We start from the raw sequence: 144,179 nt of genomic DNA, 5'->3' as shown, positions 1-144,179 counted from the left end.
TAGATAATAAAAACATTCCTCCCTCCTCACTGTAGAGAGATGGAAGACCTTGTGTGGGAAGTGGTACGTATGCTGTGAGTTTAGATAGCTGTGTTGGTATTGCTTAACTGTTTTTCATTGTTTCAGGGAGGAAGAACAGGAAGTGATTTGGGTGTAAAAACAGAAAACATCAGTAAAACTTTTAAAAAGCACAATGGAACTCATTAAACTCACTACAATTAAACATTGAGCTTTTTAATAAGTAACAGAGAGGTTTAGGCCTCCTGTATGACTGCAAAGTTAAGGAATGCCCCAGAAAATTAAGCTGAGAATAATATTCCTGTGAGTCACAGCTGCCTTGTTTGCAGAATAGTCACCTGAGGCAAAGTGGTCAGGAGTTCCTTACCTTTCACTGACAGTCATGCTAGACTTCTTTTTCTATGGTTTCAATTTCCTTGTAAATCTGGCGAAACAATTAATTTAAATAAAATTTTCATTTTTAATTAACGTGTTATCCATTTTAATAATTTTAATTTTAAAATTAAACAATTCTAATAAATTTAAATAAATAATATAGAATATAAATATCAATGTAGAATAAAATAAAATTAATTTAAATAAATAATAAATTTTAAATGGAATAAATTTTAATGATAACTTATTAATTTAATTAAATTTAAAAATTCATTTAAATTTAAATGAAGTGATTCTTCATGGCTCACTGAAGAGATCCACAACACTCCCTGGAAGAAAATGGACTTAAAATGCGGTTGAGTAAGGAGACTGCAAGCTTTGTATGATAATGGAGAAAATGGGATCCATGTTTTCTAGACAGCAAATTGTAATAGAAGTTAAAGGTGATTCATATAATAATGCAAGTTAGCCCATAATAATACAAAAACTTCCAGTGGTCTGTACTGCTTGCTCCCTGTTTGGTACATTTTACCTTCTGGCTGGGGACATGATGCTGTGAAGATGTCCAGTTAGGTAAGTAGAGGATGATGCTGCCTTTCTCATTCAGACTCATTAAAGTGTGTTTTCTCCCAAAAGAAAACTACAATGTCCAGAACAATGAAGCTGAATACAATAGATAGTGGATTCAATTCCAGTCCCAGTCAGGAGGATCTGAATTCAAATCCAGTCTCAGACATTTACCTGTGTGTGACCCTGGGCAAGTCACATTTGCCTTTGTTCTCATATGTAAAATGGAGATAGTAATAGCACCAGCATTTCCAAATCTTCTAGAACCTTCCACACTCACAAACTTGATGATAGAAGCAAAAAAACCCCAAACAAACAAAAGGAGAGGCAAAACAGCCAAGAACTTCTAGTACAAGCCCTAACTAGTGGAGTCCACAGTCTATGGGAGGAACAGATACTTTTTTAAAGCCTCATAATTTCATCATTTTGTTGGGACATGTAAGGACTTCTAACCCAGAATGGAGTTGTATTTTGTTTCCTTAAAATCTGCCTCAGAAAAACCTTTCATAACTTTGAAAAGCCAAGAGTCAGAAGACAATTGCTTTACAATTATATTTCATTTGATCTTCAAAAAAAAATACAAGAAGTAGGTACTTTATTATTATCCCCATTTTACAGAAGAAGAAAATAGGCAAACAGAGGTTAAGTGACTTGCCCACAGTAACACAACTAGAAATGTCTAAAGCTGGGTTTGAACTCAGATTTTCTTGATTCCAGGTCTGGTGCATTATCCACTGCCCACTAGGACTACAATATTGTAAAGAAAACTAACTTTGAACAACTTAAGAATTCTGATCAATATAGCATCCAATTATGACTTCAGAGGACTAAAGTTAAAATATTCTTTCCACCACTTGACAAAGACTTGTTGGACTAAAGGTGCATAAAAAGATAATACATTTTTGGATCATGGATAATGTGAAGATTTTTTTTTTTGACAGAATATGCTAACTTGTTACAATGGGGAAGGGGGCATTTTAAGGGGAAGATAATCATAGAAGAGAGCTAGTGATAACAATGGCACAAAAAAAAACATTAAAAGACAATTTCAAAAAGTTAGAAAAGTGGGGGCAGTTGAGTGGCTCAGTGGATTGAAAGCCAGTCCCAGAGACAGGAAGTCCTGGGTTCTAATGTGACCCTAGCTGTGTGACCCTGGGCAAGTCATTTGACTCCCATTGGCTAACCCTTACCACTCTTCTGACTTAGAACCAATTGGTTCTAAGATGGAAGGTAAGGGCTATTAAAAAACAAAGTTAGAAAAGTTAGTAATTAAAAAGGCAATAATGAAGTCTTTATAAATGAACAAAACAGAAGAGAAAGAGGTTCAAAGGGAAACATAAATAAGCAGAACAGCTTTGAAACTAATATACTGAATTTGTTATGTACTTTGAAAAACAAACGATAAATAATGGAAATTCTTGTTTCTACATTCAATCCCCTATTTTTCTATTCTTTGCAAATAAAAATGTTTGTGTTTTTTGTGTTCAGAATAACAATTATAAAAAATAATTTTAAATCCTCTTACCCAAAATCACTACCTATTAACTCTAATTTTAGACAAAATTCTAACAGGCCAATTTGCTATCTGATTTCCCATCTAATAAGGGATGGAAAAGACATCAAATGCAAGCCCACTGACAGCAGCAAGAAGTAAAGAAAGTCTAGTACAGAAAGAAGAGAAAGAAAACACATCAGGTGTAGATTCATTCATTTGAAAAACATAAGTCTTAAAAAAATAAAATTTAAATTAAAAAAAGAGAAAAGCATACATCTTGAGTTAATTAGCCCAGATATAAATAATTCAAAACACTTCAACAGCTTCTAATGACATCAGTCTGGCACAGAATGAAATAATAACTGAGTTCCTTAAATGGTAACCCTGGTTCACCATAAGATCAATAGATTATGGTCAATACCATCAGTTAAAAAGGTAGGAAATTTTGTAATACCACATAGGAAGCTCTGCAAATTGGTGGAGAGGTGGAACAGAGCCAAGATGGTGAAGAAAAGTCAGGGCCCTTCCTGATCTTTACCAAATTCCCCTCCAAACAACTTTAAAATAATGCATCAAAACAAATTCTGAAGCAGCAGAACCTACAAAAGGATGGAGTGAAATGATTTTCAGCCCTAGGCTTGGTGGGCTGAATCATCAGCAATGTCTACCAGAACTCAACTCACAGATGGTAAGAGGGTCAGATGCTGGCACTGGATGCAAGGCTCTTCTTATGCACATATGGGTCTTAGCCCTGGCAATACAGTCCTAGGGTGAAGAGAAATACTAGCACACATACGCTTGAGGCCACAGGGGAACTGAGATACAGAACCCTGGTCACAGTTCTAGGGCAAAAAAGAGTGCTTGTGATCACTTAAAGACCTGAGCTCAGGCCAGAAGAATAGTCAACACACTCACTGTTCCTTAGATCTTAACACCTTGGAAGAACTGAAAATTTATAGATCTCCAGGACTAGTTCTGAAAGAAGCTATACAAAAAAAACCTGAAACTTGAGACAGTGTGCCCTACACCACAGAAACAGAGCCCATTTTTTTAGTTAAAAGTCAATAAAAGGCTGTAAAAAATGAGCAAGCAACATATAAAGTTATTATGGAGATAAGGAAGATCGAAACACAAACTCAGAAGAAAAAAAATCAAGACTACTGTGTCCAGAGCCTCAAAGAAAAATGAATTAGTCTCAGTCTCAAAAAGAATGCCTGGGAGGGCTCAAAAAAGGATTTTAAAAATCAAATAAGAGGGGTACAAGAAAAATTGGACAAATAAATTAGAGAAAGGAAGGAAGAGAGAGGAAGGAATGAAGGAATGAAGAAAAAAGGAAAGAAAATGCTCTAAATAATTACTGATTGGAGAAATGCAAATTAAAACAACTCTGAGTTACCACTATACACCTATCATTTTGGCTATTAAAACAAAATGACAAATGTTTGAAAACTGAGACACTAATGTACTCTTTGGAGAGTGCTGAACTAGTTCAACTATTCTGGAGAACAACCTGGAACTATGGCCAAAGGGCTACAAAACCAGGCATACCCTTTGACCCAGTAATACTACCTATATCCCAAAGAGATAAAAAAAAAAGGAAAAAGGTCTATTTGTACAAAAATATTTATAGCAACTCTTTTTGTGATAATAAAGAATTGAAAAGTGAGGGGATCCCCATCAATTGGGGAATGGCTAGGTAGATAGTGGTATATGATTGCAAAGTAATACTATTGTATCATAAGAAATGATGAGCAGGATGATTTCAGAAAAACCTGGAAAGATTTACATGAACTGATACAGAGAGAAACAGACAGAAACAGAACATTGTACACACAGTAACAGCAAATACTATATAATAAACAAGGGTGAATAATGTAGTTATTCTCAGCAATACAATGATCCAAGGCAATCCCAAAGGACTCATGCTGAAAAATGCCATCTGCCTCCAGAGAAAGGATTGATGGAGTCTGAAATCAGCCCAAAGCATACTATATTTCACTTTATTTTTTGTTTGTTTTTGTTTGTTTTCTTCCATAAAAGGACTAATATGAAAAAATATTTTGATTGCATATGTAAAATCTATATCAGATTAAGAGGAGGAAAGAGGGAAGGCAGGGAATTGGGGATTAAATAGATTTTTAAAAGAATGTTAAAAAATTTACATGTAAATGGGGAAAAATAAAATGCTATATATATATATATATATATATATATATGCATATATATATATATATATATTAATACCATATAGGAAGCTCTATGTCAAGAGCAACTTTTAAAAGATTTTGTCACCTACATAAAAAAGCTTCATTTATCTGGAAAATTCATTGGGTTTTAAAAATTAATTTCCTAGTGGTAATAAATAAATGAAGCAATACAGTCCTCTTTCTGAATGCTGGACATGGCGATAGGCATTATTACATCCTATTTAATTTTCTGGATTTAATTATAGCCTTGGGTTCATATTTAATTTTGAATTAATGCTTAAAGTAAAAAGCATAAATAAGATTTGTTTTGTTATTAGTGCTCTACACAGATGTAAGAAAATTAGACTCTGTTCATTAAGTGAATAGTTTAATTTCCTTATAATCATTTTTCTATCTCAGATCCTTTTGGATCATAGATTAACACTAGAAGGAAGCCTAGAAGTCATTCAGTCCCAATCACCTCAGTTTACATGAGAAAACTGAGGCTCAAAGAATTTACTTATGGCTGCATAGGAATTGAGTTGCAAACTCTGGTTTTCTGAGTCTAAATTCATCAGTCTTTCTACTATACCACACTTGTAGAGAGACCTAGTTGAAACACCATGTCCTAGTGTCTGATGATGTTGGTAATGACATTGTCAATAAATTGGAGTAATTGCCCCATGCCACTGATCTGGGCCAAAAAGCAAGGTGAAAATTGGGCACACCTTATCATTAGTGGCAGGCATGTAGCCAATTTAGCTCCTTCTTCAGCCTAAATACAATCAACTGATGTTTAAATTGTCTTAGAATAAATATGTTGGCATAAATGGTTTATAAGCCAAGTTTGTCCCTACGAAATGCTGCCAATAAAGCCTTTTACATGGGGAGGAACCTGGTGACACACAGACTTTAGCGTCCTTGGCTTCTCTTTCCATGTTGTTGGTTTGAACAATTACAATGTATGAGAAGCATCAAGTCCGCAAGGCAGAAGGACTCAATCTTTTCCTCTTCCCTCCCCTCCTGCTTTTCTCTTGTTCTTCCTTCCTCCCTGTCAAACCTACAGCCAATGAAAATACCACTTAATTAACACAAAGCTGTAGTCCGTGCCCTTTCCCTCAGGATCCCAAGTCATAGCTCACCTTCATGTGAGGCAGAGAGGCATGAAAAATTCAATACATAGTGTGTGCCAAGTTAGTTCAGGCAATGTTTCCAATGATATCTTCTAGGCTTGATAATAACTGACTTCCAAAAAATGATTTCAAGTAGCAAAGTACTTTAAATTCATTATCTCTTTTGAGCTTCACAAGGACACTATGGCCTAGATTTAATAAAATTTCCTTAACCCCAGGTTACAGATGAATAAGTTGAGGCTCTGAGAAATAAAATTATTTGCCCATGATTATAAGCCAAGCAAGGACCATTGTTTCTAGTCCTGCTTATATAAGAATTTATTTTTTATATACTATATTAATTTCTATTTAAGGGTATGGATTAGACAGAATTTTGTGTATTGCTGCACCTGGGTCCTGGGTTTGAGACTCTGCTTTTTATATTTACTTTGTCCTTAGGAATTCTGAAGAATGTCTTCCTCTTAACAAAATTTGATTTGGTAAATAAATGAAAGGGACCAGGATTCTTTCCTGCCTATATGAGTCCTATCATATGGAGAGGGAGAAGGGATATATAGTTTGATGGATTACCTCCTACTTAGCTATTTACCATTTAGAGATGTCTTGGGATTTTAAAGAAAGGGGCTAAATAATGAGCTCCTACTTCTCTACTGGCAGCAATGCAATGACCCAGGACAATTCTGAGGGACTTATGAGAAAGAACTCTATCCACATCCAGAGAAAGAACTGTGGGAGTAGAAACACAGAAGAAAAATTTGCTTGATCACATGGTTTCATGTGATTGGGGATATAGACTCTAAACAATCACTCTAGTGCAAATATTAATAATATGAAAATAGGTTTTGAACAATGATACATGTAAAACCTAATGGAATTGCTCATTGGCTATGGAGGGGGGGAGGAAAGGAGGGAAAGAACATAAATCATATAACCATGAAAAATATTCTAAATTAATCCATTAAATAAATTAATTTTAATTTTAATTTAAAAAAATTTTAAATGAGCCCCTAAAACTCTATTTCTAGATCTGCCTAAGGGGCATTCAGGGTCTTTGTTCATTGAGATAAATCTATCACTTTATTGGCTATAATGCTAGCCTAATAAATGAATTGATAACCTTGCCCAAAATCAGCTTCTGGAAATAATTTTAATCCTAACACTTGTCAGTCACTGTTGGGAAAAGCAACACTAAATATGAAGCTTTTTGTATTATCTACTCTTTATCACATACCCCTACCTGTGGTGTTTATACCCCTACCTGAAAATTGTCACACACTTGCTACCTTGAGAAGGAACTGAGATGCAAGGACCCAACTTCTTTTGCTGATGTGGACCTATCTGAATTGTCTTTATTTTATTATGAAAGTCACCAATAAAAGCTGACCCACCTTGAAACTATTTGTTACTCTACGATGATCAACCTTTTACCATATTAGCACTTTGATATACCTATAAATTGCTTAATTATCTTTGTCCTGAATTTTGTCTCCTTAACTAGGTCAAAACCCAAATAAAGAATTTTCCTTTCCATATCAGTGAGGATCCAAATGTCAGCCTTTGAGTTTGGTTCTAGTACTCTATCTACACCATTCCATCTCTTCCTTAACATAATGGAGAGAGCTCAGGACTATGACAGCTAGGGTCAAACTCTCACTTTGACTGTATAAATGATTCTCACATTCTACTATCTACAAACTTCATTGCATTGAGTTTTCTGAGTCCCAGGTTTTTCATCTCTAAAATGGAGATTAGTGATGCTAGTCCCGATCACTGCACAAGATTATTATGAGAAACAAATTAGAACCGTATATGTAAAAGCATTTGTAAAGAGTAGAGCAAATTACAAATATAAAACATTTTTTAAAATTAATCATTTTATTTATCCATCAAGTTTGTTGAGGTACAGAAAATATCTGTGGGTAAAAAAACAAAAAAACAAACTAACAACTAACCACCTCCCAACCAGAGTGATGCCAAACCATACAACATATATCATTAATTCCAGCACCTTACCTCTGGTAGTGAGAATGATCTCTTTGAACATTCAAATCACAGATCAAAGGAGATTCACCTTCAACATCATTACCTGGAACATGATTAGGGAGTAGAGATCAGTTTTAAATATGAAGGACTTGATCTTAGCCCCCAAAAGCTGAGAAGTGATCTAAAGTCAAAACCAAAGTAGTTACAATGGTCCAAAGCTTCATGTTTGTTAAGAGAGTCTTTTCTATGATCCTTCCTCAGAGCTAAAAATTCCTACCTATACACACACAGACACACACACACATACATACACAGTGAATTTATAGAACACTTAATCAAATACCACAGATTCATAAATATTTTTAAATCAACAAAAATATTGACTTCTGTCTAGGAAATAAAGACCTACCTCTGTTTTTCAATATATGAAGTAAAGAAAGTGAGGATGAGAGAGAACATTAAAGTCCTTTAGCTCTAATTGGTGGATACTTTTCCCATTTACAAACAAAACCTCATCCATTTTCCAAATTCTTAATATTCTGATGACTATTGGATTCTGTTCTGATCTCTCCTGTTATTTTTAACCATAGAAAAGGTGGTAGGATTTCAATTCAACACTCATTTATAAAATTCCTATTAGATACCAGCTACTGTACTAGATCCTGGAGATATGTTCTTCTGGGAAGAATATGTATACAGAGAAATATAAATTAGTGTAGGGAACTCAAAGCAAGGAAATGCCTTTTAATAATGCCAAACAACTAATATGCAATTTATCATTTTAGGAAGATACAACCTATAGAGGGCAGCTAGGTAGCTACATGGAATGAAAGCCAGTCCTAGAGATGGGAGGTCCTGGGTTCAAATATGAACTCAGACACTTCCTAACTATGTGACCCTGGGCAAGTCACTTAACCCCCATTGCCTAGCTCTTACTGCTCTTCTGCATTAGAACCAATACTTAGTATTGATTCCAAGACAGAAGGTAAGGGTTGGTTTTTTTTTTAAGTTATAAAATATAAACAATATAAGGCAGTAAGATATGGCACAATGGTTCTAGAATATGACATATTGGCTTCAAATCTCACAAAACCATTTACCACTTGTGTGACTCTGGACAAATGTATTATTTTAAGTGGGAGATGTTAATTTCAAGATCAGATCCGCCAATCTCCTCCCTCCTCCTTCTTCCCTCTTTTCACCTTCCCTGTTTTACCTCCCTCTTCCCTCCCCAACCCCCCTTAGTTAATTCTTCTGTTGGTAGCACTGAAGTCAGCTCAAAGTGAGTATCTTGGTATACCAAAGTACTCTCTCTTTTTTCTAAGTTTAAGTAAAGGGGTTTATTTGGGAGCAGGGGAAAGGTAAGAAGTTGAAGCGAGAGAGGGTCTGAGGTTTCCCTAATACTAAAACAATTCCTAAGTTAGAGGATAGTGGAATAGAGTTCAGATTTGGGGAAATAGTCAACAGGTTTGAAGATTCAGTCACTGTAGTACAGTGGAGAGAAACCAGAGAGCAGGACTTTTGTTCTTCCTTTCTGTCCCAAGGGCAAGAGACCAAGTTTTTCAGTTTGCCTCTTCCTTTTTCAATGGTCCTTCCTGGTCCCCTTTCTATTTAGAATGTCCATCTTGATTGACAGGTCCTGCAGTCCTACCTTCTCCAGCTCTGCTGCAGACTTTCCTCATTTTCTCTCCTCCACATTACATTCCCCCATTTTGCCTTTGGACAGGATGCATCCTGCATCCTGTATTGACATTACTTATCTTTTAAATATATCTTGTCAAATTTCTAACTATCTATTCTTAACCCTATACTAAATTAAATATTCCTTTACCCTCCCAAAAGAATAAATCCTAATCTGCCTTGACTATTCTGTCTACCGAACTCTATGCTAAGTTTGGGTATAGGAAAATGGCTTAGGTAACTAGGGATTTTACATGAATATAGTTTTTGAACATAATAATATACCATGTAACAATTTAAACAGTATTTTGAACATGTAACTGTCTTATCTCCTTATATCTATAAATTCTACTAAGTAAAATTTATATTACTAACAATTGTTAACCTAAAATCATAATGTAATCTAACTCCTATACTTAATTTTATGTCTGTCCCTACATTCCCTAAGACTTTGAACAAATTTTTCTAAGTTGTCCCTATTGTTAGTCATTAGGACATTAATAAAATTATTCTAATATAATTAGTTTGCTAGAACATTCATATTTATATATGTACATAGGTTGTATCTATACAGGTTTACATATGTACAAATGTAATACATTGTTTTGATTTTTGTGCAAACTCATGCAGATAAGAAATTTCTTTGTTTGAATTTTCCACAGAAATTTATATATCAGTATGAATTTTGTGTTGCAATTATGCATGTGTTATATACTTACCCAATCCATGAGATCTTCCACATTGTGTTTTTTTAGCATATGTATGTATATATGGAGTTAACATGTATGTCACATTCTTACATGACCTCATGACTACAAGTCCAAAATTTCAAAGTCCTTCCATGTCTTTTGAAGTTGATCTTGTTTTTTTCATCCATGCTGGATATACTTCTTGTCTGTCATCAGCACTTGATTGAAGTCCTGTGTTCTTTAATATTCAGGAACATACATGAACATTCAGGAATATGCATGTGTGTAAGATTTTACATGTGCATGTAAGATTGAATTTGTCATTGTGCATGGAAGTAAGATATGAATTCTTCATGTGTACTTGTCAGTATTCATGAATTGTTCTTCATGTGTGGAAGTTTTTCATATGACCATCTTCATGAGTGGGTATATGTAGTATGTTGTATTATAAGTTCTTAGATGTATGTTATGATTATAAATTTGATATTTTCTTATCTTTTGATGTTTGAGTTTTCACAAGGGGATTTAATGTTTGCTCTCTTTGATATTCATGTTAAGATATATTCACTTTTTTTAAGTTTCTTGGAGATAGAATTTTGATATAATATATTTTGTTTAGTTATAGATTTATGTTTTCTTAGTGAAATAACTTTGTTACTGTCTTTGTTGTTACAATTGTTGGCAGAGACTTTGTAGAGACTTTTCTTTGGGGCTAATTTCAAAGTGCCTGTTTTTCTTTTTTGTCTGCTTTACTGTCTTTCTATCCAGAGTTGTTTCCTTTGCTTTAGCAGTGCTTATTTGTTCTCATTTGTACTTTCATTTGCTTTCCTTTATTTTAATATGTGCAAAGCTTTCTTATTTGTTCTTTATGTTTTGTCTGTCATAGCTTTCCTTTCATGAGGACTGTTGTTGATTATTGCTAGGGTTATTTGTGTTGTTGATTATGACTAGGACTATTTGTTTCAGATGTCATATTTATGTATCTTCATTGATATTAATGTTATGAGTGTGATGCAATTTAAATATGAATGATGGAACCATGGATCTTTTTGATCAACCTTTATAGATGTTGGGGTTGTTATTATGACCATTGTTGGACCAATCCATCTTGGTTCTGTAGGAGATTCTCTATTAAAGTTCATGATATATACTTTGTCTCCTGGTTTTATTTTATGCAATGAAAAATCTAATGGTATTCTTTGCACAAGTAAACCCAGTTTCCTCAGTTTTTCCAATCTATCTTGTATTTATTTTAAATATTCATGAAGTACATATTCCCCTTTTAACATGGACAGAAATAATGGCTTTACTGTCCTACCATGGCAAAGTGGTTGACCATATAACATTTCAAATGGTGATATATGGAAGTCAGTTCTTGGTCTAGTTCTTATATTGAACAAAGCAAGAGGCATAAAATCTGTCCATTTTAAGTGTGTTTCTGAACAGAGTTTACCTATCTGTGTTTTCAATGCTTTGTTCATTAGTTCCACTTGACCTGAATTTTGGGGTTGATAAACCGAATGATAATTGATCCCCAAGATCTTGTAGATTTCTTGCATAACTTGAGAAGTGAAATGAGACCCCTGAGTCTATGGTATCAGGAATGCCATGTCTAGGTATTATCTCTTTTAATAGAAATCTTACTACTGTTGCTGTGTCATTCTTCTTGGTTGGACATGCTTCAATCCATCTTGTCAGTCAATCCACAGGTCCTGCAGTCCTAGCTTCTCCAGACTTTTCCCATTTTCTCTCCTCCACATTATGCAAGTTGCTTAAACTCCATAGGCCTTTTTGAAAATCTCCTTTATAAAATAAGGAGGTTGAACTGGAAGACCTGTATGTGTATCTTTTGGGCTTAGAATCAGGAAGACTCTTCATAAAATGAAATTTTGCCTCAGACACTTATAACTATGTGATGTAGGGTGAGTCATTTAACTCAATTTGCCTCAGTTCTTCATCTGTGCTAAAGAAGAAAATGGCAGACCACTGTCATATCTTTGCCAAGAAAACTCTCAAAAGATGGGATCAAAAGATTTGGATATAAATGAACAATAAGATCCCTTTCAACTCTAAATCTATAATCCTAACAAAGTAATTTTGGGGGAGCTAGGACATGCTAATAATTGTGGGGAGTATGAAAGACCTTCACTCTCCTGGTGGCCTCCTGATCTGGTGATTGCCTCTGGCAGGGTTCTAATAGAATTCATTGACTATCTTTTGGGAAAACTGTCTGTCTTGGAAAATCATTTCCTGGTTATATATTTTTCTTGTTGCATAGATATATTTAAAATAATTTTGTTCAATAATGATAATATTGTGCAACGATTTGATAAAATTAAGTTTCTTAGCCTTTGAACACAACAATGAAGAGAAATGAGTTAATGAGAAGGAAGAGTTCTGGGATTGGGATCTGAAAAACTAGAGTTCAGATTGTAGTTCTGATACAGAGAGCTTCATGAGCACAGAAGAGTCATAATCTCACTTAAGTCTTATTTTCCTGATCAGTGAAAATGAAGGTTGTTGTGAGCAAAGACTTTAAAAACCATTAGAGCACTTTATAAATATGCAATGTTTTTTCTATCAGTAAAGAAAATTTTTATTTATTAAAAAATAATAATAATTTGGGTCAGAGTTTCCAGTTCCTGGTTGGGTGCCCTAGAGGTTATAGAGTTATTGAAAGGGGAACAAGAACACAAGTCAATCAAACACAAACACAAACACAGTCAAAAAAAGTCAATCAATAAGTATTTATTATTATGTGCTAAATGGAAGAATTTTGTCATCAACACTAGTGACAAAGTCATCAAGCAGGGCTTAGGAATAAGGTCTCACAAAATTTAACTCGGAACTTGTGATTCTCTGTCAAAGCTTTCTGTTAGGATATCTTACTTCACCACTTCAGGGGAAAGGGTTTAGACTTAGTGGCTCTGGAAAGATTCATGAGAGTCTGGATAAGGTCCCAGCTAAAATATCAAAGAGAAACCCAGGAATCAACAGGAAAGGGGAAACAGTCAAAGTCAACAGAAAACAAGATTATGTACATTCATGTAATGGAATACAATTGTGCCATAAGAAATTATGGAAGGGAAGGTTTGGGAGATTCTGGGAAGTCTGAACTGACACTGAATAATAGCATAATTGTGGTTAGTTGTTGTTCTTCATACTCAGAGGACCAAAATGGCATCACTGTGTCAGGGATCAATGAATGGTATGTCCCACTGGAGCTGATCAGACCACTATGAGTTCAGAAGACTATACTATAGGTCAGGGACAAATAGCCCACATGAACATTTAGGATGAAGATGTCTCTAGATTTGTGCATTTCATATTTCTTTTGAGTGACTCAAATTTTTGCTCACAGAGCACAGCACCTTCTTTTATAGGGCATACCATGCAGGTCCTATGCCAGTGTCTCCCATGTCTCCCAAGTGTTTTTCCTTTCTCTTTTTTAAAAAATTGGATATGTTGAGAAAGAGAAAGTAAATGCTTTTTACTTTAAAAAAATTAAAAGAAGAAAACAAGGTCAGGAATACTGGAAATTGAACACAGATGGTCAAAACAAAGCAGGAACACCAGAGGGAAGAATTGGTTTTACTTAAATTGAGGTCAGGGACACTTGAGCTTAGAGTAAGGAATGGCACAGAGACTTATGGAGAGTAGGCTGGCTATGAGAATTTGGTGTATTGATTCTAAGTTAGAAGGTAAGTGTTTATAAAAAAAATAAGACATACCCTACCAAAAATCCACATAACAATGTAAATAACCCATAAAGAGTGTAGTTAGTATATCTACCCCCTGGAGATCTAGAACAGATTCCACACAAGTGGAAAGGAAAGCCAAAATCAAGAGATGTTTATTTACAATAGCTAATGGTTTGACACTTGCTTTTCATCTGTTCTGGTAGCTGCTTCTCACCACATTCATTGCCTGATACCATCAGTACCTCTCCACAAAATGTCAACTATGTTCCTTCCTTGGCTGGGAGGAATGATTTAGACAGAAACCAGACTAGGGTCTCCTAGTGCCCCAGTCCTCAGGATCTGAAGTTGACTTGGAAAACATCCTACAGAAAGAAAGAAAGGAAAAGAAAGAAGGAAGGAAAGAAGGAAAGAAGGAAAGAAAGAAAGAAAGAAAGAAAGAGAGAGAGAGAGAGAGAGAGAGAGAGAGAGAGAGAGAGAGAGAGAGAGGGAGGGAGGGAGGGAGGGAGGGAGGGAGGGAGGAAGGAAGGAAGGAAGGAAGAGAGAGAGAGAAAGAGAGAGAGAGAGAAGGAGGGAGGGAGGGAGGGAGGAAGGAAGGAAGGAAGAGAGAGAGAGAGAGAGAGAGAGAGAGAGAGAGAGAGAGAGAGAGAGAGAGAGAGAGGGAGGGAGGGAGGGAGGGAGGAAGGAAGGAAGGAAGGAAGGAAGGAAGGAAGGAAGGAAGGAAGGAAGGAAGGAAGGAAGGAAGGAAGGAAGGAAGGAAGGAAGGAAGGAAGGAAGGAAGGAAGAAAAAAGAAAGGAAGAAAGGAAGAAAGGAAGAAAGGAAGAAAGGAAGAAAGGAAGAAAGGAAGAAAGAAAGAAAGAAAGAAAGAAAGAAAGAAAGAAAGAAAGAAAGAAAGAAAGAAAGAAAGAAAGAAAGAAAGAAAGAAAGAAAGAAAGATTGCATGCCACAGTGGGGGCAGGCAAGACAGTCTAGCCTAAACAAGAAGGTATCCTGAGTGGAATGCAACATCCCACTTCTTCATCATCTCAACCTCTTCTCACATTTGCATGGAGGGAACCCAGGACCCAAGAACCCCAGAAAGAGTAGCAACCTCCAGAACAGCAGCTCTGCTTCCAGCTTAGCCCTGACAGACATCAGACTTTGAGGGAAGCAATGCTAGTGGAAAAAACAAATGAGCAGAAATACCCAAGAGTCCCAGGAATAGCAGTGCCTCTCTTCACACTACTACCAGCTTACCTCCCTTCCTCACCCCCCCCCAACATTTAAGCAGGCGCTATAACCCCTACTTCCTAGGCAGCTACCACTAATGAAGATATAAAGAAGATAGTTCTCAACACCAGAGTTCTAGGGATCGGAAAATGATTCAACATCAGAAACAGATAAGATGTTATGAATGAAAATAGCATTAAAGAAGATGTCTTCCTCCATTAGAACTTGAGCTCCTTGAGAGCAAAAAAATATCTCTACTTTTCCATTTTTAGCCACAGAATTTAACATAGTGTGTTGCATAGAATAAGAGCTTAATAAATGCTTAAAAAAAAACTCACCTCTGTCTTAGTTTCACTTCCAAGGCAAGAGCTAGGTAACTGGGGATAAATGACTTGCTGAGTGTCACACAGATAGGATGTTTCTGAGAACAGATTTGAACCAAAATCCTCCTGACTCCAATCTGGCACTCCATGCACTGTTCTACCTAACTACCACAAAACATGCTTTTTAACTCACAACACATGAGTCCCAGGGAACTCCAGGACAGCAAAGTCCTATGAATTTGAAAGTAGACAGTGATCATGAATCAGGTATAAAACTAATAGTGGAAATGGTGCATGCTGGGTTTTTCAGAATAATTTCAATTTCAAGAAAGAAATCTTTAAGAGTTAGAGTAGAGGGAGTAATTAGGTGGCTCAGTGGATTGAGAGCCAAGCCCAGAGATGGGAGGTCCTGGCTTCAAATCTGGCCTTGGACACTTCCCAGCTGTGTGACTCTGGGCAAGTCACTTAATTCCCATTGCCTAGCCCTTACTGCTCTTGTCTTAGAATCAATTCTAAGATGGAATTTTTTAAAAAGAGAGTTAAGGTAGAATATTGGAAAGACTATTGGTTTGGGAGTTACAGAAATCTACTTGGGTCAGCCTCAGTTTTCTTATCTTTACAATGAGGATAATAGTAGAATGTCTCAGGATTGCTTTGACAATTTGTTAGAATAATGTATTTAAAGCAATTCATAAATTTTAAAGCACTGTATGTAAACAGTGAACTACATTTCCTTGTAATTTTAATGTGCAAAAGATATATCCTCAGATAGACTAGAGTCCCATTTGGGGCTTTGGAAAATATAGTTATGGTAAAGAAACTCAAGTCTCACAAAAATCTGAAGGTTGAGGTCCCTTCACAAATTTTGTATCTATTATAATGTTTTTTTCTGTAATTAATTTTATTGACTTGTATCTTCTTACTAAAAAAAAGAAAAGTAAAAAGGGACAGCTAGGTGATTTAGTGAATAGAGAGCCAGGCCTAGAGATGGGATATATTGGGCTCAAGTTGGGTCTCAGACACTTCTTGACTGTGTGACTGTGGGCAAGTCACTAAACCCCAAATGCCTAGCCCTTATCACTCTTCTGCCTTGAAACCAATACTTAGTATCAATTCTAAGACAATAAGGTAAGGGTTTAGGGAAAAAAAACATTTAAAATGTCTCACTGACCAACTGAAATTATCTCCATTGTACAAATCAAATGTGAAAATAAGTGTAAAGCAATTTGCAAGACTTAAAATGCTACATTAGTTCATTCATTCATTCATTTAACAAGCTATTTTTAAGTATCTGAGTGCTTGTCTCTGGCACAGATATAATAGTATCTACACTTCAAGATGCTCACAAACACAAAATATAAAAGGGACAATACTAGTAACTGAGGAGAAGGTGGGCTAGTACAAGGGATAGCACTTGAGGAAAGTCTAGAAAGGAGTAAAGGATTAATTAAATAAGGTAGAAATGAAGAAGATGCCCCTAGGGGACAGCCTGAAGCAGTTCAGAGTTGGAATGTGATATACCAGGAAGAGCCAGGAGGCCAGTTTAACTGGAATGTAGAGTTCATGAAAAAGAGTGATGTGCAAATAAGCTTAGAGACAAATTGTGGTCAGCTTCAAGTGCCAAACAGAGGAGTTGGTATTTTATCTTAGATATAAAATAGAACTTCTTGAATTGTATTCCAGTTCACTGGAGCTTCTTGAGGACAGGTGTGGCATAGCCAGACCTGTTCTTTACAAATATCACTTTGGCTACTGGAATGGGGGATTGGAGGTAGGGAGATTAGGGCAACAACCCAGGCAGGAAGTTTTGGGGGCTTAAACTGGGTGGTCACTATCTGTGTAGAGGGAAGAGGACTGTTGTATGTTGTAGAGTCATTAAGATGAAGCAACTAATTGAATATGATCTTTGAGAGAAGGGGAAAATCAATAATGATGCCAAGGATGAAAACCTAGATTCCTGAAGGACAGAGGGACCTAAGATGAAAATAAGAATGTTCAGAAGAGAGGTGTTGGGGAGGTGAAAGAGGGAGAGAGAATTCTTTTTAATAAAAATGTCCATTGTTATCTCAGGAAGTTATTTGCACTTAGAGATGGGGATTAGAGAATGAGGACATATGAATTTCGTTTCTATAGGACACTGAAATACCAGCTGATGGGAGCACTCACCTTCCAGAATTCTATGATGAAGGAAAGCAGAGACAGTTTGTTCTTTCTCAAATACCAGGGAAGAAAGCAGCTCAGTTTGGGCTTCTTGGTCAATAAATACCTGCTGACTGAACTCATAGTGCCAATTTCTTCATGCCAAGATGCTAGAGAACTATAGATAGCCAGAAGATATTCTGAATATCAGGCTTACACTTGAATCCAAATAAGGTCTGGCATCTGAGATTCTGAACTCCTGGGCAAGAAGGCTCTGAGCTTAGATGGGGTCCTGGCAGCTGTATCACACTCCCACTACCTATTAATCAACTCTCATACTCCTCTACACCCTAAATCACTTTCATTCTCTTGTAGGAACATTTCAAATTTTAAGTAGAGGAAGTATAATTTTAATTTTAATTCCATGTGATTGAAATCAGTAAATTTTATCACATTTGTTCGTGCCCTTCCTATGAATGATTTTTTATCTGAATCTATAATTTCTCAGGCATGAGGGTTCCTTCTAAAAGATGCAGACCTGAAACTCCCATGCAGTTCGTAATTTTAGAGAATTATCTGGGACATTGATAAGCCTCTATGGGTCAGAGGCAGAATTTGAACCTACATCTTCCTAACTTGAATGATAGACACTGTTATTAAACCATAGTCATCTGTGAACAGTACATGTCATATCCCTCTACTAGGCTGACAACTTTGTAAATGTAGTTACCAAGTCATCGAAATTCTCCTCCAAGGTACAGTTCACAGTAGGAAAGCAACAAATATTCATTGAATCCAATAATAATGGCCAGCCTGTTTTTAGAGCCCAGAGTAAAAGATGAGTCCTTTTCACTATGAAACATAGTAAGTTAAAACACAAATCATGTAAAATCATAATTTTTCATTTACTGTCCACCAATCTTTCTCCCAAGCTGTATTTTTAAATGGATGTACAAACACATCACAGGCAAAAATTCCAGAGATGCTTCAAAGTTTCTTTTGAAATGTCTCTTCCAGTTGATAAAGCTAGGAAAAAAAAAAATCTGTATTTTCCTTAACCACTATTCAACTGAACTGGGATTGTGAAGAGATTATTTAATGAATTTGAAATCAGTTTTGAAACTGAAAGATTCATTTCATTTTAAAACTGATAGATTCTATTAATTAAACAAGCAAGCGAAGTTATTGGATTTCTTTTCTTCTCTCCCCCCAATTTTTTTTTTAATCCCTTCTCAGATTCTTCCCAAGTTTTCTCTTATTCTCACTCCAGAAATCAACAGCCTTGAAGGGAATGAATGGGCAATCTATTCATTGATTTCCTATTGATTCCTTTGCATACCTTCTGTCCTTGGCCTGTTGACTAAATGATAGGAGTAAGGATGCTTGGGATTTCTGGTTTCTGAGTCACACTCTCATGACAGACTCTTAACCAACCTTGGAATTTAGGGGGGGAAAACAGTTCTCAGAGAAGAAACCCTGCCTACCTCTTTTCCTTCGAATCCCAATTTCTCCTTTCATTTTTGAACTTTTGGATTTGAAAGAATTTATAAAAGTTACTGAACCTTGCTATATCTCAGAGGGGAAATGGTCTAGAAGGGAGGTTATAAATGTTTTCCTTGGGAAGTTGGTAGGAGCAATATTGGCATTCTTCAGTTTCTCTGCTGGCCTATTTGCCCCCCCTGCACATCTTTCTCAAACACTATACTACCACCATAATTAACTTGAGTTGTATTGGTTTATTTGATAGAGCCCAGAGTTTGAAACAACTGACTAAGGGAACCAATACACTGTGTGCCCTTTGAGGGAAGGGACTCTTTTGTTCTTTGGCTTAAATCTCTTGAGCCTAGCATAGTGATTGCCATACAGTAAGTACTGGCTACATGTTTGTTGATTTAGGTTGAATTGAGGGAGTTAAATCGTTTTAAAAAATCTTTTTTAAAAGATATATACCTAGTGAGAATTTAACATGAATCTATACTCCCCTTTCCTTTTTGAAAAAGAAAGTTTCATTTTGAATTTGAAAATCCATTTCACTTTCACCCCCACCTTTTGACTAGATTAAGATATATTAAGATAATAAGGCCTGGAGCTTATTTGGATAAGTAGGGGCACATGCATACTCTGTGAGGACCAGAAGCCTCTTGGCTCCCTGGCATCCCAGAGAATTCCTGGTGTCTGGAAGACTGGCCTCTTACCTGGGTTGAGGTTGTCCAATCTGGGAGGCCCAGAAAAAGTGATCTCATGGGGTATGGATCAAGTTATTGATCAAGGAAGCTTGGGGGTCTTTTTCTGGCCAAGCATCAAGAATAATAAGGGAATGATGCAGGGTGAGCAACAAGCCCTAGGAAACTGGCTACTAGTGACTATGTGCCTTTTCTTTCTCCAACCTGCTTTTCACTATTTAATAAATAATAATAAATTAATATATAGGCTCAAGAGATTTTTAATTATAACAACCTTTAATTTTTTTACATTACCTTAATTTCCAAATATATCCTCCTTCCTCATATCTTGTCATAGTATGCACAATATTCCATGGTTCTCCCTTCTACAAAGAGGAGGGAAAGGTGAGTTTTTATCAGACATTAAGCCACTTAGCCATAGAGGAGTGTCCCAGTGAGTGACATTCTTTTATCGCTTTCAGATTTATTGAAGTGTTTTGTTGTAACATTATGTACATTTACAGATTACTCCTACTTTCTGAGTAGTCTCTTATAACAAGGTAAGACAGTTAAATAAAACTAATTACAGGATGATCTCATCTGAAAGTTCAAGTAATATTTCATGGTAGTATTACTCTCAACTCTCTATAATAAGAAAGAACAGAAATCTATTCTCTCTCTCTCTCTCTCTCTCTCTCTCTCTCTCTCTCTCTCTCTTTCTCTCTCTCTCTCTCTCTCTCTCTCTCTCTCTCTCTCTCTCTCTCTCTCTCTCTCTCTCTCTCATGTTCTCCAATCCAGTACAAAAAATTATTGTGACATCACAAAATCAAGGCCAAACAAAACAAGAAAGATTTTTTGCAAGAGAAAGTGACATTTGAGCTGAGTTTTGAGGAACACCAGGGAAAATAAGAGGTGATGATGGGGCAGAACATTTCTGGCATGTGAAACAGGTGTAAAAAGCTAGAAAGGCAGAGCTATGAGAGAAACGAGCATGACTGGTCAGGTCACTTTTTCAAGTGGAGGGTCTAGGAAGGAACTCAACAATTAGGGGAGGAGGCATCTCTGGAGTGAGGAAACAGCTGAAACAGAGGTAGAAAAGTACAGAGAGTGAGTAGAGCCAGAAGATAAGAGCAAATGCAAGAGAAATAGAGATATTGTAAAGGTGAAAATGATGAGATCTGACAACTGATTGGCTATATCCAATGAGAGTAAGGAGTTGAAGATGACACTAAGGTTAGAAGTTGGGAAGATGGTGGTGCCCTCAATGGAGAAAAAGAAGTTCAGAATGGAGATAACTCTGGGTGAGAAGAAGAGGGAGCCTATTTTGGACATCTTGAAATTGGGATGCCTGCAGGACATTTAGTTTATGATGTCTAGGAGACAACTGGAGATACAACTGGAACTCAGCAAAGAGACTAGAACAAGTGAGATAGATCATTCTGGGAATTGTCTGAATACAAATGAGAACTGAATTAATGAAAGTTAATAAAATCACTAAGTGAAGTGGTAAAGAGAGTGAAGAGGGCCCAGGGCAGAGGCCTGGAGGAAAACCCATGGTCAGCAAGTATAACCTGGGTGAAGATTTAGCAAAGGAGAGACTAGACTAAGAAGGCACTCTCCTTACCTCTCCTACCACGATGCCAAGAAGTCCCTTGGACTCACCCTTGAGGGGGAAGGGGAAAGGGCCCAACATAATTTCCATAACACCTTGCATCAAAAGGTGATTAATTATTAATTCCTTTGATATTCTTGACCTTTTGTTTTTTGAAATGAGTGTTGCTATTTTTCTAGTTCAATAAATCAATTTGGGGGTAAATTAACTGAAATGCCATTGAATAGATTATTATTGCTACCATATTTCATCCAATTAAGTACTCATCTTTAACAAATTATGCTAAAAGTACATTTTCTTCAGGTTAGGACATTTGCTCATTAACTATTTTAACTTTGTTCCAGAAGCTGGAAAGATTTAACTACAGATATCTGGGTATAGGTCTGCCTCTGTGCTATTAGTGCAAAGTCTAAACTGTGAATATCATTATCACTTTTTTCTTGAAGATATCACCTAGAAAAATGAAAGTGTTACATAGTCACATCCTATATTTATATTAATAATAATAGCTAGCATTTATGTATTGACTTAAAGTTTACAAAACCCTTTACAAATATGATCTCATTTGGTTGGAATTTATTCTCTGTACCTAGTTAGCACTTTGTGTTGCATTTAGTAGGTCCTTAATAAATTATTATTAAATTGATCACCTTAGGCTTGTTTCCCCATTCATGAATGCCTGAAGTAGATTTAGCAAATGCATTCAACAGATCAAAAACTGCCAAGCTCATCTGTGAAATGTAAACAATGCTTGTATGACCTTTCTCACAGTCAGTGATTATTAATCTAAGGTCCAGAGAGCCCTAGATTTCAGAAAGAGAGATGAACCTGGACAGGAAAAAATATTTATGTTTATTTTCATTAACCTCTAACTGAAATTTAATTAAATTATTAGTATAGACCACAAACATTCTGAGAAGGAATACATAGGTTTTTGCAGACTGCCAAAGAGGTCCCTGACACAAGCACACGCACAAATGTTAAGGACCTTTGCCTCCCAGTTGTTCCTGTGATCAAATAAGAACATTATCAATTGCAAAAACTAGAAAACAGTGCTATTCTTTACTAACACTTTTCTTTTACAAATAGGGAAACTGAAGTCTCCCCAAAATTGTGGGACTTGTCTAATGTTATACATCTTTTGAGTGACCTTTACCAGCACTAGTAACCAGGTCATCAGATTGTATACACCCAGCAGTTGCCTTAAATTATATGAAAACCCTTCCTAAAGTGTAAGCACTGTCTAGGCTATAACAAAAGTTATAACTACTCACAATTCTGCTGGAAGTATATTGTAAATTGCCAGGTATTCAAAGAGACTCTTTGCATTAAAAAAGACTTGTGAGTGTTTGGGTAAAATTCTAGGTACTAAGTGTCAATTTACAAATGAATTGCTTTGTGGAGGTGGTTGAGAAAGTCTGATCCTAAATTCATTTTAATCTCCACCTCCATCACAGCTTTTTTTTTAATTTTTAGCAATTTTTATATGCTAATATAATAGTTATACTCTAGATTAAAATCATTGAAATTTTATAGAATGTTTCTAGATCACCTTGGATAGTCCACCATTTTGTCTTGTTATCTACAATTCAAAGAGTATGAATTTGAAGGTATTTAAAGAGGTCTTCTATTCCAACCATCCAGATCTCAGTTTGCAGATGATGCTGGCATTGAAAGCCTTCCATAGTCTGGTTCCCACCAATCTTTTCATTCTTAATTCATTACAGTACTTCCTTTTACATATCCTCTCTTCCAGTCCAACAGGTTCATTAGTTGTTCCCTGTAACTGGGTGTTCCATCTTCCCCTTCCTTGCCTTTTCACAAGTAGTTTCTTTCCCCCTCCCCCACGCCACCATTGTCTGGAATACATCCCCTTCTCATCTCCCACAGGGAAGAATTCCCTACACTAGGGGATTTTCAGAACCACATCCTTTTCTAAGGTTTTTAGCATTTTCTTTATCTTGAAATTATAGTCAATAGAAAGTATGCTCCTTCAGGTCCGGGTTTGCTCTTTATTTTGTCTTTATATCCCAGAAGTCCTTGGGCTGTAGGAGTCCCTTCCCCGTGATAGGCAAAAAACGTTCACAAGTGAATTCACCATCAAAGGCAGATTTAAGCTTTTAAAAATTGTTTCTGTAAGTATAAAGTACCTACTCTGTTAGGGGCACTGTTTTAGAAGCTGGAAATACCAAGACCAAAACAAAATAGTCCCGACGGTCAAGGAGTTTACATTCTACTAGGATAACCAACATGTAAAAGATAATTAAATACAAAATATATTAAAAATTGAGGGGCAGCTAGGTGCCAGGCCTTTGTAGGGAAGACTTGTTCCTGAGTTCAAATTTGACCTCAAATAATTACTAGTGGTGTGACCCTGGACAAGTCACTAAACCCTGTTTACCTCTGTCTACAAACTGTTTGTAAATTGAGCTAGAGAAGGAAATGGCAAACCACTTAGCATCTATGCCAAGAAAACTCCAAATGGGGTCAGGAAGAGTCTGACACGACTGAAAACGACAGAACAATATACTTAAAATTCTCTCTGAGGTTTCTTCCAACTTCTTTATCTTGTTTGTACTTCTCTCCCCCTTCATGTTATCAGTTCTTTAAGGGTTAAGCACTGCTTTTTACTTTCTTCGAATCCCCTGAATTTAGCCCAGTGCCTGGCACTTATTAAGCGCTTAATACATGCTTGTTGACTTGAGAAGCTCAAATGAACAAGAGCTTCCTTTTGCATGTGTATGTAGTGTCTCTCTTGTCTTGCAGTGTTTCCAGGACTGGTATTTGTGTGCGTATACATATTCGTGTGTGTGTGTCACACACACACACACACACACATGTTTACACCAAAAGATTCACATACGCGAAATGCAAATGAAATGCGAAGTTAGGGGGAAGTATTGTAGTTTATAAGGAGTGAGGGAAGTAAATTATAACTGCTGAGCTCTGCCTGTACACAAGTAAGACATACGAAGTGATAATAGCTCTCATTTCTATAGTCTAAGGCTTGTAAAGCGCTTTACGTATCTTGTTCAACAAGGTGGAGCAGCTTCATCAAGGGATGCGCTTTTCCCAGAGTTAGGGGGTTTCAGTCTTCGCTTCCTGTGCCTATTCTACAGAGAAGCCCAGTAAAGGGAACCGAACAATAGCCAGAGGGAATCAGGACACACCACCGAGGTTTTAAACCCCTTCTATCCGAGCACACCCCCTCCGGGGCTCCACACTACGGGTTCAGCCAACTTCCAATCAGAAGTAGGAGCGAGACCCTCACGCTCCACCCGCTGGGGCCAATCGCTAGCGCCTGAATTGAGTCACTCTCCCAGGAATTACTATGAGCCGGACCCGCCTCTCCACGTGGTTCCATTGAGAAGGCAACAAAGCCCTATTCGCGGAGTGTTTACAATAATCTGCCCGGGGTGGGAGAGTCCAATCAGCCCGGAGGAGGTAAGGGGAAGGTGCTTCGGACTTCACCCTTCCGGAAGGACTGTCAACCAGCCAGCGCCTCAGGACCATTTTCTTTGCAGACCCCCCACCTGCGGGAACTCTTAGGGAAGGAACCTGGGAGATTCTTGGCTTGAGGTGAGTAGGTTTCTTCTTTTGAACTTATTTCTGTAGAGCCGCTACCCAGCCCCCGCCCCTCTCTCTTTCTCCCTCCCCCTCGCTCCGGGGAGGGTTTAGTAACTTGTTAGCTTAGCTGATTGACTAGCTGCTCTGCTGAGCCGTGCCGCACCGCACTGAGCTGAGCTGGAGAAACCCAGGTGCGCCCAGGCTAGGAGAGGGTTGCGAACCTCCGAGGGCTCGCTAACGTCAGCCTGCTTGGGAGCCAACCCTTCCTGGGTCTCCAGCTCTCTTGCTGGATCTGGGAGAGTCAAGCCTGAGTTCCACCGCCGCATTCCCTGAGATCAGCCTAATGTAAGTATTAGGAGGCTAGCTACCCATGGCCGGGAGATACAAGCCGGCTATGCCACAACTCCCAAGACGTTTGTGTTATTGAAGCCAGTGGCTCTCTCTGTGTGTCTGGCCTTTGAGTTCGTTGTAAAAGGAGCTCCAGCTGTTCCGGGATGTCAACTCTATTTTGGTCGTTATTTGGTGGGGCTTGCTTTTTCCCACTTTTTTGAGCTCGTTGCCTGTTTGCCCACAGTCTCGACCTGGCGGGGGAGAGAGGGCAAGTTAAAGGCGTTGCCCCTAAGGCCGCCACCATCATTGGAAAAGTTAGCCCTCATGCAATAGCCCTTGTGTGCCTTCTCTCGCCGGTATTTTATTATTAGCCAAGATATTGATTACGGGGGTGTTCTTCATAACAGAGGGATGAAGTTGCTGTTGTCTTGGGGGCAGTATGTTTCTTCTCCTTGAGTGATGCCATTAGGGGCTTGCTGAGAGCCCCCACATTATTCCAAACTTCTGAGGGTTTTACGCTAGGAAGAACTTGCTACCAGCGCTTGATCAGCTGGCAGCTAGGTAGGCGATGACTCAGATTGGGCTTAAAATCAGACTTGCAGGGGATAGAATACTTCTGTTTTCAGTATTTTTATTTATTTTATTTTTTTGCAGATGATATCACACTTTCACCGATTCTCAGGTGTGTCTAGAAAATCAGGGCCTGGAGAGTGTTAATCCTCAGAAAGTTTTAAGGACGATTTTGTTTAAAGGTCAATGTTCAAAAGAAGAAACTTATATGCATTGGTTAGAGTTTGCTCTTATTCACTCAAAATTTAGGGTTTGATCCTTGTCTATTGAAGAAGTGTAGGGGGCAGAATCTTGGAGGAGCCTATTTCTCTGTAGTCTGTATCTGACTCTTCCTTATCCCCTCAAGGCAATTCTTATTGAATCTAAAATATGTCCCAACGAAGGTCTGGAATCATGTCTTCTTTAACCAAGTAAAGTTAACTTTGTTTACCATCTTGGTGCATTACTCAGACTTATATATAAAGGCATAAACTATTTGTATACATGTTAGAGATTTTTCCGAAAATGGGAGTGAGAAGAAACTGCTTCAAGTAATTCTCCAACTAAGGTCTCTTTATAGTTTTTAAGAATTCTCTTCTTTGTTAAATATTCAACTAGAAGGAGGGACTTTGGAGCAGAGAGTGAAATATAAAAAGTAATTGGGGGAATTTTGGGTGAGTAAGCTTAAAAATTACTAACTTGGAAAATCTAAAGATTAAGTGAAGTAACTGATAACTTGGGTGATCTACCTAAAGGTCTGAAGAGCCTTTAAAGTCATCAGGGCTGTTGTTTGACCTTAAAGCTCCCAACCCTATCTTTTGACCTCTTGTGATTATTTAACCTCTTCTGCCTTGGGTCCTAGAATGAAGAATTAACACAGGTGCCTGGAAACAAAAGGGGAATTGACCTAAGCTAAATCTTCACCAAAAGATTGTGGCTTGAAAGGGGGTTGAGATGGTCAGGGAAATCAAGGATTCTGCCCCCCCCCCTTTTTTAAATAAAGAAACAGAGATAGAATACTATTGATGCACCCACCCAGATTTCCATATCACCTATCTTTTCCATTTAAATAGAGTAATTAAAGTCAGAGGTCTGTGTATGTATGTAGGTGATCTTAAGGCTGTGTTTGGGAGGCAGATCTGCTCCTGGTGTGTACACAGATAAGGAAAGCTACCTGTTTGAATACATTTGGATTGTTTCCTTCCCTGGAATGTTTTGTATGTATCCCACTTATCTTGGGAATGCTTCTCAAGTATTTTCTAAAGGCAGAGACCATTTTTATGGGGGAGAAACTGAAAGATAAGAACTATTTTATGTCTCCTTACAAATATTTTCAGTAAATCTTCAGCATTTCCTAAATAAGGAAACTGATGTCTAAGTGACTTAATAGAGTGGCCAGAGCTGGGTCTTAACCTATACATTTGGCCAACTCTGTAGTTTTTCATCCATACCACATATGTCTCAGAAGTTAAAGGATGCACCCAAGGGCACTATCAGGGCTCTTTTCTCTTAAAATCAGAGAGTCCACTATGGTTTATGTTAGGATCTCTGCAAATCTGTGATAGCTAAGTGACTCAGAGGATTGCAAGCCAGGCTAGAGACAGGAGGTCCTGAGTTCAAATGCAGCCTCAGATACTTCTTAACTGTGTGATCCTGGGCAAGTCATTTAACCATCATTGCCTAGCCCTTACCTCTCTTTTGCCTTAGAAAAAATACATAGTATTGATTCTAAGATCGAAGGTAAGGTTTTTTCTTCTTTTTCTTTTTTAAAGGATTTTTATGGATCTTCTGTTAATGACAGGATGCTATGGTAGACAGAGCATTAGATTTGAAATTAGAGGACCTTAGTTCCAATGTTGGCTCTCCTAGCCAACTCCTTGTACTGCCACAACTAGTCTTCAAGAATTTATTGTTTACTACATGCTAAATGCTGGGGTTACAAAAAAAAAAGAAAAAAGGCAAAAATAATTCTTGCCCTCAAAGAACTTATGTTCTAATGGAGGAGAGAGCCTATATATTAATGGGTATTGATATGATATATTCCAAGTGTATGAAAGGTAACTTTAGAGGGGAAGCCTAGTAGAAGACCAGGAAAAGCCTCCTTAGAAGAGTTCAAAGCGGTGGAGGTAACAAGGGGAAGCATTCTAGAAGTGGGGGGCAGCCAGGAAAAAAAAAGATACAATTGGAGCATCTTGTAAGGAAATTTTATTGCAAGTAAAACAATATGGTTGGATCTTAGGGTTTGTGAAGGGGAATCAAATGTAAAAAGATGGGGTAGGTAGGAATCAGGTTGTGAAGAGCTTTAAATTCTACAGTATTCATAGTCAGGAGAGATATTAAAATATAGAGAATAAAACTATTGTAATAGTCCAGGTGAAAGGTGATGAGGACCTGACCAAAGGTGGAGTCTATGTGAGGGGAGAGAAGGGGGCATCTATTACAGATGATGTTGAAGGTAGAAATAAGACATGGCCACCAATTGATGGTATCTGATAGGTGAGAATAAGGAGTAGAACATGACATTAAAGTTTTGAATCTGGGTAACTGGGAACATGTTGGTGACCCTAATAATGAAGATAGGGAATTTTGGGAAAAATAGGGTTTTTCTGGACCTTAGTTTACCCATCTGTAAAATGATTTTTTAAAAACACTTACCTTCCATCTTAAAATTAATACTCTCAGTTCCAAGGCAGAAAAGCAATAAGGGCTAGGCAATGAGGGTTAAGTGACTTGCTCAGGGTCACACAGCTAGGAAGTGTCTGAGGTCAAATTCAAACCCAGGACCGCCTGTCTCTAGGCCTGACTCTCAATCTACTGAGCAACCTGGCTATCCCCTATAAAATGATTTTTGTCTTAAATGATTTAGTGGGTGCCTTCAAGCTCTAAGGAACCCCACCCCCCTTTTCTATCCCTGCCAGTGGATACAAGGAATCTTAGAGCCAAATAAGGGAAGAAGAAAAAAAAGGAAAAGAAAACCCCCAAGTACCTGTCATGACTTAACCCTAAGAATGTTGAAGGAGCAAAGTGAATGGAAAGGCTGTGTGACTCACTGAATTTCTGAGGCTCAGAGGCAGCCTAATGGTGATGTTGAAACTTGTCCAGTCAGTCTTGAGACACAGCTAGTTTGGGGACACAGGGAACCTCTGAGATTCTCAGCTCCCCAGATCTTTTGTAAGACTTTATTTTTACTCAGAAATTAAGACTGACTTCTTACTCTCACTCACCCTACATATCTAGTCAATTGCCTACTCTGGTCTTTCTTATCTCTACAAAAACTCTGGCACATGTCCCCTCCCCTCCACTTAGAGAGACACCACCCTAGTTCAGGCTCTCCTTACCTCTTTCCTGGACTGAATTCAGTAACCTCCTTCTTGGTCTCTGTGCCTCAAATTTCTCCCATCTACAACCAGTCCTTCACCCTGCTGTCAAAGTGATTTTCTTAAAGTATGGGTCTGATCATGCCACAAACACATACCTACCCCAACACACTACTGTGGCTTCCTATTGCCTCAAGGCTCAAATATATATTCTGTTTGACATTTAAAGGTCTTCATGACCTTTCTACCTTCCTACCATACTAGTCTCTTTATAATTCCCAAACTCAGCATTTCAGCCACATTGGCATTTGTGCTTGCTTTCCTTCAAGCTTAGACTGGCCTCTATGCCTGGAATAGACTTCCTTCTAGCTTAGGATCTTTGCTTTTCCTTCAAGACTCAGTTTAGATGTTACAGCCTTCATCAAGTTTTTCTTGTCTCCCAAACTGCTACCTTGTATTTATTTTATTAATAGTAGTAATAATTATAACTAGCATTGATATAGCAAGTTTAAATTCACAAGTCAGCTTACTTATTTTAATTCATTAGCTCCAGGTGCTATTCATATCCCCATTTTAATACTCAGGCAACTAAGGCAGAGAAATTGAGTGACTTTCTCAGGGCCAGCTAATAAATATATCCGCTGTAGGATTCGAATTCGAATTCCAAATCCTGTATGACCCAGCTGGTGCATTTTGTGTATATTCTGCATATGGTCATGTATATATTTCCCTTATAAGAATGTAAACTCTCTGAGGAAAGGGACTATTTCCCTTTTCTCTTTGTATCTCCCAGCACAGATCTCTTCCTTCACAACAAACATGTAAAGTAAGTAGGGAAGTTGTGATTTTTTTTAGGCCTATACCTTCCCTCTTAGAATAAATACTATATATTGGTCTCAAGGTAGAAGAGCAATAAGGGCTAAGCAATAGGGGCTAAGTGACATTCCCTGGGTCACACAGTTAGAAAATGTCTGATGACAGATTTTAACCCAGCCCCTCCCCCCATTCCTATGCCTAACTCTCAATCCACTGAACCACCTAGTTTTCCCTTGCATTTATAATTAAAACCCATTTTGTAGATGAGAAAACTGAGGCTCAGAGAGATTTATGATTTCTCTATGGACACTCAGCTCATCAGAGTCAGATACAGTACTTGGAGGTCATTGACTATATAAATGCAAACTATTGGTAGAAACATTCACACATAGCATGAGAAGTCTGATGGTACCATAAAGGTTAAGGCCATGGTGAGAGGTGCTTAATCTTTCTCTACCTGCTCCTTCAAAAAGAAAAATTCACAATCGAAATAAATGACTCCCACCAAGTCCTGCTTAGTGCTGGTGACACAGACCAGGTTGAAACTGACTCGAGCTCTCCCTAATTCACTGGATCACCCTGAGGCTGGGTCAAACCTGGGTTGAACCCAAATCCTTGGATAAGGTGACCTGATGAGTCAGTGACAGCAGCAATTAGAGATCAGTCTTGGATTCCTAAAGTTGCTTCATAGTCCCTTTGAGTCATACTGTACTTCCTGATGGCATATTATTACTGGCACCTCTTCATTGTAGTGCTTCAGGGTGGCAGAACACTTTGTAATCCACCATCTTCTTTGGTCCTGACATGACCCTCTCCCTCCCACCTAGACCTTTTGCCCCCTACCCTGGTGGTTCAGCTCTCTTTTCCTACTGCTATGACCTTCATACAAAATAAAATAAAACAAAAGTTCATGATGACCCTTTTACATTCTTCCTCTCCTCTCCAAACCTTCATGCCCCTGCTAGCTTAATTTCTTCTACACCAATTCCATTTTAAATCAGTAATTTCAAACTCCATTTATTTTGGAATTTCCAGACTTTTCAGGGACTTTTATACTATGCACCACTCAAATGGGACAACTTGTCCTGTTTACATAATTTACTCATGCAATTTCTTATGCCTGGAACATCTTCTTACCCACCTCTGTCCACTGAAATCCTTCCTATCCTCTGTTTCTCAAATTGAAACTAAAATTTTGCAACTCCTTTGATCATTCTGTTTAATGATCATTCTCATTCCTCAAAAAGCCCTTGGGGGGAGTATTATTTCTTGATATCTACGTACGTCTAAAGCCCTTATAGATTTTTTATTTTTCCACAGGGGAAGAGGCCACAGGTCTTACTTAATCTTTAGTGTACCATCTTTAGTTTTTAATATTTTTTAAAATCTAGTACACAATAGATATTTTTAACCCCTATCTTCTATTTTACAATCAATTTTGAATCTGAGGCAGAATATTGCTAGGGCTAGGCAATTGGGGTTAAGTGACTTACCCAGGGTCACATAGCTAGGAAGTGTCTAAGGTCATTTTGAACCCAAGACCTCCAGACTGTCTGGCACTGTATCTCTATGCTACTTAGCTACCCTCACAATAGACACTAAGTATTTCTTAAAGGGTAACAAATTTAAAGTCTTCTTTGAAGTCTTTATTTGAGTATAAATCATTTTCTCTGGGTCACATAGTTAATATTTCTTGAATATAAATGGTAGGTCTAGTCTTTTTTCCACAAAGTATTAATATTTTATTTTCTATCATCTTGATTATTCTGAATATATCTTCCCACTCAATTCAACAAGCCATCCCTTTGTATTATAACAACTTTTTTTTTTTTTAAAGAGGAATAAAAGCAGTTCTGTGGAACCTGCACATTAATCCAGTGGCGTGACTATGGACAGTATTCCATAGCCCAAATCTCCCCACCTCTACAAAATGGGAGGAGAGGTGCTTTCCATACCTCTTCTCCATTTAGGAGTAGAAAGAAAGTGTGTTAAGGTCTATTCAAGCTCTAAAACAATGTGATAAGCCAGGATCAAGCTTCTTGATCATTGTAATTATATAGCAGAACTCAGGTCTTCAGGACTCTGCCATCCAGTGCCATTTCTGTAGCACATGCGGCCCATTAAAGATTCTGTAACAAAAAAAAAAAAACCCAGTCAGCTGACCAACTTTATGAGGCACACTGAGTCACCTTTTTGGTTGCTATTAAAATGATCAAGAGTCATGTTAAAATCCCCTGGGAAACTTAGGAATGCTATATGTAACAATAATTTCTTTGGTTTTCTCAATAATAATATAGTGGGAAAAACACCTGGATTTGGATTTAGGTTCAAGTCCTGATTCTTTTTTCACTTACTACCTTTTCACCTTGGGCAATTGGCTTAAATTCTCTGAGCCTCAGTTTCTTCACCAGTAAAATGAGAGGGCTGGATTAAATGATTGCTAAAATCCCTTCTAGGATTTATAATCCTATAAACATAAATCCTATGATTTGAGAACAGCAAGGGTATGGCACATTTTTGTCTAGGGATTTCCTCTTTTTTTCCTCCTCCAAATTCCTTTGCTACTCTTGGTTCAAGACCTGGTTATCTGAGATTTCACTATGATTATGTTTGCTGTCATAAAATCCATATTGATTATTCTTTTCCTATACTTATCAGTAGGTTTTGTTTCTCCACTTAAGACTCTTGGTACTTCCACCAGGGCTCCAATCACCCATCCCACCAAGATCTCCCCTTCCCAATAGAGGTAAGCCTCCATATTGGTGGCTCCCAAGAAGTTATGGACACTCATTTTTTAAAAAATCTTTTTATCCTTGGTCCTAGCACAGTGCCTGGAAATAGTAGTCACTTAATATATGAGAAATATATTTTCACTAGCATAAGTGCCACTAATAGGACCAGGGTGTCTACAAGTCCCATAAAAAAGTTCTCAGTTAGGAAGCTATTTTTGGTAACTTTTCTCTTCAGGATTAGAATTTTACTACCTAGAGTTTTTGTTTTTCCTACTTATAACTTAAGAAGCTTTTAGTTATTGGTCCCATAGAGCCTATTTTAAGAGAATGCTCTAAGGACTAATCCTTTCTTTATCCACCAAACATGCTGGATGAAGGAGGACAGGCCCATGCAAAGATTCATTAAAGCAACTGGAACTATGTCATTTAGCCAGGAGCAGGAAAGACTAGGCTTGGGGGGTGGGGTGGGTTGACAGCTTTTTCAAGTATTTTAAAGACTGTCACGTTTTACCAAAGGGTAGAAACAATAGAGAAGTATGTATAGGTTCAGTGTATGGGAAAAACAAAAATAAAACCTTCCTAAGAATTAGCCGGAATGTTTTTATCTTGAGAGGTAGGGAGTTGTCGAACAGTGGAAGTCTCCAATAAAGGCTAAATGACCACTTGTCAGGGCTCTTGTACATGCTTTTGTTTAGAAATCGCTTCTTGCTCTAAGATTTTCTGATTGCATAAGTTATTTGAGCACTTTCCCCAAATCTTCCACTTATTTAAAATATGATATTATGTCCATTTCTCCCTGGGATTTATATAAGAAATAGTTAATGTCAATGTGTCATGATAGCCAAGTGGTTCTAAAGTATTCAATATAAAATCAACTAGCATTTTCTAATTTAAATTTTCTTTATTTTTATTAAGTTACCTGATATCAACAAAATAATCATCTCTGTAGTCAGAGGACAAAAGAAAGAGTATTATATGTGAAAGCATGAATATTGATGTACTTTTTCACCAATATTGTTGTTTGTGCCCTTTTCTGAATTTCTTTTTGCTCTCTTATGTATCCTTTTCATACGTCATTGACATTTTTGATTGCTATCACTAAACCCATTACACCCCCAAATAAAAGCCCTCCCTTGTATCAAATAAATATTTAATTAGCATGTTTTTATAATGATAAATGATGCATTTATTTTTTTTAAAGACTCCTCATACTGTGCTAGGTTGAATATCTACTAAATATAGATTCTAAGGCAGAGGAACTGCAAGGGCTAGGCCATTGGAGTTGTGACTTGCCCAGGGTCACACAGCTAATAAGTATCTGAGACCAGAGTTTTTCCCAACTCCAGGCCTGGTACTTTATCCCCTGTACTTCCTAACTGCCCCTTTCCTTTCCTCTCCTCGCCTATTGTTAAGGACACTACATCTTCCCAATCATCTGGGCTTACAACCTAGGTATCATCCTTAACACCCCACTCTCCCTTACCACCCATATATGTATGTATGAATATATATTTATATATATGTCATATATATATCCCATCTTAAGTCCTGTAGTTTCTACCTTCATAACATCTTTCATAGACACTCTCTCCTCTCCTCCATTGCTGCCCTCACCTAGCCCAAGCCCTCATCACCTCAACTCTAGATGATTGTTGTTGCTTTCACCTCCTCCAATGTTTCCCACTCCAGTTCATCTCCCCTTAGATGTCAAATTGATCTTCCTAAAGAACATATCTGACCATGTCACCTCCCTAGTCAATTACATCCAGATACTCCTTATTTTTAGGATCAAATGTAAAATTATTTGTCTTTTAAAGCCCATCCCCTTTGTACTTTTCCAGGCTTCTTACACCTTACAATACAATTCTCCATCACTCTGTGATCCAATAACATGGCCTTTTCCCCCATTGAACCATACATTCCATCTCCTAGGACTCTACATTCCCACTACACCATATGCCTACAATTCTCTCCCTTCTCATTTCCAACTATTGACTTCCCTCACTTTCTTCAAGCCTCAGCTAAAAGTCTACCTTATATAAGAAGCTTTTACTGATTTTCCCTTAATGCTTATTATATCTGCCAGCTGAGACTAGCTTCAATTACATTGGATATATCTCAATTAAACATTGCTGTTTGCTTGTTTTCTCCTCCCCCCCCCCACTTCCCACTGTGAGCTCCTTGAGAATGAAGGCTTCTTTTATCATTGCTTTTGTCTCCAGGGCTTTACAAATATTTAAAAGATTGGCTAGTAAATGGGGTTCATACTATATAAGTAAGGGATTCCTTCACTAACCTACTATGAACCTCACTTCTCATTTCAAAGCTTTGTACCAGAAGAAGATTTTCATTAGGAATTGGCAGCTAAAAGCTAGGAAAACTAAACCATCATGGAAAAGACAATTAAATCACATTCATCTTTGTATTATTGGTTTAACTCTTTTTATTCCAAAATTTATGTAAAACAAATAAGAATGGCAGTTCCACAAACAAAGTGAAAGGGGATAAAAAGATAAAAAAAATTTCATACATGAAATTTCAAATCTTTATTCCATAGCTTGCTTTTCTTTTTATATAATAAATTGACCTGACTAGTTTGTTTCCCATTCACCTTCCTTCTACTCATTTCTGTGCATTTTGAAAAATGTTTCAGTGACTATCTCTTGTTTCCTCTCCCTCTCACCTCTTTCCACCTCCCTTCCCCCCCCCTTTCTTTTTCCCTTTCCCTCTCTTACCTCTCTCTTTCCATTTTGATAATCCTATATCTGGTCCCTCTCTCCCCATACTCCACCCCCAAACTGAAAAGAAAAAAAAAATAGCAAAACAGCAACCTTGAAGCAAATCTACATTATTAAGCAAAATGAATCCTAACACGCCTAAGATTTATGCCTCATCTGCACCTCACCTGTCTGTCAGAGGTGGGTAGACTTTCCTTTGGAATTGTGGCTGGTTACTGAATTGATGAGTTCTTACATTTTTCTTAGTTATTTCATTATTCTTTTTTTGTTATTGTTATTGTTCTTATTCTTTGTGTCATTGTTGCAGGCTGGTAGCTGCATTTTTTTTAGTTGTTCACAGAGAGTTCGTGTGGATATATTAGAAAGAGTACTAGCCTTAGAAATGAGAAAAGTATGGGATTTCAGTCTACCCCTTGACACTTAGTAGCCTTGTGACTGTGGACAAATCATCCAACCTGGCTGAGCCTGTTACTAAACTGTAAAATAGGCCTGATACTTGTATCTACCTCCCGGGATTCTTTTAGAGATCAAGTGAAACTCATTTGTTAAGCTTCTAGGTGGCAGGGGTTAAAGATTACAAAGGTCAAAAAATTCTGAATAATCCCTTCTCAAAACAAGAAGGCTAAGGATTCTATGAGGCCGAGATAAGGAGGGAATTACCTGGCATGGGGAGCTTGGACAAAGATGTGGAAGTGGGAGATGGAATTGAGAGCAGACAGCAAGCAGAATATGAAGAAAAGTGCCATCCCTAAGTTGTCAACTTTATATGTATCTTGGGTATATATTGTTATGATGGCACAGTGAAGCCTGGAGTCAAAAAGACTCTTCTCCCTGAATTCAAATGTGGCCTCACTCTTACTAGCTGTATAAATCTTGGAAAATCAAACTAAACAAACTAAATATTGGAAAGGAAAACCCCATTTGCCTCAGTTTATTCATCTGTAAAATGAGCTGGAGAAGGAGATGGCAAACAATTCTAGTATCTTTGTCAAGAAAACCCCCAAATTGGGTAACAGAGTTGAATGACTGAACAACAATCTATACTCTCTCAGAAGGAACTAAGCTCCCCTTTAACTGTTATATATATATATATATATATATATATATATTTATTTATTTATTTATTTATGTACATGTACATACTTACACACAGATGCATACATACACTTGATTTATATATGTTTCCCTCAATAGAATGTCAGCTTCTCAAGGATAAGGACTGTCATTGCCTTTACTTTCTGTCTTCCAACACAAAGCACAGTGTCTGGCACATAGTAAGCACTAAATGAAGTCTTGTTGATGAGATAATGTTTTAGAAGCCCCAAAAGGTGGCTGGAGCTAGATTGTGAAAGGCTTTCAAAGTCAAAGGGGAGTTTGTTATTGTATCCTTGGAGTAAGAGGAATCCAAGAGGTTTTTGATCAGGTGACTTGACATGTAGAGGATTTTCAAGATGGCAGATGTGAGATGGCTGGGGTGGAAAGGTGAGAGATTTTAGACCAGAGAGACTAGTGAGGAAACTATTTTTTACTATAGACTTGGGGTAAAGTGATTAAGACCCAAGTTAAGCGAGAATCCCACTTAAAGCAATGGAAACCCCCATTGCTCTGGTATTTGCTATTTTTGAATGAATGGAAGTAGGGCATTATGGTAGAGCTGTTCTGCTAGGTGTTATGAGGGGTACCATTCAATCCAACAATCATTAAGTGAAAAATACTGTGGCAGTGCACCATATTTCTGAAACCAGGTCCTAAAGATTTCTATAATAGTACTGGCTTATTCCCTTTTGCATGGGCACATACCAGCTGTGTTCCTCTTGAGGACTGAAAGGCTTTGCAGTCTTCTCATATTTAGTGCTGTTGGTTTAGGCACTAGATTGCTGTGTGATCTTTAATTTCTCTGGACCTCAAATTCCTTATCTGTAAAATGAAGGGATCAGGCTAGATTACTTCCCAGGTCTCATCACAGGTCTAAGGTCCTATGTTTTAAAAGATAGGCAAAACCTTTCTAGTGGAGTTTATAGCTGTGCCCAGTGACTTGAAAAGAGTTCCTGTGTACTTTTTCAGAAGGAACTAAACCACTCCAAATTCTCCTGGTGGCAACAGTATCATTGCAAGCCCCCATTGTCCTTGGTAGTATTCCCTACTTTCAGGAACCATATTTGAAGAAGAAAAAAAAAACATTTATGGAACTTGATTCAGAAAAGTTTGGTAAGAGTTGGGTTAAACTTGACTAAATATAATAATGCAATGACCTGGAGAGACAGAAGTATTGGAAGAGTTGTGGGCTTTTTGATGACCTTTTCTTCAGAGAGAGCTTATTTCTCAATCACATATTGGAGGGGAAAATACTATACTTGGCATTGTAGATGAAACCTAGAAGATAAAAATTTTAATTTGCCTTTCCTCTAAATTCAAGCATTGTTCAGCTTGAGAGAGAAATAGTTCCTTAATGCTCTCAAGTCTTTCCTTCCAACATGAGGCATTTTCAAAATAGCAGTTAGAGGATTCTTGAATGTGGAATTTCACAATATGACAACACAGTTACACAACTCAAGGTAAGGTAAAAGCTAACATTTTACTTCATCAATCCACAACAGTCACTTAATCTTAGAGAATCTTTTTCCTAAAACCCTTTCTGACAAGAGTTCTAATTTATTTTTTCTGAGTCATGGATCCTTTTCAGTCTGGTGAAACCTATCACCCCCTTCTCAGAATAATGTTTTAAAATGTAATACTAAAATACATAGAATTACAAAGGAAGCTGGTTCTATTGAAACACAGTTATCAAGATATTAAAAAACAAAGTGGAGAACTAAACTCAGCCAGGAATCTCAAGGCAAGAATCCCTGCTCTGTGATAACTGGACCATTCAAGAGTTCTTTCTTACCCCAACCCTACCACATGCTGGGACCTAAAGTAATCAAAGAGATTTCCCTCTGATCCAGCAGTTCTCCTAGGCCTTCTTGAAAGGATCTCTGGGATTATGGACATACTTTGAGAATCACTTTCTTGCTCCCATCATGGCTTTGGAAAAAAAAATGACTATTCCTCTTTGGTAGATCAGTCAAGGGTCACTAGCCTGTGTACTAGTCCCTCCAGGACTGATCTGAGAGAGGAGAACAGGACATTTTTTTGCAATTGATAGAGAAAAACTGATAAGGACTTCTCTTTCAGATTAGGATATTTTTTTAAATGCTTTCTAAAATTTCTAAAAGGGGAGTGAGCCAGGGAAAGGGAAGAACAGTGTTTTCACAATGTAAGAAGCAACTTAAATCTGTGGTCTTAGGTCATACTGGAATTTTAAAAACTGAGCTATACTGACAAGATCTAGCACAATTTAATATCTTTGGGGGCAGGGGGAAAGTTATGGGAGCATATTAGCCCTCAGCAAAATTATAAAGGAAACCCTCCCATTCACTGTTTTGGATTTTTTCTTCTTTCTTGCAAAATTCATCTCTCCTATGGTTTATTTATAATATGCCTTGTTTAATCAGGTAAATTTGAAACTAGTCAGACTTTCCCCAAAGAGTGAATGATGTAATTTTTAGGATAGGTCATGTTGTCTAAGTGAGCTTAAAAAAAATATTTTCAATTAATAAGCATTTATTTTCTCTCCTGAACTTCTACTTCAAGAAAAGATAGGGTGAGGAGCAGGGGGAATCTCTTGTAATAAACAAATATTCCCATAGTAGCAATGCCCAGAAATATGTATCAGACTTCATAAAGCATGAATAGAATGCATTATCCATAGTTGGTTATTGTGCTCATCAAATTTCTTAAGTCTTTCAAAGTTGTCTTTTCAGTGTTGTAGTTATATTTTGAATTGTTCTCTTGGTTTCACCTTACTGTGTTAAAGCCTGTGCTAGTATTTCTCTGAAACTTTTCCTTTCATTGTAGTATTACACTATATTCATTTATCATAATTAGTTCAGCTGTTTGAATCTTTCTTAGTATCCTTCAAATTGCATCATGACTAAGACTGAACCTATCCTAAGTAAGATACTCAACATTTATCCTAAATCCACCATTCCATGATAATTTAAACAAAGTCAAGGTGGTTTTGGAAGGTAAAGAAAGACTTTGGAATTAGAAAGATTGGATATTGACTCCAAAACTGATCTTGTGGGCACTGAATGCAGTTCACAAGCACTGATGGCACGTGGATAGCTTGGCTATTAAAATCTGGGATGACCTTTTTCAGCTATAACCATGAAGTTGTAGCTATAGTCTTCATCAGGGATGCTATGAAGGGGGGGAGGGGCGGAAGAAAGTAAGCCCTATCACTCACCTTATCACTTAAAAGCTTTCCTGTGGGATATTCACTCATTGGCTTGTAGCGTTTAGCTTTGCTGAATTCCTCTAGAGCTTAACTGTTCTTCTAAGGACTTATTTGTGATGATAGAATAGAAAGGAACCCAGAAGAGGTATAACCAGGGTGGAGGAGAGAAAAGTGCTGGCTTGGATTGGCAAAGAATCCTCTAAGCAGAGCTAAAAGGAATCTCAGAGACCATATGGTATAGCCTCTTCATTTTGCAATTAAGAAAAAACTCAGTGAAAGTAAGTGACTTACTTACCTAAGGTCACATATCAGAGGTGGAATTTGAACCCAGGTCCACTGACTATGGAGTTGGTGTTTGTTTGGCCCTTATTATACTAGATTTTAATCTCACTTTACTAATTGGTCTCCAAGTTTATGTTGTAACATATTCTATAGCCTTCTTCCTCTAGAATTAAAATTGTCTTTGGTTATAGTAAACATTTCAAGTTGTAAATTTTCATTTCACTAAAATGTTTTTGTATTCAACAAAATTTTAAAATAAAGAAATTCAATATGAAGTTTTACAGATAATATCCTCTGATATTAAACTTTCCTCACCCTAGACTTGTTGACTATGAAACTAAGGAGTTCCTGCCATCCTATTTTACTACAGGTCAACTTATAGGTTGTAGATCATATTAACTTTAAAGATTAGTGGATGAGGGCAGCTGAGTGGCTTAGTGGATAGAGCCAGGCCTCGATATTGGAAGTCCTGGGTTCAAATATGGCCTCAGATTCTTCCTAGATAGCTGCTGCTCTTCTGTCTTAGAATCCATACTGACTATTGATTCTGAGACAAGGTTAGGATTTTTTTTTAAAAAAGGATTAAAAAAAAACAACAACAACCTTATACACATACACACTTACACACAAACAGACAGACTTGTCTGGCTAACTAAAGTAGTTACAGTCCTTTGAAATGTAAATGTTCTTTACTGAAACAAGTATTAAGTAGTCTAGATTTCTGATGGCTTTTGAGTTTTGCCAGTTTTTTCAAAGACCTCTACTTTTTTGTTGCCTTTACGTTGCCTGAGGTGTAACAAAGTTAATTCACCCAGCCAAAGTCACAGGGCTGTTTTGTCTTGTCTGTGGGAGAGAAGGAACTAAGGGAATGGCTTAGTCTGCTCAAAAAATGAATGGAGGAGCTAGCTCTTGAGGTCTGACCCCAGATTCCCCCAGCTGAACATGGCTCTGAGACTTTCTGAAGAATCCCCTTTCTTCATTATTAGGAAAGATCAGCAAGGAAAGAAGTAATAACATGACCAAGCAATATGGAAGATCAATAGATTGTGGCTACTATGATTCAGTTCCTGGGAGAACTGTCAGTTGGGTAATTACTGTCAAATATGCTAAAGTCATTCTTTATTGAATGAATATGAAACAATTGAACAATTTTAAGACTCCTGGAGAAAAGGACTACTTGAGATTCAGCAATAACATCTAGAACTCTTAGGTGGGGAAGAAGCTCCACTAAAATAATCATCAGTATTTTTTTGTTGTAGGGGAAAAAAAAGGAAACATGCCATTCAGTAGAGGGATGACTAAATATATCATGGGACATAGAAGTGAGGAAATATTAATGTGCTTTGATAAATGAAGACCATGAAAAATTCAGAAAAGCAGGTGAAGGAAAACTTATGAAATGATGTGAAGCAAAGTAAGTGAAACCAAAGAAAAAAATGTTCATGTTTGCACATATCAATAATTTAAAATATTTGTAAACATGTACATGTGCATATGTATAAATAATAATTACAACAATATACATAGAAAGAACAAAGAAAAGAAATTGAAGGATGTATAATTATAATAACAAAGGTTGACCTCTCAGAAGAGATCAGAAAATGGGTGTGGGTGACTTTGTTTTTTCCTCTTTCATTCTTTAATATTAAGGAGGGCTCCCAGGTCAAGGGAGGGGAGAAAAGGAAGTATAAAATCAGAAATGAAAAATAGAATATATCAATATATCGATGAAATTTTTCAACATAATAGAGGCTTCTTCTGAAGGAATAAACTCAAAATTCCAAGGATACAGATTATTATAGCTTTGAAGAGGTAAAAACCTGAGATTCTTCCAGGAAGTCCAAGTCATGTTTTAAGAGGCAAACAAATGTATTCTTTTTTAAAGGATCCCTGTCATAAACTACTATGACATTTCCTTTTGGTATTGGCAATGGCAATGTCAATAAAGAAATTATTGGTCCAATGCAGAGAACAGAAGCATCTCTGTTTTGATTGCTTCATTTGGAATGAGGGAATGGATGGTGCTGGAGAATTCTGAGGATCATTCTGTATTCTTGCCAGACAATTCCGGTCTTTAGAGTTTCTTCTCTCTATGTCCTACGTTTCTACAAGGTTATAAGACATATGAAAGAAGATATTGTATTTAAGTCTTTTATTGCCATCTGGCAAATAGCCTTGTGCATATGCATTTTTATTATTGTCAATTTTAGTCACAACAACTCTTCTTGCACCTTTGGGGTTTTCTTGGCAAAGATTCTAGAGTAACTTGGCCAGGGCCACACAGCTAGAAAGTGTCTGAAGCCAAATTTGAACCCAGGACTTCTCATCTGTAGGCCTGACTCTCTATTCGTTGAGCCACCTAGCTGCCCCTGTATTGACTCATAGAAACTCTACTGATTGATTGACTGGCATTGCCAACTAGTTCATTTGGAAATTTGACAGATATGAAAATAACATAAACAGAGGGAGGATAAGTTAGAAAACAGCCATAATACTGCAGTGAAAGGAAGTATAATGTCTTTTTTTCTGCAAAACAAATGGTTTGTTTCTGCAGATCTGTGATGGTTTCAAAATGGTTGATGGCTAGGCACACCCAGTGATCATGGTTTTCAAACAGCCTAACATCTGCGTGTAGCATCTTGATTATATGATTGCACTGCTGATGTGATACCATTACAGGGTAATAGAAGGGAACAAGGGAGCTACTCTGGTGCAATATACAAAGCACAAATGAGGGTATAGACATGCATCTAACCATCTATTGGGTTTTGTGCTGGAAAGTCCAAACCCCTATGATGGTTTGGAAACAATTTGATTATGGGTTGAGAAACTGCAAAAATGCATTGCATTTGGAGTTTTTTCTAATGTCTATATAAACACCAAAAATTGTACACACAATCATTATTTTAAGTAACTACAGAAACAAGTATATATTGTTTCAAACATGGGTATGCTTGTCACAGGAAAGACATTTGTAACTTAAGTGGGCAATTATTTACTACTTAAGACACTATTAAAGAGATTTTAGCTGACCTCCTTTGGACATCATCATAAACCCCTTGGGAATCACTGCTATTTAATAAGCATAATAGGAGTTGTGGATAACATAAGTGAGAGTAGTTGAAGAAGGCTTTATGAAGGAGATAGGATTGAAGAGAGATAGTTAGGCTTTGGGGAAAATGTATTTGTTAGTAAAGTACTCTAGGCAAGGGGAGATCACATAGTCAAAGGCTCAAAAAGGAAGCAGAATCATAGGTTGTTGAAAAGACATTCTCTGCCTGGGTAGAACAGAAATTTCATGTTAGGGAATAGTATAGTGATAAGGTTAGCTGATTAGAGTGAGACCAGATTGTGGTAGAGCTTGAAAATCAAGCCAAGAAATTTAACCTTGAACCTATAGATAATGGGACTTTTGGGAGCATTTCAGGGATAGAGGGGGGCATGAAGTAATATTTACATTGATAATAATTCATCCCTGTCTATTAAGGATTCCTCTGTTAAGGGCTAGGAACAGGACTTGTTTTTCTCTACTAAAGTACTTTGGAAACACAAGCTCCAAATATTCAAGATAATAATATGTTTATTTATGGAACTCCTTTCTCCAAGCCTAACAAGTTCAAAGTCTCTAGAAACTCCCATTCATTCCCAGACATACCTGAGAGAGATGGCAGACTACTTCAAAGGAGTAAGCAACTTCTTCTGTTAGTGGGAGTTTGTTCAGACTGGCTAAATGAGGTCTATCTCTTTAGCAGAATGCATCTGAGATCTAGAGGCAGAATGTCATAAGGTGAAAGAATACTCAGAGTTAGGAGACATGGATATGCCTCAGTGGTACTGTGACATTGGATGACTTACTCTGACGTCTTCAGAGCATAAGATTATTGGCCACATGCTCTTGCTAAAATGGCATGCCTCATTGAACACAGTACTCAAATATGTCCTGAGAAGGGCACAATGGCTCTCCCAATATTATGGTCACTACTAGAAAAAAGACCCACATGTACAAAAATATGTATAGTGGTTCTTCCTGGAGTAGCCCCAAACTGGAAACGCCTGTTTTTGGGAAATTGCTATAAGAAAGGAAGAAATGGACAGTTTCAAAGGAAATTGGAAAGGCTTATGAAATAAGTGAGCATGACTGGGAGAACAATTTGTGTAATGCTTAGATCAGAAAGGAAACAATTTTGAAAAACTAAACTCTATTCAGTGCAATGGTAAATTGATTTCAGAGGACCAAAATATCCTACACATTTCTTGCCAGAGAGGTGATAGACTTAAAATGCAGCATGAGATGCACATTTTTGGACATGGACATTTCAGAAGTTTTATTTGCTGGATTATTCATGTCATTTTCTTCTTTTGGAGATGAAGGTAGGAGGCAGAAATACTGAGTATTTGTAAAACAAACAAACAAACATGGTGGGCAACACAGATCTACATCATCAAAAAGGAAACTAGAAGAAACATATACCTTGCTCTTGTGGATCCCACCTTTAGACACTGAGAATGATTTGAAAGGTTCCTGTCTGGGAGTAATGTCTCAACATCAGTTCTACTTCATCTCTTGACATTTCTCGTCAAATTGTGGGAAATGATAGGAAAATTCCATTTTAAAAACTACATCAAGGAGACTATTCCAAGTAGCAGAAGTAAATAAAGAGGCTGCAAGCTCAGTAATGCCTCCTAAAAATAATTGTGGCAAAAATAATAATTTCCCCTAAAATCTGTTCTCAAAACATGGGTGATGTGGGCAACACTCAGTGCGCAGTGTTAGGACTAGACTTTGTCTTGGGCTCTGCATATTCTTCATCTTCTCTCTGGCATAAACAGCACAAACCAGGAGGGCCTCTGAGTCTTTCTTTGCAGATTGCTGTTCATGACCGAGGCATCCTAGATAGTAGCATAAACCAAACTATGTGGTGTTGCCAGTCTGTATTTGCTGAGGAAAATGACACTAATCAGCTTTATGGGAATAAGCATACTTATTATGGTAGCTTCCTGTCAGGGAGTTATTTCAGTAGGCCAGGACAGCCCTGTAGAATTGGAATGTTATGGGAGTTAGGGAGTTGGTTCATGTTTGTTTTATTTAGAATACCATCCCTTCCCCAGAGAATAGTATCTTGATGCAGCAGAAGAGCCTCACTGAGCTTTTGAGGATGAAATTTAAACCTGAATTCAATATGTATCTATGCTTTAATCTCTCTTTCAAATTGACAGACTTGAATCTCTTTAAAAGGTTTGGAATTTTTGCCTAATTGACAGAATAGAGCTGCTTCCTCTTACTTAGAATTTGTTTTTTAAATTGAAAAGGAATATTTGTTTATAATAAAGTTGTATCAATTCCTACTAAATCCTAAATTTCTGGTTATTTGGATAGCATCTGAATTGAAGTTTGATTCCTTTGTGCACTTTTCTTTATTTATCAAATTAGTGGTATAATTTGGTTGTGTAGGGATGTTTAAAATAAAATACATACTTCACATAAACATTATCTCATTAAGATAATTTTAGAGTTATGTATCTGGGATGTAAATTTTTCTATCACCCACTACCAACCCAAAACATTCTTCCTCATTTATAACATTTTCCTGTTTGAGGGACTAACAATTGTGGGGCTGAATCAGATTAAAATGTAATTGGAAAATATTTAACAAAATAGAAATACAATATAACATAGATAATGGTAATTCTTGGCTTTCTAAGTCAGTATAAGGGACCCATTTCTATTTAATTTCAATACTACTGTCCTACAGGAAGACTTTAGATCTGAAGGTTCATCTTAGCTTTAAGGGAAACATGCAAACAACTTATGTACAAATATACATATATAAGATAAATTTAAAATAATCATTGGAGGGAAGGCCTAGAATTAAAGGAGGCAAAGCCTTAGGTAACTGTTACATTCAAGGAGATCCACCAAGGAAGACAATGGTTGAGACAGGAAAAGTAGTGAGAGAAATCAGTATAACAAAAACCTAGAGAGAATAGAGTATACTGAAGATGAGAGTCATCAATAGTCCCAGTCCGCTGAGAGATTAGTGATTTGGCAGTTAAAGCAGTCATTTATAGCTTTGGAGAGAGCAGTTGCAGTTGAATGATTAAAGTTGCAGGCCAGATTATAGATATTTTAGAAGAAAGTAAGAAGAGAGGAAGTGGAGCTATAACATAAGTTGCTTTCTGGAAGAATTTTGTGAGCAAAAGAAGGAGAGATCACAGGTGATCTATATTAAAGCATCACTGGAAGGAATACCCAAATCAATGAGACCATAGCTCCATGAAAGAATTGGCATATGTATAAGGTATTATAGAGAATGTAAAGAAATAGTTTCTACCCTTCACAGAATTTGAGAGTTAAAAGGTTCTTCAAAGCTCATCTAATCTAACCCACTCATGAAAGAAATTCCCACTCCAATATACCTAACAAGTAGTCAGTCATTCAATCTGCTTTAAGACCTCTTCTAGCAAATTCAAATCTAGCCTCAGACACTTGCTGTGTGATCCTGGGCAAGTCATTCAATCCTATTTGCCTCAGTTTTCTCATCTGAAAAATGAGCTGGAGAAGGGAATGGCAAATCACTCTAATATATTTTGCCAAGAAAACCCCCAAAATGGATCACAGAGTCAGACACAACTGACAAACGACTAAATAACAGTAGACTTAGGATAATTAGAGGAAAAAGGAAGTGAGGAGAGAAGAGAAAAAGCATTTATGTAGCTCCTACATGCTTAGCACTGTGTTCATTGTTTTGCAAATATTACCTCATACTAATTCTTTTGCAGAAGAAAATGAGCTAAAAAAATGAAGAAAGTGACCTGCCATATGCTTTGGGCTGGATTCAGACTCTATCAGTCCTTTTTCTGGAGGCAGATGGCATTTTTCATCTTGAGTCCTTTGGGATTGACTTGGGTCATTGTATTGCTGAGAATAGCTAAGATTTTTTACAATTGTTCATTGTATTATATACATATATAATATTGCTGTTAACTGTGTACAATGTTCTCCTGGTTCTGCTCACTTTACTTACTCTGCATCAGTTTATGTATAACTTTCAAGGTTTTTCTGAAATCATCCTGTTTATAATTTCTTATAGCACAATAGTATTCCATTGTAATCATATACCATAATTTGTTCAGTCATTCTGTAGTTAGTGGGCACTTCCTTAATTGACAGTTTTTCACCACCACAGAAGAGTTGCTATAAACATTTTTGTACAAATAGGTCCTTTTCCTTTTCCTTTTAAAAGAAAAATCTCTTTGGGATACAGACCTAGTAATGATATCACTGGATCAAAGAATATGGATTGTTTTATAATAGCCCTTTGGGCATAGAACCAAGTTGCTCTTTGGAATGGTTGAATCAGTTCACAACTCTACTACCCTTACTTTTGTGATTTGGGGCAATTCAACCTCTGTGAGCTTCAATACCAGTTTTCTCATATGTAAAAAAATGTTCATGATAATTTTTGGCACTTGTAATCTTCTTTACAGAATTGTTGTGAAGAATGTGCCTTGTAAAGAGTATAAAATACTATAAAAATGTGAGCTCCTATTGTACTCTCTTAGCCTTTTCCTAGGACCTTGTGCCATTAATTATCTCCTTCCCACCTCCCTTTTCCCCATCAAAACTCACAATGCTCATTAACTTTTATACAAAACATGCTCAGGTTTCTGTCTTAAAAATAAAAACCTTTCCCTTGGTCCTACCAACTACTTGACCTATATTTTCTCTTTTTTTATTGCCAGTCTTCTCAGGTAGTCTGTACTTACTGCCTCATTACCTTCTTAAACTCTTTTACCTTCAGAATCTAAGTTGGAAGGGATCTAAGAGCCCAACTAGTCCAAACTGGATCTGGAATTCTAAATTGGAACAAGCATCCCGATGCTTCAAACCCAAGTAGTCAGCTAACCTTTGCTTGAAGACCTCTAGAGAGGAGTGTTTCTCACTATCTTCTTATGTTGCCCAACCCACTTTTGGAGAACTAATTATCAGGAAGATTTTCTTAATGTCACACATAAATTTTCCTCTGCAACTTTTCATTGCTCCTAGTTTTGCCCCACAAGGTCTGGGAAACCAGGAGTACTTCTTACATGTGACATCTCATTGCTGTATGATTCTTAAAGATGGTCGTCATTGATTTCACAGTCAGTAAATTCAGTTGGTCTTTTCCAGTTGGCCCTGGTCATTGGTCTCTAGCATCTGATGCTGTCAGCTTCATCCTTTTCGTGAAACTCTACTCTCTTAGCTTATGATCAAGCTCCAGTTCATAATACTAACCACTGACTGGCCATTTATGACTGGGTAGCCTTATAGATACCTCAAACTAATCATGTCTATAGCTGAACTTGTTTTCTGTCTACCGAAAAATAATGAAATCAACCCTGTCCTTTTCCTTTTAACTTAGTTCCAATTTCTTTTAATAGCAAGACTCTTCTTTCAAGCATTCAAGTTCAGAATTTTGGGGTCAGTTTTTATTCTTTTTTCTCCTGAATTTATTAGTGTCCAAATCACCAAATTCTGTTGATTACTCTGTGTTTCTGGCATTCCTCTCTTTCCCTTCCTACTTCTACCATTCTCACTCACTGCAAGTCTTTACCACCTTCAGTAGTATTAAAGGCAGGATAAGATAATGGAAAAATAGTTTTGTGCTCAACATCCAAAAACCTAACATAGCTCTATTAGTTTGGATAGCTTATACAAATTTCTCAAGTCTCAATTTCCTCATTTTTCTAATGAGAAGATGGGACTAGATCAATCTATAAGGTTCTTTCTTGCTCTTAAAATCCAATTCTGTCCCTTCTAATTCATCTCCTTCTTTGCAAATCTCTCCTTTCAGATAAATCTCCCTCAAATGCTACTTTGAAAAACCTTATATTGGCATTCTAGACCCTCTAAATCTGACCTTTTCTGGGCAGGCCTAGCTCTAGAAAACTGGAACTCACCAACCCAAATCTATGTTCTAGCTAATCTAGACTTCTTGACCTTCTTAATAAATGAATCGAGTTTTAAGGTACCTTCTCACTATTTTTATGCTATTTTCTCACTTTTCAGACCTCCCCCAATCTTCACCTATTGAAATTTTCCTTATCTTGTAAGGTCTAGCTCATGTCCATCTTTCATCAGCCAAGGGACTCATCAATTCTTCCTCTATACTTTGTGTTTCTTTGTATCTCTCCTTTTTCATGGAACTTTACCTGGTTGTCTTGTAATAGAGATATTTGTAAAGAAGTATTCCCTACTAATCTCTTGGGGTAGACTAAGTAATTTGCCATATCCCCCATAGCACCTAGCACTAACATCAACTGTGTACAAGAGACCCTGGTGGATATTTGTTATGTTGACCAAAAGAAAATGGCATCATCAATATTTTATTCAGTCTTGCTTTCTGCCTCTTCCTCCTCATTGTGAAAGGAAAGGGCAGGTTTGTATGTGAATCAGCTCAGAAACAAGCAAGCATTATTAGGCTTGCTTTCTGGAGTCTACTTTTTAAGCCATTTGAAGACCTTTAATAAGAAGGAATTGTCTACCTCTCTAATAAAGGCACGACGGGGTTTAGATGTACAGTTGCCTCCTACCACCCCTGCAGATTGCTTAGAATTCCAACAATAATCCTGAGACATGAAATGAAACCAGAATCCTCCTGGACTTTTAACCTTCCCTGGTCTTATTACAAACAAACCTTCCCAAATAGTCCTAATGAATGGAGATGGCTCCTAGCTTTCTTCCCAGATGTTTCCTTATTTCCAAAGGTTAGGAAGAAGCTGCAGTCTTTCTGTCTATGCTTTAATAACCATGTGGCTCTAGTATCTGATTATGAAAATATCCCACTGTCAGGTTTTAATCTGAGGTATGAACAGGGAGCCTTCAGGCCATGTCTCTCCTGGTAATAGTAGTAATAATAAATAATGATATAGTGTTCCTTACTTAAAAAGTGCCTTTCATCTAAAGATCTCAAAGCACTTTATAGGCGTGAGCTCATTTGTTCTCACAACACCCCGATGATATGGAAAGGTGATATTATCTTTGCTATTCTCCCTGGGGAAATAAGTATGGAAGCAAAGGAAGAGTACATGTGACCTCACACTCTGGCTAGTTTCATACCTATGTCACTGTACAGTTAATACTATTCACACAAGAATGACTGTCCTTACCATCTGGCCATTTTCTTGGTTCTAGGAGCAATGAACTAACAGTTCTGAAGAATCCAGCATTGATATCTTTTAAGACCAGAGCAAAGTACCTCTCTCTGACAGTGTCCAGACTTGTGCTCCACAGAACCATTCTGTCTAGTCCAACCTGAACAAGAATAAGAATCACTTCTATAATATAACTAATAAGTGGCTTTCCAACTTTACTTGAAGACCTTTAAGGAGAGGCAATCCACTCCTTCCCCAGGCAACCTATTCTACTTTTTTGCTAGGAAGTTTTTCCTTATATAATACCTAGCATTTATGTAAGGTGTTACCATTTGCAAAGCACTTAACAAATATTTCATTTGATCCTTGCAACAACCCTGAAAGGTAGGTGCTATTATTGTCCCCACTTTACAGATGGGGAATAGAGGCAAGTCTGCATGACTTTTTTGTTCACACAGCTGGTAAAGGTCTAAGGCTGGATTTGAACTCTGGTCTTTTAGCTCTCTATCCTCTGTACCACCACTCAGCAACTTTTCTCTCCAGTCCCTCTTTTCAGATTCCACTCATTGCCCTTAGCTATGGTTTCTACACCCAAGGAGAACAAGTTAATCTCTTTTCACAGAAAAGTTCTGCAAAGATACTTATCCTATTCTCCCTATGTCTCCTCTTTGGGTGAAACATCCACATTTCTTTCAACTTATCCTCATATGGCATAAACTCAATCCTTTGCTATCTTGATAATCTTCCAAATTGTGATGTCCAGAATTGAACATGGTGCTCTTGAGATGCAGCCTAACTAGGTCAGAATGCTGACATCCCAAAGCCCCCAAATATTACATTAGCTTTCTTAATAATCACCTGTTTTTCATATTGAGCTTGCAGTTTGCTAAAACTCCCTACACCAGCCATACAGATACAGAGAGTACCATTTTGTTTCTGTCTTTGTTTGAATGGTGCCTTGCATATAGGCAAGTTTAATAAATCCTTGTTAAATTGAATTATCTATCTCCTGTGATTTGACCTTAGAAGAACAAGGGAGGAAAATAGAAAATAGATAAAATTCTCTATAGAAGAAAAGTATTATTTTCATCAAAATCAAGGTTCAGAATGAATGAATTCTGAAAGGAATGGATTTTTTTTTAAATTTTTAAATCTGAGCAGTTTAGAATCTGACCTACCAAAAGACTGGTTCTGTTTTAGAGATGAAACTGGGAACCCCTGTGGAATATCAATGGGCATTTGTTTTGGAGTGGCTCAGGCAACCAAGGGGAGAGCTGGCCATTGTGGGGAAAGACCTGGAAAGACCAAAGCCTTTTTAGTTTAAATTGTGTTTTCAAATCATCTACTTGGGCCAGAGGAAGTCTGTGCTCTGTACAGTGTTATTTTCTGTGGGAATGCTCTTGGATATAAGGTTGGTTGATCCTTTTTTTAAAAAAACATATTTCCTTCTGCATTGAAATGAATGCCAGGTCTTAGGGACAATGAATATGGACTTCAGACCCGAGTGTCATTCTGTCGTCTTTTGGGGGTGCTCTCTTCTTTCCCTCCAATATATATCTGCAACATATGATGTCCTGACTCCCTTATCCAAATAGATTCTTTTAAAGCTCAACTCCAAACATTGCTATGTCTTCTCCCAGTGATTTTCCGTTCCCCATTTTTTACCTTATATAGTCTTTGATTTTGTGTTTCTCTGATGCATTTTTCTGTTGTGTATGAGAATTATCATGTGCCAGAACCCTCTAGTAGACTCTAAATTCTAAGGGGAGGGTATCTACTTCTTGTATTGTTAATCTTTGTGTTTACTCCACTACTTAATGCAGCTTTGAGGAATTGTAGTGTGTATTAAATTGATTTTTATTTGCTTCAATATGTTGATTCATCTCATGGTACCAGGTATGAGTTGGGGGGATGGATTCACCCTCTCTTGGAGCTTAAAGTTAGCTTGATGCTCTCTTCTATAAGTGATGGGTAGCTTTAGCTGGTTCTCTTCAGAAAGCCAACACTTTCTTTTTTGTCCTTTTCCAAGTCCACTGGGAGGCTGCTGGAGGTCAGAGCTTTTGTAAGCAAAGCAGGTATGACAAAATAGGAATGTTACAAGTGTTTACATAGTATCAGAGTGCTTTATATGTTTGTTTCCTTTTGTTCTTTGAAAATCTAATCTTCATAACATCCTGGTGTGTTATCTAGTGGGAGGGTGATTTATTTAGATATAGAGGTGGAGAATTTCTTTAAGGGCAAAAACAATTGAGGGACCAGAGATTTAAGAGATTTGCCTCAGGGCATATAACAAGTAGGTAAATCTGGGCAAATAAAAAAAATAAGCTCCATACAGTTCTGAAGTTTTCATAGCTTTTGAAAGGTTCTTCAAACCTTTCTATCAGCCAAATAACGTATAGATAATGTATCTATTTTCATTGGTCAGTCATCTCTAACTGTGGACAAGATCACTAATTCCCTAGCAGTCAGTAGGAGCTGGGAGGAGAGAAAAGTGGAAGTGCCTAGAGGCATGGACCCTTTTCTTTAGTGGTCTTGGGATCTTGCCATTTTGAAATGCCATGGACACTTGGAGGTTGCCAACCTTATATCATTAAAAAAAAAGTTTTCTTGATTTTATTTGCTTTTATGCCAGTTCTTTTTGGATGTAATCCCCTTCCCCCCCCCCTTTCCATTTCTATTCCATTATTCTTTCTCTTGCAATAAAGAAAAAAAATGTTAAAACCAACCAACATGTAAGCCACAAGTGACAGAGAGTATATGTCCAGTGCCAGAGCCATAGTAGCTCACCTCTAACAAAAGAAGGTAGGTGCTTTCTTCATCTCAGTGTCATAAATAATTTTTAGCTTCAGATTTTGTTGTGGTTTTTCTTTTTCATTCTTGTAGTCATTGTGCATGCTGTTTTTCTGCAAATCTTATGTCATTTAGTCCCTCATGGTCCTCCTTCTCCAGTTCTTAGTGTACTTGCCTCTTTGAAAATTATTTTATGAACTTAGTAATTACTTATATGTGTATATGCTTTACTCTCTTTGGTTGTATGTAAGTTCTCCACCTTAAATTTGTTAAGCACCTATATGCCTTTCACATAGTAGGTGCACATTTATTAACACACACATTCTTTCTCTACCCATGTCCTGCCCAGCTCCTTTGAATGTATGCTACATGCAGAGAACATTTGGAGTCTGTAAGATTGTAAGACATAATTCTTGCCTCCTTAAAGTTTACATTCTAATAAGGGGTATAAATACATATACATATATACTTTAGTATTTCAAGAATAAGAAATAGCTTAGGACAAGTTAAGAGTTAGTATTAGGGTTAGAGGAAGGAAGACTTAAGTTACTATCCTGCCTCTAATATTTAACAACCATGTGATATGATGATGATGATGATGATGTTACTTTCCTCAATTGTAAAATGAGGGGTTTGGACTAGATGACCCCATTTACCTCTAGATGAAGATTCTAAACATTGAGAAACTAAAAGTATTCTGTAAAGTAAGTAAATAAAACATAATCTGGTTACAGATAAATCTATTTGTACCGCAAAGTCAGCAAGAAAAAAAAAGGATTCTCAGCATATTCAGGCTTCTTCCAGATCCAATCTGACCATCTGGTAGAGAGACATGGAGGATGCCTTGCTTCATAAGCTATACTATAGATTTATACTTCCAAGAAGACTCTTACTAATGACTCCAGATTTTTTTTTAGTATAGTATTTATCAGATTTTTACACTAAGGATACTTTGTTAAATAATTTTTAAAGGGGAGATGTGAAATTTAAATCTAGTTTTTCCACTTGATGATTTAATTTGCTCTTAACTATGCCCAGTCCTCTCTTCTTTTCTCCCTCTACCTCTTTGTTCTCCCAACCCATTTATGAATCAGGCTTTCACACCTGGTAGGCACCCTTAAAGATGATTTGCAGTATACCCCCTAAGTTTTACAGACGGAAACCAAGGCCCAATAGTGGCATCTTGCCCAAGATCACATTTCTTGTTAGGAGAAGAACAGGTCCTAGGATTTTAGGCTTCTGATTCCTGGTACTGTATTTTCTCTATTTTAAAGTTTCTTCTTACCTTGGGGCTTAATTTTTTCTCCTCTCCCCCAACCTCCCAGAGTCTCATTCCATTACATTTATCCCCTTTTATGGAATCATAGATTTAGAGGTGGAAGGAGACTTCATAGATCATTTTACAGATTTAAAAATGGTGGCAACCTACCCATGCTCACCACCTTGTAGACAAGTTTTGCTGAGTACAAGTATAAGATTTCCAAGTTTTGCTCATTAGATGTTAAGCCTTGCTGCTGGATCTGAGTCTAGATCTTCCTACTACAAAATAAATAATACTCTGTCCACTGCCTGCTTCAGGAGGCTCCCTTGCCAAATGCACAAAGCGGTATCCTCTAGCTCCTCAGAGCCTCTCTTCACTGGCCAATTTCCTTTTCTGTTGCCCTGACTCAACCCAAAATAGATGCACATTTATATTCTGAGAAGGTTCACAGCTAGATCTCCAAAACATACCCAGTCCATTCAATATGACATAATACTTTGGGCATCCATATTGCAACAATCATCAGGAAAGATGCTTAGAAAGAAGGGGGCAAACTGAAAGGATACTTAGGAGCTATCTCCCTAATTATTTAGTGTAATATTTGCTTCTTGTCATTGAAGATATCACAGGATCAAAAGGTGACTTAGATATTCAGGGTGTTTCACTTTGAAGATTCCCACCCTTGTGCCACCATGTCATCTGGTATGTGTTTGGGACACTTTTTGCCATCTGACCTCGTTTTTTCATATTTAATTAGTGATCTAGAAACTGCATAAAACACATCATTCTGTTAAATATCCAAGAGTGTATTTAGGTTTCAGGATGTATTTAAAATAGAGTAATTCTATTTAAAATGTTCAAATCTATTCCCTATCTCTTTTCTAGAAGATACTTCAATGTTTACCTTTGTAAACCTTTGATTTATTTTTGTAATGAAAGAATTTTTTAACTTGGAAAATTTATCACAATCACTCATTCTCAGAATAGTCATTATATAAAACCATTCTCTGGATATGCATAGTGAAAGGCTCTCGCTTTCACAAAGGTCACTGACCTTGTAGTCTCCCACCAAATCTAGTCATCAACTCAGTTTGGTGTGACTAAGGTTCAAAGTCTAGGACAGTGAGAAGAATGTGTCTCATGGGTTGCTCTGGGGGCAGAAGTCCAAGCAGGGATTATTTAAACAGGGATGTGGCATTTGCATCATATTTTTAAAAGAGGTTTTTATAGGAGCAACCCAGATATATGTGTGTGTGTGTGTGTGTGTGTTTCTGCTTTTTAGAGCTATTACAGTGCCTGTATCTGTCTGTGCTTTTAATTGCATGAAATGTAGATTCTCTAAGTTACATCCCTTCCTTAGGACCTTCTCCCTTTTTATCCATGATTATAGGTTTGGTTTGATTTTTAAATAAGGAATACATGAGGTTTTGGCTTTGCTTCATTAAGTCAAAGCAATTACTTCTCAGATTGTATGCCACTGTGGAGGCTAAAACCTTAAGTCACTTAGGAGAAAAAAAAAGGTTCAGCCCCCTGTAGATAGATGATTGACTTGGGCTTTTATTAATCCTTCTGTGTTCTGTTTGTTGGGCACTTAGGGTTTTAATTGAGGCTAAAAGGTCTGAATCAATGGTAAACAAAAGCATGGCATCTGGACTATGGGCTGTGTATATGTAATCTAGCAGAGCATTCCTCCTGGCTGTTTGGTTTTCTTGGTAGGCTGTCCAGAGTGCCAAATGTAAACAGGCAACTGGACACTTTGAGGCTAATGATTTCTTGGACTTTCTGTTGGACTCCACATCACTTTGAAGCATGGAATTGTATTTTTCAGCCTTTCTGCTGCTTGATGCCTCTATCAAAAATTGATTTTGCACATTTCAGTGAACAAGGCAGAGGGTTTAAAATACTAAGAGGCTCCCCCCAACTTCTGTATAGAATTATTTAACCATATGAATATCTGAAGTAGGATCCTTGCCTGGTTGAGTTTTGGGTTTTTTTTCCTCAAATAGAAGAGTAACTAATATGGAGCAATTAGGACTTTGTTCAGGGCCTCTAGCATGCTTCTTTTTGATATGCTATTTTTGAGTTCCTATTGTAATGTTTGTGTCTTCCTTCCCCCAATATTGTGCCCTACATCTGCTTTCTGCCCTCCTCCTTTCAAGGAAGATGAGGTGGAATTTCTAGTGGAGTTTTGATATATCCAAGCCTTCAAAAAAATCACAATTTTTAAGATATGGAAAACACAATTAGAGAAAAGGGGCTTATTAATAAATTGGTCACTCTCATGGTTAAAGAAGCAGTGCTCTAGAGGAAGACTGCATTTGGGTCAGAAAGTGGAAGGTTTCATACCTCGGGTCCCCCCAATAATTAACTGTGACAATGTTTCCCAGTGTTCTTGTCTATAACTATGGGCACAATGGTATACTACTGTTCACTATACAGAGCACTTTGAGAAGGACATTAAATAACTTAGATAAGACTTTTTTTTTTTTTACCATTTTGTGTCCTAGACCCCCTTTGCAGTCTGGTGAAACTTCTGGACATTTTTTAAGAATAATATTTTAAGCATTTAACATGAAATACACAGGATTACAGAAATCAATTATATTGAAATAAACTTAGTAAAATATTTTAAAACATAAATCCAAGTTTTTATTAAGAACTCCTGCCACTGAGTAAGCAGAATTTAAATTTATTTCAGCCATGAGCATTAAAAGTGAAAATCAGGCACCTTTCACAGTGTAAAAGTGATTTATTTTGTAGGACGTCATTCAAAATATATGTATGAATTAAATCAAAGGTTCTTAACCTGAGATTTCAGGGACTCTGTAAACTTGGATGGGAAAAACAATGACACTTTTATTTTCACTAAACTTTGTAGGCTGCATATTCTTCTAAATGCATTCTTCTGAGGAGAGATCCATAAGTTGCTCTGTTAATTTACTACCTTGTATGATTGGGTGAATCACTTACCTTCCTTTAAGTTAAATGAGCACTTGGGGGCAGCTAGGTGCCTTAGTGGTTTGAGAGCCAGATCCAGAAACAGGAAATCCTGGTTTCAAATTTGGCCTTGGCCACTTCCTAGCTGTGTGACCCTGGGTAAGTCATTTAACCCTCATTGCCTATCCCTTTCAGCTCTTTTCCCTTGGAACTAATACTTAGTATTGATTCTAAGATAAGGTAAGGGTTATTTTTTAAAATGTTAAATGAGCATTTCAGTTTTCTCTACTATAAACTAAAATAAAATGGAGTTAAGCTTATAATTTTCAATGCCCCTCTAATAAACATTTAAATACTTACTGTATACCAAGCCCTGGGAATATAAAAGCAAAACATCCATGATCCATTCTCTCAGCTTAGAATCTTGAAACGGAGACAAATTCCAAGTAAGAAGTGATGATTGGATAGAAAAAATATGCCATAAGTTTGGCTGCCCCCCAAAATGTCATTTAAGCTCATTTTCTTTGGCATGAAGGCTGCTCTGCCCCACCTCACCTCTTGAGTTCACACTCTCCCACCTTACCTGTCACCATCAAATCAATCAACAGTTTCATGCATACATGCCACTAGGAGGGGTACAGAACTGACCGCACCCCTTTTCAAAGGCAGCCACCATGTGATATGGATCAACTTATTTCCTAAGTGCCTGCCTCTATTTAAACAAAGAGGAATGGGGGAGGCAAGAAGAAATAAAGGGAGAGAAAAGAAGAGAAAGGGATCCAATGAGCATTCAGTGGACTGGGAGACATTACAGAACCGTCCCAGCAGGAGCTTCAAGTATGGTAAATGTTCTTCCTTAGCTACTTTTTATACCAAAAAAGCATAGGAAAAATATGAGATAAATTGTATTTCCTGTGAGTTTTACTCAGTTTGTCTTGTGAAGATTTTTTTCCTATTATTTGTTGTAACCTGCTCATGTCTACCACAAATATTGCCTTCTGAAATGCTCATTTCAGGATTTATAGGGTTCCATAATTCTCAACCACGCAACCACATTGATGGAATAGTTTTGTTTTTTAAAAAAAGTGGGCTTTTGTTTCTGGGGTCATTTTTAGAGCACTGAAGGAGTTTTCAGTGTCCTGAAGGCAACTCAACTCACTGACCTCCTCTGGTTTGATTCAGAGTCCATTTATCCTGCACCAAATGTATATAGTAAAGGACAAATTCTATAAATTGTTCTTCTGACAATATTTTGTAATGTTTGGGCAGTAGTCATTCTTCATACATTTGGTTTTTTCAGTGTGGATAGCCATCTTCTTCATCTTTCATTCAAATGTGTGATGGAAACTAGATATAGTCTATTATGTATTATAATTTATTAAAGCCTATCTGTGCCATAGAGAGACTTTCATGGAGCATGCGCTATGTGAGTGATTCTTATAAAAACTGGAAGATGAGGCATTTTGGTTGGTGGTGATTGTTCTGAATCATTTTCCCCTAGTTTTAAAAGGGGAAGTCATAGAAAGAACTCACATCAGCTGGTATGGGGCTCCTGGAAAAGCCACGTTGAAGTTTATAGACACTCCAAAAATTGATTCCTTAGCATATTCTGGTCAAATTTTTGCCATTCATCTTCCCATAATGAGAACTACTTAGCTAGGCTGAACCTTGGAAAGAAATCCTAATTTGTTTGCTGAATGATGCCTGAAGTATTCATTGCCTCTGTGATAGAAACCAAACCCAGGGTCACCTCCATGCTATGGTGATGAAGCATTTGAAATAGGACTTGGTGATATGTGCAGTATCTTTCAAATTAATTCCGACTAGAATGATCAAAATTTATTTTTAGACCCTTTGAGAGTCCTTCGTGTTTTTTTAAGAAGAGATTTAGATAATGTTGGGTATTTGGTTTTTGTAATAATAGACATCTGGAGTTTCTCACTATTGATAGAAACTTTACATTTGCCAAGTCACCCATAATGTGGCTATTTTTATTATGACTTTTCCTAAATAAGCAAATCATTCATCATCCTTATCTCAGTTTAAAAGATGAGAAAAATTGGGACACAAAGAGGATAAGAGGTTGACTCATCTTTAGCACATAAAAGAATTTTCAATTTTTGAATTTTTTTCTTCACTTTCTCTACAACTTTTACTTAAAGTGACTTTTACTAAACTATGTTTACTCAAAAAATGTTTTCAATGAACAAAAATTGATTTTTTCTCCCTTCTACTCTTGTGCCCAAAATTGGGGGAAGGAAGTATAGAAACAAACCCTTGTGACAAAACAGTCTAGCAAAACAAATTCTCTAATGGGCCATTTCCAAAAAATATGTTCTATTCTGTATTCTGTGTCCACCTAGGGTGACTGGCATGCTTCCTTATCAGTTCTCCAGAGTTGTAATTGATCATTGGGTTGAACAGAGGTTTTAATTTTTTTACAAATCTAGACTAATTTTATTACATTTTTATTTTTATTATTATATGTTCTTATAAATTTTAATTTATCATAGTGCTTGCCAAAATCTCTACAATGTTCTTTTTTTCCAGACAGACTTGTTTTAGAATAATCATAGCTCTTCCTGTATGATATTAAAATTTATGATGTTTAATTAACAAATTATATAGCATCAGATATTGTGAGTCCTTCTGCCTTCCCCCCAAAAAAGGGACCTGCTTTCTAGGGCTAATGAGTCACTGAATAGAAGGTTTTGGCACCAAGTGATTTACAGTCTCAGATCCACTCTGGGACGGGAGAGAGATCATTGTCTTTTACATTCTTTGTTGGTGACCTAGTCTAATTTCAAGAAAGAGGGATCAAAACTATTTAAATATAGGAAGAAGGAAAGAGAAAATGAGCTAAAGATGAACCAGTAAAGGTGGAGTCTAACTTTGCCACCATTCTGAAAGGAAATTACACAGCCTGCATTTGAATTCTATATCTTCTAAAGCAAAGGTTGTCAAATAGTTTAAAGGGGAACTGGGAAGTGAATTTCAATAAAATTGGTAAAGGGGATCCATCTCTAAGTACTCAAAGAAAGAACCCTCCTTTCTTTACAAGGGAAAAAGAAAGGATTCCTTGAAATGGATAGAAAACCACATTGAGGGGATAATTAGTACTTTCCTTGTAAGATTTTTTTTAAGGTTTCAAACTACATTATTAAACAAAAACCTTCAAGTTTAGTAATGGAGGCATTGTTATCTTTGCTTTACTGATAGGATTCTGAGACTCTAAAAATGAAATGACTTACCCTGATCACAAAACCAAGTAATCATGAAAAAGCTTTGCCTTGGGACTCCTGATTGATTATGTATGGTTATACTGTTAACATCCCTGGTATCTCTTGCTGAGGTCAAAGTTAAGAGCTATTTTCTATGCATACTACCTTGAAAACCTAATAATGCTAAAATACTTTTTGTTTTTGTATCCATGGTTTATTTGCTGCCTCCTTCAGGGCTCTTTCTCCTTTTATAGACTTCTGTAAAGGATAGTCTTCCAGGCCCCTTCTTCTAGATCTCTAATGTGTAACCAACTGATTCTTCACAGAGGGATCAAAGTTGAAGAGATTAGATGGAGTCCAAACAGAGTGACCATCAGAGATTATAGGGCACCCAAGAATGTAGCCACAGTCTCATTATGCTCTTCCATAAATTGCCTTCTGTAGTACTTCTTCTAAGGAGGCTTCCTGTCATTTCCTCCTTTGAGTAGCCAAGTTAACAGGATTATTATTATTATCATCATTAGCTGGGTTGTTGGTGGTGTTTTTCATGCTGGATTCCTCATCACTTTGCCTCTTTCATTCTTCAGTTTCAACGGTTCAAGTAATGCTGTTCTTTGTGTGATTGTGGGACCCTCCTGAAGATTTTCTCTAGAATTAAATGCATTCATTGTTTTTCATTCTTGGCATTTTAATTTTTCAAATTATATTGACATATTTTGCTTTTCATTTCTCAAGCTATCTCCCATCCAGGATCTTTTTTTATAAGAAAGAAAAAAGGGTGGGAGAGAGAGCGATTCAGCAGAACGGACCGATATATTAACAGAATCCAACTCTATTAGCTATCCTTAAAATCTTTTTTGTTGGTTTTTTTAGCTCTTACCTTCCATCTTGGTATGAATTCCAAGGCAGAAGACAGGTAAGGTCTAAGAAATTGGGATTAGTTGACTAGCCTAAGGACACTAAGGCCAGAGTTGAAACCAGGTCCCTACCCCCACCCCATTTCGAGGCCTGGCTCTCTATTCACTGAACCATCTAGCTGTCCCTTATCCTTAATGTCTTGATGCATAAGGTATTGAAACTTTAAACTGCATTCAGAATTTTGGGACATTCAGTATAATTCATATTCATAGTTCCCCTAATTCTGCAAAAAAGGGAAGAAGGTGCTTCTAATAGCTCTTCAAGGCTATGATCAGTCATGATAATCACATACTTTGGGGTTTCTTTTTGTTGTTCTCTGAAATTTACAATTTTTTTAACTTATTTCATTTTGTGATGCAGTCAGCTTTTAAGATGTTTGTTGTACCTTTCACATCCCTTTAATTTTCAGAGTTCTCATTCTCTTAAATGTCCTCATGTTCCTCAGAATCCAGGAGAGTTGGAGAAAATGTTCTAAATTAAATAAATATATATATATATATATTTTTTTTTTTAATCCAGGAGAGTTGGAAAATATTCAAATTTTAAAACCCCTTTGAATGACTATGAAAAGGAAAGCTGGGGTGGAGGGAATGGGTTCCTAAGAAAAGGAGTGAGGGATGCCTTTCTGGTTTCCTGTTGTTGTTTGGTGTCTTAACTGGGTGATTCATTGGTCTCTTGTGTCTGTAGGGTATGTAAGCAAGTGCAGTCAGCTGCTACCTGCTGGCTTTTCTCTCTTCAGAGCAATAAATGGCTTTGTGTCACTGGGAGTGTGATTTGTTTGTTTGCATTCTGATCTAGGTTTCACATATTAAGCCTATTTATAAACTTGAACCCTGCTCCCTGGGAAAGGGCTCAAAGTTCAAAACCCCTACATTTCCATAGTCTGACTAAACCCTGAGCAAAAGATGGGGGGGGGGGGAAGTCATGCAAATGACTCCGCGTGGTGGATGAATTTTTGAGAGGTATCATTTGTCCTCCCACGTGTGGTTGGTCTAATGTACCATTTCTACTAATCAAGGAAAGGGCTGACTAATGCGAGAATAATTTAACAATGATTTCAGTGAATGCAACCTTTGAAAGGACAGGGTTTATCTCTCCTTGGAATGAGGTGAAAAACATCCTGTGTTACATGCAGGCTGTCCAGCTGCTCAGCAGTCCCACCCACCCCTTTCCCATTCCCATGAACTTGACACTGAAGTATTTTATCTCCTAGCAAGCAGGTGACATGGAGGGAGCCTGGCTTCACTCCTGAAGAGAGTTCCCAGTGGCGGAAGTGAGTGAAATGCTCACCCCAGCTCTACCATGAACAAACAGTTACCTGAAAGCAAGATGACCCTGGAATATAGGAATGTCTGCATCCTGCTGCCCAACCGAGATCAACTCAGGTTAAGCATTGGGGTGAGTCTTCCCAGTTTCCTCCTCCACTTGAGTTTTTTTGGGGGTCTGAAAGATGTTAAATAGACACCTGTTTGAATTCCTGCAGTTACTGGGAATGAGACAAAAGGGCAGAAAATACTCATTCTCTTTGTAGTGCTGTAGGAAAAGCGAAGCACCTTGGTTGACTGACTTTTAGCTTATTTGGCAATAGCTTGAGTTTCTCTCTTGCTGGCTACCCCTGTGAGACACAAAGGATTAATGTTTCCTGATGTGCTCTTTGTACTGATCCACCTCTGAGTAAATTTTACCATTCCTTTCCTCTTCAAAATGGTTACATTTTAAAAATGGGAACCCTGGCCACTAGTCCTGACCTTGAGATGGTGTGATCATGGATCTGGAGGAATAGTTTTAATAGATCTCTTAACATTCTGGCTGATTCTATTTCAAGGAAATGATTTAATTTCTTAAAAAATTTCCTTTGGACTCACCGTCTTTGAATCTTGATGTATGAATTTGGCATGCAGAGTAGATGCCTGGCCAGTGAAAGGAAAAAGAAAATGGTACTGCATAGTGGAGAAGCTCTGGGGATTGTGTAACCTTGGATCCAATCTTGTCTGTGCCATTAACTAGCTGTACGTGAACAAGTAGTCTCACCTCTCAACCTCCTTAACTCATCCATAAAATAAGAAAGTTAGCCTAAATGATCATCTAAGGTCCTTTCCAGCTTCAGGATTCTGTGAAGTTGTTGGAAAATGTATTTCATGAATCAAGTCCAAAAGTGAACCATAGCTAAATTCAGTTACTCACTATTTTCTTGGAGAAGATATTGAATTTCCCCAGGCCTTAGTTTCCCTATCCTGCAAAAAAGAGAATTCAGTATGATCCAAGTGGGGATCTTATATCTAGAAATGGAAGTGGTCTCAGCAGTGCCCTAGTCCAACTCTCTGTTTTCAGAGGAGAAAACTGAAGTTGAGAGAATTTGTCTTGTCCAAAGTCACAGAGCTAGTGAGGATTTGAACTCAGGACTCCATGTACAGTGCTCTTCTCACTGTACCATGATGTTGTACTACTTAATTGGGAAATGTATAGTAAATATTTTTGATGAATATGGGGGAAAAAAGATAAGACTACTTGGATATAGAGAGCTATCTGAGAGTACCTGGATATCAGTGAAAACCTATGCTCTTTGAAGAAGGCAGTGAGTATTTGGGTCACACTTGATGACATACTGCATAGTTTTGGGAACTATGATTATTCTCAGACTCTCAGCACTGAAAGAGAGTTCAGAGACCTTTTAGGCTTTTGTTTCAGGACCTCCCAGGAGAGGCAATCAATCCCCTGACTCCCAAAGCAGCCCTTTCTACTTTAATTGGTAGTTAGTGTTTCTTTACATTATTCTCAAATTGGCCTCTTTCCAGGTTGTACTCACTGCTTCTGGTTTTGTTTCATCTATAGCCATGTAGACCCTCACATCCTTTCTTTTTTCCTTTTTTTAAAACCCTTACTTTTTGTCTTGGAATGGTAAGGGCTAGGCAATGTGAGTTAGTGACTTGCCAAGGATTACACGTCTAGAAAGTGTCTGAGGTCACATTTGAACCCAGCACATGTGTATAATGTGTTTTGAAAACTGTAAAGCAAGATCTAAAAGCACCAGCCTTTCAAATAGTAGGATGGTACCCCACTCCGAGTACTCACAATTCTTACCTAGGCTAAACTCATCCTCATGGAATAATTTGTGGAAACTTTCCCACACCTCTAGATCAGGAGTACTAAACTTGGGTTCATGGACTTGCATGGGGAAAAAATACATTTTTTTTTTCATTTAAAAAATTATTCTGAAAAGTTGTTCAAAGACTTAATTAGATTACTAAAAGGATTCCTTACTCCAAATGTTTCCCCCATCCTTTAACTTTTTCTTTTCTTTTTTTTTCATTTAAAAAATTATTCTGAAAAGTTGTTCAAAGACTTAATTAGATTACTAAAAGGGTTCCTCACTCCAAATGTTTTCCCCCATCCTTTAACTTTTTCTTTTCTTCTTCTCATCTTCCACGTTATGGTTTGAAACTTGTGCTTTTCTTTGGGATTGCTTTGTGTATCTTTATGGGAGTGACATTTGTGCCCTGGCACTCCAGAAAGGTGGTCTTTAGACCGTAGGATCCAGTGGCTAAAACTGGACTTTTCTTTTTCTTCTCTGTTCTTCCTGATCCTCAAGCACCATCTGATTTCTCTTCCCATCCTTCTAATCAAGTAATCTTTGAATACCAAAAAACTCATTATTAGGATGTTTGTATAGCCTTTTAGAATTTTACTTGTATCTATAATCTTTGTTTTTGCATCACCTTCATATATGACTTTAGCTCATAACATACAAAATCATTATTTCCTGTACATCCCTTTGTCCATGTTGATGTTTAAGTTCATAATAAAAATCAGAATTTACCAAAAAAGACATGTGAAATATTGCTAAGATCTACATTATCATTTATACAGCAGCATTATATCATAGACAAGAGAACTGGCTTTAAAACCAGGAAGATCTGAGTTCCAGATCCCTGTGATATGTGACCCTGAGCAGGTCAATTAAACCCCTTCAAGGCTCTACAATAAGTCTGTAAAGACTATTTCAAAGTGTGGTCCTTGTAGCTAAGACCCTTTTGAGGGTTCCCAAGATCAAAATTATTTTCATAATAATTCTAAGATGTTATTTGTCTGTTACTCCTCCTTTTTCCAACTACCTTTTCCTTTGAAATCAGTTTTTCTTAATATACTTGAACCCAAAGAACATATTGCAACAGATTGAATGCAGATGCAGATATGGGAATCCAGCTGTCTCCTATTAAGCCTGACATAAGAGAGTTTTGCAAAAATATACAAAACAATGCTGCTCTTTTCACTGTTATTTTTGTTTGGGAAATTGAAGTTAATTTTTCATAAGCATGCTATTTGTGTTAACATGTAATGGGTTTACTATTTTTATTTGGAAACAAATTAATAAATATTTTTAAAATATCCGTTTTAATTTTCAGTATGGTAAATATCTGTAAGTGTAGCCTACATTCATAAAAGCTCTTTGGGGGTATAAGAATATAAAACTATTATGAGTATAAAGGGCTCCTGAGACCAAAAGATTCTAGGATTGATGTTCAAAATAAGTTGCAGAGAAGATGCTGACCTGCATGAATAGAGAGAGTTTCCTCACCTGGAAATTCCCTAAATCAGTGGAGTCACAGGTCCAGTCCCTACTGCTATAACTAAAGGTAAATTTTAGATTAAAGGGGGTTTTATGGATTTACTTAGGGAGTTTTTTCATCATATATGAAATTATTCTTCAGGGAAAATCTGTTCTAAGTTCCATTGAACAGATTTTAAAGAATAGTTAGAGAAACAACATTATGCCAGTGTATAGAAAACTGTTCTCAGAGTCAGGGAGCCCTTTGATACATAGTGATTGTGGAACTGTGGGCAAATCACGTTCTCTCCCAGTGCCCTAAACTGGTGACTGTTCTGTCCTGATAGAGAGGGTGGGTTTAGTATTGGGAATTTCCTATCAATAAAATCACAGATCTGCACCCTCCCCACAAAGCAATTTTTTTTTATCATAACCCAAAGTTGGTGATTACCTATATTTCTTTTCTAACGATTGAAATATCAAAATTGGCTGTGTTTGAGTGATAGGGCTACCATTTTGTTGTTGTTTTTTTCTTTCTTATTCTTATTGCTTCTCTCTCTCTCTGCTACTTCCTTACCACTCTCCTTCATTTTCCTTTTATGCCCCACACTCATCTTAAAATACCTGTTTCTTTGGATTCAGAGTTTTCTTGAACAGAAAAAAACCTCTCTAATATAATTCTTTTGAATCACAGTATTGTCGTAAGTATTGACATCAGTGAGATGTCACTGTCCCTTCTAATGGATAATACAACATCCAAAGTGAATAGAGAATATGGGGCAGTAGAGTTTCCAATTATCAGTCAATGAGTATTTATTATTAAGCATTGACAGCACTGGGGATACAAGAGTCCAAGACCTCAAGGGGCTCACAGTTTAATAGTGGAGACAACATTCGAACAAACTGTGTATGAGATAAATTGGAGATGATTAACAGAGGGGAAAGCAACTAGCATTAAGGGCTTTTTGTAGAAGGTGGAATTTTAACTATTACTTAAAGCATGCCAGGGAGTATAGATGAGGAGAGAGAACTTTCTAATTATGGGCAACATCCAGTGAAAAAATCCAGAGTTGGGGAATAGAGTGTCTTGTTCAAAGAATAGCAAAGATGGGGTGGGGTATGGAATGATGTTCTAAGAAGACCAGAAAGGTACAGTAGGAAAGGTTGTAAAGAACTGAATGTCAAATAAAGGCTTTTATATTTGATCATGTAGATAATAGGGAACCACTGAAGTTTATTGGGGGAAGGTGGGGTGATATAGTCAGAGCTTCACTGTAGAACATTTACATTTAATGGTGGAGTGGACTTAGGATATCATAAAGGAGACAACAGAAGCAAGCAGCTAGGTTTACTAAAACAGATTTGCACACTAAGGCAATTAAAACAGCATTCATATTTGCCCAGATGCCCACTTCACACCACAACTCATTTGGAAGCATATCAGAGAGAAAAGATGAACATCTTATCATCTATGCACCACACAGCCAGGTTTTCCTTACCTTTACCAGGATTGTTGACTGGGACAGGCTACAGAATGTAGATTCCTAGCATAATTGACCTTTGACATTTTAGCTGACTGACCTCATGTTTGCTTACTTGACGATTAAAAGCCAATACCTAACACAACTTCAACATTTTTGACCCAGTAAAGACCAAAAAAAGAAAAAAAATGTTCATATTAAAACATTCCTCACACAGGTTAGTACTAGTTTCAGAAACCTCTTTTAAATAGTCCTATTGTTGGGGAAAAATTGGAGTTGTTTTTCAAACAAGGGCTTCTTAATTGTCACAGAAGAAACCCTCAGTATTTTCCTCAACTCTGAACAATGATTCCCTTTCTAAGAGTAATAACATACCCAACCAGCTTTCCATCTCTAATCCTGATATGCAAGCGTCCCCGACCTAGATGAAGTTTGCTTTTTTAACTTTACTTTTCCCATGTGTTAGAGTAGATCAATTTGAGAGAAGTCTTCCCATTGAAATCCTTAGAGTCATTTAGAGAAAGGAACAGAATTTCACACCTGAAGTGAAGTATACGAATTTCAGATTCATTTCTCATCTTCACAACTTTAGCCAAAAAATGCTCTCACTTAAAAAAAAAAGGGGGGGTCCTGCCAGTTCCAAGAGAAAACTTTTAAGCAGGACAGCTAGAGAAAAATGAGTCCAGACAGATTTAGGGAGAGGAGGCATAGACACCTGCCTCGGATGTAAGCTTTAGCAAAGTATGACAAGGAACACTTTCTAATATTCCTTTTCTTGAATGCTTCTGCTTTAATGCCAGAAAATGCTGTTTTGTTTGTGAGTTAAGCTCATTCACAGATCATAGCAAAGTTTCAAAACTTCCAGTGGACAGTATTAGAGCACAATTTTCAAACCTTGCCTAGGGCATGAAAATGCCATGTTCTGCCTCCTAGACTTGCAGATTTTCTTAGCAGGTGAGGAACATGTGTTGGGAAATTGTAGGGGAACAATACTGATCCTCAACCAAAGAGGAAGCTTCCCATCCATCTTGGCTATATTTAGAGAGTTGGAATGGGAAAGAGTTTATAAAATGATTTTGTGTAAGGAGGAAATAAATGAGAGAACACTAATTGAGGGAGAAGGTTTAGGTCAAGGTAACTCCAAAAGTAACAAAAAGTAAAATTTCCTTATCTTTCCAAACAAACAGCCATAGGGTAATAGCTTTCAAAGGGAGAGTAATTTTAGAAGATTCAGCACAGTGTCTCCAGGGATGGGTGTTGCATGTTGGCATAAAGGTGGGTCTGAATAGACAGGTGAGAACTTGGGAGCAACTTCTTATCAGTCATCAGAGTTGTCAGTCTCTCTGAGTTTTAGCACATGGGATTGATTTTTCTTTGCCAGTGTGGTATGGTAGAAATAGTGTAGGATTTGGGAGTCAAAACAGGCATGATTCCAGATCCTCTCTCTGATACCAGTGCTACTATGGGCACCTCATTTGATTTCTCTGAACTTCGGTATTTGACTTAAATGAGATAATGTGTATAATATGTTTTGAAAACTATAAAGTACGATCTAAAAGTTAGCTGTTGTGATCTGCTCATATGAAGAGCAGCCTGGATAGAGAGCTGGTGGTCACAGTCAAGGGGACCTGGGTTCAAGTTCTGCCTCTGATACATATACATAGAGAGTATATGCACAGCAGATATAATGATGACCTAAACAAATAAAGGGTATTTCCAACCAATATTTCCCTATACCTGTGAAATCACAAGTCTATACCAAAAATAAAATCATTTCACATGGCATCTTTTCTGAACTGTTCTAGTAAGGAATAAGTAATCCTTCTTACCTTCTAGCATATTCAGGGATAGATCTCCAAGGTTAGGTGGGTACCTAAATGTATGAAGCTTTTGTGTGAGGGTGGACTTCTTTAAAAAGAGGTTGATGTTTCTATAGAAGTCCTAAAGAAGATTTTTTAAAAAATCACTGGGGGGGCAGCTAAATGTCTCAGTGGATAAGAAATCCAGGACACTCCCTACTGTATGACCCTGAGCACTTAACTCCCATTGCCTAGCCCTTACTGATCTTCTTCCTTAGAACTAATACATGGTTTTGATTCTAAGATGGAAGTTAATGGTTGGCTGGTTTTTTTTTAATAATTGTTTTATTCTATGTTATTGTGATTGTGTGCTAGCATTTATTGTGAACTATTCCAGCATATATGAGCATTTCCAAAAACAATGAAAAAGAGGATTACACATGAAGCCATGAGCATCGATTAGGGAAAAATGGGTTCAGTAGGTTATTTCCAATGCTATTCATCTTGGTCACTTCCTTTGAACTAACTTCAGATCTCTTGTGTTAAGTTTTTAATTGTTCTTTTCTTTTTCTTCTTTTAATCACTTCCCTTCCTCATTTCCCCTACCAAGAAAAAAAAAATATCAATAGGAGCCAATCAGACCTCCTTTATAAACATAGACAAGCAAAACAAATCCACCCATTAACCATGGCCAAAGATGCATGTTGTCACCCAAATTAGAATGTAAGCCCCTTAAAGGCAGAAATAAATTTTATGCCATTTATTTATTCATTCATGTTTTTATTTAGGTATCTCCAATTCTTAGCATAGAATCTGGTACCCAATAAGCAATTAAATACTTGACTGATTGTTGATTGACTAATGAGGTTTTTATTTTCTGGCACCAGTATATTGCTGAGGCTTAGACTGTAATGTGAGAGGCTTCAGAAGAAGCCCAGACCATGGGTCAAGGGAGTCAGAAGGAATCTAGGAGATACGTAAGGTTTAGTCAGGCAACAAGTTAATTCCAGTGAGATGGTTAGACTCTGGAAGGAGAAGAAATATGTTGATCCAGGCATGAAACCCTGGGTCCAAAGTCTTGGGAGTCCACTGAAGGCAGAGAGGATGTAGTAAGTAACATAGCCATCAATTACAGGCAAAGTCCATTGTCTGGGAAGTCAACAAGGGTGGAGAGGAGTGAACAGTGCTATTGAATGGAATTAGACATTCAATCCCAGGTTCGTCTTTGGCCAGTTATGTTCATCACCTCATAGGGGTGGACAAGAATGACCTTATGTCTAATTAGAGCCATAGAGAGGAACCCTAAAGGGGTCAGCAGATACTGATTAATAGCTGATTTTAACACCACTAGTGGCTGCCACTAATATGATTTAGTGTTGCCCATTAGGAAAAAGTGAGTGAAGCTGTCCCATTTTAGGAGGGGACTAAAAGTAAGTATGGGCCATTAGACACATTTTATATACTTTTTTGAGATATATTTTTGATGATTTATTAAGCTTCAGTGTTTCCCTGGTTAGGGTTAGATTAGGGGAAGTTAGGTGGTACAGTGGATAGAGCACTGAGGCTAGAGTCAGGAAGATTAATCTTCCTGAATTTAAATCCATTCTCAGACATTTAGTAGCTTGTGACCCTGAACAAGCCACTTAACTCTGTTTGCCTCAATTCCTGATCTAAAAATGAGTTGGAGGAGGAAATGGTAAACTACTCTGGTATCTTTGCCAAGAAAATCACAACAAATAGAGCCACAGAGAGTCACACATGACTGAAATGATTGAAAAGCAACAACATGTCTATGCTTATACCCTTTCATCATCTCCATTCTGATCCCCCTTTCCTAACAATACACAAATTCTTAAAGCAAATATCTTAGATCCCCACCCATTTTAATATCTTAGGATTTGGAACTATAAGAGGTTCTAGAAAACATCTAATTCAACTTTTTCCATTTGAAAGATAAGGAAACTGAGATCTAGCTCATTTAAGTGACACAAACAGGCAGTAAAGTAGCAAAATTGGGATTCAGTTCCAGAATGAGGTTAACCTCAGATTTCACTGGCTTCCTTTCAGAATGAGGCCATCAAACAGGAGTCTCCTTTTTTCTATTGATCTCCAAGATTTTTAAGTATTATTATCCAATGTCTTCTCTCCTGTCTTGGATGAAGGGTTATTCCTACCTAATCTTACTACAGAGATAGCTAGTGATACAAAGATAGAGTACTAGATCTAGTGAGGAAGAGCTTAGTTCAAGCCTGGTTTCAGAAACTTAATACATGTATAATGTTAGGCAAATCACTTAACCTCTGTTTCCTTCAATTTCCTCAACTCTAAAATGAAGTTAATACCAATACCTACTTTGAGGAATAAATTATATAATTGTTAAAGCACTTACTACAGCCTGGCATGTTAGTAGGTACTACATAAATGCTTTTTTCCTTTTCCTCTTTCCCATTCCCTCTCTCCTAACTTTTTTCATTCCTTCTTTCACCTTCAAACTTGAAAGTTTCCTCTCTCTCATGAAATCCTTCCCAAATGCCTACAAATGTAATCAGGTTTCCCCAGTCCTAGAAAGCTGCTTTTTGGCTCTTCTGCTATATAATGTCCTATCTCTATTTTCCTCTTCACTGTTAAATTTATTTAAAAAGTTGTCTAAATCCAGTGCCTTCACTTCCTTGATAATATTGTTATCACCTCCATTACTCTGCCAAATTTTCTCTCTTAAAGGGTACAAGTAACTTCTCATTTGTTAAACCTAATGACTTTTTATTGGACCATATCCCCTTTAATCTCTGCAAAACTTGACATTTGACCCTTCTACTTCCTCTGTTGGCTTCTGAGACACCATATTTTTCTGAGTTCTGCACTGAATCTCCACCTATCAATAAGATAACTCCAACTGCATGTCCCACTTGTACCTCAGACTCAACACATCCCTAAATTTTAATATGAATATTACTGTCTGTGACACTGACATTCACTTTACCTCACACATCCAAAACTTTTTTGATGAAAAAAATCACAAAAAAATTCAAAGTTGGAAGAAACCTCCCAGGTCAAGTATAATCCTTACCTGAACAAGAATCCTTCTACAAGGTATCCAACAGGTAGACATTCCAAGCTTTGCTTAAAGACTTACAAAGAGGAGGAACCCAAGGGGATCCCATGGTAGCCTGTTCCACTTTTTCTGCATTTATGTGAAGTTTTGATTACATCAAGTCTCAGCTTGCTTCTCTGTAACTTCTACCCATTGCTCTTAGTTCTTGCCCCCATGAACCAAGCCAAACAAATCTAATACTTCTTCTATTGGTCATACCCTTCAGACACTCAAATATCACTGTGTTCTACCACCTTGAGTAGCATAATCCACTTTTGGACAGTGCTAAGACTGTTCAAGTGTTCTGCCCTCTAGAGTGAGGCAAAATAAATATCTTCTTTCCACCTGATAGCTCTTAAAATACTTGAAGGCAGCTATTATATCCTGCCCTAAGTCTTCTCTTGTTTAGGAGATATAGACTCATTTACTTCAACCAATCCTCACACAGCATAGGTTTCAATCATATCACCAACTCTTCTAACATAACATTCCATCTCTCTACTCTGAACATCCTCACTGGCCACTCCCATGCCTGGAATATTCTCCTTCTTCATTTCTGCCTTCTAGCTTCCCTGACATTCTTCAAGCCTCAGCAAAAGTCCCACCTTCTATAAGAAGCCTTTCCTACTCCACCTTAATCTTTGTGCTTTCCCTGAGACTACTCCCTGCCCCCCACCACACACTTTTTTGTATCCCCAGAGCTCAAAACAGTACCTGTATGTAATAGATGCTTAATAAATGCTACTTGACTGGCCAACCAACTGAGATTTACTGGGCATCTCCTCTACTGTGAGTAGGTTCTGTCTTCTCCCAGGGCCTTTAGTGTAATATAAAACTTGATGGATTTAGCACTGAGTTCAGGTCCCCATTGTTTAAACTCAATATCTGTTCCTGTTCTCATGTCCCAGATCTGGTAGACAAACCTTTTTTTCTACTAAGGCGGCAGAATACTTATTTTGTAATGAAGGATTAAGGTGGAAATGGTACAGGATTAATAAATGACAACAACAACAACAAAAACCATGCATTTTTCCAGGTTGAACAGAGGGTCCTCAGGAAAATGTTCCACACCTTTTGAGAAGATCCTTTTAGCAGAGGCACTATTGTCAACCTTCTAATAATGAATTCACAGTCTGGTTAATAGTTAATGAGCAGCGGAGAAGACTGAGATAGGTCTGCACCCTAGGCCCTACAGAGATATAATCCCTACCCTCGAAAGATATATATATATATAAACATAAACTCCCTATCAACTAGAGAGAGGCTGATGCCTTTTATCAGACATGATCTTCTCTTTGCTTAGGAGATAAATTCTACCTCATTATTTTTTTAAAGGGGCAGAAAGGAAGGACAGATCAATAGTGAGTAACCTTGTGGGAGGTCTATCTTCATCTTTTCCCTCCATTCCATCTTCCACTTAGCATAGTCCTGACTATGTCTCCCCCATTATTAATCAATTCTAGTGCTTCCCTATTGGAGTAGGGTGGGTCAAACATAAAATTCTTTGAGGCTCAATGACCTTCATGACCTTTCCATTCTTCTTATACCCTCTCTTTCCCTCTAAGGCATTGGCATCCTTGCCCTTTTGCTGTGGCTGGAATGTTCTTCTTTCTTTATCTCTACTCCTGATTTCTTTGGCTTTCTTCAAGTCCCAACTAAAATCCTCTTTTCCATTTTCTGATTTCCTAATATAGCTTGCTTTTACACAGTCATTTGCATGTTTTTCCCCCATTAGATTAAGAGAGCAGTTTGTCTTTTGCTTTTCTTTGTATACCCCAGTGCTTAACGCAGTGCTAGGCACTTAGGTTTCACTTAACAAATGGTTATTGACTGATCATTAAGTTTCATATCATTTCTCTTTGGCTCATTGTTCCAGATGCTGAAATTTTTTTGCATTCCAATTCATTTTATGTAATGTGTTAGTTTTGCCTTCCATCTTTGTGTCAATTGCAGCTTTGATAAACATTCCTTCTTTGTATTGGTCCAAGACATTTTTTAAAATGTTAAATATTTTATATATAAAAACAAATCCCTAGAGTACTGTACTCAGACTTTACCTCCAGGTTGAAAATGAATCTTTAATAACTACTTTTTTTAACTTGTCACCAACTCATTTCTGAATCTAGCTAACCATACTTCTAGTACACATCTCAGCCTCTTGTCCAGAGGAACAACATGAGAAACTTTGATGAATGATTTGCTGAAATCTAGGCAAACTTTGGCTACAGAATTTCCCTCATCTCTCAGTTTGATTGCCCTGTCAAAAAGGAAATGAAATTGGCTTAGCATGACTTGCACTTGAAGTAGTCATGCTGGTTTTAAGGATCACTGCTTCCCTTTTTAACTTCTTACACACAGTCCCTTTAATAAGGGAGGTGCCATCTAAATTTTTTCTTCTCCATTCATCTCTTGCCATATCTAACAGGATAAGTACTAAAATGTTTGTTTTATAGTAAATTATAATTCTATTGTTAGAACAATATAAAAGAAGCAAAAAATCCCAAGGATGCATTGTTTGTATTTTATCTTAACAGTACCTTGTGAGGTAAATATTTCTACCACCCCATTTTACTGCTGAGTAAACTGAGCTTCATGGAGGTTAAATGATTTTTTGGATCATTCAACACAGTGAACAAGCAAGAAACTTCCCTGACTCCTAAGTTCAATACTTTTTCCTACTGAAACAACATCATTTCTGTGATATTTAGTGCACCCACACTCAATTTTTTTAAAATTCTTTTTTCTTGTGAACATAATGATCAACAAACACAAGCATCTCAACTTATGAAAAAGAATATTGTATAAGAAACTGTGAACTTCTGACTACTCATTTTGGGCCCCTTCTTCTGTATGAATGAGTTTCTTTGTCTTAGCAGCTAGTTTGTTAAAGGAGCCAAGCCCTTCTGAAAATTTTCAATATCATCTATTATTTAGCTCTCTGTGATTCACAAAAAATATTGCCTGTAACTGATTACTGAGGTTAGAGAGCCATTTATTAGAATTACAAGTATGGACAAGATCATATTTACTTTCCTTAACTCAGATTTTGGATATGAAGAAGTTCAATGAACAGAATTTACTGGATTTCCTCCAGCTTGTTTGATAGAGCTAGTTCCTTTGTATTTTATATGGTCATCTTTTTTTTCTCTTATTACAAATGGGGATTTGGGAGTGAGAGTTGCCTGTGACTTGTTGTTGGGTGAAATTCCAGTGAAGCTGTTAATAACTGTGAGAAATAAGTCCACTGTGTCAACAACACCTGTCTGGGTATTTGGAAATGTTTGGTGGCAAGAACTGGGCAGGGGGAGGAGGGGTGGAAGCTGTCGTTTGCTAGTTGGCTTTTAATGGAAATAGCTGCTGCTTGATGTGTTCAGACAGGAATGACCCTCATTGAGCTAGAGTCTCATTTCAAAGACAATTCCACTCCCTTTTCATTTTAATTCACTACTTTTTTCTCTCTCCATCCTAATATGATGAGAAAGTCTTGAGAAGTACAAGAGTCCCTAAAAAGCAGAAAGTAGTTTGGGTGATACCCAAAGATGGTATTTTCATTTAAAGAGAACAAAAATTGGGAGAAAGTGACAATCAGAATAGTAAATGGAGATATGCTCAGCACAATAGCTTTTGGAATAGATGATTTATTGTGTTACCTTTTGGACAGGGTTGAATAGCTACCTGACATCAAATACAACTTGCTTGTCATATCTTAGTTTAAATCCTTTGGGATTCTCTTATCTGCAAAGGGATACATTTCTGTATTTAAAGGTCCATATTTGTGTTCGCAACATGTGCTAGATGATCAGGTTTATTTTATTTTAGTTTTATTTTATTTTATTTTTAAAATTCTTTGTATATAATGTTTCTACTTGCCTCATCTCTAAAGTGACCAAGCTGAGCTAGACAATTTCTTCAAGTCCCTTTCAGCTCTGAGGTGCTGTCCAAGAGTGTTCATCCTGTTAATTTGGTTCGGATCTCACTGTTTGTCTCATACTAGAGATGAGTAGTTCCATAATACAACTTTTAGCCACTCTATGAACTTATCTGCAGCATAAGAGCCAATAGTTTTTAAATTGTTGCTTCTGGTTTTAATGTCAGGTTGAGGGAACCATACTGGGAACTTGATTTAGGACTTACTTTGGCTATTTATGATATGACAATAAATGGTCCAATTTAAACAACCAAAATCCAGAGCAGCATTGAAATTCCTTGTATGTAGAGGTTCTCCAGAAAGTTCTGGCTTCTGGCACAGTGGCCCTTAAGCAGCAATAAAGGAGTAGTGCAGGGGTATATGTATATATGTTGTTTTCATGAATGACCCCAGTAGAGACTGATCTGGAGTGAAAGACTATAAAGATTGGTTTCCCACATAGAGAATTAGTATAGTGTTCTATCGAGGACTGGCACCCATTCAAAAATGCAGAGTGACTGACAATTGACAATATCTGGTAGGAAAAAAGGAATTTTAAAAGTCCCAATGAATTTTAAAGAACAGATTTAGAGTATGAGAGAGAAACAATAAGTAACATGGTTTTTTGACCCAAGTGTTTCTTAATGGAGAAGGAGAACCACAATTTTGCAGTCAAATAGGGTAGTCCTGGTTTGGGGATCTAGAGTAGTGTCATAAGCATATTTTAGTGGGATCATTAAATGTCAGAAGTAGTTTTCAGAGACCTCTAACTAATTTTTATCCCATAGCTCTTACATCCCATTTTCTGAACTGCTCATTTTTGTATCTGACATGGATTTCAGTAATCTGCCATCTCTCCCATCTCTTGCTCTATGTGAAGCTGCTGGAATAGTTATTGGCTATATTGTTTTGGAGAGGAAGCTTCAAACCTAATTGTCAGGGCAGCAGCAACACATTCTTACAATCCCTCAGGACTTGTCAGCTTTGATTCATGTAAAGAAATCGTTCGTGGCATATTTCATCCTTCCTTATATTTGTTTATGGTGCATATTTCTTTCATTTTTAAAAGCTTTGAGTTTTAAAATAAAAGTTTTGCGTTCCCTCCTTCTAGTCCCCACCCCACCCCCATTGAGAAGGCAAGCAATTTGAAATCAGTTATAAGTGTAAAGTCATACAAAACATATTTCCATATTAGCCATGTTACCCCCAAAAGCAAGAAAAATAAAGTGGAAAAAGTATGGCATATTTTATCCTTCAGCAGACTTCCTTCTTCTCCAAGCTGCACTCCTGTATCATCTCCTCAGGACTTTCTCTTCCATGCCATAGAAACCTCTTTGTCCTAGAGGTACAGTTTATCCCTGTGGACTACTTCTCACCTTGGGAGTATCGTTTGCCTTTATTTCCTTTCCCTCTGATAGACTGGTTTCCCCCAAACCCTCCTTTTAAGGAAACCTTGGCCAAACATGTCTTCATTCCTCTCCAGAAAGTACTCCTCATTCAATTCCCTGGACTCTCTCTCTACCATGCCCCCTACCTTCCTACTCCACTTTTGACTCCCTTTCATATATTCTCTTTTCCCTATTGAAATGTTAACTCCTTGAGGGCAGGGACTATATTTATTTCTGTTTGTATATGTAGCCCAGCCTTTAACCCAAAGACTAGCACATAATAGGAATTTAATCAATTCTTCTTGACTTATTGCAGAGCCTAGGATGTATCCAAGGCATGGGTGTCGTTCGGGTTTTCTTTTAGAAGCTGGTGGGGAGCACATTCTTTAGGAAGTTTGTTGCACATATTAGAAAGATATGTATATTAATGCGCCAAGCTTACCTACATCGCTGCTATATGCTTTGGGAAGTATTGGGTTCTTATGGCTACGATACAGATTTGGGGTCAGGAAAACCTGGGTTTAAACCACCTCAAATTCTCATTTGGTGGACCTGTGTCAATTAGTGTCTGAACCTCAGTTTCCTAATCTATGAAAGAGGAGGAGGAGTATAGTATGTTTGTGTGTATATATGTATGTGTGGGTGTGCATATGTATGTATGTATGTATGTATAGTATAGTACATATAGTATAAAATCAGATGAGAAAATGCACCTAAAGCAATAAGGATTTGCTCATTGTTGTATCAAAGTTATTATCATCCTTGTCTCACAATAAAGGGATCATGTCCACAGAAGGACAACCTGACAAAGTAGAAGGCCAAACAAATGAGGTGGTTTATTTGGCTGCACTGGCATCAGAACGTTATCATCATTTTCTTTTTCTTGACGGCAGCAAGGTCTGTGATCCACAGAGCTCTGATTCGAGACTTTTCTCCTTTTTCTTTCCTCATGTAGGTGAAAGCCACAGGAAGAGAGCTTTTCCAGCAGGTGTGTGACTTGTTGAGCATTAAAGAACCCCACTTCTTTGGCCTGAGTGTTGTTCGAAGTAAGTATTGGCACATACCCCAAAGACTAAGCTCCCTTTCTCCCCCTCTAAACTTTGTACAGCTGTGATCCCACCATGCCCTTTACATGCCTCCATTGTCTCAAACTGTTCTATGCTTATTGCCTGTGAGCAATAAGGGAGGGTGATTTCAGGGCTTGCCCTGAACTACAGAAGCAATGCAATTGTTGTGTTTTGGAATTGTTGCTTCTGGTACCACTCTTAAATGGCTAGGTCTATATCTATCAGATACAGTGTGGTGTTACTTCTTGCGCCGAGTATGTCCTCTTACTCAGATTCTTAGACTTTCTGAGTTAAGCAAAGAGCAGGATTTCCCATCTCTGTTGAACTAAGTTTCTCAGAGCTCTCATTCTGTAAAGCTGTGATGAAACTATGCTAGCCCATCTGATTTAGGATAACTCCCATCTCAAATGTGTTACTCTCTATCCAAATGGGTCTTGTTTTACTCTCCACCCAAATGGATCCACTTTATTCTGCATCCAAATGGGCCCACTTATTTACTATTCCATGCACACCATTCAAATGCATACTTTTGTGCCTTTGCATGGCATGTCTTGTCCAAGATGCTCTCCATTTTCACCTACTTCTTGGAAATATCATTCATCAGTTGTTGGTGCCCCACCCTCAGATCACTTTTAATTGATTTTGTATCTGTCCTGTGTTAACTTGTTATCATGTGGTGCCTCATTCCTCCCTCCACAAATGGAATATGCATTCCAGGAGAGCAGATACTGTCTCTATTTTGCATTTGTATCCCAGCTCCCACTATGGAAACAAGTACATAGTAAACACTTCATAAGAAGTGCTTGGTGAAAGTAAGAGCTCAACATTTTTGACTTTGAAAGACCATTGATATGGATGGCTCTTCTACCTTGTCAGGTCCCAACCCATTAAAAGTTACTGTACCAAAATTATACATCATTTGATATTCAGACTTTGTAGAATAAGCTTCTGTGCTATTCTGGTCTGGCCCTTCCATTGACCCAAACAGTCTATGTTTATAGACCCTTATAAGTCCTGCTTGGTAAGACTTACTTCAGCTTGTCCAACCCTAGCAGACTCTTTGAGAACCTGGTGTCATCTCTTAGAAGTAAAATGTGGCTGAGGTGCTACTCATTCTTAGTGGAGGTAAAAGTGCTCTATAGTTTACCTCTTGAAGAAAACCTGTATATCATTTATAAAGTAAATTCAGTTATCTGTGTATTTATGGAAGACTCAGAATCACAGAATTTGTGAGCTGAAGGCACCTGAATAGTGGTCATCTAGTGTAAAAATGAAGATTTGAACCCTAGACTTCAATACCCAGAAGTCCTTGGTATTTCCCAGAATTCCCTATAATCTCACCTGAGTCTCCACCTGGTTGATATCACAGTTGGTATTTAGACTGGCTGTAATGCCTACCTCCTCCTCTCTCTTCCTCTACTCAGACATTGCAACATGTAGTAAGTAGGTTGTGAATGGGCTAATCAGCCTTAGGCACGTGGTTTATTATTTTGTATCCTTGATTTATAATAATCTTTAATAAACCTCATAAAATATAATATTTCTAATACTAGAGACTAATTTAATTTTTACACTAGTCAACCAGTTTTTAAAAGGTATCCTAGTCATGTGACCCTAGGCAGGTCTTAATCCCCATTGCCTAGCCCTTATTGCTCTTCTGCCGTGGAATCAATACACAGTATTGTATTTTTTTATTTAAAAATTTTTAATTAAAATTTTTCTAAAAAGGTATCCACCTACTAAACAGGATTTGTGATCATCTAGCCTCTGCTTGAAGTCCTCCAGGGAAGGAGCTCAATATTTTAAGGCATCCACATTTAAAGATCTCTGAATGTAAGGAAGATAACTTGGTGGAGATGGTGTGGCATAGTGAAGACAGTCTCGGACTTAAAACCAGTAGATCAGAGTTCAAATCCCTCCTTAAATATGACATGTATCGTGTTTATGGGCAAATCTTTTAGCCTTTCATAGCCTCAATTTCCTCAAATAAAATTTCCTCATATAAAGAATTTTTGCTTTATCTATCTCACAGGGTGATTGAGCTTTGTGAACACTGAAGCACTATATTATGTGAGGTTTTAGTACTGCACCTCCCAGTTTCTGTTGTTTTCCTTTCTTGTATGAGAAGGGCATTAAAAAAAATCTCAACTTGCTATAATGGTAAGAGCATGAAACAGGGAGTCTAAGTATGTCTTTGTCATACACTAGCTATATGGCCTTATCCACTTTGGACCTCAGGTTTCTTCCTCTACGAAATGATTAAAATTAATCATCAGCCATATCTTTGAGTGAATTAGTTTTTAGAGTACCATTAATGGTCATCTCTTCTAGGTGGGCCATCTAATGAAACATCTACTTGGTCCAGTGGTATTTAAAATGGCACGGTTTAAAGGTGGTCTATTCTAAAGTTTTGCTTTTGTGCAAAAGAATACAAGCCTTGTTAACACAACTTAAAAAAAAAAATCTAAGCCCTCCCTTCTTTCCTTTGCCGAATGATTCTTTAGGAAGTTAAACTCTGTCCTCTCATCTATAACTTTATTAGTTTCTCTCTGAGTGTAAAAAGGTATAATTTATTTTAAGATGTGATGGGAGGGGATACAGAACCAGAAATCTTCATATCTAACTCACTTAGCAAATCTTATTCCACTGTTCTTTTCTGCATAGCTGGGTTTTGAACCATGCAAGCTAAAACTTATACTAGGTTCTAGGTCGAGTTTGGAATCTTACTGATCAGAGATATATCTGGGCTTGTTTTGTCTCATAATCTTTTATAAACTAATTATACTAAGGGCAGAAACTTCCTCACATATTTCCATTCTCCCCCCCCCCCAACTTTCCTTGTTTCCATTAACTTACTTCTTGCTTATCTCATTGTCTATCAATCTTCTGTGCTACCCACCATATTCCCTTTACTGTATTGATTTATGACCTGACTTGACTACCTTGTATTTGTTAGAGGCTAAAGCAGTAGTGGCCCCCACAGGTGTACATGATATGTGGTTTCTGAAAGGTCGGTGAAAGGGAATGACAAGAATGGGATAATCACTGGAGACAGAAGGGCAGTTCCCATCAAAGATTAACCATGTGCATATTTTTGTGGTGGTCTTTCTTTCTTAATCTCAGACTCAAAAAAAATGAAGAAATAGCCTGAAAATTCTTTCAGAGACACCGGGCTTTGCCATAATGAGCTGTAAGTGAATACTTCTTTGTAGATGGCCCAAGAGTTTAGCCCTTGTTCATCAAGATCATGTCCCTTAATGGAAATTGAGTCATATTGGGAGGAAAGAAAGGTTGCCACATTCTTGTCATACCCGTTCTCTAGATAAACAGAATTCTCCAGGGTCTTTATATAGTTTGATTTTCAATAAGTACATGATTCACCCAAAGGGTGTTTGCTCTGGGGAGTTTGTTTTTTACCTTTTCAGTGATGGCATTCACCACAAAGCCAGTGTGAGAGGGGTGAGGATTTTGGGGATAATACATTCTTGAGGAGAGGGAAGGGAAAAGGCAAGCTAAGCTGCATCTTCTGACAGGTTATAGACCACAAACTGGTGGCACTGCTTTCTTTTGACATTCAATGATCTAAGAATGTATAGTGTTTGCCTTAAACAAAATGTAAAAACAGGAGGAGACAAAAATCTCCTAAGCCTTTGTATTCTGGCCAGAGTCTTAGTGAATGTTGGCTACATATTTAAGTAAAGGCTATTTTGCCAAGAGATTGGTGTTGCAGAACAATGGAATTAATTAATCAAATTTTTTGAGCACTTAGTGAAAGAGTTACTGAGAAGAATACCAAGAAAACATGTAGTCCCTATTCATAGGATCTTATCTTTAGTCAGAAGGGACCTTAGAGGTCTTATCTATCTAATTCCTTGTTTCACATGAGGAAACTGAGGCACAGAGAGGATAAATAACTTGCCCAAGGTCATGCTAGGATGTTCTCAAGATGTCTATAGTTTTATTGTGCAGATATAATAGCCATGCTTTGAAAAGGTTGTATGAAAAGTGTTGTGAAAATGGCACTGTACTTAGAACATCTGAGTAAACAATTCCTACATGAATAACTATTGGCAAGTCATTGAACTTCTTTGAATCTCAGTTTCATCATTTGTAAAATGAGGATAACAGTGCTCACTATCTAGCTCCCAGAGTAGTTATAAGGAAAGTGCTTTTTAATAAATAAAAAGGATTTCTCTAGAAGAAAACCTGACTTTAAAGTGCCTTACTGGTAGATATGAATCCTAATTCTTTATGGGGAAAAGTTTTTTTATTGTATCCCTGAGTGCGTGGAGTGATGTTGAAATACTCAGTGGTGGAGGAGAGATATCTTTGAGCTCCATGGAAAGGAATCAGTTTATTGGAAGTGGCCATGGAATACAGGTTCATCCTTTAGGAAGTCTACTCTGATCCTCCAATTAATGATCTTTCCCTGCTCAATTGTTCTAGCACTATACTTAGTACATATTGTATTCCCATACACACTCCACCTCCAGGGGCACTTCAAGTTTGTTTTTATGTATATTTAGTATCTAACACAGTCCCTTGTATACCGGGGTGGAGAACTTTTCTTAATACAGTTTGCCAGCAGATAGAAGACTTGTAGTTTCAAAGCAGGAAAAATTTGTGAGGAAACTTGGTTTTAGGGGAAAGAACTAAATCTTTCATTATCTGTTCATTGGATTTTACTAGGCTTTGAGCCTATAACAATGTGTGTTGATCTGTTGTAATGTTGTAAGGTATGCTCCACTGGCACAAAGACAAAACCAATATATTCCCTCCTTCTAAGAGTGGAAAGTGGGAATTTGTTGAGTAAATTTCTGCACTTGATATAATTAGTTTAAAAGGGCTACAAAAATGAAAACCTCAAAACAATCAATGTGTCTAAAAAACTAAGCTCAGACACTACCAAGATCCAGTTTGAGTTTTAGATTCAGTACCTAGCTATGCAGAAAGGGGAGAAAGCATGTGCACATATAGCTATGTATTGAATGAATACCAGATCGTTGTTAAGGGGAAAGCAAAGGAGCAGCTGGGGAAGGCAGGAAGGGTTTCATGCAGGAGATGGTTGGTGCTTGGAGTTCTTGAAGAAGCCAAGGATTCCCAAGACTCAGTGACGACAAGGAGGGGAGGGGAGGGGAGAGTATTTCTCTCTGTAATGGCGTGGGGATCAGCCATTACAAAGATAACCTTAGTTGAGAAGGAGGGATGGGTCAGAGGGATAGAAGGAGTGATTGCTTCAGACTGTGGTGTCTTTGTAAAGATGGCTGTTGATTTTGCACAGCACTGAAAACAGGCAAACATACCTGACAGCATTAGGAGGGGTGGGAGTTAGGCCAGAAGTGCACACAAAGGGGGATTGTTAAGTTTATCAGCTGCTGATATTTTCTTAAAGAAGGTGTGTTTGCTCTGCAAAGGAAGTTCCCAGGTGGGAGGATTTTCACATTAGTGCCAGCCAGTCATTTAAAGCCACCTCCTCATGCACTGAGGACATGTGAGATTCCATGTGGTGCTTCCCAGCCCTCTGAGCTCCACTGAACAATGAAAGAAAGCAGGTTGTTCCTCATTAGGAAAAGTAACCTGGCCATCTGCCTACAGTCTGTCTAGGACTACTTCTCTTCTTTGAAAGGAAGAGGCAAGAGAGGCCAAGAGAACCAATAGAAGGTGCTGGATATCCTGATTCCTAATTCTTTTCTTATAACTACAGAAACTAAGGTATAAAGAGGAGGGAAAACCAGCTTTAACTGGTTGACCATAATGCAATAGGAAAAGGCATCAAGATCCTTACTGGGATGGAGTAGGTAGCATACATTACAACAGAAAATTGGAGCCATTAAACTGTTATATAGTGAATTGTTAAATAGTGAAATACTGGTACACATAATGCTTTTTGATTGATTTGATTAAATAATCTTTTAAAAAGAGTGAAAAATAAAATGTTTGAGCTAGAGTGGATCTTAGATTTAATATTTATAAATAAAAAGTTCCCTAGTTCCACATTCTCATTCTATAGATAAGGAAAATTAGACAGTTACAACTTAGCCCATATCACACGGATTAGTTTGTGACTGAACTAGTATTGTTGTTATATGCCACATTATATAATACTTTGGTGCTTTAATTAACTCATATTAGAATGGGTTCTCTAGCCTTCCCAAAGAGTAAAGAAATTCCAATTTTGTACTAATTTTCAAGAATATTATCCCTTACCAAAGGCCATAGGACACTACCTTTGTATGGTACTAGGTATTTGGAGTAGATACAGTAAATCAAAGTGAACTTGAGAGGCTTTCAGAAAGATATTTTTTCAGCTTCAGGTCCTTGATCTTCTAAGATGAGTCAACCCTACCTAGGAAAAGGTGAAGTAGACAGACATTTTTGGTATTACCACCAGCTTTCCTTTTCTATTTCTACTTTTCTGTTGTCCTTCATGAATTTCTTTCTTTTCCTCCCTCTTTTATCAAAACCTGGTATAAGAACAAGTTCTCAGTTATTCCTATTAATGTGTAACTACACACACCATTAGTGAGACCTTTCCCAGAAGGAATATTTGTATTTCAAAAAAGGTATAAACCCTTAAACATCCCCCCCAAAAAGAAGAAAAAAGTGAGGAAAGGTGATGAGGAAACTCTAAGGCAGATAGAGATGAAATGATTTGACCAGAGCCATGAATGAATCATTTGTCTTTTATTTTAGTCATCAGCAAGAGGTTGAACAGACTGAGAGGTAGTGGGAGGCAAGATCTTCTTAGAACCCTTGAAATCATATCCCTGTAAAGGATATAAATACTCTTATGTATTATATACTTAACTCTGCCAAACCCCAATTGACTCATCTATAAGATAAAGTGATTAAAATTAAACCAAATGGACCCTAAGGTCATCTCTATTCTAGAATTCTCTAATTGTGACTCTGCAAACTGGCCTTCTGCAACCCAGCAAAGGATATAGCAAATGATTGAGGAATAAAGCTAATCATATATAATATGATAGCAATATTTAGAAATTACCTTCTTTATAACAGTCCTGTGTGAAAAGGATAGAAAAACTTATCCACACTTCACAAAGGAAACTGAGTCCCAGAAACATGAAAATGATTTACCCTCTATAAGTGTTAAAACCAGAACTCAAACCCAGGGCATAGAAACAGAATTGGAAGGTATTTTAAGGTTATTTAGTCTGATCCCCTCATTTTACAGATAAGGAAAGTAAAGTACAGATTTGTTAAGTGAGTTGTCTAAGATCACCTAGATGAGTGGTAACTAACTCCATATCTAGCCAACTTCCTGTTATATCCTACTTCTAAGTACATGGCTTTATCCATGCTGCTCCTCAACTATATCAGAGGGTTTTAATTTGGAGTCAGAACTTTTAAAAATTATTTTGATTACTATTAAATACCATTGATTTCCCATGCGGTGTTATGTATTTCATTTTATGCATTTGAAAACATGAGAAGGAATCCAGGGACCTTACCACCAGACTGTGAGAGCTGTCCATGACCCCCAGAAAGTTAAGAGTCCTTGAATATAAAAGATCTGTTTTCCCTACCATTCATCCCTTTATGGAATGGTTGTAAGGAAACAAGCAGAGACCAAAGTTAAATGAAGGCCTTTCGGTTCCAAATCTAGCAGTCTTTTTATGATATTAAGCTGCCATCTGTTCTTTATCTCTCTCTCTCTCTCTCATTATTGTCCACTCTTCATCCTTTCCAGTTCCTTGTATCTCTAGAGAGATCACATAGCTATCAGCATGCAGATAGAAAGTAGGTAATAATGGTCACTTATGGTCAGTGTTACATGTCCCCTAGCCTCTATACCTTAGCATATCAGGTGTTGGACCGTAGTGATCCAGTAGCTATAATCAATGATGGATGTAGGCAATGCAAGACCATGATGCCTGGTGGTCAGTGGGGTTGGACAGGAATATAAGCTAGAAAATGGGCATCCTGGAATTCATTGACTCTACTTCTTGAACTCTGGAGAAATATATATACTTAGTTGACTTGGTTTATTAGATTACTTTGACAACTCACATTATACATGTGAAGCAAGACATCCTTTCTAATCTGGGAATAATAATAATAAACCCACTTGTCTTTGTGCCTTATCACCTTTATTAAAATAAGCCCAGAATTCACCTGAGGTGAGGGAACTACCTGAAATCTCTTGAGCTTCCCAGCAAAAAAATACCTGGGGCTTGAGGGGTGAACTGGGAGTCTTTACTTTTATAGGCTTGAGGGATTTCACAGCATGCTGGCATTCCAATAATATTAATTTCATTAAAGCTGGAATGTGGGGTTGCATTCCTTCCCTGAGAGGCTGGAGCATGTGTTTCAGAAGGGGAGGGAGATAGATTGATGCAGGAGGGCTCTTTGCCCAGCAGCTGAAATGAAAGTGGGAAGGCCAGAGCTTGTGTTCCCAGTGGCATGTATGTGAAAGGAGCATTGGGGTATTCTCTGGACAACTAAGTGAAGGTGGTCTTGCCTGATTACCCCAGAGACCTTTAAACTGGAGAAAGGCTTCCCAAAGCCCCTACTTGAGTTCTTCACATGACTCAGTGAGTTTTCTTTTGTTTTGTTTTCCCAACTCTCCACTAAAGAGAAGGATGAAAAAAAAAATGAGAGATGAGTTGAATTTGAATTTTTACTCCTTCAAGGTTGCCTTTAGAACCAGAACCTTCATAGAATGCTTGCTACTGCCCTTCTTTTCAGGTCTTTTTTTCCAAGCCTTAATGATATATGTGCCCTCTTTCACAAGAAGGAAGGAGTGGATAGGAAAACACAGCTTGATTACTTTTGAGGCATAAAACTGTTCTCAGGCATTCTTTCTGAAGAAGTTGGAAAGCAAGCTTCAAAACACTTGTGAATGATTGAATTAGAAGTTTCTTTCCTTTCATATGACTTAAAATCATAGACTTTTATGCCGTAAGTGAGCTTCAAGACCATTATAGATGAGAACTGAGGTCCAGAGAATGACCTGTTCATGGTTATATAGATTTGATGCCTTGGGCTGACTCCTAGGAGGATTTCTTTTCATCAGTAATTTTATGAATTTTCTATCTTTTAACCATTAGCATCCAGCAAGCAGAAAGGAGGGAAGAGCATAGAAGAGGAGTGGAGGTTATAGAGAAAACAATATGGGAATAGGTAAAAAAAGAAGAAATCATATTCCACATGTGCCTGCTTTTGTAGAAAGAAAGAGGCAGGAATAATGGGCATACTGAGTTACCTCTCACTAAACGGTTTGCTACTTATAGAGGAATATACATTATTAGAGTCTAGTACCACTTTAGAGAGCATTAATAATACCTGTTAGACGTGAGATGCTGTGCTAGGTACTAGGGATATAAAGAGAAAACAGTTCTTGTCTGCAGGGAGCTTTTACTCTGCTTAAGGGAAATAAAATAAGTAAAAAGAAAATACATACAAATAGGGAATGGAGTGAGACCTAAAAATGGGATGGGGGTAAGTCAGGAAAGAACTTATGTAGGAGATAATACTTGATTTAAGTCTTTTTTTTTTTTAATTTTTATTTGGTCATTTCCAAACATTATTCATTGGAAACCAAGATCATTTTCTTTTCTTCCCTCCCCCCTCCCACCACCTCTCCCATAGCCGAGGCGCAATTCCACTGGGTATCACATGTGTTCTTGATTCAAACCCATTTCCATGTTGTTGGTATTTGCATTAAAGTGTTCATTTAGAGTCTCTCCTCAGTCATATCCCCTCCACCCCTGTAGTCAAGCAGTTACTTTTCATCGGTATTTTTACTCCCACAGTTTATCTTCTGCTTGTGGATAGTGTTTTTTAGATCCCTGCAGATTGTTCAGGGACACTGCATTGCCACTAATGGAGAAGTCCATTACCTTCGATTGTAGCACAATGTATCAGTCTCTGTGTACAATGTTTTCCTAGTTCTGCTCCTTTCGCTCTGCATCACTTCCTGGAGGTTGTTCCAGTCTCCATGGAATTCCTCCACTTTATTATTCCTTTTAGCACAATAGTATTCCATCACCAACATATACCACAATTTGTTCAGCCATTCCCCAATTGAAGGGCATCCCCTCGTTTTCCAATTTTAGGCCACCACAAAGAGTGCAGCTATGAATATTCTTGTACAAGTCTTTTTCCTTATTATCTCTTTGGGGTACAAGCCCAGTAGTGCTATGGCTGGATCAAAGGGCAGACAGTCTTTTATCGCCCTTTGGGCATAGTTCCTAATTGCCCTCCAGAAGGTTGGATTAATTCACAACTCCACCAGCAATGAATTAGTGTCCCTACTTTGCCACATCCCCTCCAGCATTCATTACTTTCCATAGCTGTTATGTTAGCCAATCTGCTAGGTGTGAGGTGATACCTCAGAGTTGCTTTGATTTGCATCTCTCTGATTATAAGAGATGTAGAACACTTTTTCATGTGCTTATTAATAGTTTTGATTTCTTTGGCTGCGAACTGCCTGTTCATGTCTCTTGCCCATTTATCAATTGGAGAATGGATTGATTTTTTGTACAATTGATTTAGCTCTTTGTAAATTTGAGTAATTAAACCTTTGTCAGAGGTTTTTATGAAGATTGTTTCCCAATTTGTTGCTACCCTTCTGCTTTTAGTTACATTGGTTTTGTTTGTACAAAAACTTTTTAATTTGATGTAGTCAAAATTATTTATTTTACATTTTGTGACTCTTTCTAAGTCTTGCTTGGTTTTAAAACCTTTCCCTTCCCAAAGGTCTAACAGGTATACTATTCTGTGTTCACCTAATATACTTATAGTTTCCTTCTTTATGTTCAAGTCATTCACCCATTCTGAATTTATCTTGGTGTAGAGTGTGAGGTGTTGATCCAAACCTAATCTCTCCCACACTGTCTTCCAATTTTCCCAGCAGTTATTATCAAATAATGGATTTTTGTTCCAAAAGCTGGGGTCTTTGGGTTTGTCATAAACTGTCTTGCTGAGATCATTTACGCCAAGTCTATTCCACCGATCCTCCTTTCTGTCTCTTAGCCAGTACCAAATTGTTTTGATTAACCACTGCTTTATAGTATAGTTTGAGATCTGGGACTGCAAGTCCTCCTTCCTTTGCATTTTTCTTTTCATGATTTCCCTGGATATTCTTGATCTTTTGTTCTTCCAAATGAACTTAGTTATGTTTTTTTCTAATTCAGTAAAGAAGTTTTTTGGTAGTTCAATGGGTATGGCACTAAATAAGTAAATTAATTTGGGTAGGATGGTCATTTTTATTATGTTAGCTTGTCCCACCCATGAGCAATCAATGTTTTTCCAATTGTTTAGATCTAGTTTTAGCTGTGTGGAAAGTGTTTTGTAGTTGTGTTCATATAGTTCCTGTGTTTGTCTCAGCAGATAGATTCCTCAGTATTTTATATTGTCTAGGGTGATTTTGAATGGTATTTCACTCTCTTAATTCTTGCTGCTGAAATGGGTTAGAGATATATAGAAATGCTGATGACTTATGCGGGTTTATTTTATATCCTGCAACTTTGCTAAAGTTGTTGATTATTTCGAGTAACTTTTTGGTTGATTCTCTAGGATTCCTTAAGTAAACCATCATATCATCTGCAAAGAGTCTTGCAAAAGCTTGGTCTCCTCGTTGCCAATTTTAATACCTTCAATTTCTTTTTCTTCTCTAATTGCTACTGCTAGTGTTTCGAGTACAGTGTTAAATAATAGAGGTGATAATGGGCATCCTTGTTTTACTCCTGATCTTATTGGAAAGGCCCATTGCAGATGATGTTTGCTGATGGTTTTAGATATATACTGTTTATTATTTTTAGGAAAGGCCCTTCTATTCCTATACTTTCTAGTGTTTTCAATAGGAATGGGGGTTGTAGTTTATCAAAGGCTTTTTCTGCATCTATTGATTGTGTGAAAAATCATGTGATTTTTGTCAGTTTGCTTGTTAATATGGTCAATTCTGTGGGTGGTTTTTCTAATATTGAACCATCCTTGCATTCCTGGTATGAATCCTGCCTGGTCATAGTGGATGACCCCTGTGATGACTTGATGGAGTCTTTTTGCTAGTATCCTATTTAGGATTGAGTCTATATTCATTAGGGAGATTGGTCTATAGTTTTCTTTCTCTGTTTTTGACCTGCCTGGCTTTGGGATCAGTACCATGTTTGTGTCGTAGAATGAATTTGGTAGAACTCCTTCTTGGCCTATTCTGTCAAATAGTTTGTTTAATATTGGGATTAGTTGTTCTTTGAATGTTTGATAGAATTCATTTGTGAATCCATCTGGACCTGGGGATTTTTTTTAGGGAGTTCTTTGATGGCTTGTTCAATTTCTTTTTCAGAAATGGGGTTGTTAAGGTAATTTATTTCTTCCTCTTTTAGTCTAGGCAATTTATATTTTTGTAAGTATTCATCCATATCACCTAGATTGCCATATTTGTTGCCATATAATTGGGCATAGTAGTTTTTAATGAATGCCTTAATTTCCTCTTCATTAGAGGTGAGGTCTCCTTTTTCATCTTGGATACTGTCAATTTGGTTTATTTCTTTCCTTTTTTAATTAGACTGACTAGTACTTTGTCTATTTTGTTTTTTCAAAGTACCAGCTTCTAGTCTTATTTATTGAATCAATAGTTCTTTGACTTTCAATTTTATTAATTTCTCCTTTGAGTTTTAGGATCTCTAATTTAGTCATCATCTGAGGATTTTTAATTTGTTTGCTTTCTAATTTTTTAATTTGCACGCCCAATTCATTGACCTCTGCCCTTCTTAATTTGTTAATATATGAACTCAAGGATATAAATTTCCCCCTGAGTACTGCTTTGGCTGCATCCCATAGGTTTTGAAAGGATGTCTCATCATTGTCATTTTCTTCAATGAAATTATTAATTGTTTCTATGATTTGTTCTTTAACTAACTGGTTTTGGAGAATCGTATTGTTTAATTTCCAATTAATTTTAGATTTACCTCTCCATGTTCCTTTACTAATTATTATTTTCATTGCATTATGATCTGAGAAAGTTACATTTATTATTTCTGCTCTTTTGCACTTGTTTGCAATGTTTTTATGCCCTAATACATGGTCAATTTTTGTAAATGTACAATGTGCTGCAGAAAAGAAGGTATATTCCTTTTTGTCCCTATTTATTTTTCTCCACATGTCTACTAACACTAATTTTTCTAAGATTTCATTCACTTCTCTTACCTCTTTCTTATTTATTTTTTGGTTTGATTTATCTAGTTTGGTTAGAGGAAAGTTCCGATCTCCCACTAGAATAGTTTTTCTATCTATTTCATCCTTAAGTTCCTCTAGTTTCTCCTTTAGAAATTTGGATGCTATGCCATTTGGTGCATACATGTTGAGTACAGATATTTCCTCACTGTCTATACTGCCTTTTATCAGGATGTAATTACCTTCCCTGTCTCTTTTAACTAGATTTATTTTTACTTTGGCTTTGTCAGATATCATGATTGCGGCTCCTGCCTTCTTTTTGTCAGTTGATGCCCAATAGATTTGGCTCCACCCTCTTACTTTCACCCTATGTGTATCTATCTTTCTCATATGTGTTTCTTGTAGACAGCATATGGTAGGGTTTTGGACTCTAATCCACTCTGCTATTCGCTTGCGTTTTATGGGTGAGTTCATTCCATTCACGTTCAGAGTTATTATTACTAGCTGTGTATTTCCTAGCATTTTGATTTCTGCTCCTTTACCTGCCTTTTCTTCTTTCACTATTTCCTTCTACACCAATGTTTGCTTTTAAACAGTCCCCCTTGTTCCCACCCTTATTTTACTTCCCTTTCTATCCCGCTCCCTATTTATCCCCCCCCTTATTTTCCCTGTAGTCTTTCTAAAATTAACCCCCTGCTCCCTCCCTCTCTTGTACTGCTTCCCTCCCCACCAGACTGTTACCCTTCTACTCCCCTATAGGGTGCAAATCTATTCTCTGCCCCCAATGGATTGGATTGTTTTTCCCTCTTTGAGTCACTTTCAAAGCACGTAAAAGTTGAGTATTTCCTGTCTCTGACCTCTTTACCCTTCCAGTGTATTGATGTTCTCCCCCTTCCCACCATGAGCTTCTTTATGACATATAAATTTACCCCCATTTGTTTCTTTTCCCATTTCTTTTAATATTAACCTATTTTTAAGCTCTATATATATATATATATATATATATATATATATATGCATACTCATGCGTATGTATTTTTGCATGCATATATCTATATACCTATTTATGTCTTGTCCTTTCATCCTATACAGTTTGTTGCTGTTCCTTCTAAGTATACTTCTTTTTGCTTCCCAGCTAATAACAACAGTTTTTAAGAGTTACCAATGACCTCTTTTCTTATAGGGATACATATCATTTTAACTTATTGAGTCTCTTAAAAAATTTTTTTTGTTTTTCTTTTTTCCCATCTTTTTAAATTACCTTTTGATGATTCTCTTGAGTTCTGTGCTTGGACATCAAATTTTCTGTTCAGGTCTGGTCTTTTCTTTACGAATTCTTGAAATTCTTCTATTTTGTTGAATGACCATACTTTCCCCTGTAAGAATATAGTCAGTTTTGCTGGGTAGTTGATTCTTGGTTGTAGACCTAGTTCCCTTGCTTTCTAGAATATCGTACTCCATGCCTTTCTTTTTTTCAGTGTGGATGCAGCCAGATCCTGAGTTATCCTCACTGTGGTTCCTTGGTATCTGAATGACTTCTTCTTGGCAGCTTGTAATATCTTTTCTTTGGTCTGATAGTTCTTGAATTTGGCTATAACATTCCTGGGTGTTGTCAGTTGGGGATTAAGTACAGGAGGTGATCTGTGGATTCTATCAATCTCCACTTTTCCCTCTTGTTCAAGGATTTCGGGGCAGTTTTCTTTAATAATTTCCTGTTTTGTCATGGTCTTCTGGTAGGCCAATAATTCTTAAATTTTCTGTCCGTGAACGATTTTCTAAATCCTCTGTTTTGTGAACGAGATGCTTCATATTTTCCTCAATTTTTTCATTCTTTTGGTTTTGTTTTATAGTGTCTTGCTGCCTTGTGAGGTCGCTTGATTCAAGTTGTTGTATTCTGGTTCTTAAAGACTGGATTTCATCCTTAGTTTTTTGGTTGGATTTTCTTTGGAGGTCATCTTTCATCTGCTTTGCCTCATCTTTCATCTCCTTTGCCTCATTTTCCAGCTTGTTGATTTTGGCTTTCAAGACACTATTTTCTGTTTCCAGATGACTTATCTTAGTTTTTAAGTTCTTTTCCCAATTGTCTTCAGCCTCTCTTAATTGTGTTTTGAATTGCATTTTAAGTTCTTCCAAAGCCTGTATCCAATTCGCTGGGATTTCTGATTTTTCCTTTGCTGGGTCCTCCCCCTCTGTTTCATTCGCTCTTTGCTCATTACCTGTGCAGAAGCTGTCTATTGTAATTTCTTTCTTCTTTTTCTGTTGTTTGCTCAAGTTTATCCCTTCTTTGCTCCCCGTATTTGGCTGTGCTCTTGCTCCTCTCATTTTGTTTTGGTTTTGGGGCTGTCAGTCTCCCCTCTTGGAGCTTCGTCAGATCTCTTGGTACAGTCTCTAGGGGAGGAATGTTAGCTTCCTTGTCCTCTGGAGGCTTTTGATTGGATTGAGTTCAATTGGGTTGGGCTGTATGTGGTATGAAGCACTGAGGCTCTGAAGACTCCTGGAAGGCTGGGCCACCCAGGCTCTCTCCAGTTCTCTCCAGCTGCTTCTCCACTGTCAGCAAGTGCCTTTGCCTGCCTGCCTAAACTCTGAGGAGTTCTGATGGGATTAGTTCAACTGGATTGGTCTGGATGTGCCCGAGGCAAGGGTGAGACTGGAGCCCTATGGAGGGACCCAGCCACGCCCGTTTCTCCCTGGCTTCCTCCCAGCTGTCCAAGCTGGATGCTCCAAGCCCGGCGCCCCACTGCTCACAAGGTAGACCCTGCAAACCAGCACCTTTGCCCGCTCAGAGGTTCCCGCTGCTGCTGGGGCCTCAGCCTTCTGGGTTGTGGGGGAGGGGACCTTCGTTCTGCCTTCCCCTTAGCCCTGAGTATTCTTGGATTCCAGCCTTTGGGGGGCGTACCTTTTGATTTGAGTCCAGAAGGAGGGTTCCCCGCTTCTGTCCTGTTGTTCAGATTGAATTTCGGTGCCCGAGGAGCATTCAGTCTGTATCGGTAAGGAAGGGTCTTCCACTAGGTGTGAACTTTTGCTGCTTGCTAAGCTGCCATCTTGACCTTGATTTAAGTCTTGAAGGAAGGTAGATTCCTAAGAAGCATTTGAAGCTTGAGGACATTCCCTTGGAATGGAATATCATATTTAAGAAATAACAAATAAGTCAACTTAGCTGGAATTTGGAAAGGATTTTGATTAATCAGCTTAGAAAGGTCAGCTGCAACCAAATCACCAAGGTCTTTTAAATGTTTCCCCAAATCATTTGCATTTTACCCTAGAAGCATTGGGGAGCTCCTAGGAGCTTTTGCTTCAGAAGATGATCATGTTTCTGTGTATCTATTACCAACCATATTGGTACCAACATTTGCATGATTATTGACTATAGAGTCTATGGCCTTGAATTAGAACTAAGTTAACCAGCCCAGAGGATCAAACTTGAGACATTGGCTTCCAAAAAGTAGTTCTACCATCACATTTGGTTGACACCTTTGCCTCAAAGTACATTTTCTAATTATTCTGTTCAAATATTAGACTCTTTGATCTGACACCAGGCCTTTCACATCTCCATTCCTGCACTGAGTAGTTAATTGTATGACCATAGTTATCCTCTATTTCTTCATCTGTAAAATAGAGATAATTGGGACAGATGCACCTTTGTAAAATTAAAGCATTCTCACTTGCTCTAAGGAAAGAAATAAGTTCTTTGTGTGTGTGTGTGTGTGTGTGTATTTATTCACCTTATTGTGAACATTGTGTCAACAAAGGATACAACGATTGTTTTAATGTGAAAACTGAAACAATGCTATGGTGATAGGTAACTTAGCTGACTATTAACAAGTTTTTGTTGAATATGTATTTGAGTATGATTAAGTATTATATAATAATAATTTCTGATTGCAAAAATAAAGTACCATATAAATTAACTTTAGAAAAAAGTTGTTATTATAAGAGGGCTTTTGTATTTTTATTATTTAAGTTAGATTTTTTTAATGGATCATATAGTTATAAATGAAGAATCAGAACTGTAGAACTAGATGTGAATTTTGAGGTGATCCAGTCCAACTTCTGTAACAGATGAGAAGCTGAGTCCCAGAGAAGTCAGGTGATTTGCCTGTGGTCTACATAGTGGTTAAGAGTAGGATTCAAATCATCTTTCTTCTATTGTATGACCACTGTTTTAACTGACCCTTAAAAACTGGAAATAATATTAGCCTTATTTTCCCCACATAATAGACATTTTGGTAGTGCTTATGGTTACAACCTGTGGCTGACTTTTTGGATCTCTGACCTTTACTTATTTGGAATATTCCTTCCAGCCCTTCATTCTACTCAGACCTTCCAGCTATTGTATCTCATTCTTATTATATGACCGGTTCACCTCCATTGCCCATCAAAATTATCTTATCGCTTCAGAAAATCAAATCTAAATCTACTTATGCCCAGTAGATGCCTTACCATTTAGTCATTTTAATTGCTTTCATCAAAGATGTGGCTTTCTCAAAATTGGTAAGCCTTAAATCATCAAGAGATTGTTGGTGTAAAAAAATATGGGGTATTGAACAACTTAAGATTATTGAAGCCATTGTCCAGTTTTCCCAAGTGTCATCCATCCTGATGATGTGTTTCTGAACCTAGTTCATTGTTTATCTACAATGTCTGTTCAAGATTTGTGTATGTATGCTTCAGTATGAGGAGATACCTAATAAGCTATTTATCTAGCTACATCTCATAGTCTGGAGAATACTTTCCCTTTTTGATTTTTTTCAGAATGGATCATTGAACCTCCTTAACCAATTCTATAATGATCATGTTCTTATTCAATTCTACAATTAAAATTCCCAACCTGCCACATTATACCAGATGATTTCAACAGCATTAACAACTGTTTTTGTTAACTTTGCAGACAATGAATATATATTTATGGACCTAGAGCAAAAGCTCAGCAAATACTTTCTGAAGGATTGGAAGAAAGAGATATATAAAGTAAGTTCAGTGATATGGAGTGAAGTAAGTAGAACCAGGAGAATATTATACACAGTAATTGAAACATTGTGGGACGATTGTATGTAGTAGACTTTGCTACTAACAGCAATACAGTGATATAGGACAATTCTGAGAGGCTTATGAGAATGAACGCTGTCCACATCCAGAGAAAGAACTGTGGGACTAGAAATGCAGAAGAAAACATATGATTCATAACTTGTTTATTTGGATATATGATTTGGGGTTTTGGTTTTAAAAGATTATTCTATTATAAAAATGAAAAATATGGAAATAGGTTTTGAGTGATAATACATGTAAAACCCAGTGGAATTGCTTTTCAATTGTAGGAAAGGGGAGGGAAGATGGGAGGGAGACAACATGAATCATATAACCTTGGAAAACTTATGTGTAGATTTGTTACTGGAATAAAATAAAGAACATTTAAGAAATAAAATAAAGTAAGTTCAAAGTGACTGGAACTTGGGGACCAAAGATTCAGGCAAAGTAAAGGAAAGGAATAGGCTGTTCAGCCAAGATCTAGGTCTTTATGGAAGAATCAGCCAATAAGCATTTATTAAGCATATATTATATGCCAAGCACTCTTGTCAGGGCTAGGTTCACTGAGACAAAAACAAAACAAAAACAGTTCCTGGCTTCATGGAGTTTACACTGTAAAACCATATATCCACATTAAAATTATACAAAATGTATATAAGGTAATTTCTAGGGAAGTTACTAGGAACTGGGAGAATTGGGAAAGTTTTCTCAAGAGAAATTATATTTTGGCCAGTATCATATCGTTCCAGCCCCAAGGAACTGACAACATAAATTTCCACACTGTCTCTGCAGTCACATCTATAGTGCTGGCCTCATGTGTAATCAGCAAGTATTCATGATGAACATGTTTTGTTTGTAGGGAATATCTGAGTTTATGCAATTCCACATTTCATAATTATTTGTGTCATTCTGTTTGCCATAGGTTTTTTGAAAGTTTTTTTGGTGATTATTTTGTGATTTGTGTGATGTATGTCTGTTTAATTTTTTTAATTGGCTTAAATTTAGGGTTAGAATTAGAGAAGGGAACTAGATGAGAAAATTAATAGTTTAGGCAAAGTATCAGAGCACAAAATAAATATGCAGAAGAAAATGGAAAAGGGATGGGATTGGGATTCTGATATCCACAATATGAAAGCCATTAGTTGATTAATTTATATTTCTTTTCCTATAACCATCTCTGCAGGGAAATGAGAAGTCCAACCCTCCCTTTGTTGCCTTCTTCAGAGTGCAATACTATGTGGAAAACGGGAGAATTATTAGGTACTTATTATTTATGTATTCATTTTTTTATTGATTTGTTTTAAATTTTTTATTTTGAGTTCCACATTCTCTTTCCTCTCTCACCAGTTGAAAAAAAAGTAACATGATACCCACTTATGTATTAATTTTTATAGGACTTTATTAGTAAGAGTGAAAGGCTAGGATTCCATGAAGGTAAAGTAGAATCTCTTTAAAATTGGGGTGTATTCTGGAGAAGAAAACATATTTCATTTAGTTCCTGGACTTTGGTACCAATCAGTTTCAATTAACTAGAATTTTAAGGTCCTTGATTAAATATATGACTAAGCTCCAAGACTTGGGTAAATTAATCTACATTTTAATTTTGTTTTCAAAACAAAACGTTTATGGTTTTGGGTGGAAATTATTTTTTTTCTCCAAAGTGGCATAGTGTGTTCTCTGCATAGCTGCTCATAGCCACAGATATTTGCTTTGGCTACTCCCCAGTAGTGTTGGGGAGGAAGGCTCATAGGGGGAGAAAGGAGGGTGGTTGGGAAAGCTTAGCCTAAAGGGATTATACATTTGAGTGGGTTCCATTAACTTGGAATAGAGGTAGCATTCTAGCTGAACATCCCAGTTTCTCCCTAATGGAACAAGAGGGCTTTTCTTAGTGCTCATCCAGAGTATGAGTGAATATTATCTAAAAGCTAGAGGCATTTAGGTGAGTTTAAAACAAGCCTGACTTACTACCCCCATCCCATTCCTACATCCTTTCTGGTAAAGCTGGCTTTGGGTGATTTCCCCTTAGACTGTTGACCCACTTGAAACCTTTCTGACCAGGAAAAGGACCTTTACAAGGAACAATTGCAGCAAACGCCTTTAAAAGCGCTTTGGTTGGAAAATTTTTTGAAGCATCTGGCTGTGGTTCTACCCCTTCTGCCTCTGGTATGACAAGATGAGAACTAGACAGAGAGGAAAAAAAAACAAAACAGAATGATTATGGGACATCTTCTATTCAGTGTAGCAAAACATTTTTCAGTTATCTGCCATTAGCTCAGTCCTTTTGCCAGGAATACAGAAATGGGCTATGACAATGCCAGACTCCCAATGGTGTTTGCACTTAAATACAGGGGATACAGTGTGTTCTTGAAGAGTATATAACTTGTAATATGGTAACTACAAAGGAAAGGTAAAAAATTATGGGGAAATTAGAAAGAGAGAGAGCACTTTTCAGCTGGAGAAAAAGAGAAAACTTGTTCTAGTGCAGTGCCCAAACTGTGCTCTCATGCTGCATGTAAGCCACCCCCTTTATTCTAGACAGGGGAGGGAGGAAGCATTCCCATTGAAGTGCTGGGCATGTGAGAAGTGTCCTCAGGCACCTGTGGAGAAGGGGTAGGAGAGCAGCCCCTTCTGGCACTTGTGCCATTGCTTCACCAACATGGTTCTAGTGGGTCCTGACATACACCAGAAAGAATAGAGAAAAAATGTCCTGTGTGAATGCACCCAGTGATGAAAGGTCAGAACAAGTTGAGGACTAACTTAATTATTTTTCTAATTTGTCTGATACATAGACTTGGTTAATAGATTAATATGAAATAAGACAGGAAAACTAGGTTGGAATGAGATCTTCTGGAGGACTTTGATTCTGAATATACCAGCCTTTGAACTCTTTAGAATGGTTTGGGGAGTAGGATGGCTACTCTGTCAACTTTTAAGTGGGTAGTGACAGCAAGCACGTTTTCATGAGAGCTAAGAAGGGAATAGGACAGATGGCCACTAACTTGAATGCTAGTTAAATCAGCCAACTTGTCACCTTTAGCTGCAAGCCTCAGATCAGGAGTGCAGTGGCAATGGCCCTCAGAGACAAAAGTCATAAAGCATATTCTGACCTATATGGGCATCTCTAGGATACATAATATTAAATACAAGAGAATGTAGGTTAAGCCAGTCAATATGTAAGCACTTACTAGGTACTAGTGATATTGCTATGGGTTGAGAAATAGAGATAAGGAGTATATATAGTTTGGGAGGGGGTGGCTCACTTGTTTTTTGCTTCATTTTGTTTTTCCCCTAGAAATTTGAAAAGAGAAATCTAGGAGAGATACAAGATAGTAGCTTGAAGGGGATATAGTAAGGTCCAGGGAAGATTCTTTTAAGGCTAGGGAAGAACTGAACCTACTTATTGGCAGCAAGTAAATAACTATTAAATAGGGAGGAAAGGAAGATTATGGAGAGTAGAGGGTATGATTTGGTTAAAGGAAAACTAAAATTTACCTGGTGGACAGGAAATAGGTCACATGAACAAATTCCAAAGGGCATTAGGAAAAGCTTGCTTCCCTCAAAAGGGTGTTTTATTTAGTCCTGTGGTAGGCAGGAGGAACTTTAACAGAGTCAGAGTAACATGGAAAATGGACAGACCACTTGGCTAGGAATCAAGAGATCTAAGTCTAAATCCCAGGTCCACAAAAGTTGTTAGTATTAACCATATTGGCCGAGCATATAAATAAATAAATGAACATGGATATAGATATACACCACATACACATATTTACACATACAAATAAATATACAAAATAAACACAAAGTTTTAGGGTCAGAGGAGGCACAAGCAAATGTGGAACCAAGAAAGACTTCATGGAGCTAATGTTTAAGCTGAATTTTGAAGGAAACTGTTCAGAAAGGGGGAGGGAAAACATCCTAAGTGGGAGACAATCAGTGCAGATGCATGGAAACAGTAAATGCCATGTTATGTGGGAGGAACAATTAGAAGGCCAGTTTGGCTAAGCTCAAAAGTATAGGAAGAGGAGTAAGGTAAAATAAAGCTAGAAAGATGTGTGTTGGAGCCAAGTTGTGAACAAATTTAAATACCAAACCGAAAAGATTTTATTCCATCCTAGAGGAGCCAGAACAAGAGAATGGCATGATCAGTCAACCGTCTGCTGGAGAAAAATTGCTTGGGTAATTTCTCTGGAGGATAAATTAGAGGGAAGACAGACTTGAATTAGGAAAATCAATTCAGAGGCTATGCAGGAGTCCAAGTGAGAAGTGGCAAGTGTCTGAACCAGGAGAGTGGCCATGTGATTAGAGAAAAGGGGAAGGATATTAAGAGATGAAATGAAGGCTGAATCCACAAAATTGAGCAACTGTGACTGCATTATTCAGGGTGAAGGAGGTTGTGAACCCAAAGGACTGGAAGGATGGTGATAGGGAAGTTATAAGTATGAGCTTATAGTTGCTATGATTTTATTATGACGATTATGCAATTTGGAATAATCCAAAGTAAACATTTCATTATGAATACCTGCAGTTATAGGAATGACAATATGGCTGACCATTCTTGGGATCATAGATCTAGAACCAAAAGGGACCTCATGGGCTATTGAATTCAATTCCTTATTTTATGGGGAGGCACTGAGGCTCAGAAGAATTATGACTTACCCATTGCTATATTGTTAGGAAATGACATAGTCAAGATCTTCTCATTTCAAAACCAGCTCTCTTTCTTTACTTTGCTACACTGTCTTAATTTCTACTGTGCCCAAGTTCCCAGGGTTGCAGTAATGAATATAATCCATATCTTGTCCCCAACAAGCTTAAAATCTCCAGTAAGTAAGATGTTTAGATAGATAGATAGATAGATAGATAGATAGATAGATAGATGATAAAAGAAAATTGTCTTTAGTGAGTACCAGAGGAGAGGCATAAATGGTCTTGGTTCCTACTCTGCAGGTTCAAGGCAGAGCTGCCCATTGAGGCTCCTTCTACTCACAACATGGTGGCCTATGGACCAGACTCAACTATGGACCCACCTTGGCACTTAAATTTCACTACACTCAGCTGTTTGTGTTTTCTCCTCTTGTGTTTCAGTGACAAGGTTGCAAGACGTCTATATTACCACCACCTCAAGGAACAGGTGCTGAGGTCTCAGTGTACCCACAAGGAGGAAGTCTACTTCCTATTGGCTGCCTATGGGCTTCAAGCAGACTTGGGCAACTACAGAGAGACCGCCCATGTGGGGAAATATTTTGAACCTCATTCCTACTTTCCTCAATGGGTAAGATTTTCCTTGATATTTATAAAGTAGCTTAGTGAGCCTGGTGCCCAGGAGGTAATAGAATTTCCTTTCCACATTCCCCAGGTGGGTTCCCTCACAATAACTCTACCCTTATTACCCTTTTGCTCTTTGACAGTTATAGTAACATCTACTTGGAATTGCAAAGGGGACAAGGACAAGAGGATAAGGACAAAGGTAGAATACTGGAAAATAGATGAAATATTTTTACTTAATCTTCATAAAAGTTTAAGGTGGCTTCATCATTCTTCCTATTTTTTAAATTCAGTGCTCTGTCCATTTTAAAAAGAGCACTATGGTCAGAGGACTTGTGTGCAAATCTTATTTGCATACACCATGACCTATATAACTTTAGGCAAGTCACAACCTTCCTGGGTCTCTGAGTTCTTTCTCTGTAAAAATGAAGAGGCTGGACCAGATGGTCTCTGACCTCCCTTCTAATCCTAGATCTGTGATCTGTAATAAGCATCAGAGGAGTAAGATGATAACTTTTCTCAAAGAATTCATGATAAAGGTATAAGGTTTCCATGGACTCTATATATTCCTTATTCCTGTATTTTTCCACATCTACCCCAATACCTTTCCCTTCCTTCATTGATTTAAATCAGTGGAGTATATTGAAGGAATTGTAATAGAAAGAGTTTGAGGCTTATTTATAGTCAGGAGACCCCAGTTTCTAGTCCTTACTTTATCACTTCCCACCAGAGCCAATGGAGGAGTCACTGTTTAATCAATCAACATTGTCTGTCTCTCAAAGTTGACTAGAAAATTGAGTAAAGTGGAAAGAAGTATATTTTTATAAGATCCTGTTTCTTCAAGTGGCTGTCTTGTTTATTTAGGTAATACACAGGAGAGACAGAGCCAGATGGTAGAAAGTAGCATGCTTGATTCTCACTAACAAGTGATATGGATGATAAATCAAATGGGGACCTCATGGAGATTGTGACATGGGAATCACAGAATATTAGCACTTGAAAGGACATTGGAAATCATCTAAACCATGCCTCTTATTTTACAGACATAGAAACAAATTTACAAGGATAGTCACTTAAGTTAAATTTAATCAAAAGTTGCAAAGCTGTTAAAAATAAATTTTAAAAAATGTAATTGCACTTAGCTAACAAATAGTGAGCTAGAAAGATCAATGGATCAATGGAGCAAGACTTTTGTTTGAATTCCAGTTTTGCCTTTTTATTGCCTATTGATTTGGGGGGTGAGTCACCTTACTAATTTGGGCCTCAGACTTCTCATCAATAAAATTCCAGAATGTCAGGGTGATCTCAGAGGTCCTTTTCAGTTCTAAATTTTTGTGATCCTGGGCCTTAATGAGAAGGAAGAAATTACGCAAGTCAAATGGGGGAGGGCAGAGAAATAAGGAGAGTTGCTGATGGGGCATTCTTTCTGTAGATTATAACCAAAAGAGGAAGGGACTACATCCTAAAACATGCTCCAGAGATTCACCGAGAGCAGCAGGGGCTGACTACCAAAGAAGCTGTGCTAAAGTTTATCAAGGAGTCCTGTCTGCTAGAAGATGTTCCTGTTCACTTTTTCAAGTTACAAAAGGTTGGACTAAACATGGGAGGAGAATTTAATCTCTCTGCAAGTGAATTGAGGCTCAGTCCTCATGAGCTGCACTTCTTTTTAATATCTCTCATCTTCTGAAGAGCAATGATGTTTATACAAGGGATAATGCTGTTAGCATGTGTCTTGGGGATGGGGTCTAAAATGCCTTCTGGGTACTTTTGGGGTGGGAGAAGCATACATTAATTTCCATTAAAGTTCCATTCTCAAATTCAATCCATATAAACATTGATTAAATGAGATAATCCAATTTAACAGAAGTGCTTTCTAAATCTTAAGTAGCACTGTAGAAATTACCTAGTTCAGTCTTTCATTTTACAGATGAGAAAACTAAGGCTTAGAAATATAACAGGTCTTAATAATTGTCATCTATCAAGAGCAAAGAGGCAACAATGAAAAGCAAAGTTACTTAGGGTTTGATTAGTGTCCCGTGGCAGAATCATAAAAGAAGATTGGAAAATTCCATTATGATTCTTAAAGTTTCAAAATGATTGTCAAAGATTTAGACCCTATCATAACATTAAAGGAGGTAAGGATAAGTCTAAAGTGTTTTGGGGAGAGGGACACAGAGCTCCAAGACAGAGCTAGCATAAAGATGAAAGGACTAAAGGAATGTGTGAGAATAGACTTATCCTGGGCACAGAGACCAATTTCTTACCTGTAAGGAAGGTACCTAGTTAGGAAAATCTTGACCTGCACACCTTTAAGCCCTTTGATCTGGGGCAGATTTGAAATCTTAGTAAGTTTTTGTTGACCCTATAGGCAAACCCAAGCAACTTTCTTCTACCACATCCATCTTGGGGAGACAAGAGCTGTCTGTCTAGTAGAAGCCAGAAAGAAGGTCCCCAAAGCTTGTTTCTTCATTTCCCTGAATCCCCAGTTGTATCTCATTTTACACTGATAACATTCATGAGGGAAAGGTGTCAAGTTCTCTAAGGGATGGTTGAGGGAAATAGGTTTCTCTTCTGGCTTGAAGCCTAATGTTAGTTTAACCCTTCATCTGTCATGCCTCTCTTCCTCTGTGCTTTCCCTCCACCAATATCTTTTCCTCCTAATTTGACTCTAGGAGTTCTTTCAAGAGATGAGGAGCACATGGCTCATGAGGAAAAAATTCCTAGGATCTATTTTCAAGGATGTAGTCTAGTCCTTATCCAGGGAGCCTAAAGGCAAATCCAAGTTAGCTTTTGGGTGATCTAATCACAGCCTATGTTTGCCCCATTGGTGCACTTTTATTTCCTGGGGAGTCCTGTCTGCCAAGGTCCTTCCCATCAACATGCCTGTGATAAAAGCAGGTTGAGGGGTGGTGGTGGTATTTATGCTCCTTAAATTAGGCTGGGTGACGTAATCAATTATAAGAGGCTAGAGCCTTAGCAATTATTGTTTAGAAAAGCTGGGCATGTTGATTGTGTGAATAGCCACAGGCACCCTACACACTTACGAAAGAGGCTCCGGAACAACTTGTTGGTTCTTGCTTTTCCTGTGGGTGGATTTGTGGAGCTGGCATGTTTCTAGAGGAGGCTGCCCAGATGGATCCCTTTGTGGTGTTAGTACCCACAGTCCTGGCCCATTCCCCAGCCAGATGTGGCAGTTGTGTTAGTATTATTTGGAAATACTGGTGTCCTTGTATGAAGACATGAGCAGGGAATATAAGGAAGATCATCCTATTAGAATAAATTTCTGAACATCTACCTATGTGGACCGTATCCAGATTGAGAAGAGCCTGGTTTCCCTTAGGACAAATAGAGGTCAGTCAGTTCAGCTTAGCCTAGAATTTAAGCAAAGACCCTTTCTTTGTCATACAGGCAAGAACCATTTCCTTTGTAGCAGGATAATCAACAAGGAGAAACCTCCCCTCTCCCCCCTCCACAATGGCACAAGTAGCAAGGGTTAATACCAGGCTCTCCAAGGGAAAGAGTCTCAAACAATAAAAATTAAGCCTGCTTGAGCTCTAAGCTAACTAGTTGGGTTGGAGAAAGAAGGGCAAATGAACCAACACATATTCCCAAAGTTTCATCTCAAGCACTGGGTAAAGCAACATGCTTTAATGATATTATGAACTGAATGAGCATTTTGGGTAGCTTGAGAACCTAATTACCAAATATGTCATTGTTTCCATTATAAAAACATGTTTATGTTTATATATATATATATATATATATATATATATATATATATAATGACTCTCAAATGGATGCATGGCAAGGGTCACTTAGCTTTCTCTACTAGGGAAGAAACAGCCATAGAAGGGCTGCAGAAGAGAAAGATAGGAGCATCAGGCACAAAAACCATTAATGCATAAAATTGTTCAGCAGGTAGTACAATCACCCAGTTATTTCCCCTACAAATGCCCTGCCCTATAAAAGAGAAGTTGGGCAGTAATTTTCTGGATCCCCACCCTTATCCCCATTGTTTACCAATTCCAACCATTTGAGGAATAAATAAATAAGAAAAATACTAGTCCCCTCTGTGGGAGTTCTGCTTTCTGATGGGGGTAGAAAGAGAAGAAGAAAAATGGGGATGCTGATGAGTTTAATCTTTTTTTCTCCAGACACTACTCTAAATGCAGTGGTAAGGTGTCAACATGCTTTAACCGCGTTATGAACTGAATAAGCATTTGGGGTAGCTTGAGAACCTAACTACGAAGTATGTCATTGCTTTTATTATAAAAACATGTTTAGGTTTCTCAAATGGATACATGGCAGGGTCTCACCTTCCTTTCCTGTGGAAATATGGACCTTTGCTTTCAATTTCTTTGAAGTTTGTAGCCTTTTACTGTAAAATACAGCAGTATCTCATCTGAGGAAGGAATAGCTGGTGACACCAGTATTTCTATTTAATTTTTGGGGAAGACTTCCTAAGTGTGTCTCCATGCCCAAGGTATGCAGGAAGTGATGTTTTGGTTCGTAGGTCAGGCAGAGATCTGGATTTTGTCTACCAAAAAGTAGTTATGACCTATCACAGATAACACCATGCCAGTAGGTAAATGACTTCAGACATTCAGAAGTGAGAAACAATGCCCCTCCAAGCCCCCAACCCCTTCGTGGCCCCACCATCTTTCAGTGATAAGCATCCACTACATTCAAATGTCAGATAACCCTCTGACTTCCTCTTGAGTTGCTGTAGAAATAGAGCTTATATATGCATACCTAGGCACACACATAACTTTTGACCTTACTGACTTTTGGGTCCTTTTAGGATAAGAAGGAAGATCGGCCAACAATTGTCCTGGGTCTCACCCTAAAAGGAATGCACATTTATCAGGTAATGGAAGAGGCTTTAGTTTATCATCTCTGCACACAGACTTTTCTCCCTTACCCTCCCAACCCCATAAAAGTATTTTCACCTCCCTGAAGGCAAAAATACTGAGCTGTGTGCATTGTTAACATTCTTCCTCCTGCCTGAAGGCAACCCGTCCCCACTTCTGGGCTCATCCTTGTTTCCAGTCAACTCCGAACCAGGTTATGCTTGTTATTTTACAGGAGGTAAACCATTCCCGGCAACTGCTCTATGACTTCCCCTGGGCACATGTTGGAAAGCTGGCATTTCTTGTGAGTATAACACCAGTGACATTATCTAAGTGCATAGCATTGATTGAGAAGACTGTGCAAATATATGTTATCATTAAAAGCATGTCCACCCCAGATATACACACACATAGAGAGAGGAGAGAGAATGAAGAGAGAGAAAAGGAGAGAAATGAGAAAGAAAGAAAGAAAGGGGGGTGTGAGGAAGAAAAATACCTCAATAATGTTGAAAGGAGGGTTATGTAATGCTTGGAGGGGTAAGGGAATGGGTCCCCAGGGGAAGTAGGGGTTATTTTGACCAACACAGACTTAGAACCAAAATGGCATTAAAGAGTTATACAAATCAGTCCCCCCTTTTTAGTAGAATAGGAAACTGAGGTTCAGAGAAGCTAATGTGATTTGCCTAGCCTCTCCCAGGTAGAGAATATCCAAGATGAGATCCACATTCAGATTCTTTGCCTCCCAAATTCAGGGCCATTGACATGGTTCCATGTTGTTTCTCATTTTTGCCTTCTGAGTAGATCTTGAAACTTTTAGGGGTCTGCCATATTTGGAGTCTATTCCAGATTCCCCTCTTGAACTAGTAGTGATGATATTATGCCCAGTGTGAAAATTGCCACTTATACATGTGTCTCACCCCCTTCTTACCTCTCTCTCCTCCCCATGCCATCCTAGGAGCTCTAGTGGCCATATATTCTATACCAAGAACTCATTATCTCTCCAGAGAACCTGTCAAGTTCTAAGTTGAAGGAAAGACTTTAAAACACCACATCCTTTTGATCCCAAGAAGGCCAAATTTGAAAATTCTTAATAAGCCCCTTACCTTTTATTTTTAGAATCAATATTATTAGTCTAAAAGAAGAACAGTAAGGGTTAGGCAGTGGGGGTTAAGCAATTTAACTAGAATCATACAGCTAAGAAGTGTCTAAGACACTAAGAAATCTGCTAAGAAGGCAGATTTGAACCCAGGTCCTCCCATCTCCAGGCTTGGTTCCCTATCTACTGAGCTATCTAAGTGCTCCCAAATTTGAAAATTCTTTTCTGTGTTTTATCTCAGGGCAAAAAATTTGAGATCCAGCCAGATGGTTTGCCTTCTGCTCGGAAACTGGTCTACTACACCGGTTGTCCGTTCCGCTCCAGGCACTTGCTACAATTACTCAGTAACAGTCATCGACTCTACCTGAATGTCCAGCCAGTCCTGAAACAGATCCGACAACTGGAGGAAGTGGAAGGTAGGCTATGATCAAGTAGGAAGGGAGAGCATTCTGGGGCTTCATTGAACAAGCCTTCCTATGTCTCTTGAGCATTATATAGCCTGTATAAGTTTGGGAGTTAAATAAGGAAAATGGCATGAGGTTCATTGTGTGTGTGTATGTGTGTGCAAAAGTTCTATTCTGAATGTTTGGATCAAAGAAGTATCACCAGAACCTGTGGCCAGATGATAGAAATAAATTTTTCTTTCAATTTTTTGCTATTCTACCTAGTCCCACCCCTTTCTTGCATGTACTTTCTAGTTTGAGAGAAGGAGGAAGAATTCATCCTTTCTCAAATTCTCATCATTGCTCCCATTTTTAATTGTGCTACTTTGCCTGAGACAGGTTTGGGTTGCCTTTTGAACATTATTGAACCAAGGCAAGCCACCAATAGTCCCCTTTTCTGATGTAGAGTTGTTGAAGAAAATAGCTGGAGACTAGGCTAGCAAATCTTTTGACTCCTCTTTCCACATCTTCCACCCCAGATTTTTCCAACCATTTAAAAAATCCTGTTCTTTTTTGTTTGTCACCTTGCCCAGATAGAGACTGTTGTCATTGAGTCATTTTCAGTCATGTCTGACTCTTCTTGACCCCTTTGGGGATTTTCTTGGCAATGACACTGGAGTGGTTTGCCATTTCCTTCTCTAGTTCATTTTACAGATGAGGAAACTGAGGCAAACAGCATTAAGTGGCTTTCCCAAGGTCACCCAGCTAGTGAATATTTTAAGACCAGATTTGAACTGAGGTCTTTCTGATTCCAGACCTTAAGTTCTATCAACTGCTCTAGCACATAGAGACTAGGAAGCTGAAATTCCATCCTGGTTCCCCTTCCAGCTATACCTGTTGGATCCACTTCCATTCCCTTTTGACTGATTGGGTTTCAAGGTCTTCACCTGACTGCCAGGCTTACATTTATGCCTCCATTACCCTTAATGTCCCAGTTAAAATGAGCACAAATGAGTCTCATTCACTTTATGAGGGCCAGCATTCCTGGACTAGAGCTGTGGTGTGTATGGGGTGGAGCAAGAACAAGAGAGATGAAGGCTCACAGGGTGATGGATGGGCAAAGCCTACACATTCCTTTGATCTGTAATGAACCCATTTAGCTGAGCTCTGCAATACCTCAGACCGGATTGCCAAGAATTCCACATTCTTCCATCTGCATTGGTCTTCCCAGAAAGCCTTAGCAACTCTTGCTAGAGAGAAAATTGTTATAGACACCCATCCTCAGTTTCTTCTTCTGTAAACTGCTGAGGAGAGAATTTTACCAAGGTTTGTCCTGGGTTTCTTTGGAGAACAGCTTCTGCAAGACAACTGATAATGATGGTAATTAATTGTAATCAGCATTTTATGACTGGGTTCACCTTCAGCAGAAGAGAGGATGATTGGACTTAGAACTTTGTTTTGCTTCAGCTTCTCCACACTGTAAGCCACACGTGGGAGTGTTTGTTGAGTGAAATTTCTTCCCTTCCTGCCAGAGTGAATGTGGTGAAGGGGAAGAGAGTGTGCCATCTTTGGCAGCCTAGAAATAGGTAAACTGGATGATGTCTTCTCTAGAAAAGATCAGTGTGTGTCCTCAGTCACTATCTGGGATTCAATATGTTGTGTCTGCCAAGTTTTAGTTAAGTTTAGGTTTTTTGTTTTGTTTTTTTTGCTGTTGTTGTTCCATCCTTATGCCCCTACTAGGGATAGAGACAGCAATAGGACGTAAAGGAATCTACTTTCAGTAGCTTTGATTGGTTTAAGCAATCTCCAGGTGAGGAAATTCCCTTTGCCAAAACAAACTAGCCCCTTCATTTTTGAAATTTTTCTTTTCTTTTTTTTTTAAACATTGTCTGAGCTTAGCCAGTACCCAATAAGGTAAACACTTCTATACACCAAACTGAACAGAAAAAGAATACTATACCTACATGAAGTTTGAATCTATATTCTGTATGGCTTGCTTTTCAACTTAAAGCAATGATACATTCACCATACTATTTCCATATCTGTCCTGCTTATCTTTTTTCCTCTTGCCTTTCTTTTCTTTTTTTTTTTTGCTAACCCCATCCCTGTACTTCCCACTTCCTCCCTGACTTAAGCCTCCCAAAACTGAATAAACAAGCAAATAATAAAGTATCTACTCAAGCAAAGCAAATCCCCACATTGGTCCCAGCCAGAAATGCATTCCTTATTTTGTACCATAGCAGGCTCTTTTCACAAGTCCTATGGAATCATGGCTGCCATTGCATTGATTAGAATTTATAAATTCTTGGGGGAAACTGGGTGGCTCAGTGGATTGAGAGTCAGGCTTAGAGATGAGAGGTCCTGGATTCAAATATGCCCTCAGATACTTCCCAGCTGTGTGACCCTAGGCAAGTCACTTGACCCCCATTGCCTAGCCCTTACCACTCTTCTGCCTTGGAACCAATACACAGTATTGATTCCAAGATGGAAGGTATGGGTTTAAAAAAAAATTCGTAACTTCTTAAGTTTCCCAAGGTTTTTTGATTTTTCCAGTGTTGATGTTATTGTATAAGTTTTTCTAGTTATACTTACTCAACTCTACGACAATTCCTGTAAATCTTACCACTTCCTTTTGTGACTCTTATGACACAATATTCCATGGCATTCACATACCATAATTGGTATAACCATTCCTCAATAGATAGGCATCTGCCTAGTTTCAGACTCATTGCTGCTACAAAGTACTTATAGGTCCTTTTCCTCCTTCTCTGATGCCTAGTATCAGGTATCAGTGTTCCTGGGTCAAAAGGAGGACACGATTTAGTGACTTGATTGATTCCAGTGGCTTCTCAGAAAGTCTGGGATAATTCATAGCTCCCCTAATTATATATTAATGTGCTTATTTTTCCATAGCCCTTTGAAAAATGATTATTTCCCCTTTTTGTCATTTTGATCAATGTAGTGGGTATGAGTTATACAACCTCAGAGTTTAATTTCCATTTCTCTTATTAATTGGGTTTTGAAGTATTTTTTCTTTATTTTTTGAACTCTTACCTTCCATCTTAGAATCAATACTATGTATTGGTTCTAAGGCAGAAAAAGCAGTAAAGGCTAGGCAATAAGGGTTAAGTGACTTGCCCAGGGTCACACATCTAGAAAGTATGAGGCCAGATTTGAACCTAGGACCTCCCATCTCTGGGCTTGGCTCTCAATCCTCTGAGCCACCTAGCTGCCCCTGGAGTGTTTTTTTCTTATAGCTACTGGACTTTTCCCTTTGAAATTGCTTTTGTATATACTATATCTATTAGGCAATGGTTTTTGTTTTTACATTTGAATTAGCTCTTCATATATCTTGGATATTAGCCCTTTGTCAAAGAAAGTTATTAGGAAGATTTTCTCCCCCAGTTAACTGCCTTTATAATTACATCTATCAATTTTGCTTGTGCAAACTCTGCAGTTTTATGAATTCAAAATTGTCTGTTTTATATTGTGTAATCCTTTTTATCCCTTGTTTTGAACTCTTCCCCTCAAACTGGCATCTTCTCAGAAAGTTTATAGAGTCTTAGAGTAAGCTAGAGCCTTCAGAAGTTAAATGATTTGTCATGGGTCACATAGCAAGTAGATTGTCAGAAATGAGTATTTTTTAACTCCTGGGCCAGATCTTTGTCCTCTGGGCGATCCTTATACATTCCTTTGTTCCTCTTTTCCCCTTTTCTTCCTGTTCACCTCTTTAGAGAAGAAGCGTTATCGGGAGTCCTACATCAGTGACACCCTAGAGATGGACCTTGACCAGTCAGACAAGCACTCTCATGGGAGTGGAAGCAGCAGAGGCAGTGGTCGGAACCACCACAGGCTCTCCCATCGCTCAACAGATAGTCATGGCAGCTCGCATACATCTGGCATTGAGGCTGACTCGAGACACCGTGTATCTGTGGAGATGTCTGTGGATGAGCCCTTTGGCGTGGAGCTGGGCCATGGTAAAGAGAAGTCCTGCAGGTCCACCACCAGCCACAGCAGCTCTGGCATAGATAGCAGCAGTAAAGGGAGAACTGAGGATGGTGAGTGGGTGGGAGAAGCAGAGGATCAGGAAGAGGGAGGTTTAAAAAAAGAGTGCACTTACTTGGGAACAGCTAGGTGGCTCAGTAGATAGACAGCTGGGTCTGATGAAAGGTCCTGGGTTCAAATCTGTCCTCAGATACTTCCTGACTGTGTGACCCTGGGCAAGTCACTTATCCCCCATTACCTAGCCCTTATTATTCTTCTGCCTTGGAACTAATACTCAGTCTGGCTTCTAAGACAGAAGGTAAGGATTAAAAAAAAAAAGAAGAATATACTTGGTTTGGGAAGAGCTAAGTGAGTTTTCTAATCCTAAAATCCAGGTTTCTCAAATACTTTTCCTTTTGCTTCATGTTGCTTCAGAGGTGGAGGTGATGGTAGATGGACCAGAGGACGTGACAGTAGATGATCCAGTGGGGAATAACAGACTGGAAAAGGCAATGGAAGAAGTATCAATGAATCCACTTACTCTTGGCCTACATGGCTATGAAGGTGAGTTCAGCTAAATTTTCTCTTCATGGGAAAAAAGACTGAATTTGTTAGCTCAGCTTCTTTTCTGCCTTTTCTGCTTCCAATCTCATAATGGCAATGATGATGATGACAAGAGACTCAATGATTCAGCACAATATCTTTGACCTTTACCTTGGAGCCTAAGGACTTGAGTGCGAGTCCCAGCTCTCCCACTTAATGTCCAATATGACCTTGAGCACTGGACCTCTCCAGCCCCCGCTCCCCCCAATATTCTGTAAAATAAGCATATTGGACTAGAGAGCATCAGAAATGCCCTCCAGTCCTAAATCTTATGATCCCATGCACTTTAAATTCCCTGGGAGCCAAGTCATGCAAGGGCTATTATCCTTATTATATTATATTATTATATTATTTTAGATGAGAAACCCAAGGCTCATTGAAGCTTGGTGCCTTGCCATTGGTCACACAACTACTAAATGTCAGAGCTCAGATCCTGATTCATATTACTTGACTCAAAGACTAGCTTTCTTATCATTAAACCACTGCTCCTCTTGAAAAGACCTTCTAAATCTTCAAAAATATTATATTCGGGGTGGTTTTGTGATCATTATTTCTTGAAATATTGAATATATATAAGCAACACATCTCATGAACTTCCTCCTCTCAAGACTAGCCACTGAATTTTACTGTCTTGAGTACTTTCTACTTCTCTTATGAGTATTGAGTAGCCCCTCTAGAACGTGAGTTGGTTTAATTTTTAAGTTATTTTGTGAGTAGCCTCCTTATATTTTCTTTGGCCTCTGACAAGGCAAAAATAAATGAGTATCAGCAGAGAAATCCCAAGTTACCTAATGAGTGCAGCAAGGCAAGAGCAAGTGAAGGTTGCAGGAGAACGCCATCCATCAGTGGCCATTCTGTTGCCCTTGATGAAAGTTCTTTGCACGTTTCAGAATTTCGCCTTTGTTCCCTGGAGCCCGTTGACCAGGGCAGGTTGGCATGGAAGATTAAAGAGTTTTGAGCTGGGGCAAAAGTGGGAGGAGGTTGGGAAAGGTGGAGCTGTGCCTAGGGAACCCAGGGTTCATCGTCCCTCCGGATTTGTCTTCTTCTCCTATAGACTCTCACCAGGAACCCTTTGCTGTGGTGCAGATAACACTGGTCAAGATGCGGGGTCAGAGTGTCGAAGCCCTTAACCAGGTAAAAGAGGGGACTTCCATGCCAGTTATTATATTTTTTGCCTTTAAAGAATCTCATCCCATCCTGTCCATATAAATGATGAACTTTATACCTTTCATCTTCAACAGACCCAGGTGTCCTGGTTCATGTTCTCCTGCAACATATGAATTCCTATGCCCCCATAAGAAGGGCTGGCATGTTATTCAGCAGCCCTACCTTTTCCTTCCCACCTTACCCCAAACATTTCAATACCAATACTCAAAATAGCTTACATTTATATAGGACTTAAAATATGCCAGTTGCTCTGCTAAGCACTTTACAAATATCTCAGTTGATCCTCATAAAACCCTGGAAGGTAGGTGCTATTATTATCCCCATTTTATAGAAAAGAAATAGAGGCAAACCAAGGTTTAGTGACTTGTCCAAGATCACACAGCTATTTAAATGTCTGAGGCTAGATTTGAACTGAGAACTTCATGACTTGACTCTAAATCTAAAGCTCTTTTCACTGTACCCCAAGCTGCCCCCTGATTTTAAGGAAACTGGTATTCATGCATAGATGGTTCTTTCCTTTGTAGCCTCTAAACAAGCATTCACAGACACATGTCCAGAATTACAGATTTAGTCCTGGAAGGAATTTAGGTGCCAGACACCATCTAATTTAAACTCCTTATTTTATAGACCAGAAAATTGAGACCCAGAGTGGGGATGTAACTTAGATCCCAGCTGGCATGTAGTCTAGAGAATCTACATCGGTACCTCGGGCACCGAATGTTGTGCCCGTGACCTAGCATGTGGTGGTTTTACCATGTGTTATTTTTTTTCACCTTTACCCTGTGGGGAGAGTAATTTGTAGAGTTCTCCTTTAATAAGGAGAGGCCCCTGGGCCAGATAACCTTCTGTCCACCTTTATTTACCTCTCCACAATTATGGGTGTGTTTTGCTCTGCCGTTTCATATTTTATAGTTTAATGGGCTATAACCCTAGGTATTGACTGACTTAAAGAAAGAGAGAAAGTGGCAATGTGTGTCATTATGCTTGTCTTTTTCTTAAATTCTGTACCATGTGGGACTGTGGATACCTTACAAAGATAAGCGATGATAAAATCAGACTGTGTGAGCTCAAGCAGAAAAGGCATGTGTCCTGAGGCTCTTTGCAAACTTTGTTTATGCCCATTGCATGGATGCCTGCTTCAGACACCTCAGCATCTCTTCCTAAAGTGCTAAAACACAGAATGGCTAATGTACTTGGGAAAATGTCATAATTCCCCCATGCTTAAGGAAAATGATGGGGATGCATATGGAGTGGTCATTCTCTTTAGACATTCCATGCTCAGCATTTCCCTTGTATCAGAGTAGTTAGGTCAGCCCTTATAAAACAACTTTAATTTGCTAGGAAAATCCTTGAGGCTAGTTAGTTTTTTTTTTACCTGATTCATAAACAGCCTTGTGTGACCCTGGTCAAGTACTTAACCCTGCTTGCCTCAGTTTCCTCATCTACAAAGTGAGCTGGGGAAGGAAATGACAAACTACTGCAGTATCTTTGCCAAGAAAACCCCAAATGGAGTCACAAAGAGTTGGACACAACTGAATGTGACTGGATATACACAAACAGCCAGCCTTGAGTAGGAAATAATGATTTTTTTTTTTTGTAGAATCCATCCAGCAAATATTATTAAGCACCTACTATGAAGGGACAGTGATGTGTGGTGAAAATATATCAGAACAAAAAATAATCTCTGTCCTCAAGAAGCTCATGTGTTAATATTACTAAGAAAAATAATTGTAGCAAACATTCCTGCAGTGTTTTGTTTGTTGTTGTTGAGTCGTGTTTGATGACTCTCCGTGGAATCTTCTTGGCAAAGATGCTGTAGTGGTTGCCATTTCCTCCTCCACTGGATTGAGGCCAACAGAGCTTAAGTGACTTGCCCAGGGTCAAACAACTAAGAAGTATTCAAAGCAGTCTTTGAAATCAGGTCTTCCTGACTCCATTTCCTCATGCTCTGTCCACTTGGCTAGCTAATACTCTCCTAGGGGTGTGCCTGAATAGGTCTCTGCTGAAGATAGTGATGAGTTAGTTCTCTTGTACCCCACGCAGCTTGATTAGGATTCATCTTGTTCTGATACTATATACATTGGTCTGCTCTGTTCTTTGTTTTGGCCACATACACTCTGGTTGGGAGTGTATGGGGGTGGGAGAGGGGCTGAATGCCAGGGGCATGGAAAGAAAGCACTTGTTTAGAAAAGATTATGAAATCTTTCCAATCGAGTTCCACCCGCTTGTCTCTAAACTAGAAGTTTCCATGATTACCATCCTCACAAGAGTTCATTAAGCCTCTAATTGCATGTGGCATTATTGTGCCATGCCCTTTTTAAGAAGAAGCCCCCCAGACATTGCCCCTGTCCTCGGGAAACTTTGGAATGATGTCTTCTCTGGTCCGACTCTATATGTCAAGACTTTGCCAACAGCAAGACAGAAACATGCACCAGTCACAGAAAGGAGTCAAATGCTGGTTGATGTTGGAATTTTAGGGGCGGGCATGGCAGGCAGGAATCAAGGAGAGCCATGCCAGGGGAAAGCACATGATTTGGGGGGGGGGGGGTTAAGCTGGATTAGATTTTCGCTTGGTGCCAGTGATGCTTTTTGAGACAATTTAACCACAGAGCTTTAGGATAGACCAACTTTGGAGGCTTTCCCCTCCCTCAAGGGGCAATCTGGTGATAGTGGATATTCTTAGGCTACAACCCCCTCCCAACTCTCTCTCTCTCTCTCTCTCTCTCTCTCTCTCTCTCTCTCTCTCTCTCTCTCTCTCTCTCTCTCTCTCTCTCTCTCTCTCTCTCTCTCTCTCTCTCTCTCCCTCTCTCCCTCTCTCTCCCTCTCTCTCCCTCTCTCTCCCTCTCTCTCTCTCCCTCCCTCCCTCCCTCCCTCTCTCCCTCTCTCCCTCTCTCCCTCTCCCCCTCTCCCTTTCCCTTTCCCTCTGTCTGTCTCTTTCTCTCCCTCTCTCCCTCTCCCCCTCTCCTTTCCATGCCCCTCACTCAAGGCTGGTTGCTGATACTTTCATGCTTACTCCTCTCCCCCAACCACTTCTCAGATGTTCTGAGGGGGTAGAAAATGATGACTGATTTTTTTTTTAACTTTTGTTTCCTATTTTGACAAGTCCATTGTTCAGGTGTTCCCAAGTCTTATTTAACTGTATTTTCCCAGCCCCTGATATAGTGCTTGACTCAAAGTAGAGATGAATTGAATTTGAACAGAGAAGCACCTGCTTGGCAAATTTGGCCAAGATCACAGGGTCACTGACATGAGTAGGATCTGACTTCCCAGCTAGTTAATGTGGGATTGTGGCTTTCTGATTAAGAAAATTTTTGGAGCAAATTGGCAGAGAGAAACAATCCACACTTAACATGAAAACCCCTTTTCATCCTTATCACAAAGCATTTTTTGAATCTGAAGAACCTACCTATTTTGGGGTTCCTCCACCCACCCCTGTGTTTTCTTTCTAATCCCACAGCTCAGAGAGATCAAAGCCAGGGAGTGCTCGGATCAACACAGCCAAAGCCTGGATGACATCCGCCTGTACCAGCAGCAGCATCCACCCCCAAGCACCAATCTTTCTTCTCCCACATCTCATAGCTACACTTTTGGCTGCGCCCTAGAAGACAAGTTGGCGACTTATGGCTGTGTATACTCTACAGCCGATTGTATGACCAAGTCTGCCCTCTATGGGAAAAGATCTATGAACTGTCTCTCCCTGGATCTTCTAGGAGAAGACCAGGTCCCAGAAGAATTTGTGGTCTAGGCTAAGTTGCCACAGTTTGGAGGTGGTTTGTGGCATGGTAGTCTATGAGAGAAAAGAGGAGAAGTCACCTTAGGTCTTGTGGATAACTGCAAAAATGAATCATCTTCCTCACCAAGGGAGAGCTTTACATGGTGCTCACCTTCTCCAAGACAACCATAGTGCACGTGATTCATAGAACAAATTTCTGGCACTGGTCCCTCCCTGGCTTAGACACTGCCCTAACAGTTTATTCCAATCTCCTGGGCAGTTTCCAAACTGGTAGGTGGAAGGAGCCAGGCATACAAAAACCTTCCATCTATTGTCAGCTTCCATCAGTATCTTCGACAGGATTACAAGAAATGAGCAAATCTCCAGCTGAACTTTAAATGCTGCTTTTATGTGGTGTGTTCAGGTTTTTTAAGGCAGATCTTGGAAGTAACTGGGAAATTCATTTCAACAATCATTCTAAGCACCTATAATATACAAGGCACTGGGACTAAAGACAAAAACCAAAATAGGCTTTGCCCACAAGGAGCCTATGTTCTGCTGGACCATAGTAGGTGCTTATTAAATGTTGAATTGGATTCAATTGCAGTGATGTTTTGGTCATGAAATCAAACATTAGGTTCCCACTGGGGTAACAGAAATTTCCCTCTGTATTCCTGCCCCATTGGCAAAAAATGGGGGGGGGGGGGGTAATCAAGAACTTCTCTCTTTGACAGAATACCTTTGATTAGCAAGATGGGGAGGGAAAGAACATTGGAAAGCAAAAAATGTGTCAACAGTCATGAGTATTCAACTCAGAAGGAAAAGAGAGCCCTGGAGTCTCAAAGCTTCTGTTCTCTGCCTCTAACTTACGGAAGCCAGCCAGCTAGGTATCCTCTATACCACTACAAAATCTATAAAATAACCCTCAAAATGGTAAGATTGTCCATTTTATGACTCCAGCAGTTTAGTTGTCCTTGAATAGAGTCTTATAATTAATTATACATTGAAAGCATAACACAAATTTGACTTCAAGAATGTATGTTTATATTTGCATGGATATTATTCTCAAGGGTGTGGGAAGATTGGTTATTGCCCACTCTTCAGGAGTTCCAAATCAAACTTTGCTGTTGCGAAGCATTCATCATGGTGCTTATTACAGGGTGCCACTCAGGCTTGCTGGTTTCTTTTCTACTGATTTCTTTGAAACTCTAGCAGATTCGAAATCTCCCATTTTGCTAATCTTCAAGTCATTATGCTTTAATTTGACATTTGAACGTTCCTTTGACCATGTGTGCCTATGCAAGGACAGGCAAGCAGGCAATTCTGTATCCAGTGGTTACTTTCTATTTCTGTATCTGCCAGGTGATATCAATTGCATCCAAATCTGTTCTTTTTTCATGTACAAGGACCTTAAGAGATTATTGAACAAGAAACCAATGTAACTCTTAAGTATTAAGTTAGCCTTCCAAGGTTTTCTGAGCCTTGGAATTTCCTTTTTTTAATACGGTAACAAGTAAATTAGATCAAATTAGTCATTCTACTCAGTTTCTTAAACAGAATAGTTCTTAAGCAAGGATGTTATCTTATTTTGTCAGTAATTAGTTCTGTTCGTCAATCACTCTCAAAACTAACTTCTTTTCTTTCTTCCCTTTCTCGTTTCATTTCCTTTCTCCCCCTTCTCTCTCTCTCTCTCTCTCTCTCTCTCTCTCTCTCTCTCTCTCTCTCTCTCTCTCTCTCTCTCTCTCTCTCTCTCTCTCTCTCTCTCTCTCTCTCTCTCTCTCTCTCTCTCCCTGTCTACCCCCCTCTCTCTCTCCCTCTCTCCCCCCCCTCTCTCCCTCTCTCTTTCTCTCCCTTTCTCTCCCTCTCTCTCTCTCTCTCCTCCCTCTTCTTCTCCTTATCCCTCTCTCTCTCCCTCTCCCCCTCCCTCTCCCTTGGTCCCACCCCCCACTAAAGTTTTTATGTTTTGAAATAGCATATACAATATCTTGACAATCTGTGAAATGGGAGCAAACTTATGGAATTTTCAGCATTGTAGTCAATGGCCAGTGGCTTATTAAGAGCATTAATAATAGACTCTTGAGAAATTCCAGCTGCTTTTAACCAACCCCTTTTTCTTAATCACCTGTTTGCAATCAAATATTGAATAAGTGCAGAATTGGAACTCAAACTCTTCAAGCTGGAGAAGTTGCCCTTTCTACCATTGTTGGCACCAAAAATGAATAGACAAACAATCATTTCCTCTCTTCCCACTGCCTTCTTTTCTCTTTTCTTCTCTACTTCTCTTCTTCTTCTTTTCTACTCCTAGTTCAGCAGTGCCACTCCCCCCTCCCCTTAATTTACATAAGTTTATGTCTAGGTCAGGTAGTTTGTTGACGGTCTTCTCTCTGGCTCTAATGGTACTTCCAGTTTTCATGGTGGGAGAATTTTATGGAAAATCTCTGTAGTCAATTGGTGACTAAGAATGATGAATTTGCCTAAACTACAGTAACTATCAAGGAGTTAGCTAACTAGGCAACGACACAGAATTCATCTTTTACATGGGCAGGAACAGGGTGAGAGGCTGAAAGAAGGTAGTCATTCTTTCTACTTTGGGGTTCAATATGGCACCATCAATCATGAAGCATTATGACAGTATGCATGTATGTATGCAGGATCCCAGGGTTTCTCCTGTTATTAATTATTGTACTCCTTCAGCCTTCTGGTAGCTTCAAAGGAATGTACCCCCTTTTCCCTCCCCAATGCATGATAAATAAGAAAACATTCTCCTCTCTCCAACTGTCCTACAAGCTCTCCATTGAGAGTGAGGCAGACTCAGTTTCAGGTGGCCTTGCTCCCATGTCATCCATCAACTTGTCATTTGGGTATTTGCTGTGTAGGCAGTTAAAAGGCATGGATCATTTTAATAGACAAGCCTGCCTGCATCACCTGATGGGAAAGTGGAGTCTCCATTTGTTTGTGTTCTCTCTTGAAAGGACACTATGAAAGAAGGTGGTTGGTTTTCTGTGTCCTCACTCGCTGCTCCTTCAAAGGGAAGGCTCAGCATGAATTGTGCTGCCTGCCTTCAGAGCATCCCTTTCTGCTCGCTTCTAAGTAGAGCTCTGATGGGTGAGTGCAGTACTTGGAGTTATATAGCAGGGATTTCATCCTGATGGCCTGTGTATATTTTCTATTTATTTGTACTCCTCTTGGACTTTTGTCCCCTCCCTACACATCACCCCAGAAGTAAGTGCTCACCTCACTTGTGCTTGCAATGAGGAAGATGGTACTCATTTTTGTTTAGACAGAATTGTTATATTTTGTTATTTTATACTCATAAAGTATTAATATTGAATGACTGTGAAACCATTCTTATGCAAGGTTTTTGTACCCATGCAACATTATTATCTTTTATCAGTGCTATATTTTGTATCTTGATTATACTTGGTTCACATTGGTTCATATTAAAGCTTTTGGGGGGTTGGGGGTGGGGGGCAGGGGAGAACTTGAATACACAGCATCCTGGATGGCTTATACTACTATGCTATCTTCAGATCTCTCTGTACTGGAAAGTGCTACTCCTTTCTGTGAAAGGAATCTTTGTATATATCGTGCACATGTAATAAAGAAGCAAAAAATTCTTGCTTGAACTCTTTTGTCTGAAGGGAAGCAGGGAGGGGAGGAAGCTTGAGGAAGCTTAGAGCATGAGGTGGGCTCCAGCTGTCATGTAAAGGCTTTTGGAGAAAGCCCTGCCTCTGGCTTTGTTCAGTGTCCCACAGGATTTACTAAGTTTGGACAAAGGTGACTAGGAATAGTTATCAGACTCATTTGAGAGTCAAGGCTGCTTATGGGGGCAGCAATAACTGTGTGGGACAAGTTGGTTGTCCAGAGATTGCTTAGCATGTTGTGATTCCTAGGTATCTATCCATCCATCCATCCATCCATCCATCCATCCATCCATCCACTCATCCATTCATCCATCCCCAAGCTCGCTGACTGGCTGAAAACACTCTCCTCCTCTCCACATAAACCTTGGGATTCAGCCAAATCTTTTTAATGTAATGGGTATGGACCATGTTGTGTCTCAGAAGCTGAAATCTTGTTTAAAATGAATTCGACATTTACTGAAATAATCTGCTTGTAAAATGATTTTCAAACCTTAAAGCACTATATGAACACTAGCTATTATGATCACTATGTCCCCAGTGCTTAGTACATGGTCTGGCACATAATAAACACTTATTTTAAATAAAATATAAATATCATTCTAATAAACATAATATTTAAATAGGTAATATGTATATTTTAAAATAAATATAATGAATACATATATAAAAAATAATAAATGAATATATGATCATTTTAAAAAGCTTTGTCTATATGCATTATTCCAGCTTATGGAATGCTGAGGTCAGGCTTGCCAATAGTGATGCATCCACTTGCAAAGGCAGTGTGTGATAAGGGTCAGGCTTGGAATTTGGGGTTTGAGATATGAGTTTAAGACCTTAAATTCAGAGTTCAAATTCTGGGCTTCAATCCTAGCTCTGTGTCCTCAGGGCCTTTTCTCTATAAGATTAAGCAAATACTTGTAAGGTATAAGATTAAAAATTAATTTCCAAATACTCCAAGTATTGTATTTTACAAAGTTTATTAATAATAACGAAGTAAAGGGAAGCAAAAATCTCAGTAAAGAAAGAAAAGTTCCCAGACCGCACACGTGGGAGAGGAGTGCACAAAGCCACCAGAGAAGAGTGAGAGAGGGCGAGGATACACACCACTATACACAAAACATGAGCACGCAATGTGGTGGAGAGAGGAAAGGAGTTCTGGGAAATATAGTCCTGCAGTACAACATTCTAACTACACAAAGGATAATTATTGTTGTTTCGTCTTATCCAATTCTTCATGACCCCAGTGGACTGTATAGTCTGTGGGGTTTTCTTGGCAAAGAGACTGTAGTGGTTTGCCATTTCCTTCAACAGTGCATTAAGGCAAACATTTAAGTGACATGCCCTGGGTCACATAGCTAGTAAGTATCTGAGGCTGAATTTGAACTCGTCTTCTTTCCTCTAGGCACTTTGCTTCATTGGTTCAGCCATCTAGCCTGAAAGCTCTTTAGAATTATCTCATTTGTTCCTCATAACAATCCTGGGAGTTATCATTTTTTACAGATGAGAAAACAGACAAACAAGAGACTTTCCCAGGGTCACAGCTATTAAGTGTCTGAGGCTGGATTAAATTCGGGTCTTTCTGACTCTAGGACCAGGGCTCATTTAACTGCCCCCTGAAGTAATAATTAAATAGTAGTTAACATTTACATAATACTTTCCACGTGTAAGTCACTGTTCTAAGAACTTTAGAATTATCCCATTTGATTCTCACAACAACCTTGAGAGGAGCTGGATGCTATTATTGTTCCCATTTTTACAGATGAGAAAACTGAGGCAAATGGGTTAAATGACTTGCCCAGGGCTACAGCACTAGTAAGGATTTGTACCTCTACTAATTTGTACTTGCCCTAATGGGGGCAGTTGTGAGGAAAGTGTTTTATATTATAAACATCAAATAAATTATAGAAATGTTCCTGGGGAGGAATGGGAGATGAGAGAGAAGAGAACTCTGTCTAGAAGAATAAGTCACAGCCCCTACCCTCATTCTAGTCATTAAGAATGAGACATTCAAGTTGATATAACACAAAGCACAATGTTTTAAGTGCTTCAAAGGATGCTAAAATGGGCCATTTCTATTCTCTGACACTTAAGATCCAGTAGAGCAGAATAAAGAATAAACCAAGACGACTTATCCTCAAGTTCCACCGTAGATGCATCGGAATTCTTCCCTACTCCAGGCAGTTTCCCAGTCTTGTACATTAAAGAGAAGGAAGGTTTGTTCACCTGCTTGGCCAAGGAGGTTTATACCTATGAATTCCCAACTCCAGTCCCTTTCCAGATCTTTTCAGAAGCTACAGGACAGAAGACAGGAGACAGGTAGGAGAAGAACCAGTTTGGCTGGTTTTGATTGGTCATTGCACATAGGGATAAATTCACCAAGCTCTCAAGTAGCCATGAAAGAATAATAAATGAAAGGACAGTTAGAAAGAAATTTTCCAGGGAAGCAGGATGGGGGAGATGGAGGTCGAGCTTGAAACAGAGGGTGATGGTAGTATTAGAGGAAGAGGACCAAAAAGAATGCTGGAATGTTTTCTCAAATGCCCACTGTAGCCATTCTTCATGGAACAAAATGCAGAGTCATTAGAGCAATGAGATCAGGAAGAGCTTCTCTGAATGTCCTTGCACTGGAGCTATCAAATCACTTTTGTATATATGCCCAGGCTCCTTGCTTAGTTCCGGTCTTACTTTCTGAGCCAAGGCACCCCAGTATGATGCAGGAACTTACAAGCTTTTAAATATGTGTATATATATTTGTATATATATAACACAAATATGAATGTATTATATATCTTCTTTACTCATTTTTTCAATCATGTCCAACTCATGGTGACCCCACTTGGAGTTTTCTTGGAAAAGATACTATGGTGATTTGTCATTTCCTTCTCCAGAACATTTTATAGATGAGGAAACCGAGGCACACACGGTCACACAGCTAGTGTGAAGCTAGATTTGAACTCAGGAAGAGGAGTTTCCCTGACTCCATGCCCAGAACTCTATCTACTGTATCACCTAGCTGCCCATATATATCTTAGAAGATATCTTTTATAAGTTACATTATGTCATATGGAGGGAAATAGAATTAATGTTATGGAGTAGATGGAGAACTAGCCTCAGACTCAAAAACTTGTGTTCAAATCCCACCTGTGGCACACACTGGCTCTGTGTGGACACATAATCTTAACTCTGCAATTTGCAGAGCAGGTATCATCCCTTAAAAATCATTACAAGTATGAAATCATGGGTCTAGATCCATTCCTCCATTCCCAAAACATATATGGATGGGATGGTGATTTTGTTGGTACAAGGGACTGGTGATAAGAAATTTCTATGACAACCATATATATTGATAAATCCTTCATTTCTTTCATATGAGTTCATAGGGATATCCTGATACAGGGAATGGAATATTTGATTTGGAGTTAGGAAGACACTAATAATCCCTAGTTGATCTTGAGCGAGTTACTTCACTTATCTACTACCAAGTCCTCTTCTCTTGGTGGAGAGGGCTCCAGCTTATAAAATCACATGTTATTCTATGTGATTCTATAATATACAATAATTTTACTTAATTCTATAATATATGTAATTTCATGTAATTCTATATGATTTAATAATTCTATAAAAATTCATTTCAACAAGTCTTTATTGAATGCCAAGGTATGCATGGAAAACAGCTGGGGGAAAATCTGTATAGCAAACATCACTGATAAAGTTCTTTTTTCCAAGATATTTAAGGAATTTATTCAGATTTATGAAAATGATTGCTATTAATCAATTGTTAAACTAAACTGTGAGTTCCTTGAAGATAGGAGCTCTCTTTTCCACTTTTTTTATATCCTCAATACTTAGCAGAGTGCCAGGCACTTAGTAGGAGCTTAATAAATATTTTATCAATCGACTAACTGGTCTAAGAATATGAATAAATATGAGAGGAAAGGAGTAAGATTATCTTTAACCATATTAGAAAATACTCCAAAACAGTAATAGAGAAATGTGAATTAAAGGAGTTCTGAGGTTCTGTCTCACCTATTAAAATGGCAAAAGATGACCAAAAAAAAGAAAATGGCAAATATTGGATGGGCTATGGGAAAATGGGAACAATGATGCACTACTGATGAACCAGTAAAAGGGTAGGACCATTCTGGAAAGCAATTTGGGATTATACACAAAAAGGTGCTAAATTGTACTTGGCCTTTTGACAACCCAATGACTGACACTGCTTCAAAGACCAAAGGAAGAGGGCAAGGTCCTCTAAGTATAAGGATATTGAAGTTCTTTTCATGATGGCAAAAGTCTAAAAGGCTCCTCCTCAGTTGGAGAATAACTGAACAAATCATGGTATATGGATATAATGGAACACTATTCTGTTTTTTAATTATGAAATAGATAATTTCAGAGACATGGAAAGATTTGTATGAACTGATAATAAAGTGGTGAGCAGAACTAGGAAAACAATTTGTCTTATAACATCTCTATTATACAATTTGGAAGTCTTAAACTGATGAAACATGAAATGAGAAAAACCAGGAGAATGATTTATACAATAGCAACAACATTGAAAAAAGAAAGAATGTTGAAAACTGTAAGACTTTAGATAAAACAAGATTTTATCTGATGCCAGAGGACTGAAAACAAAACATGTCCCCAGAAGGGTATGAGTGAAAGGGAAAGAAACCCAATTTCTACTGGTTAAAACAGTAAAACTTAATTTAAAGAGTGAGATACAAAGACCAAATGAAAACACCCTTGCCCTCAAGGAACCCATCTTCTACTAGAGAAATACAACATTTACACAGGAAAAAAAATGCATATAATTTGAGTTTAAAAGTACCAGTCCCAAGAGAAATCCAGAAAGAATTCTTCTAAGAGATGGAAGCAAAGCTAAGCCTTGAAGGAAACTATAAATTTTCTTTAAGCTTTTGGTTATTTTGTATTAGACAAACAACACTAATGCGCACCAATCTCTCCCCCTCTGAACTCGTTATTATTAATAATAAAAATTCATAACAAATAAACATTCAAGCAAAACAAATGTCCGCACTGTCCATGTCCAAAAAAAGGTCCATTTCATTCTGCACATCAAATCCATCACCTCTGTCAACAAATAATTGTAAGCTAAGGATTCCAAGAGACAAAGGGGAAATGAGGTGCATTCCAGGTATGCAGAGACCTGGCAAAGGCATGGGCAGTGGTGGGGGCTGGGGGTGGGCAAAGTTTGAAGAATAGCAAATAACACAGTCCAGCCAGAATGGAGATAAATCAATCTCTGGTTTCATTTTTGTGAAAGAAGATTCATGTGCAATAAGTCTGCAAAAGCAATCTGTTGACAGACTATGAGGAGCTTTAAATATCAGGCTCATTTTGCTTTTTATACTAGAGAAAATAGGGAGCCATTGGAGAGTCCTGAATTGGGTAATGGCATGGTTAGGGCTGGGCTTTAGGAGAATGATTTTGGCACCTGTGTGGAAAATGGACTAGAAAGAGGAGAGACAGGAAGACTGGAATTCAGTAAAATTAGAAAGATGTGTTCTTGAAACAGGAAACTTGTCGTATGAGAGGAGAGAAGAGATGGAGAAATTTTAAGCATTTATTAAGCACCTAGTGGATACCCTATGCTTTTCTAAGAACTAGGAAACGTGCTGTGAGGTAGAGTCTTGAATACATGGCAACTGACTGAATAATTGTGGCAAGGGAAATGCAAAAGCTGCGCCCAACGCCTAGGTTTTATACCTGACTGACTTTGGAGGAGGACTGAGTTTAATGGGGAAAGATAATGAGTTCAAGTTTGGGCATGTTGAGTTCAAGATATAAGGTATCCAATTCAGAATTCATCAGGCAATTGGAGATGCAGTCTGGAGTTGAATATGTAGATTTGGGCATCATCTCTATAGGAAGGATGGGACAATTAGGTGATCTAGTGGATGGAGTGCTGGATGGAGAGTCAGGAAGACTTGAGTTCAAATCTGGACTCACATACTGACTGTGTGACACTGGGTGAGTCACTTAAGCCTGTTTGCCTAGTTTCCTTATCTGTAAAATGAGTTGGAGAAGGAAATAGCAAACCACTTTAGTATCTTTGCCAAGCAAACAACGTATAGGGTCTTGAAGAGTCAGACATGACTGAAATGACTAAAAAACAACAACAAATATAGGAATAACAACTGATGGGAACTGATGAAGTTGCTAAGAGGAAGAAAATGAAGAAGATTCCAGAGAAAGCCTTCTTCCCTACCTGGATCCAACAAAGGAGGCTGAGAAGGATTGCTCAGGCATTTAGAAGAGAAGCCTACAGAGCACAGAGTATCTAGGCAAAGGAGAGAGCCAAAGGTATCAAAAGCTGCAAAGAACCAGAAATATGAGGACCAAGAAAAAGTCATCAAACAAATGGTAATTTTGGAAAAGCAGCTCAATCTTAGAATTAGGAAGACCTGCCTCTGACACATAGTGTATGTCTGACTCTGGACAAGTCACTTAACTCCTCAGTATCTCTAGTCTGTTCTACGATGTTAAATTATAGATAAATTATAGATGTACATCCCCAACCTAGGGGACATATGCTTGACTTGTCTCCCCTTTCCATCCCTTTGTTCCCCTCATATAACAAGTACTTTATTTCAAGTATTCATCTCTCTGAAAACCCATGAAATCACCAATCTAGACCAAACCAACCAATTCCACAAAACCTTGGAGAGAGGGATTTCAGGGAAGGTGAACCTGGCCCCAAGGGAGTGAAAATCAAAGAGGGAGGAATCATGGCAGCTGAGAAGTTGAGAGGATGCAGGGCTGGGAAAGTGTTCCCAAATGGGAGCAACAACTAAGCAAAGGAAGCCCAACTGGGGAATCCAACTGAGGATTCAGGACTTTTGGGGAGAGGAGGTGGCATGAGAACTCTAAGCCTGAGCTCCCCTTGCCTCCAAGGCTCATGATTCACTATTAGAGAGCCAAGCACAACTGCTTGTAAATGAGATGAGTCAACATACAGGTACAGGCTCATTAGTTTATCTTGGCAAAAGGAGCGCCATTAGTAGAACATCCTTACAGGAGAGCATGGACGCTTGTCCCCAAACCCTGGGCTGGTGAGGCGAATAGATTCACTCTGATTTAGGGGAGATCATCTAAATTCTAGCCCAGCTCTGCCTTTTACTCATTGGATGACATAAGACAAGTCCCTGGAGTTCAGTTTCCTTATTTACAACATGAGAGGAATGAGCCGGATGCTCTACATGGTCCATTCCAGCCCTGAAATACTAGATTCCTCCATTTCTTCAGCCTTGATTTCCTGCAGAAGTGGGCAGAAGGTGCATTCCTCAACTGTGCCGTCAGAGGGCAGTGGTGGTACATTACAATGGTCAGTGGCTGGCTCCAGGGATGAGTCTAACATTTGCCTGCAGGGGACTTTGTTGTTGTTTTGGTTTGCTTTTTTAAGAACCTTATTGTAAAAATGGGGTAGGAAAGGATGGCAAAGACCATCCAGTCCACCCTTCACTTTTAAACTGAGGAGATTTAGTGACTTACCCCAAGTCCCAGGGGTTAAGGGTCAGCTCAGAGACTGGAACTTTCTAGTCCACCCTCCCCATCTTACATAGAAGATCAGATCATATCACCCCCCCTCTCCTGCCCATGTCCTACTCCCTACACTGGCTCCCTGTAACCTTCAGGATAAAGTCTTCTGTTTGGCATTCAAAGACCTTCATCAGCTGCCCTTGACCCCCCATCTTACGATCTTCTGTACTCTTCTGCCATTGACCTTCACACAAAACATAGCATCTTCTGACTGGACATTTTCACTGGCCACCTCCATGCCTAGAATTCTTTCCCTCCTCGTCTCGGCATCCTGGCTTCCCAGCAAAAATTCTAGCTTCTGCAGCCCTGCTTTATCTTGGGGTCTTTCCAATGAGACTCACCCCAATTTCTTATGCATATATCTCATTTGTACATGATGGTTTGCATTTTTGTCTCCCCCATTAAACTGTAAATCTTGAGAGCAAGGACGGTCTTTTGTCTTTCTTTGTATTCCTAGCATTTAGCACAGTGCCTGGCACAGAGAAGGTGTCTTAATAAATGTTAATTGGCTGACAGATAAGGAAACTGAGTTCTAGAGATCTTAAAGGATTTGCTCAGTATCCCACAGAGGCTAAGAGGCACAGCAGAACTTGAAACCTAAGTTGTGTCCCATCCCCAAACAACCCTAAAAAGCAATGCACTCTTTGTGAAGATGACCTTCCAGGTAAAATCATAATAAAGGGCCATAATAAAAGGGGCCTTGTATGAAATTTCAGAAAATTGCAGCCCTAGTTGCTAAGGAGACAGTAGTGGAGAATAATTGTTTGACACCATTTGTTTAGTGGTACAAAAGATCTTATTTTGTAAAGAGACAACCAGAGACCAAAAAACAAACAAACAACAACCCTGAATGAATGAACTTGAGCAACAGGTTGTAGATTTGGAATGAGAACTAAAAATATGTCATTGAAAATCCACTTTATCAAGAGAGAGAAAACCAGGAGATTTTTAGGTATGTGAGAAAAGGGGGAGGCTAGAAAATGACTTATGAACGAGCACTGGTACCAAATAGACATGTCCACTAGTGACCCTTAGCTATCCCCTCCCCAGAGTAAGAGTCCTCAGAAAGATACAACAGTGTCCACGTAGGCATTTTTTCTTGTTTGTCCTCCAAGACACCCAGAGCCAGGCGTCCTGTATTGGTGCTTCCAGGAAAAGCCAAATGATAATGCCAAAGTGTCTCTAATGTGAATCATGCCGGTTCAGAGCAGGCCGGCAGCCAAGTGGTATGGATGTGGTCAAGAAAAAGTCCCTGTGTGTTTACAAGACAAAAAACAGCCAAGTGACCGCCCGCTGACCCAGAAAAAAAAAACAAAAAACAAACAAACACTCATTCCTATGGGGTGAATCAGATTTTTGACCTTCTTCAAGCAGAAGGCCCAATGGTGGACATGGAGAATAATGCCAAATGACTGTCAACAGCTTGTTTGAGACTGAGTTGCCATCCTTCATCTTCTATCCTCCAAATGATTGGGAGAATACAGTTAGAGACTGAGGCACTGCCATTGCCCTAGAGAAACAAAGCTACTATTGCAGTTCTTGGTTCAGTTCCTCAAAATCGGGGGATCCTAGAAATGGATTTTACCTTATTATAGTCTTCCTCCTGTTCTTGGACAAGCCTAGATCTGGACAGCCCTCCCCAGAACTCTGTCTCTGCAAGAGCTAATGAGGTGGTCCATTCCATGTCACTGGGAGTCTTCAAATATTGGCTTTATGCCTCCTTGGGGGGAATTCATGATTTATACAGTAATCAGCCTAGACTATTTTCAAATCTCACCTTCTTCAAGATGTTTTTCCTCCTCTTCTTTCCTCCCTTTGAGATTACCTTTCCCTTATACTGTGTATATGTATATAGTTATTCATGTGTTGTCTTTCCTATTAGAATTTGAGTTCCTTAAGTTCTGTGATAGGGAGTATTGAGTTGTAAATTCCATTATCAGGCGCCATGTTTTTTTTTCTTCTTTGTATCCCCAGCACTATGCCTGGAATAAAAGTACTTAATAAATGCTTATTGATTAACTGATAACAGTTAACTGATAATTAACTGATAACAGATATCTGAGAGTTAAGGAAGACCATATGGTGCAGCTGAAAACATGCTGGCTCTAGAGTCAGGGGATCTGAGTTCAAATCCCATGTCTGACTTAACTACTTGTGTACTTTTAGGTAAATGATTTAACTTCCTTGATCCCTAGTTAACTTCATCTTTAAATATGAGGATTAGAATTCTAAGATGAGTAGGTTGTCTGAGTCCTTTCCAGCTCTAAACATGTGGTCTGTTCAAACTCTTTTTATAAAGTCCAGTTGGCTTGAAGCAAAGGATATTTGAATGGTAGGGTAGCTGGATGGCACATTGGATAGAGTGTCGGGCCTTAAGGAAGGAAGAATCATCTTTGTAGTTAAAATCTGTCCTCAGATACTTAATAGCTATGTGATCCTGGGCAAATCACTTGACCCTGTTTGCCTCTGTTTCCTCACAGCAAACTACTCCAGTATCTTTGCTACAAAGAATCAACAACAACATCTGAAAGGCAGTAGAATAAGCATGACCCTGGATAAGTTAATTAATCCTTATGGACTCAGTTGGCTTCTCTGTAAAATGAGAGAATTATACTAATGCAATGAACAAGCACTTATGTACCAGACACTAACCTGGATCCTGAGGATATAAGTACAAAAGTAAGACAGTCTCTGCCATCTAGGAGATTGCTTTTGAATAGGAAGATGTAATATACAGGGGAAGTGGGAGTCAAGGAAGAAAGTTTTAGTCAGAGAAGTCAGGGGATTGTAAGTGAAATCATTGGGCAGGTGACTGTCAAAATCTTTCTGGTAGCAGTTTCTTATTCCAAGAGTAAGAACAAAATAGTGAGAGGTTATGGAAAGAGTAGAAGGGTAGAGGAACAGCCAGATCCACAGATAGCAAGATGCTCCTTCTGGATAGATCATAATTTCATGGTGGATTAGATATGATGGATCATCTAGAGCCAGCTAGATGATTGTGGGTAACATGAGTTTTATCCATTCACCTAGCAATTGAGACAACTCAAAAGTTTCTAAAGTCACCTTCCAGCTCTGGAGCTATGATGCTGGAAAGGTATCCCAGAATCTTGGATTTAGGTCCTCTGAAACCATGTACTGCCACCCAGAACTTTATTGTGAAGAGTTTGAATATCAAACTGAGGCTAGACTTTATGCAGCTGATAATGGGGAGCCATTGAAGATGCCACTTTTTATAAAGGAGAGTGGGTGAGAGAATGTAGACAGATAAAGAAGTATTTAAAATCTATGTTATATAAAAGCAAAAGAACAGAGATGTTGGTTTTAGAAAAGAAAAGATTTGGGTTGGGGAGGAGGAGAAACAAAATAACTGTTTACAAATTTGAAGAACTATCATGTGGAAGGCAGCTAGATGACACAATGGATGGAGTGCTGAGCCTGCAGTTGGGAAGACTCTTCTTCCTGAGTTAAATCCAGCCTCAGACATTAACTAGCTGTGTGACCCTGGGCAAATCACTTAACTCTGTTTGCCTCAGTTTCCTCTTCTGGAAAATGAGCTGAAGAAGAACATGGAAAGGTACCAAGAAAACTCCAAATGAGGTCATGAAGAGTTGGGCACAACTGAAAAACATCATGTGAAAAGGGAATTAAACTTGTCCTGTTTGGCCTCTGAAGTAATGGGTGGAACCTACAAAGAAATAAATTAAGGCTTGATGTAAGGGAAAATTCTCTAACGGTTAGATCTGGCCAAAAGTGGATTGGGCTGCCTGGGCAAATAATGGGTTCATCTTCCTGAAGGTTTTTAGGCAGAGGTTGGGGGCCATTTGTCCAGTGCGGCCATAGGGGTTCCTTTTCCATCTCTGGTTGGATTAGGCTGCTGAGGTCCCTTCTGACTCTCAGATTCTGTGATTCTTGGAATACTTGATGGAAAGCAGTAAGCATTCCACTGAGTAGGTTTTCTTCCCCTATCTCTGCTTTGTTTTGTTTCAGTCTAACCTACACTCTAAAAAATGTCGATGAGTTGTGCAATGTCTAAACCTGTAAGAGCTTGTGGATGCGTAAGCGGGGTAGGGATTTTTACCCTCTGGGTCTCCAAATACAGACATGTGCAGATGTGCATGTGTGTCAACCTAGCCTACCTCCACCCACTCACATTCCTTGTTCTCCACAGCTCCTCTGCCCAGAATCCCAGGATCCCAGAGCTTAGAGGGACCTCAGAGACATTTAAACCATCCCTAATCTGACCAAGAAGCCTTTGATAACTTCCCCCAGCCTCTGCCTGAATACACTGAGTGAGAGGAAAGGCACCACCTCTCCTGCCAGCTCATTCCACTCTGGAGAGTTCTAATTATTAAGAAGGTTGTTTTCCCTCATATCAAATGCTAATCTACCTCTGCATAATTAGTTGCTCTTGCTCCTAGCTCTGCCTTCTGGGGCCAAGTAGAACACATTTAATCCTTCTTCCACGTGATAGTTCTTAAAATATTTGAAGACAGCTATTATGAATACTGTATGGCCAGAAGGAGCCTGCACCACCCAGAGGCAAAGCCAAGTCATCTCAAGGCAAGGGGCAAGGCTGGGAGCATTCCATTCTCTGTAAGGTCTCATCCCCTATGGTTAGCAAGGGACCTCCACCTCCAATTATCCCAGGCCCTGGGATACTGAATTTAAGCTGCTTAATGGTAAACTTGCATCCCAATTCTATTCCTCCCACTTTATTCCTCCCATGTTTCACTCCAATTCCACCCGACCTTTCCAGTGTGTCCTCGGAAATTCCTGTTCCATAATTAATAAGCTTCCCTTCAGTTTAGACCTCTCACTCTCTTGCCATTTTCTGGTACTCAAGGAGATCTGGCTTCCTCCTGAAAAGACTCTCATTCCCTCCCAAATTGGATGTAACCTCCATACTCTGGTTCCATAACACAGTCAGCATATTCCTTACTTTTTCAACTACATCTAGACTCTTGCTCTACCACCTTCACTCTCTTTACTCTTTCAAGGTTGTTCTATCTAAATGGATCAATTTTTCACCCAATCTATATCCTGGTGGCAACTAGCTATTACTTTTTAGGCCATTCTCCCTCCTTCCTTAAGGAGTTCATTGCCAAGCTTTTCGTTTCCTTCCCCATGCCAATACCTTCCATTTTAATATCAAGGAAATTCAACAAACATGCTGTTATCCCCTCAAAAACCCAGACTTTCCAGACCTTCTCAATTCCTGTGACCTCCTTAACTCCACCTTAGCCACCCAAGGGTTATACCCTTATATCTTGCTGTTACCTACAAGTTCCATTATCAAGAATTCTGATATTCCTTTTCTGATCATAACCTCCTATCGCTCTTTCTCTCCCTAAGCTTCCCTCCTTCTAAAGCTTTTCTTCATCCTCTCCATGACCTCCAACCCTCTGATTCCCCAAGCAATTTACCCTACCTTTTGCCTTTCTTAATTTCCTGCACAATCCTCATTGCTATAGTTAACCAGTTCAAGACTATACTCTCCTTTTGCACATCCTTTGCTCCTTTCTGCTAGTGCTATTCTTGCACATCCTCACTTCAGCCTTGGATTACTCCTATCATTTGCTTCCTCTGTTCTTGTTCACTTTTTGCTGAATGGAGTTGGAGGAAGTCACTTTTTGTATATCTAATCTTTTCTAGTCCCTCACCCAAGAAAGAAAAAACTTTTACTCCTGGGTAATTGATTTTCTGTTGCACTTCCCTTAACAGTTGTTCCATACCTTCTTCAGTTCTTCAACCTTCACCATACTTTCTTGCAAAAATAAGAGGGACTCATTGTAAGTTCCATCCCATTGTGTTTCTTCTGTTCTACGTACATTCTACATTTTAAAACTCTTTGATATTATTTATCTCCCATTCTCTCTTGGCCAAAGTCAACTCTCTACCCAAGTTCATGATCCCATCCTCTCTGATCTCCTTCAATAAATTGCCCCCTAATGATATTTTCTCTGTCTCTGTCTCTCATTGTCTCTGTTGTCTCTCTTTCTCTTTCTATCTCTCTTCTTCCATTCTTCATCCCTATTTGTCTCTCCCGCATTTCTTTCTATCTCAGTTCCTTTGCTACTGCCTACAGACACACCTAGATCTGGCCCATCCTTAAAACATTCTCATTTGACCACCTACCACCTCAACAAACTATTTTATCACAATGTCTATAAAAGCATTTTTTGAGATTGATGAACTGGTGATTCTCTGTCCTTTTCCTGTCCTCTTGGTGAGGCCTGGGTTCATTTCTCTGGGACTGTGTGTTTCTTCAATAAGAAAACTAAGCTCCCAGAGCCCCAATTATACCTCTAGCCTAGATTCTTGATGGCTCTCATCTTAAGGGGTCCTCCTCAGGAAGAGGGTAGTGCTGAAATATAAAACATACCCATAGTAGAAACATAAATCAGTGATGGAACAGGCCATTTTCTTTCTGCAAAGGTGGGCAGCTACTGAAAAATAGAGAACCATAGAATAATTTTGATTAGTTGAGAGGCTAAGATCAATCTTTCATTGGACTTTTGCAACAGGGCCACTCATTAACTATCATCCATTACTACTAATGATTCTAGTCCAAACAATGCCAAGTGGCCTCTTCCTTTTCTTGTTTCTCTTTGAGTCACTTTCCCCCTCTCTTTCCTTTAGTTTCTGTCTCTTTCTTTGTCTCTGAGATTGGTTTGACAACTGCTTTAGTTAGCCAGTACCCAGATGCTTTAATATCCAGAAAGGGGCAAGATGTCTTTCAAGATCTCCCAAATCCCAATAGCAAAAGAAAGACACAAAGAAGAAATGGCTTCATCCCAGGCAACAAGCTTCACTAAGAGGCCAATAAGGGAAAGGCATCTCCCCACCTTGGGTCCTTGGGGACTCAGGAAAATCACTGTTACTCTCCAAGAGCAGCAGAAAGGAGACACTTGTGGGGTAGGGATTGCCCCTTTAGTGTAGTCGTGGTCTTATGGTTCACCTGCCAATTAATGAGGCTTCCTGATCAACAGGAAGGGCCCCTCCAACATATATCTCTAAAGGATCTCTATAGTACTATTGCATATCTTGCTTCCTTTTCTCAGCCAAACTCCTAGGGAAAAAATTGTATTCCTGTTGTTCTTACCTCCTTTCCTTTCACTCACTTTGCATCTTTCCAAGGTACCAATTAATCCAAATTGCCAAACGGTTCAACCTTAGCTCAATCTTTATTCTTCATGACCTCTACATATCATATGACAATATTGATGATTCTCCCCCCCCCCCCCCCCCCCCGTTTACTCTTTTCCCTCTAGGTTTTTGTGGTGTTGATTCTGCTTCTACCCACTTGAGTGCTTGTCTTTATCTTTGCTAGATTTTCATCCACATCACTGTCTCCTAACTGTGTGTATAATCTAGGACTCCACCCTGGGTCCTTTTCTCTATACCTTTTCTTGGTGATCTCATAAACTCCCAAGGATTTAATTATCTTCTCTTTAATAATGATTGCCCATTCTACATATCATGCCTTAATCTCCAACCCTGAATCACCAGGAACCTATTAGATATCACAAACTGGATGTCTTGTAGTCATCTCAAACTCAATCTATCCAAAATAGACTTTCCTTTTGCTCATATTCATATTTCCTTTCCGCCTTCCAAATTTCCCCATTTCTAGAAAAGGCACTAATTATTTTTTGGTCATCTGTTTTGTCTGTATCATCCTTGATCCTTTCATCCCTCAATCAGATGCCAAATCGTTCCATTTCTACCTCTACAAAATCTCTCGGATATATCCCCTTTTTGTTACTCACACAGCCTCTCTAATTCAAGACTTCATCACTTATACCATTATAATTTTCTTCTAATTGGTCTCTCTATCTTAGGTGTCTTTCCCCTCTAATCTATGCTCCACATAACTGCCAAAATGATTGTCCTAAAAGTATTACTCTCTCACTCAGAAAACTCCAGTGGGTCCTTTTCCCCTCTTAATTCAAGATAAACTCCTTTTTGGGGCAAGGGGGACATTTAAAGAAGTTCACAACTTGGTTTTAACATTTCTAGCCTCATTATATATGTATTCTTTGGTCCAGCCAGATTGAGCTACACATAAAAAACAAACAAACAAACAAAAAAAGGGCTAGGCAATTAGGGTTAAGTGACTTACTCAGGGTCACACAGCTGAAAAGTATCTGAGTTCAGATTTGAACCCAAGATTTCCCATCTGCAGAGCTGGCTCTCTCTCCACTGGGCCACCTAGGAGCACCCCAAGGAGTATATATTCTAATGGTAAAAATCAATACATAAAGAGGACTAACAAAAGCTAAGCACGGAAGTAGGTATACCTGAGCAGTGGCATAGCTGGAATTACCTGAGAAGTACTGTAGAGACCCATCAAAGTTTTAGGGATGTTTAAGGAGTAGAGTCTGCCCAATATCTCTAAGAGAGTCATCTCTACTCAGGCCATCACCTATCTTCTCAGTTACTAGTGCTTCCTTCCTCCAAATATCTTGAACTTATTTTGTATATATGGTACACATGGCTTTCCCTGATAGAATATAAGCTCCCCGAGTTCAGGAATTATTGAGTTTTTATCTTTGTCTCAGAGTGTTTGTGATGTTGTAGGCACTTAATTGATAAACATTCTCAACTATCTCATTGTCTCCCCTCTTTTTATGATTCTCTAATTTTGCCTTTCCTAAAATAAGTCTCAAACTGACTACAAGAGTCCTGATATGGTCACTCAAGGGCATGATAAAATAGAACTATAACTTTCTTGGTTCTAAACACAATACTTTTCAATTCAGGCTCAGATAACACCAGGTTTCTGGGATGCGAGAGCTTGTAGTCACCCAAATCCTCAGATCTTTCTCAGAAGCAATTTTTCATACTCCTCTGCTATATTTTTGGAGTTGATTTTTGAACCCAGATATAGAATTTTACGTTTATCCACATTAAATTACACTCTAATTAAACTGATCAAGAGGTCAGCTGGGTGGCTCAGTGGATTGAGAGCCAGGATAGAGACAGGAGGTCCTAGGTTCAAATGTGGCCTCAGACACTTCCCAGCTGTATGACCCTGGGCAAGTCACTTGACCCCCATTGCCTAGCCCTTACCACTATTCTGCCTTGGAACCAATATACAATATTGACTCCCAGATGGAAGGTAAGGGTTTAATAAAAATAAAAATAAATTGATCCATCACTTTAGTCTGTTGTGATAGTTTTAAATCCTAATTCTGTCATGCATTATATTAGCTATTTTTCAACCTTTATCCATCTTGTTAGTGATAACTATAAAGTCAACTTTGCTTCCTTTCCTTAGGATTCCTAGATCACCCTGTTAATTACCCATATTTTCAGCATTTACATGGGTTTCATTACTGGCTTTCTTCTGGAATATCATCTTCCACCCCTCTTCTGCTATTCACCATTCACCAAGCTATCAAGATTGTTGTTGGCAGTTTCCTCCTTCTTTGTCTCCAGTATCAGTTTAAAGACCTCTTGATGAAATTTAAAAGCCTCTAGGCAAACATGCTTTCTTTGTTAGGTATCCTATCCATTTCTAAGATCCTGTTATTCCAATATTTTGAATCATGATATAGAAATTCAAATCCCTGTTCAAAGATAGCATTTTGTTATTTAACTGTTCCTTTTCCAATAGCCTTTCTTTTTTGTATCTTCAATCTTTAATCAACAATAGTATTTAAAATACCACCTATATCCTCAAGGCTTTTAACTTTAAATTGTTTTTCTTTTTCTTAGGATTTCATAATCACTAGCAATGTTTTCTGCATTCTTATAATAGTATTATATCTTCCCAAAGGAATCACCAGAAGTGGATTATAGTAATCAAGCATGAGAATGCTTTTTTTTATTCCAAATTTTACAAAACCAAATAAAACAAGCATTTCCCTATTCCAAGAAAAAAGAACATTATACATAACTGAAATCACAAATCTTGTATGTGTGTAGCTTAATTTTCTTCATATCTATGTAATAAATCCCATCCACAAATGTCCTAATCCCCTCGCCAACCTCCCTGCATCACAGAAGGTATTGTCAGGGAAACCAACGTGTACATATAAATTAAGTCTTTTATGTTTTCATCTTTCAGTTCACTTTCTGGAAGTAGCATTCACAGTTATTCTTCAAGCATTCATTCTGCAGCTGTGTATAATGCTCTCCTGATTCTACTCATTTCACTGTTCATCATGCTATGCAGTTCTTTCCAAGTTTTTTTTTTAATTAGCCTGCTTATCACTTCTACTGCAGTAGTATTCCATCAAAATAATATGCCACAATGTGTTTGTCATTCTCCAACTGATGGACAAAGTTTGAGAGCATTGGGAAGTTCTCCATCACGTCCTGGATATATGTTCCAAGTCTAATAGCTGTCTCAGTACCCCTCAGTAAAGACTCACCACTGTAACTTGTCTATTTTTCTTTTATGTTTTGCTAATTGAGCTCTTGTCAGATAGTAATAACATTCTTTGGGGAAAGGTACTTCCTCCAGAAATAGCCTTTCTTTTTCCTTTATAGAAAACTCTTTATACCTATTGCCAGGGGAATGCTGGCAAATATTTAACAACCAGCTTTCTTAAACTGTGGGACATCTTATTAGGTTTAATATGCATTATTAATACTTTATTTATTATTTTCTTAAGTCTAGACAATCAACAACAAAACAGGAAATCATCATTAAGAAATTAGACATTTAGACTATTTGAATGGAGTGGTGATAGTCTAAAATAACCTATTCTGCTCTCACTTGACTCCAGTCAATACCCAACAGGTCATCTATTTAAAGAGCAGCTTTCTAATTATTAATAGGAAAGGATCCCCTTGATTTAAAACTATAGTCTCCAATGAGTCATATGGAGTAAATTGAGGAGGTGGTTTTCTGTTCATTAATAGAATAGCATTAACGTGATTCTCAAAACTGACTTCTTCCTTGGAACATTGACATTACCACCAAGAATCCAAATTTGAAGATAAAAGATATTGTGCCCTAAAGATGAACAAAAGCTGGGCAATGTTGGAGAGGCCATAGAAAGTGAGGCACACTAACATACTACTAGTGGAGTTAAGAATTAGTATAGCTATTCAGGTAAGCAATTTGGAATTAAGCTTTAAAAAGTAATAAAAATATGCATATTTTTTGTTTATTTTTCAGCTCCCAATTTTCTCCCTTCTTGTAGCCATTCCCCACCCATTAATAAAGAAATCTGTATAATACATGTGAAGTCATGCAAAATATATTTTCATATTCACCATGTTATAAAAAAAGGCAAGAAAATAAAGTGAAAAAAATATGTTTCCATTTGTACTTAGAGTTCATCTTTCTAGAAGTAGAATTTTTCATCATAAGTCTCTTGGACTTGCCAAGTCTTTAACAGTTGGTTATCATTACAATTTTTATATTACTGTGTTCAGTATTCTAGTTCTGCTCATTTCACTTTATATCAGTTCATATAAGTCTTTCCAGGTTTTCCTAAAATAATACTCTTGTCATATTTTATAGTATAATAGTATTATATCATAATAATATACCAAAACTTGTTCAGCCACTCCCCAGTTCATCCCTTCAATTTCCAATTTTTTTCTACAAATATTTCCATTTTCTTTTTTCATTTTCTTTTATTTCTTTGGGATATGAACCTAGTAGTGGTATTGCTGGAGGAGTGACTCAGTGGATAGAGTGCTGGACTTGGAGTAAGAAAGACCTGAGTTCAAATATAATCTCAGATACTTACTAGCTATGTGACCCAAAGCAAATTATTTAACTTTTTCTTTGCTTTAATCCACTGGGTAAGGAAATGGCAACCACTTCAGTATCTTTGCCAAGAAAACACCATGAGCAGGATTGGTATTCTAGGTTCACAGGATCATGAAAAATGAGACATTACTGAATGACCAAATAAATGATATTTTTAGGTCAAAGGGTATGCACAGATTTATAGGCCTTTGGTTATGGTTCCAAATTATTCTCCAGAATGACTGGATCAAAGAACCAAGATGGCAGCTTAGTAGCATCAAAAGCTGAAACTGCTCTGACAGTCCTTCCAAACCAATTTTTAAAAAACACCTCAAAATGACATGAGTCAAAAATCAACAACAAGGCAGTAAAGGGGCTCTCTCATTGAACTCAACTTGAAAGGTAGGCAGAGAGAGTTGGTTTTCATGAAATAAGAGAGAACTGAAAGCAAAACTGCATACAGAAGAGTGCTGGCCACTCCTCCCCCCACCCCCACCTATTGTGCCAGATTCAAATCTGGGCATAGGCCAGCTTTGGGATCCACCCCTTGAAGTCTCAAGTCCTAGCATCAGCCTGCAATGAGACCCCAAAGTCCATAGCACTGGGCCCTTTCAAGCCTGCATTGCTGCAGTGAAGACCTAACTGCAGGGCAAAATAGCTCACAGCGTGGAGCCCTGCAAGCCAGAAGCAGAGGAGACAGAATCATCAGCTTTCAGAATTCCCAGTCCACAGCAAAAGAAACTCCTAACTCTTGAAAATTTCTATGACAACAAAGAGTAAAGTACATGCAGAATCAATAGGGATTGTGAGATCCAAGCAATCACCTACAAAACTTTAAAGAAAAATGAAAATTGGTCCCAAGTGCTGGAAGAACTCAAAAAGAAATTAAAAAATCAAATAAGACAGGTTAAAGAAAAATGTGAAAAAGAAATGAAGGTAATGGAAAAAGAAAATAACAGCTTAAATAGAAAATTTGGTCAACTGGAAAAAGAGGCACAAAAATCCAATGAAGAAAAGAGTTCAGTGAAAAGTAGAATGGACCAAATGGAAAGGAAGAATCAAAAGGTCATGGAGGAAATTCAGGTCTTAAAAATTAAAACTGAGCAAATAGAAGCTAATAACTTCACAAGACATCGAGACAATAAAACAAAATAAAAAAGAAGAAAAATGGAAGAAAATATGAAATATCTCACTGAAAAAAAAATAATTGACCTGGAAAATAGATACAGGAGAGATAATTTATAAATTATTGGACTACCTGAAAGTCATTACCAGAATGACTGGACCAGTTCACAATTCCACCAATAGTGCCTTCATCTCCTTTTTTTCCATGTCCCCTTCCAGAGTCTATCAGACTCCTTTTTATTATGTAAGCCAATTTATAGGTGTGAGATGGTACTTCAGAGTTGTTTTAATTTGAATTTCTCTAATTCTTAGTCATTTAGACCATTTTCATGTGATTGATAGCTTTGATTTCTTCTTCTAAAACTTCGTATTCATATCTTTGACCATGTATCAATTGACAAATTTTTTTATAAATTTGGCTCTGTTCTCTATGTATTTGAGAGATGAAACCTTTGTCAGAGAAATTTGCTGTAAAAATTTCCTCCCAATTTCCTGCTTTCCTTTTCAATTTGAATGCATCAATTTTGTTTATGCAAAAAAATTTAATTTCACATAATCAAAATGATCCATTTTGCCTTCTATGATCTCCTCTATCTCTTGTTTATTCATAAAACTCTTTCCTTATCCATAGGTCTGACAGATAAGATTTTTCCATACTCCCCTAACTCACATATATCATAATCATGAACCCATTTTGATCTTATCTTGGTATATAGCATGAGATATTGGCCTATGCTTAGTTTCTGCCCAATTATTTTTCAGTTTTCCTAGCAGTTTTTTTTTTTTATCAAATAATGAGTTCTTGCCTCAGTAGCTTAGATCTTGGGTTTATCAAACACTAGTTTATTTACTGTTGTATGTTGTATGCCTAATTTATTCCTAAGCCAACCATAGATAAACATATTTTTTAACTCGGAGATCCCAATATTAGGTTTATGTCCTAAGGAGGTCAAAAAGAGGAAAAAGTTCTCACAGACAACAAATATTCCTAGTAGCACTTTTTGTGGTACCAAAAAACTGGAAGTAATGTAGATGCCTGTTGATTGGGGAATAACTAAACATTTTTAATAATAATTTTTATTTTTGATATTCTATCCTTGAAAAACACTGATTAGCATGAAATTTCCATATTCATAGAACAGAAAAAGAAGCTTGTACATGAAACCACTAATCTCCATTACAAGTAACTTGTCCTTGTTTTTTAAAGCATATAATGAATTCAACATGTTTATTTTTAAGTGTATGGGTTTTCTGTGTCTGCTTCTAAAATACTTTTGTTCTCTTCTGGTTCTTAAAAAAATACTTCAATGACCATCTTAGTTCTTTCTCTTCTTTTTAAAATCATCTTTTAAAGTCATCATTTAAGTTCATCTCAAATTAAAAAAAAATACTAACCTTCCCTGGTGACAAATAAATATAATTAAGCACAACAAACCCACAAGTTGAGATGGCTAGCTAAGTTGGAATGCATGAATGCAGTAGGAAAATACTGGACTTTAAGGAAAAGAAATAATGTGAAGAACTAAGAAAGGTTTGGGTAGACTTACATGTGAACTAATGCAGAATGGAGTAAACAGAACCAGGAAAACAACATACAAAATATGGTTGTGGAAATACCAAAAGTCTAAAACTGGATTTTGTGTAATTATAATGACCAAGTTTGGCTGCAAGGAGGAGATGAGAAAATGCACCTATTGCTTTCCTCTGGATGTGGATATTGTATACATGGTTAGACTCTCTTTTTATGTTAGTCTTACTGGTCTGCTATTTTCTACTTTGTCTTCTTTTTTGTTTGTTTTTGGAAGGATTGACATTCTGGCTAGAGGAGGAGGGGGAAGAAATGATATAAAAACAAAAGACCTCTAATTTTTTTAAAGAGACATTGATTTTCTCTCAGAGGATAACAAGTTAAAGAGAAGCCTTGGACTCTAATAGGTTGAAATATTAGTGTTGTTGTTCAGTTGTTTCAGTCATGTAACCCCATTTGTAATTTTCTTGGCAAAGATACTGGAATGGTTTGCCATTTCCTTCTCCAATTCATTTTCCAGATGAGGAACCTGAGGCAAACAGGGTCAAGTGACTTACCCAGGATCACATAGCTAGTAAATGTCTGAGATTTGATTTGCACTTAGTTCTTCCTGACTCCAGGTTTGGAACTGTATCGTCCATCTTTATCTGACCAGAAGCTAGTGGGTAGAACTTTGAAACTCAGAATTTCTGTGGTTTCTCTTCTGATTTTGTTTTCCCATCTTCTAGACAACCACAAGGGGAACAGCCCATTGCTTCTGTCCTTTATAACCTTTCTCTCTCTGTCTCTGTCTGTCTGTCTGCCTATCTGTCTGTCTGTCTGTCTGTCTGTCTGTCTGTCTGTCTCTCTCTCTCTCTCTCTCTCTCTCTCTCAGTGAATAGAGGAATAAAGTTTGATATATTGAATTGAAAATTTCTCCCCTCTCCCTTTCTCTCTCTTCTCAGCTTCAGGCATTTTCAGT

General features: G+C 38.1%; 1 protein-coding gene across 5 annotated transcripts; it reads left to right on the top strand.

Moving 5' to 3' along the window:
- The first annotated feature begins 24,605 nt into the window (after positions 1-24,605).
- Positions 24,606-121,259, top strand: FRMD1 (FERM domain containing 1). Of its 5 annotated transcripts, none has more exons than XM_056819056.1 (14): positions 24,606-24,849; positions 62,362-62,539; positions 78,309-78,399; positions 96,446-96,525; positions 97,766-97,842; positions 101,668-101,854; positions 103,280-103,435; positions 106,649-106,714; positions 106,933-107,001; positions 108,035-108,209; positions 111,911-112,234; positions 112,596-112,724; positions 113,818-113,897; positions 117,388-121,259. In XM_056819056.1, exons 2-14 carry the CDS (start codon positions 62,444-62,446, stop codon positions 117,673-117,675), a joined length of 1,818 nt encoding a protein of 605 aa, XP_056675034.1. In that variant the 5' UTR covers positions 24,606-24,849; positions 62,362-62,443; the 3' UTR covers positions 117,676-121,259. The 5 variants fall into 5 exon arrangements, with proteins under 5 accessions (XP_056675034.1, XP_056675036.1, XP_056675038.1 ...); XM_056819058.1 differs by having other exon boundaries at positions 62,355-62,539; XM_056819060.1 differs by having other exon boundaries at positions 24,608-24,849; positions 111,911-112,153.
- The last annotated feature ends 22,920 nt before the right edge of the window (positions 121,260-144,179 follow it).

The sequence above is a fragment of the Monodelphis domestica genome, chromosome 2 (genome assembly GCF_027887165.1).
Source record: "Monodelphis domestica isolate mMonDom1 chromosome 2, mMonDom1.pri, whole genome shotgun sequence".
Taxonomy (NCBI): domain Eukaryota; kingdom Metazoa; phylum Chordata; class Mammalia; order Didelphimorphia; family Didelphidae; genus Monodelphis; species Monodelphis domestica.
This window is presented reverse-complemented; position numbering and strand designations above follow the sequence as displayed.

Coding starts and splice junctions, on each gene's coding strand:
- FRMD1 (XM_056819056.1), top strand. CDS start 62,444: ATGAACAAACAGTTACCTGAAAGCAAGATGACCCTGGAATATAGGAAT. Junction 103,436..106,648: donor ACTTTTTCAAGTTACAAAAG/GTTGGACTAAAC, acceptor GGGTCCTTTTAG/GATAAGAAGGAAGATCGGCC. Junction 108,210..111,910: donor ACAACTGGAGGAAGTGGAAG/GTAGGCTATGAT, acceptor TCACCTCTTTAG/AGAAGAAGCGTTATCGGGAG.